The 144179-nt window shown below is 39.5% G+C and overlaps 2 protein-coding genes and 1 pseudogene across 10 annotated transcripts; 1 reads left to right on the top strand and 2 right to left on the bottom strand.

Moving 5' to 3' along the window:
• Window positions 1-44113: 44113 nt before the first annotated feature.
• Window positions 44114-71177, top strand: Hpgds (hematopoietic prostaglandin D synthase). Of its 6 annotated transcripts, XM_087659128.1 has the most exons (7): window positions 44408-44465; window positions 50963-51104; window positions 54254-54346; window positions 57691-57800; window positions 65257-65355; window positions 66403-66460; window positions 68501-68886. In XM_087659128.1, the coding sequence occupies exons 2-6, from the start codon at window positions 50972-50974 to the stop codon at window positions 66445-66447; spliced, it is 480 nt and encodes a 159-aa protein (XP_087515254.1). In that variant the 5' UTR covers window positions 44408-44465; window positions 50963-50971; the 3' UTR covers window positions 66448-66460; window positions 68501-68886.
• LOC147994884 (oxidized purine nucleoside triphosphate hydrolase pseudogene) lies at window positions 60161-60551 on the bottom strand (annotated as a pseudogene).
• On the bottom strand, window positions 69658-130737 carry Smarcad1 (SNF2 related chromatin remodeling ATPase with DExD box 1). Of its 4 annotated transcripts, NM_001443550.1 has the most exon segments (25): window positions 69658-71389; window positions 73803-73912; window positions 74821-75003; window positions 76393-76511; window positions 77185-77373; window positions 78543-78664; window positions 78861-78978; window positions 79091-79186; window positions 80857-80994; window positions 81484-81619; window positions 83545-83620; window positions 83717-83776; window positions 84745-84844; window positions 87157-87247; window positions 92940-93139; window positions 102094-102482; window positions 104796-104877; window positions 105911-106012; window positions 110658-110758; window positions 118513-118579; window positions 119935-120100; window positions 122224-122401; window positions 124497-124584; window positions 129916-130155; window positions 130387-130527. In NM_001443550.1, coding segments are annotated over 20 exon segments (2520 nt in total). In that variant the 5' UTR covers window positions 118559-118579; window positions 119935-120100; window positions 122224-122401; window positions 124497-124584; window positions 129916-130155; window positions 130387-130527; the 3' UTR covers window positions 69658-71327.
• Window positions 130738-144179: the final 13442 nt, after the last annotated feature.

Below are 144179 nucleotides of genomic sequence, written 5' to 3'. Positions count from 1 at the left end.
TTGATAGCTGAGTAATATTCCATTGTGTAGATGTACCACATTTTCTGTATCCATTCCTCTGTTGAAGGGCATCTGGGTTCTTTCCAGCTTCTGGCTATTATAAATAAGGCTGCGATGAACATAGTGGAGCACGTGTCTCTTTTATATGTTGAGGCATCTTTTGGGTATATGCCCAAGAGAGGTATAGCTGGATCATCAGGCAGTTCAATGTCCAATTTTCTGAGGAACCTCCAGACTGATTTCCAGAATGGTTTTACCAGTCTGCAACCCCACCAACAATGGAGGAGTGTTCCTCTTTCTCCACATCCTCGCCAGCATCTGCTGTCACCTGAGTTTTTGATCTTAGCCAATCGCACTGGTGTGAGGTGAAATCTCAGGGTTGTTTTGATTTGCATTTCCCTTATGACTAAAGATGTTGAACATTTCTTTAGGTGTTTCTCAGCCATTCGGCATTCCTCAGCTGTGAATTCTTTGTTTAGCTCTGAACCCCATTTTTTAATAGGGTTATTTGTTTCCCTGCGGTCTAACTTCTTGAGTTCTTTGTATATTTTGGAAATAAGGCCTCTATCTGTTGTAGGATTGGTAAAGATCTTTTCCCAATCTGTTGGTTGCCGTTTTGTCCTAACCACAGTGTCCTTTGCCTTACAGAAGCTTTGCAGTTTTATGAGATCCCATTTGTCGATTCTTGATCTTAGAGCATAAGCCATTGGTGTTTTGTTCAGGAAATTTTTTCCAGTGCCCATGTGTTCCAGATGCTTCCCTAGTTTTTCTTCTATTAGTTTGAGGAGCACCCACATTTGTAAAAGAAACATTACTGAAGCTCAAAGCACTTCACACAATAATAGTAGATTTCAAAACCCCACTCTCACCAATGGACAAATCATGAAAACAGAAACTAAACAGGGACACAGTAAATCTAAAAAAAGTTATGAATCAAATGGATTTAACAGATGTCTACAGAACATTTCACCCTAAAACAAGAAAATATACCTTCTTCTCTGCACCTCATGGTACATTCTCATACTTTAACACAAAACAAACCTCAACAGATACAAAAACATTGTATTAATCTCATGTATTCTATTGGACCACCACAAACTAAGGCTGTTCTTCAATAGCAACAAAACAAGAGAAGTCCACATACATGTGGAAACTAAACAACTATCTACTCAATATCTTGGTCAGGAAACAAATAAATAAAGAAATTAAAAGACATTTTCGAATTCAGTGAAAATGAAGGCATGACGTATCCAAACTTGTAGGAAACAATAAAAGCTGTGCTAACAGGAAAATTTATAGCTATGAGTGCCGTCATAAAGAAATTGGAGAGACTATACACTGGCATCTTAACAGCTCATCTGAAAGCTCCAGAATAAAAAGAAGTAAATACACCCAAGAGGAGTAAGCAACAGGAAATAATCAAACTCAGGGCTGAAATCAACCAAGTAGAACTAAACAGAATTATACCAAGTATCAACAGAACCAGGATATGGTTTTTTTGAGAAAATAAACAAGAAAGATAACCAAACTAACCAGAGGGTACCAAGACAATATCCAAATTAACAAAATCAGAAATGAAAAGGAAGACAGATCAATAGAAACTGAGGAAATTTAAAAAATAATCAAATGCTACTCCAAAAGTCTATACTCAACAAAAATGGAAAATCTAGATGAAATGTATGGTTTTCCAGACAGATACCAAGTACCAAAGTTAAATCAGGATCAGATAAATGATCTAAATAGTCTCAATATTTTCCCGAGGAAATAGAAGCAGTCATTAGAAGAGTCTTACATCCAAAAAAAAAGCCCAGGGCCAGATGGTTTTAGTGCAGAATTCTATCAGACCTTCAAAGAAGATCTAATACCAATACTTCTCAAACTATTCCATAAAATAGAAAAAGAAGGAACACTACCCAAGTTTTTCTATGAAGCCACAGTTACACAGATACCTAACAAAAAGAAGACCAAACAAAGAGAACTACGCATCACAAACCAAATCCAACAACACAAATGGGACCTCATAAAATTGCAAAGCTTCTGTAAAGCAAAAGCCACTGTAAATAGACTACAATGACAGCCCACAAAATTTGAGAAGATATTTACCAACCCTACATCCAATAAAGGGCTAATATCCAAAATATATCTCAAGAAGTTATACTCCAGAGAACCAAATAACCCTATTAACAAGTAGAGTGCAGAGCTAAATAGAAGATTCTCAACTGAGGAATCGCAAATGGCTGAGAAGCTCTTAAAGTAATGTTCAACATCCTTAGTCATCAGGGAAATGCAAATCAAAACAACTCTGAGATTCCACCTCACACCAATCAGAATGGTTAAGAACAAAAATGCAGGAAACAGCAGATGTTGGAGAGGATGTAGAGAAAGAGGAACACTCCTTCATTTTTGGTAGGACTGCAAGCTGGTACAACCACTCTGGAAAGCAGTCTGGCAGCTCCTGAGAAATTTGGAAATAGTTCTACCTACAGACCCAACTACACCATTCCTGGGGATATATACCCAAAAAATGTTCCACCATATAACAAGGACACATACTCCACTATGTTCACAGCAGCCTTATTTATAATAGGCAGAAGCTGGAAAGAACCCAGATGTCCCTCAACAGAGGAATAGAGACAGAAAATGTGGTATATTTACACAATGGAGTACTTCTCAGCTATTAAAAACAATGATTTCATGAAATTCTCAGGCAAACATGAAAATATCATCCTGACTGAAGCAACCCAGTCACAAAAAACACACATGGTATATTCACTGATAAGTGGATATTAGCCCCAAATCTCACAATGCCCATGATACAACACACTGACCATATAGAGCTTAGAAGAAGGAAGCCCCGACTCCTGCTCTGGGTTCCCATAGAGGAGGGCCCAGGAGCACCAGGACCGCTGCTTCTGAGACACCGCCAGAACTTGAAGGGACCTACCAGATAAACAGTTCTCTGCACCCAAATCCCGTGGGAGGGAGAGCTAAACCTTCAGAGAGGCAGACACGCCTGGGAAACCAGAAGAGACTGCACTCTGAACACATCTCTGACGCCAGAGGAAAACACCAAACGCCACCTGGAACCCTGGTGCACTGAAGCTCCCAGAAAGGGTGGCGCAGATCTTCCTGGTTGCTGCCGCCGCGGAGAGTTCGTGGGCAGCAGCCCACGAGCAAACTTGAGCCTCGGGACCACAGGTAAGACCAATTTTTCGGCTGCAAGTGACCTGCCTGGTAAACTCAAGACACAGGCCCACAGGAACAGCTGAAGACCTGTAGATAGGAAAAACTACACGCCCGAAAGCAGAACACTCTGTCCCCATAACTGGCTGAAAGAAAACAGGAAAACAGGTCTACAGCACTCCTGACACACAGGCTTATACGACAGTCTAGCCACTGTCAGAAATAGCAGAACAAAGTAACACTAGAGATAATCTGATGGCGAGAGGCAAGCGCAGAAACCCAAGCAAGAGAAACCAAGACTACATGGCATCATCGGAGCCCAATTCTCCCACCAAAGCAAACATGGAATATCCAAACACACCAGAAAAGCAAGATCTAGTTTCAAAATCATATTTGATCATGATGCTGGAGGACTTCAAGAAAGACGTGAAGAGCCCCACAGGTGGCCCATACATATACAGCCACCCAATTGGACAAGATGGATGAAGCAAAGAAGTGCAGACCGACAGGAGCCGGATGTAGATCGCTCCTGAGAGACACAGCCAGAATACAGCAAATACAGAGGCGAATGCCAGCAGCAAACCACTGAACTGAGAATAGGTCCCCCGTTGAAGGAATCAGAGAAAGAACTGGAAGAGCTTGAAGGGGCTCGAGACCCCAAAAGTACAACAATGTCAAGCAACCAGAGCTTCCAGGGACTAAGCCACTACCTAAATACTATACATGGACTGACCCTGGACTCTGACCCCATAGGTAGCAATGAATATCCTAGTAAGAGCACCAGTGGAAGGGGAAGCCCTGGGTCCTGCTAAGACTGAACCCCCAGTGAACTAGACTATGGGGGGAGGGCGGCAATGGGGGAAGGGCTGGGGGGGGACACCCATAAGGAAGGGGAGGGGGGAGGGGGATGTTTGCCCGGAAACCGGGAAAGGGAATAACACTTGAAATGTATATAAGAAATATTCAGTTAATAAAAAAAATAATAATAAAAAAATTTAAAAAAAAAGAAAGACGTGAAGAACTCCCTTAGAGAAACACAGGAAAATATTAATACACAAGTAGAAGCCTACAGACAGGAAACACAAAAATCCCTGAAAGAATTCCAGGAAAACATGAATAAACAAGTAGAAGCCCATAGAGAGGAGTGAAAAAATCCCTGAAAGAATTCCAGGAAAACACAATCAAACAGTTGAAGGAATTAAAAATGGAAATAGAAGCAATCAAGAAAGAACACATGGAAACAACCCTGGATATAGAAAACCAAAAGAAGAGACAAGGAGCTGTAGATACAAGCTTCACCAACAGAATACAAGAGATGGAAGAGAGAATCTCAGGACCAGAAGATTCCATAGAAATCATTGACTCAACTGTCAAAGATAATGTAAAGCAGAAAAAGCTACTGGTCCAAAACATACAGGAAATCCAGGACTCAATGAGAAGATCAAACCTAAGGATAATAGGTATAGAAGAGAGTGAAGACTCCCAGCTCAAAGGACCAGTAAATATCTTCAAAAAAATCATAGAAGAAAACTTCCCTAACCTAAAAAAAGAGATACCCATAGACATACAGGAAGCCTACAGAACTCCAAATAGATTGGACCAGAAAAGAAACACCTCCCGTCACATAATTGTCAAAACACCAAACGCACAAAATAAAGAAAATATTAAAAGCAGTAAGGGAAAAAGGTCAAGTAACATATAAAGGGAGACCTATCAGAATCACACCAGACTTCTCGCCAGAAACTATGAAGGCCAGAAGATCCTGGACTGATGTCATACAGACCCTAAGAGAGCACAAATGCCAGCCCAGGTTACTGTATCCTGCAAAACTCTCAATTAACATAGATGGAGAAACCAAGATATTCCATGACAAAACCAAATTTACACAATATCTTTCTACAAATCCAGCACTACAAAGGATAATAAATGGTAAAGCCCAACATAAGGAGGCAAGCTATACCCTAGAAGAAGCAAGAAACTAATCGTCTTGGCAACAAAACAAAGAGAGTGAAAGCACACAAACATAACCTCACATCCAAATATGAATATAACGGGAAGCAATAATCACTATTCCTTAATATCTCTCAACATCAATGGCCTCAACTCCCCAATAAAAAGACATAGATTAACAAACTGGATACGCAATGAGGACCCTGCTTCTGCTGCCTACAGGAAACACACCCCAGAGACAAAGACAGACACTACCTCAGAGTGAAAGGCTGGAAAACAACTTTCCAAGCAAATGGTCAGAAGAAGCAAGCTGGAGTAGCCATTCTAATATCAAATAAAATCAATTTTCAAATAAAAGTCATCAAAAAAGATAAGGAAGGACACTTCATATTCATCAAAGGAAAAATCCACCAAGATGAACTCTCAATCCTAAATATCTATGCCCCAAATACAAGGGCACCTACATACGTAAAAGAAACCTTACTAAAGCTCAAACACACATTGCACCTCATACAATAATAGTGGGAGATTTCAACACTCCACTCTCATCAATGGACAGATCATGGAAACAGAAATTAAACAGTGATGTCGACAGACTAAGAGAAGTCATGAGCCAAATGGACTTAACGGATATTTATAGAACATTCTATCCTAAAGCAAAAGGATATACCTTCTTCTCAGCTCCTCATGGTACTTTCTCCAAAATTGACCATATAATTGGTCAAAAAACGGGCCTCAACAGGTACAGAAAGATAGACATAATACCATGCGTGCTAGATGTAGATCGCTCCTGAGAGACACAGCCAGAATACAGCAAATACAGAGGCGAATGCCAGCAGCAAACCACCGAACTGAGAATAGGACCCCCGTTGAAGGAATCAGAGAAAGAACTGGAAGAGCTTGAAGGGGCTCGAGACCCCATATGTACAACAATGCCAAGCAACCAGAGCTTCCAGGGACTAAGCCACTACCTAAAGACTATACATGGACTGACCCTGGACTCTGACCCCATAGGTAGCAATGAATGTCCTAGTAAGAGCACCAGTGGAAGGGGAAGCCCTGGGTCCTGCTAAGACTGAACCCCCAGTGAACTAGACTATGGGGGGGAGGGCGGCAATGGGGGGAGGGTAGGGAGGGGAACACCCATAAGGAAGGGGAGGGGGGAGGGGGATGTTTGCCCGGAAACCGGGAAAGGGAATAACACTCGAAATGTATATAAGAAATACTCAAGTTAATAAAAAAAAAAAAAAAAGAAAGAAAGAACACATGGAAACAACCCTGGATATAGAAAACCAAAAGAAGAGACAAGGAGCTGTAGATATGAGCTTCACCAACAGAATACAAGAGATGGAAGAGAGAATCTCAGGACCAGAAGATTCCATAGAAATCATTGACTCAACTGTCAAAGATAATGTAAAGCAGAAAAAGCTACTGGTCCAAAACATACAGGAAATCCAGGACTCAATGAGAAGATCAAACCTAAGGATAATAGGTATAGAAGAGAGTGAAGACTCCCAGCTCAAAGGACCAGTAAATATCTTCAACAAAATCATAGAAGAAAACTTCCCTAACCTAAAAAAAGAGATACCCATAGGCATACAAGAAGCCTACAGACCTCCAAATAGATTGGACCAGAAAAGAAACATCTCCCGTCACATAAGAGTCAAAACACCAAACACACAAAATAAAGAAAGAATATTAAAAGCAGTAAGGGAAAAAGGTCAAGTAACATATAAAGGCAGACCTATCAGAATCACACCAGACTTCTCGCCAGAAACTATGAAGGCCAGAAGATCCTGGACAGATGTCATACAGACCCTAAGGGAACACAAATGCCAGCCCAGGTTACTGTATCCAGCAAAACTCTCAATTAACATTGATGGAGAAACCAAGATATTCCATGACAAAACCAAATTTACACAATATCTTTCTACAAATCCAGCACTACAAAGGATAATAAATGGTAAAGCCCAACATAAGGAGGCAAGCTATACCCTAGAAGAAGCAAGAAACTAACCGTCTTGGGAACAAAACAAAGAGAAGAAAAGCACACAAACATAACCTCAAATCCAAATATGAATATGACAGGAAGCAATAATCACTATTCCTTAATATCTCTCAACATCAATGGCCTCAACTCCCCAATAAAGAGACATAGATTAACAAACTGGATACGCAACGAGGACCCTGCATTCTGCTGCCTACAGGAAACACACCTCAGAGACAAAGACAGACACTACCTCAGAGTGAAAGGCTGGAAAACAACTTTCCAAGCAAATGGTCAGAAGAAGCAAGCTGGAGTAGCCATTCTAATATCAGATAAAATCAATTTTCAACTAAAAGTCATCAAAAAAGATAAGGAAGGACACTTTATATTCATCAAAGGAAAAATCCACCAAGATGAACTCTCAATCCTAAATATCTATGCCCCAAATACAAGGGCACCTACATACGTAAAAGAAACCTTACTAAAGCTCAAAACACACATTGCACCTCATACAATAATAGTGGGAGATTTCAAGAACCCACTCTCATCAATGGACAGATCATGGAAACAGAAATTAAACAGAGACATAGACAGACTAAAAGAAGTCATGAGCCAAATGGACTTAACGGATATTTATAGAACATTCTATCCTAAAGCAAAAGGATATACCTTCTTCTCAGCTCCTCATGGTACTTTCTACAAAATTGACCATATAATTGGTCAAAAAATGGGCCTCAACAGGTACAGAAAGATAGAAATAATCCCATGAGTGTTATCGGACACTCTGAAAACTGGTCTTCAATAACAATAAGGGAAGAATGCCCACATATACGTGGAAATTGAACAATGCTCTACTCAATGATAACCTGGTCAAGGAAGAAATAAAGAAAGAAATTAAAGACTTTTTAGAATTTAATGAAAATGAAGGTACAACATACCCAAACTTATGGGACACAATGAAAGCTGTGCTAAGAGGAAAATTCATAGTGCTGTCTGCCTGCAGAAAGAAACAGGAAAGAGCATATGTCAGCATCTTGACAGCACACCTAACAGCTCTAGAACAAAAAGAAGCAAATACACCCAGGAGGAGTAGAAGGCAGGAAATAATCAAACTCAGAGCTGAAATCAACCAAGTAGAAACAAAAAGGACCATAGAAAGAATCAACAGAACCAAAAGTTGGTTCTTTGAGAAAATCAACAAGATAGATAAACCCTTAGCCAGACTAACAAGAGGACACAGAGAGTGCGTTCAAATTAATAAAATCAGAAATGAAAAGGGAGACATAACTACAGATTCAGAGGAAATTCAAAAAATCATCAGATCCTACTATAAAAGCCTATATTCAACAAAACTTGAAAATCTTCAGGAAATGAACAATTTCCTAGACAGATACCAGGTACCGAAGTTGAATCAGGAACAGATAAACCAGTTAAACAACCCCATAACTCCTAAGGAAATAGAAGCAGTCATTAAAGGTCTCCCAACCAAAAAGAGCCCAGGTCCAGACGGGTTTAGTGCAGAATTCTATCACACCTTCATAAAAGACCTCATACCAATATTATCCAAACTATTCCACAAAATTGAAACAGATGGAGCCCTACCGAATTCCTTCTATGAAGCCACAATTACTCTTATACCTAAACCACACAAAGACCCAACAAAGAAAGAGAACTTCAGACCAATTTCCCTTATGAATATCGACGCAAAAATACTCAATAAAATTCTGGCAAACCGAATTCAAGAGCACATCAAAACAATCATGCACCATGATCAAGTAGGCTTCATCCCAGGCATGCAGGGATGGTTTAATATATGGAAAACCATAAATGTGATCCATTATATACACAAACAGAAAGAACAAAACCACATGATCATTTCATTAGATGCTGAGAAAGCATTTGACTAAATTCAACACCCCTTCATGATAAAAGTCCTGGAAAGAATAGGAATTCAAGGCCCATACCTAAACATAGTAAAAGCCATAAACAGCAAACCAGTTGCTAACATTAAACTAAATGGAGAGAAACTTGAAGCAATCCCACTAAAATCAGGGACAAGACAAGGCTGCCCACTCTCTCCCTACTTATTCAATATAGTTCTTGAAGTTCTAGCCAGAGCAATCAGACAACAAAAGGAGGTCAAGGGGATACAGATCGGAAAAGAGGAAGTCAAAATATCACTATTTGCAGATGATATGATAGTTTATTTAAGTGATCCCAAAAGTTCCACCAGAGAACTACTAAAGCTGATAAACAACTTCAACAAAGTGGCTGGGTATAAAATTAACTCAAATAAATCAGTAGCCTTCCTCTACACAAAAGAGAAACAAGCCGAGAAAGAAATTAGGGAAACGACACCCTTCATAATAGACGCAAATAACATAAAGTACCTCGGTGTGACTTTAACCAAGCAAGGAAAAGATTTGTACAATAAGAACTTCAAGACTCTGAAGAAAGAAATTGAAGAAGACCTCAGAAGATGGAAAGATCTCCCATGCTCATGGATTGGCAGGATCAATATATTAAAAATGGCCATTTTACCAAAAGCGATCTACAGATTCAATGCAATCCCCATCAAAATTCCAATCCAATTCTTCAAAGAGTTAGACAGAACAATTTGAAATTCATCTAGAATAACAAAAAACCCAGGATAGCTAAAACTATCCTCAACAATAAAAGGACATCAGGGGGAATCACTATCCCTGAACTCAAGCAGCATTACAGAGCAATAGTGATAAAAACTGCATGGTATTGGTACAGAGGCAGACAGATAGACCAATGGAATAGAATTGAAGACCCAGAAATGAACCCACACACCTATGGTCACTTGATTTTTGACAAAGGAGCCAAAACCATCCAATGGAAAAAAGATAGCATTTTCAGCAAATGGTGCTGGTTCAACTGGAGGTCAATATGTAGAAGAATGCAGATCAATCCATGCTTATCACCCTGTACAAAGCTTAAGTCCAAGTGGATCAAGGACCTCCACATCAAACCAGACACACTCAAACTAATAGAAGAAAAACTAGGGAAGCATCTGGAACACATGGGCACTGGAAAAAATTCCCTGAACAAAACACAAATGGCTTATGCTATAAGATCAAGAATCGACAAATGGGATCTCATAAAACTGCAAAGCTTCTGTAAGGCAAAGGACACTGTGGTTAGGACAAAACGGCAACCAACAGATTGGGAAAAGATCTTTACCAATCCTACAACAGATAGAGGCCTTATATCCAAAATATACAAAGAACTCAAGAAGTTAGACCGCAGGGATACAAATAACCCTATTTAAAAATGGGGTTCAGAGCTAAACAAAGAATTCACAGCTGAGGAATGCCGAATGGCTGAGAAACACCTAAAGAAATGTTCAACATCTTTAGTCATAAGGGAAATGCAAATCAAAACAACCCTGAGATTTCACCTCACACCAGTGAGAATGGCTAAGATCAAAAACTCAGGTGACAGCAGATGCTGGCGAGGATGTGGAGAAAGAGGAACACTCCTCCATTGTTGGTGGGATTGCAGACGGGTAAAACCATTCTGGAAATCAGTCTGGAGGTTCCTCAGAAAATTGGACATTGAACTGCCTGAGGATCCAGCTATACCTCTCTTGGGCATATACCCAAAAGATGCCCCAACATATAAAAAAGACACGTGCTCCACTATGTTCATCGCAGCCTTATTTATAATAGCCAGAAGCTGGAAAGAACCCAGATGCCCTTCAACAGAGGAATGGATACAGAAAATGTGGTACATCTACACAATGGAATATTACTCAGCTATCAAAAAAAACGGCTTTAGGAAATTCATAGGCAAATGGTTGGAACTGGAAAATATCATTCTGAGTAAGCTATCCCAATCATAGAAAGACATACATGGTATGCATTCATTGATAAGTGGCTATTAGCCCAAATGCTTGAATTACCCTAGATGCCTAGAACAAATGAAACTCAAGACAGATGATCAAAATGTGAATGCTTCACTCCTTCTTTAAAAGGGGAACAAGAATACCCTTGGCAGGGAAGGGAGAGGCAAAGATTAAAACAGAGACTGAAGGAACACCCATTCAGAGTCTGCCCCACATGTGGCCCATACATATACAGCCACCCAATTAGACAAGATGGATGAAGCAAAGAAGTGCAGACCGACAGGAGCCGGATGTAGATTGCTCCTGAGAGACACAGCCAGAATACAGCAAATACAGAGGCGAATGCCAGCAGCAAACCACTGAACTGAGAATAGAACCCCCGTTGAAGGAATCAGAGAAAGAACTGGAAGAGCTTGAAGGGGCTTGAGACCACATATGTACAACAATGCCAAGCAACCAGAGCTTCCAGGGGCTAAGCCACTACCTAAATACTATACATGGACTGACCCTGGACTCTGACCCCATAGGTAGCAATGAATATCCTAGTAAGAGCACCAGTGGAAGGGGAAGCCCTGGGTCCTGCTAAGACTGAACTCCCAGTGAACTAGACTGTTGGGGGGAGGGTGGCAATGGGGGGAGGGTTGGGAGGGGAATACCCATAAGGAAGGGAAGGGGGAAGGGGAGAGGGGGATTTTTGCCCGGAAATCGGGAAATGGAATAACACTCGAAATGTATATAAGAAATACTCAAGTTAATAAAAAAAAATCACTATTTGCAGATGATATGATAGTATATTTAAGTGATCCGAAAAGTTCCACCAGAGAACTACTAAAGCTGGTAAACAACTTCAGCAAAGTGGCTGGGTATAAAATTAACTCAAATAAATCAGTAGCCTTCCTCTACACAAAAGTGGCTGGGTATAAAATTAACTCAAATAAATCAGTAGCCTTCCTCTACACAAAAGAGAAACAAGCCGAGAAAGAAATTAGGGAAACGACACCCTTCATAATAGACGCAAATAATATAAAGTACCTCGGTGTGACTTTCCAAGCAAGTAAAAGATTTGTACAATAAGAACTTCAAGACTCTGAAGAAAGAAATTGAAGAAGACCTCAGAAGATGGAAAGATCTCCCATGCTCATGGATTGGCAGGATCAATATAGTACAAATGGCCATTTTACCAAAAGCGATCTACAGATTCAATGCAATCCCCATCAAAATTCGAATCCAATTCTTCAAAGAGTTAGATAGAACAATTTGCAAATTCATCTGGAATAACAAAAAACCCAGGATAGCTAAAACTATCCTCAACAATAAAAGGACATCAGGGGGAATCACTATCCCTGAACTCAAGCAGCATTACAGAGCAATAGTGATAAAAACTGCATGGTATTGGTACAGAGGCAGACAGATAGACCAATGGAATAGAATTGAAGACCCAGAAATGAACCCACACACCTATGGTCACTTGATTTTTGACAAAGGAGCCAAAACCATCCAATGGAAAAAAGATAGCATTTTCAGCAAATGGTGCTGATTCAACTGGAGGTCAATATGTAGAAGAATGCAGATCAATCCATGCTTATCACCCTGTACAAAGCTTAATTCCAAGTGGATCAAGGGCGTCAACATCAAACCAGACACACTCAAACTAATAGAAGAAAAACTAGGGAAGCATCTGGAACACATGGGCACTGGAAAAAATTTCCTGAACAAAACACCAATGGCTTATGCTCTAAGATCAAGAATCGACAAATGGGATCTCATAAAACTGCAAAGCTTCTGTAAGGCAAAGGACACTGTGGTTAGGACAAAACGGCAACCAACAGATTGGGAAGATCTTTACCAATCCTACAACAGATAGAGGCCTTATATCCAAAATATACAAAGAACTCAAGAAGTTAGACCGCAGGGATACAAATAACCCTATTAAAAAATGGGGTTCAGAGCTAAACAAAGAATTCACAGCTGAGGAATGCCGAATGGCTGAGAAACACCTAAAGAAATGTTCAACATCTTTAGTCATAAGGGAAATGCAAATCAAAACAACCCTGAGATTTCACCTCACACCAGTGAGAATGGCTAAGATCAAAAACTCAGGTGACAGCAGATGCTGGCGAAGATGTGGAGAAAGAGGAACATTCCTCCATTGTTGCTGGGATTGCAGACGGGTAAAACCATTCTGGAAATCAGTCTGGATGTTCCTCAGAAAATTGGACATTGAACTGCCTGAGGATCCAGCTATACCTCTCTTGGGCATATACCCAAAAGATGCCCCAACATATAAAAAAGACACGTGCTCCACTATATTCATCGCAGCCTTATTTATAATAGCCAGAAGCTGGAAAGAACCCAGATGCCCTTCAACAGAGGAATGGATACAGAAAATGTGGTACATCTACACAATGGAATATTACTCAGCTATCAAAAAAAACGGCTTTATGAAATTCATAGGCAAATGGTTGGAACTGGAAAATATCATTCTGAGTGAGCTATCCCAATCATAGAAAGACATACATGGTATGCATTCATTGATAAGTGGCTATTAGCCCAAATGCTTGAATTACCCTAGATGCCTAGAACAAATGAAACTCAAGACAGATGATCCAAATGTGAATGCTTCACTCCTTCTTTAAAAGGGGAACAAGAATACCCTTGGCAGGGAAGGGAGAGGCAAAGATTAAAACAGAGACTGAAGGAACACCCATTCAGAGCCTGCCCCACATGTGGCCCATACATATACAGCCACCCAATTAGACAAGATGGATGAAGCAAAGAAGTGCAGACGGACAGGAGCCGGATGTAGATTGCTCCTGAGAGACACAGCCAGAATACAGCAAATACAGAGGCGAATGCCAGCAGCAAACCACTGAACTGAGAATAGAACCCCCGTTGAAGGAATCAGAGAAAGAACTGGAAGAGCTTGAAGGGGCTCGAGACCCCATATGTATAACAATGCCAAGCAACCAGAGCTTCCAGGGACTAAGCCACTACCTAAATACTATACATGGACTGACCCTGGACTCTGACCCCATAGGTAGCAATGAATATCCTAGTAAGAGCACCAGTGGAAGGGGAAGCCTTGGGTCCTGCTAAGACTGAACTCCCAGTGAACTAGACTGTTGGGGGGAGGGTGGCAATGGGGGGAGGGTTGGGAGGGGAATACCCATAAGGAAGGGGAGGGGGAAGGGGAGAGGGGGATTTTTGCCCGGAAATCGGGAAATGGAATAACACTCGAAATGTATATAAGAAATACTCAAGTTAATAAAAAAAATATCACTATTTGCAGATGATATGATAGTATATTTAAGTAATCCGAAAAGTTCCACCAGAGAACTACTAAAGCTGGTAAACAACTTCAGCAAAGTGGCTGGGTATAAAATTAACTCAAATAAATCAGTAGCCTTCCTCTACACAAAAGTGGCTGGGTATAAAATTAACTCAAATAAATCAGTAGCCTTCCTCTACACAAAAGAGAAACAAGCCGAGAAAGAAATTAGGGAAACGACACCCTTCATAATAGACGCAAATAATATAAAGTACCTCGGTGTGACTTTAACCAAGCAAGTAAAAGATTTGTACAATAAGAACTTCAAGACTCTGAAGAAAGAAATTGAAGAAGACCTCAGAAGATGGAAAGATCTCCCATGCTCATGGATTGGCAGGATCAATATAGTAAAAATGGCCATTTTACCAAAAGCGATCTACAGATTCAATGCAATCCCCATCAAAATTCCAATCCAATTCTTCAAAGAGTTAGACAGAACAATTTGCAAATTCATCTGGAATAACAAAAAACCCAGGATAGCTAAAACTATCCTCAACAATAAAAGGACATCAGGGGGAATCACTATCCCTGAACTCAAGCAGCATTACAGAGCAATAGTGATAAAAACTGCATGGTATTGGTACAGAGGCAGACAGATAGACCAATGGAATAGAATTGAAGACCCAGAAATGAACCCACACACCTATGGTCACTTGATTTTTGACAAAGGAGCCAAAACCATCCAATGGAAAAAAGATAGCATTTTCAGCAAATGGTGCTGATTCAACTGGAGGTCAATATGTAGAAGAATGCAGATCAATCCATGCTTATCACCCTGTACAAAGCTTAAGTCCAAGTGGATCAAGGACCTCCACATCAAACCAGACACACTCAAACTAATAGAAGAAAAACTAGGGAAGCATCTGGAACACATGGGCACTGGAAAAAATTTCCTGAACAAAACACCAATGGCTTATGCTCTAAGATCAAGAATCGACAAATGGGATCTCATAAAACTGCAAAGCTTCTGTAAGGCAAAGGACACTGTGGTTAGGACAAAACGGCAACCAACAGATTGGGAAGATCTTTACCAATCCTACAACAGATAGAGGCCTTATATCCAAAATATACAAAGAACTCAAGAAGTTAGACCGCAGGGATACAAATAACCCTATTAAAAAATGGGGTTCAGAGCTAAACAAAGAATTCACAGCTGAGGAATGCCGAATGGCTGAGAAACACCTAAAGAAATGTTCAACATCTTTAGTCATAAGGGAAATGCAAATCAAAACAACCCTGAGATTTCACCTCACACCAGTGAGAATGGCTAAGATCAAAAACTCAGGTGACAGCAGATGCTGGCGAAGATGTGGAGAAAGAGGAACATTCCTCCATTGTTGCTGGGATTGCAGACGGGTAAAACCATTCTGGAAATCAGTCTGGAGGTTCCTCAGAAAATTGGACATTGAACTGCCTGAGGATCCAGCTATACCTCTCTTGGGCATATACCCAAAAGATGCCCCAACATATAAAAAAGACACGTGCTCCACTATATTCATCGCAGCCTTATTTATAATAGCCAGAAGCTGGAAAGAACCCAGATGCCCTTCAACAGAGGAATGAATACAGAAAATGTGGTACATCTACACAATGGAATATTACTCAGCTATCAAAAACAATGACTTTATGAAATTCGTAGGCAAATGGTTGGAACTGGAAAATATCATCCTGAGTGAGGTAACCCAATCACAGAAAAACACACATGGTATGCACTCATTTATAAGTGGCAATTAGCCCAAATGCTTGAATTACCCTAGATGCCTAGAACAAATGAAACTCAAGACGAATGATCAAAATGTGAATGCTTCACTCCTTCTTTCAAAGGGGAACAAGAATACCCTTGGCAGGGAAGAGAGAGGCAAAGAGTAAAACAGAGACTGAGGGAACACCCATTCAGAGTCTGCCCCACATGTGGCCCATACATATATATACAGCCACCCAATTAGACAAGATGGATGAAGCAAAGAAGTGCAGACCGACAGGAGCCGGATGTAGATCTCTCCTGAGAGACACAGCCAGAATACAGCAAATACAGAGGAGAATGCCAGCAGCCAACCACTGAACTGAGAATAGGACCCCCGTTGAAGGAATCAGAGAAAGAACTGGAAGAGCTTGAAGGGGCTCGAGACCCCATATGTACAACAATGCCAAGCAACCAGAGCTTCCAGGGACTAAGCCACTACCTAAATACTATACATGGACTGACCCTGGACTCTGACCTCATAGGTAGCAATGAATATCCTAGTAAGAGCACCAGTGGAAGGGGAAGCCCTGGGTCCTGCTAAGACTGAACCCCCAGTGAACGTGATTGTTGGGGGGAGGGCGGCAATGGGGGGAGGGTGGGGAGGGGAACACCGATAAGAAAGGGGAGGGGGGAGGGGGATGTTTGCCCGGAAACCGGGAAAGGGAATAACACTCGAAATGTATATAAGAAATACTCAAGTTAATAAAAAAAAAATACAGCTGAGGGAATTTAGTGAGTAGGATGGAGAGATTTTGAGAGCTCTGGGCCAGAGAGTCTGCAGAGTCTGGCTGGGAATCTGAGCAGAATCCTCAACAAGAGAGCCACAAGATTGGCGGTCTCTACGTGGGCTAGTCATGGAGGCAATGAGACTGCCGCGGCCTGAAATTAGCTGGCCCTAGCATGGACTGGTGCCACCTTTTTAATGTTTCCTGCTACACCTAGTAATAAACCCTAATTAAGACAAATTAGTACCAGCATAGTGGGGTCTTGCAGCAACAGATATGGGCATGTTTTGGAGAGGATTGTGGAAGAAGTTTAATACTTTGAGCTAAAAGAACCTTTGAGTTTGGAAACCTCAGTGGTATGTTCTGTAAGAGTTTAGAAGATATAAATGTTACCTAGGAACCACAAGGCCCTGGGTTCGGTCCCCAGCTCCGAAAAAAAAAGAACCAAAAAAAAAAAAAAAAAAAAGAAGAAGATATAAATGTTATACTACTGGGACCATTGATGCCGATTAGCTGGAGCAAAAGAATTAGTGGTAGTTGAGACAAGAACAGCGTCACTTAGGTGAAATTTTCTGGGAAATGTTTTCTGAGAACACAGAGAAGCTGTTTCCAGAGGCAGTCAACGTTGTATTTCATGTTGGTAGCCAGGCTTGTCAATATTTAAGAGTCACCCAGGTGGCACTGGTTTTGAAGGCATGAAGGGGTCATAGAGAACAGCTGAGGTTAGGCACTGTGAAAGTCCAAAAGAGGCCATTGGTGAAGGTACAGCCTCAGTGGCAGTTGAAGGCCCAGGACTAAAGGGGTCATGCAAAGAAGTTAACACGGCACCAAGAAAAGAGCCTGTGAGACGTTATTGGTGAAAGTGCAGCCCAAGTGCAGCAAGAGAACCAAGCAGGTTTAGAGATGCCAGTACCATGGGATGACCACCAAGAGCAGCAGCAATAGTGGACTAGAGCAAGCCAGTAAACAGCATTCCTCCATAGCCTCTACATCAACTTCTGCCTCCAAGTTCCACATCCATGTTCCTGCCCTGCTTGAGTTCTTGTCCTGACTTTGTCCATTGATGGACATTATGATCAGGAAGCATAAGCTGAATAATTCCTTTCCTCCCCAACTTGCCTTTTGGTCATGGTGTTTCATCACAGCAATAATACCCTAAGATAGCACCCAAAATAAAACCTTTGCCAAACAACTAATTTACTAAGTGTCTGGAGAGATCGCTCGGTGGCTAAGAGCACAGGGTGCTCTTGCAGAGGACTTGGGTTCATTTCCCAGCACTTACATGGTGGTTCAAAATGGTCAATAACTCCAGTTCCAAGAGATCTAGAATGGTCTCTGTGAGCACCAGATACACACACGGTACACAGATACATATGCAGGCAAAATACTTACATATACAAAAGTAAATAAAAATTTAGAAATACAAATAAATGGGCCAATGAAATAAACAGGTAGTTTTCAAAAGAAGAAGCATGAATAAGTTAACACATGAGCTGAGGCTGGAGGAAGATTGTTCTGCTTGCTATTCCCTTTGGTCATTCTATCAATGCCAAGCTCATTTATCCAGTCATTATAGCCACTGACAAGTTACTTTACTGATGCATTGTTAAACCTGAGAATCAAAAGAGAAAGACCGGTACCATAATTTTTGAGCCAAATTTACAACAAGCTTTATTTAAATAATGGCCAGGATGATGGACTCTGGCCAGGACCATTTCTGGGATCCCAGAAAATGGTTAGTCACATTTTGCAGAGACTTAAAAAGGCAAAACCTTGGGCTGGAGAGATGGCTCAGTGGTTAAGAGCACTGTCTGCTCTTCCAGAGGTCCTGAGTTCAATTCCCAGCAACCACATGGTGGCTCACACCCAGCTATAATCGAGGTCAATCGAGCAAGCATATATCCTGACATACTTCCTGCCTGCGTACCTCCTGCATACCTCCTGCCTACATCCAATCAAGCACATCTCGTGCAGTTGGGTCAAGCAAACTTGCTTAGGGGAGTGAAAACATGTGTCTTATTATCTTCTGCCCTTGGGCAAGCATAGCTTACAGATTAACTGTAGCCCTTACAATTTTAACTAACATTTCCAAGCTTTGATCACGGACTGAGAACCAGTTGCTCTCCAGAAAGCCTTCAAGTTTTCAGCATCAATTGAGACTACTGAGGCACGCAAGCCTCATGGACTGAGCAACTCTAGCATTGCCCGCCCCTCCAGTGGGAGACAAGCACTGTGGGACAACTCTGCCTGCTGCGCACCCAGCCTCGACGAGAGAGTCGGCCTCTTGGTGTGATTCGGCTGTGGTTACTACTGAAATGGTAGCTATTTAGTAAATTGTACGAGTCTATATTCATCCTGTCAGTTCTGTTCCTCTAGATAAGCTCGAATAACATGATGACCTATCAAACTCCGAAGGACAGTGTCATTTAAAATACACATAACTCGGTGATTCTCCACAATGAATGACTCTACTAGTTGTACTGATGTAGACACAGTGGTGCATTCTGCAGGGAACAATGGCCAAACAAATGGATGATAATTTTGTCATCTTGCTCTTGCCTGTAGACCAGGCAGAGTTCAACTGTCTAGGAAGAACGGTCTGAGATAATCATAATAGTCTGGGACATTTAGGTGAAGCCTAGGCCTACAGACAGCAAAAACCACCCAGGTTATTAAATAAACTTGTTCCCAGGTTCCCAGGCAGAAAGATTCAAACCCCTTCTATTGAAGAAAAAAGCCTGAGTGTTTAACATTCTGGTTTCCCTGGACTATCTATGAGCACAGAGACCTTATACCCTGTACAACCAAGGACCGTGTGCCTCTCTACTGCTTAGCATCTCACAAGGCATGTTAGTGTTCGATTTTGTTGTTGTTGTTAAGGTAATTAAGATGTGAGATACTGCAGGAGACTGAACCCATGCCAAGCAAGCGCTCTAGTTCTCCAGATGCCTTCATGCATTCTTTATATGCTTCTATTGTATTTAACCTTCTGGAGAATACAGGTATGGCTGTAAGCCAGAACACTTGCTGTAAGGCTTTTCTCTCAAGATGCCCCACACATTTATCCCTCTGCCTTTCCACTCCATCCCCCTACCTCAATACTACTATCCTGAAGGAGCCTGTGTTGCATGTAGTGAAAATAGGAATTTATATACTGCGTCATACATATACAAATCACCATTTGGTAAGAATAAGAAAAATGTCCAACTAAAATGTAAGAACTAGAAATTGCATTGAGTTGTCTTGACCTAACAGCCAAGGTAAAACTTTTATCAAGCCAATAATAGGTGCTGGAGAGATGGCTCAGAGGTTAAGAGTCTGTGATTCCCAGCACCCACAAGGCAGCTCACAACTGTCTTTAACTCCAATAGCAGAGACTTGGACACCCTCTTCTGGACTCCATGGGTATCAGGCATGCAAATGGTACAGAGACGTCCATTCAGACATACACTGTACACATAAAATAATAAAATGAAAATTGAAAAATAAATGAACAAATCCAGAATCCTTTAGGCACTGAAAAAGATAGAAGAAAGGATTCATGGGTATGGAAGATAATATTTGATAAGATTGGCTCTCATTGTTCATTCTCATTTGTTCTTCTGAAGGATTTGATTTATGGTTTTAATATAAAAAGGACTATTTGAAGGTATCACAGACTTTCTATTTGAAGTTCAACTCTCCAGTTTAAAGATGAAACAGTTACTAGTTCTAACCTTGGGAATGTTTCAGGAGTCCTGGTTCTTCAGCTTGGAATCTCTCTAGGACAGAGCTGTTGACCAAACTTCATGATGTGTGTAGTGAGAGACACTTATTGAACATGCCTTGAATGTGATGAACAGTGCCACTGGCTATGGTTCTGAAATGCTACTTAATCACTTCGCTCATCTCTAAAGGTGGTCGTAGGTTGTCTTCAGTATGGTTTTATAATGTGCCTTAAACAGCTTTATAACTGTGAGTACTAATAAATAAGTATACGAAATGTCTGGGTTCACTGCAATATTCTCAAATAAATTATTCAATTGTTATAATAACATTTTCCTTAATATATAGAATTTCCATCTATCTTATCATTATGAAAATGATTACAAATCCTATTAAAGTTTTGATCATAAGGAATATGTAAGTCTTTTGTTGCAAATGGTTTGGGTGAAGTATTTTACTGAGAAAATAGTGAACTGACCATTTAGTGTACACCTGTAATTTCAGCAAGTGGGGGCAGGAGGACTGACAGTTCAAGATCAACTTCAGATATGTAGTAGGTTTGAGGCCAGCCTGAGTGATGAAAGGTCTTAACAAGCCCACAAAAAAGTAAAAGGAAAACAAAGGGGAAAAAAGGAAGTGAATTCAGTAGAAGGAAATCTCTATAAAGTTTAGGTGCAGCTGGAATGTTAAACAGCCTGCGGATCTTTTGTGCTTCCTTATATTCTGTTTCACCTGGACCTGAAACTAAATGCATTAAATCGAGAGCTCTGAGTCGAAACTGGTGTAATGTTTCCTGTAGATATGCAGCTTGCAATCAAATCCAGCAACACACTGAACAGGTTGTGAACCACAATCAACCTTATTTTATCTCAGGAATACAAAGATTGTTCGGTATATGTAAATCAATAATTGTAACCAAGTATATAAATTAGAATAAAGACTTATATCACTTCAGTAAATGAAGAAAAAGTATAACGACATTTGGTTTTTTTTTTCATGAAAAACAAAACTGAATATATTAGGAACATAAGTATCACACCACAATATAAAAAGATCGATGTGTAACACCCACAGCCAACATTACACTGAATGGGGAAAATTTGAAAGCTTTTCCTCTGAGACCAGGAACAGAAGTGTGTCGACTCTCACCACTCTTATTCAATCTAGTACTTGAAATATTATCCAGAATATTTAGGTAAGAGAAAGACATGGGGGAAATTCCAATTGTCACTATTTTCTACAAATAAAAGACCTGGAAGATCACAGGAGATTTCTAGATTTGATGGACAATTTCCCTGAAATAAAAGCAGACAAACTCAGAAGTTGCCCTGTATACCAATAGCAAGCACTCTGAGGAAGAAATAGGGAAGAGGTCACGTGGACAATACCCTCCAAATGATAAATACCTGCAAACCAAACCAATCAACCCGACAACACTGCTACAATGAAAACTGTACAGAAGACCTGGAAGCTCCTTTGCTCATAGACAGAAAAAATAGTATTTTTAAATGAATATTACTAAAAAACCAACCTGTATATTCAATACAATCCCTATCAAGCTTCTAATGATAGTCTTCTTTGAACTGGAAAACACAATCTTAAAATTCATTTGAAAACACTAAGATCCCAAATAGCCAGTGTAATTCTGAGCAAAAAGAGCAACTCTGGAGGTATCCTTTGCACCTGACCTTTAAGTACACACACACACACACACACACACACACACACACACACACACACACACTACAGTTTCTTTAAGTAGCATGGTAACTTTAACAATATTGATTCTTCCCATTCATGAACATAAGGATAGTTCAAAAAGTTCAAGAGACAGAGTCGAGAACCCATTTCTGGTTCTTTAGGATGTTAAAATAACCACTGATCGAAACAACCCTTGGAATGCTTCACTCCTTCTTTAAAAGGGGGAACAAGAATACCCTTGGCAGGGAATAGAGAAGCAAAGATTAAAACAGAGACTGAAGGAACACCCATTCAGAGCCTGCCCCACATGTGGCCCATACATATACAGCCACCCAATTAGACAAGATGGATGAAGCAAAGAAGTGCAGGCCGACAGGAGCTGGATGTAGATCTCTCCTGAGAGACACAGCCAGAATACAGCAAATACAGAGGCGAATGCCAGCAGCAAACCACTGAACTGAGAACGGGACCCCCGTTGAAGGAATCAGAGAAAGAACTGGAAGAGCTTGAAGGGGCTCGAGACCCCATATGTACAACAATGCCAAGCAACCAGAGCTTCCAGGGACTAAGCCACTACCTAAAGACTATACATGGACTGACCCTGGACTCTGACCTCATAGGTAGCAATGAATATCCTAGTAAGAGCACCAGTGGAAGGGGAAGCCCTTGGTCCTGCTAAGACTGAACCCCCAGTGAACGTGATTGTTGGGGGGAGGGCGGCAATGGGGGGAGGGTGGGGAGGAGAACACACATAAAGAAGGGGAGGGGGAGGGATTAGGGGGATGTTTGCCCGGAAACCGGGAACGGGAATAACATTCGAAATGTAAATAAGAAATACTCAAGTTAATAAAAAAAAAAACTCAAAAAAAAATACTAGGAGAGTATAGAATTTCCAATGTAGAAGAATGATTAATGGCTGAAGAAAGGGAATGTTTATTACCAAATTTGATCATTATACATCGTCCACATAGAGTCAAATAAAGATGCATGAACTTAAATTAAGGAATAAAAATATCTACATAATACAATTTATAGTTTTAGCTCCAGAGTCTATTGCTTGTGCGAATATTAATTGAATGATGGTTTTCTTTCTTTATTGAATAGCAGCTACTCACTGAGGCAGAGGGCACAGAACAGTGGGAGGAAGCAAACAGATTGGGCCAAGGGTGGACAAACTCTCCTGGCAGGCAATTAAAGTGAGAGGCACTGCAATCTCAGCACTCTGAAGTGGAGTTTGTCTCTGAAATGGTAATACCTGTGCTCTGGTAGGAATCACTCAGTGTTCAAACTCTCACAGATGTCTGGCAGGTGGTGTGTGCAAAGAACACCCTTCAGCCATTTGTACAATGTCCACAACTCCCTGCCCTCCTGGCAGCTCTGAGTCTTCTCTCCAAAGTGGAGAACTGAAATTGACACCAACTGCTTACTGTGAACTATTTAAAATGTGCCCTCCGGCCAAATGTGAAAACTTCCCAAAAGCAGGCTATTTGTGCGTTTCATAAACTGAGTCTCCATGTTTTAGAAACAGCTAAACTTTTCTTTTTGTGTGGCTCGGGACTATGAAGAACCAAAGAACTCAAAGTAAAATTGTGTCTTTGGGGCCAGGTATTTCTAGGATGGCTTTGTTCATTGTTTATTGAATATTTTTGTTTCTTGCAAAAGTGTGTGTGTGTGTGTGTGTGTGTGTGTGTGTGTGTGTGTGTGTGTGTGTGTGTGTGTGTGTGTAGTCAAGCCCTGACTTCTGCAGGACATGGTATGGGGGCATCCAGCCACAGAGTTACAGACCTGCCTCTTCATTTCTATTACATAGGCTGTATGCTTCCATACTCTTATCTAACTTTGTTCTAGGGGTTGAAATGTCAACTTCTGCCTTAGAATTCTTTCACCGAGAACTTCTGTTCCCACTAGACTCAGTGCAGTGGATCCTGCTGTGTGGGCAGAAACTAGTATATCCTTATTTCTCCTTTTGTAACAAGCTTCCTCTTTGCTTCTGACCATTCTGAAAGTAGTCTTCAAAATCTCAGGTGTCTGATCTGGCAGTAAAATGAAGGGCAGGAAAGCCTGCTTCAGGGGGAAAAAATCTGGAATTTACCCAATGTGCTGGGTAATCCTGAGAAACGCTTCAGGAAATGAGCAAGGCCTGGTCCTATTCCCTTCCACTCTTGACGACCATTTCCCAAGCACACTAAGGTAGTCATGATAGCAAGGGCCTGGAGGCTGCCTAGCTGCTGCCAGTACTTCAGCTGCTGCTTGATGCCCATCAGATCTTGGCAAACTGAAATAGAGAGTGAACGCCAAACATACAAAAAAAAAAAAAAAAGTACAGCACCAGTCGGTCCTGTAAACTTCACACAAATTCTTATGCTCCAAAATTGACCTTTTCTTCTGTATTTCATGAGGAAAAACAAATCTCTTCCGATTCCTTTATTTTCAGAATCTGTGAAAATACATAAACATCCAGGCATTTTCATACAGTTTCCCTTTGGCCTTTCATTCTCCCTTTCTTTCATGTTCTTTGTGGTACCAGGTAGACAGGCAGACCCAGGGCCTCATGCATGCTATGCAAACACTCTACCTCTGAGCTACAGAGCCAATCTTAATTGCTTATTAATAATGCCTGCTTATTAATAAATTATGAGAAGCATATTCCTCATGTTCTTTGCTTTCAGGTTCAAGGTAGCAGGTCTCATTTTGAGCTCCATGTTTTGGTTGGAGTTAGGTTTTCTGCAGGGTAAGAGGTAAGGACCTAGTTTACTTCTTCTACATATAGCTATTCAGTTTAGTCAACACCATTTCTTGATGATGCTATGTTTTCTCCAATGTGTATTATTGAAGTCCTGGCAGTAGGAGTGGGGCGACATGTGTACCTTCTATTTCACTACTCAGTGTGCTTTTTTCTTTTTGTGCAAGTACCATAAAGCTTTCGTTTTGATAGTTCTGTAGTAAACTTGACTTCTGGGATGGTGATGCCTCCAGCAGTTGTTTTTGGTTGGTTGATTGATTTTGAATTTTTATTTTATACTGTTTTGTGTTATATTGTTTGGGAATTCTTTGTCTATCCTGGAACTGACTGGCACAGGAAAAGACTTTCTGACCAGGACCCTAGCAGAGCAAGCAATACGACCAACAATTTACAAATGATAAAGAAAATCCCCCACCCCAAAACGACAGCTAAAAACCCTGCTACACATCAGGTCACAGAAAGCAGCCAACGACCAGTGCAAGCACCGGGATTGCAAAAACATGCAACCTTGACTAATTTCCTACTGCAATTTTGAAAAACAGTTTCTGTGCCTGGTAAAGCCATGCCCTCCTCTCACCCCCTCCCAACATACACACATGTATACACACACGCACTCAACTATACAACCTTATTCTCAGACCTTCCTTTGTGCCTTCTCCTATACCCTGAGATTCCCAGCCCCAGGGTTTGGGGATGCCAATCTTTTAGACAAGTGAGTCTGCTCTTGCCATTTTGAGATTGAAGTCTATTATTTTATTTTCCTTAGCTGACTTATTTTTTTGCCTTTGTTGCTAAAACCCAGAAAGGACTTCCTGGCAGCCCAAGCCCCATGGGGCCCCTTCCCTCCCCAGGAGTCTTTTTCTGTCTCCCATTTCTCAAATTTCCTTCATCTCCTAAAAGGCACTTAACGCTCCAAGCTCACTACTGGTTCAGTACTGACTCAGAGACCTCATTGTTTCTAGGGTCACGGATTCTAGCAGACTTACTGCCCTGTGAGGGGCTTCTTGTAGCCTTAGTGCCCTATGAAGGGAGCATGAGCTTTGTTTCAACTTTACTGGTAGAGTGACAAACTCTCCCTTATTCTTTAAGCCATCGTCTCTCACTCAGCAGAGCCTTCTCCTGAGCAGAAAAAAGTGCTGTGAGCGGTGTCAGGGGACTTCAATCCTCTTCAGACCTCAGGGGTCTTCTATTCTTCTTACTAGTTCCCTGGGGAACTCCTGAGAACCTCAGGCCTTCTGGCCTGGCCACATTCCTAAACTGAACAGAAATTCAAGAAGTAAACTAGCCCTAGCTGACTTAGACATACATTGTGGGATAATAGCCCACCTATTCTTAAAGACAGCCCTTTGACTTATTTGAGGTGGGCTGGGGTGGACTGGGATAGACTAGGATGCTGAAGTTGGATTTGATCTGGCCCTTACGCCCTCAACAACTGTTGCCTAAATTCGCCACATTTGAGCCTGACAACCTTTGGAAAAAATATTTCCAATGAAACATCAAAATGGCCAAACGTTTCCCACCTCAAGTCTCCTTCTATCCCACTGATGGTCTTTCCTGTAGGTTGTGCATCAATTTTTTCTAGCTCAGACTTCTGCCCTAATTCTTCTTCTTTTTTTTTTCAAGATGAACATAGCTTTATTTAATTTCTTTTTAATTTTCTTCTTGGGTACTTTTTCTATTTGATTTAAGTATTCCTTTCTTTGTTTGTTTACATTCCAAACGCTGCCCCCCTCCCTGTCTCTCTGTCTCTCTGTCACAGAGTCCCCTGACATGTCCTGAATCCCCTTCCCTGGCACTTTAAGTCTCTGCCAGATTAGGTGCATCCTCTCCACTGAGGCCAGACAGGGCAGGCCTGTTGGAGAACAGATACCACAGTCAGGCTACAGTTTTAAGGAGAGTCTCCATTCCAGTTGTTGGGGGACCAACGTGGAGACTGAGCTGCATATCTGCCTGCTACACATGTGCCGGGGACCTTGTTACAGCTCATGTATGTTCTTTGTTTGGTGGTTCAGTCTCTGAGAGTTCTCAAGGGATCCAGATTAGTTGACTCTGTTGGTCTTCCTGTGGGGTTCCCATTCCCTTCAGGGCCTTCAATCCTTCCCCCAGCTCTTGCATAAGAGTCCCCAACCTCCATCGAATGTTTGGCTGTGGGTATTTGTATATGTTTCAGTCAGCTGCTGGGTAGAGCTTCTCTCGGTATGTACTCACTGATAAGTGGATATTAGTATAAAGTACAGAATACCCATGATACACCCCGCAGACCCAAAGATGTTAAACAAGAAGGAAGGCCCAAATGAGGATGCTTGAATCACATTTAGAATGGGAAATACTCACAGGAGGCAGAGGGAAGGAAGGAACTGGGTGGGAGAAGGGATGAGGAAGGGAATGGGGGGCAAGACTAGGGGTGAGGAGAGACAAGAGAAAAGCCCAGAGGACCAGGAGAACGAATGGAAATCTGCAGCTGCTGGGGGGTGGTAGTGGGATCTCTAGGAAGTCCTAGAGATCTGGGATGGGGCAGACTCCCAGGAGTCAGTTTGGGTGACCTAGCAAAGATGCCTAATGGTCAGAACATGGAACCTGAGGAGGCCACCTCCTATAGCCAGACAGGCCCATCAGTGGAGGGATAAGGACACTAACCCACCCACAAAACGTTTGATGCAAAATTTGTCCTGTTTAAAGGAAATGCAGAGACAAAGTTGGAGCAGAGACTGAAGACATGGCTAACCAATAACTGGTCCAACCTGAAACCCATCCCATGGGCAAACATCAATCCCTGACATTATTAATGATATTCTGCTTTGCATGCAGACAGGAGAACCTGGCATATTCCATGAGTCAGATGAGCCCCCTTCCTATTAAACTTCCCCACAGTTCCTCGGACTCTGCCTCTCCACAGCTTTCCTTTCCCCCTTACTCCTACTCTCCAATCTACCCACCACTGCCCCTTTCTCTTCCTCAGGCTGGAAGCTTGTCCCCTCTATGCTTTTTGCCCAAACTACTGGCCTGTTCATCTCTTTTTCTTTTACACTGAAGGTCCAGTAGAGATCTGTGGCCTCTTCCCTCCTGGCAGATTCCAAAATCCTGTCAAGAACAAGAAAAATAGTTCTGATGTGCATGTTTGCTGGTAATTCTATCTTGTGTATGCCTCAATATAATTGTGTCTATGCTATGGCTCCAAACAAGAGCCACTAAAACAGAAGTGGCAGGGGTAGGAGCAGAGGATCTGATGCACAAGGGTTGTGTTGACAAATTGTCCTCTATTCTTTAAGCTCACTGAGGAGCTGGCTCTGGAGATGGGACTTGACTCCCCCACTGCAGACTAAAGCATGTATGTCTCTCAAAATGCCTTGCAAAACTCCTGTCCTGGTCACACTGGCCCTTGACTTTGTGACAAAGAAAAAGAGAACAACAAAACATTCCAAGAGCCATGACATCATGCCATTAAGAACAGCTAATAAGCAAGTTCTTTCCAGCATCTCATTCGCCATGTCTAATGGGATTGAGATGTCCGTGTTATAATCAACTAGTGAGATGTCCATCTATGGAGAGGACAGAAAGCCCAACAGGGACTCAGGGGATAAATTACCAGATGCCAGAGAGGAGCTGCTGTGCCAGGCTCTGCTGGCTCTCAGTGTTTGCTCTAACTGCCTAATACCTCCAGGTTGACTTTCCTCTGACAGAGATACAGTGCCACTGTCCCACCCCTCCTTCCTTTGCTCCACACTCTTTGTTTCTGTCCCCACAGCACCTGGGTCACCTTCCTTGAGCTTCCACCTCTCAGTGACAGCAACAGAAAAAAGGTAAGAATATATCACATCCTGAGTTATTTTAGGTGTCTGGTTTTTATTGGGGTTTTGTGTCTGTGTGTAGTATTTTCTAGATTACAGGAACTTAAATCCAATTACATGTGGTAAATTACAAAGAGGTTCTCTCAATCCATCCAGCCATCGTTTTAAAAGTCACATTGAAAGCTTTTAAACTCCCTTCCTGTATAATTTGTTTAAAGTGAGAGGTCTGAGTTAGACAGAGCCATGACAGGCTGCAAACTGCAAGTTTGGGAGACTAAGCCTATGGGAGACTAGGCCTAAGTTCCTATTTCCCAGAAATGAGAAACCAGACCCCTAGAGATGGAACTACCCATCTTTTATGGAACAATCCTCATACAAGGGTACATACGTCTCCCTGGAACTGCTCTAGCTGACAATAAGAGCTGGCCTGCAAGTCCACTAGGAGTCTCCATTCCTGAATGAGGAGACCCCAACATGCAGGAAATTCTACTGAATAAGTGTTCAGTTGCTTTCGCATACTACTTGAGTCTGGGGATAGCATTCTTTGACAGTTCTTGGACCCTAACAGAAGTAATTTGGACTTACATGAGATGGATTCCGAGAGAAGCCTTCCATTTCTATTTCACCTGGAACAATAAGTTCCTCCTCTACCTCTAGGCTTTCCGAGCTATGTCAGCCCAAGGCCTGATACTTCCTCATTAGTGATCTGCTGTTTCAGCTATGATTTAGGAAGCGGAATGTGCTTGGGCCCTACCCGCCCCCTTCCTAAAACAGAGGTTACTTTAGTTTATGCCATGAAACATTATGCAGGTTTGAGAAAAGAAAATAGTTTCATGCCCTCAGCAACAAGTGTCCCTCATCTTGACCATCCCTGAAGATGATGTTAGAAGGGAGCTAGCGTCATCTCTTCAGATGCAGGGCCTCTGTCTTATCGTTTGAGTGAGACATGGACATCTTTAAACCTTAGCTGTGCCCTTTGAAATATCACAGTGTTAATATACCTTCACAGAAACAGGACACAGGCCAGGTGTGGTGTCTCATACCTTTAATCTCAGCACGTGCGATGATGCTGGACCATCCTATTTTAAAAATTATAAAGAAAGAAAGAAAAAGGAAAAAGAAAAAAGAGGCCCCCTGCCCAGTGCCACCCAACATGGGTGAGGCATAGCACTCCTGAGATGACCCAGATACCCAGAGGCCCCAGGTGCCACTAAGATGGGCGAGTGCTGGGGAGATGGAAGAGAAAGAGAAGCGGAAGGGTGTGTGCACAATGAAGAGAGGACGGACTGGAGACTCCAATGAAGAACACACAGCCTGATATGATTAGCCAGCAATGTCACCTAAGACCATAGTGAGGTCCTGGCCCATGTTGTTGCCAAGGGCCATGTCTGGGGCTGTGGTCCTGAAGCAGAAGGCAAATGTTGCACCCAAAGGCTAGGCAGATGTCCCTGGTCTGGACTGCTACCTGGGGCCAATGTGCAAAGCTGCCCCCAGCCCTCACTCAGGCATTATGGGAGAGGCTGGCCTCGAAGGCATGAGAGCAAGAGAACAGACCTCATGCCTTGACCGCTTCATGGGAGAGTGTGCCCTGCACCTCTCCCAGGAAGCACAGTAGAGTTGGCCCCGGTTTTATAAGTTGTGGGTGAGCCATCCTGGAAAGCATGAGCACAGAGGATCTGGCACTGCCACTCGTGTGATGTGGGGTGGCATAGGAGAGGGAAAGATGCCTTTCTACCACCCACATTTCCAGCCACATGAAGCATATGGGAGAGCTGGCCCAGAGGTCATGAGACTGGACATCACCACCTATGGTACTCTTGAAAGCAGGCCGCAGCACAATAGAGATGACCTCTGCTGACATGGGTTCAGGTAAGCTGGTCCAGAAGTCAAGAAAGTGGGGGAGCTGGCCCAGCACCTTGCTGGAATTGGCATTGGAGGAGCTAGTCGGTCCTACAGATCCAAAGCTACAGGATCTCCATAAAACTGGGAAATAGAATATCTGAGAGAAGTCCATGTAAGGTTCCAGTATTGATAGTGTAGCAGAAGCCAAATGCCTCAAACCAGAGCAGTGACTCTTTGCAATGAACATTTGCAAGTAAAGAAGTATGGACAATAGGAAACACTGTGTGTTCACTGTGGCTACACTATTGTGGGATACACTGTGAGATACATTGTGGGATACACTGTGAGATACATTGTGGGATACACTGTGAAATACACTGTGAGATACACTGTAAGATACACTGTGAGATATACTGTGAGACACAGTGTGGGATACACTAAGGGATACACTGTAGGATACACTGTGAGATACATTGTGGGATACATTGTGAGATACACTGTGAGATACACTGTGAGATACACTGTGAGATACACTGTGAGATACACTGTGGGATACACTGGATACACTATGGGACACACTGTGGGATACACTGTGAGATACACTGTAGGATACACTGTGGGATACACTCTGGGATACACTCTGGGTTACACTGTAATACACTACAGCTTCCACAATGAGATTGTTTTTCTTTTTTCTTCCTTTTGAGGGTGTGGTTGCAAAGTTGGAGGGCTGGTATAAACAGACAAGAAGATGAGTGAGATTGGGGTACTTGGGGTACATGATGTGAAGTTCACTAAGAATCAGCAAAAAATTAAATTGAAAAAAGAAGAAGAAAGGAAAGGAAGGAAGACCCCATGGGCTTCTGCATCTTTTAAAATGTGTATAGATGGTCACTTTAACTGGCCTCCCTTCCAAAGCTTCCAGGCACTCATTCCTTCTGCAGGAGTCCCATGCAACAAACACCAGCAATCAGCTGATTACTCAGTTACCTTATCCTTCTATGGGGTTCTGCCACACACACACACACACACATACACACACACACACACACACACACACACACACACACACACAAGTCATCAATCTTGCTAATGGCAATGGGTAGGGTCCATTAGGTGATATTCTTGTCTGTTCTTTTCCTCTAATAAGAGCAAAACTGCTCCAACTATCTCTTATGTCTCTAGGGATTCCAGTAGCACTAACAATCTCATGTTTTTTCCCCTGCAGATACTATCTCTGCCACACAGCACTCTCTAAGGATGTACTTTCTCACTATACAGGTGTCCTATGTTATAGATCTTTGCTGTCTGTCAAGTGGTATTGTAGCCCCTCAGATGAACTCTCCTCTCAGGCACTCGAACTGCTGCCCTTCAGCAGTTAGTAAATCTCACAGCATTTCACCTCAGAAGGGGTACAAGTAGCCTAAATCCCAAACCCCAAGAACATTTAGGGTTCCCTCCAAGATGGGAAAGGAAGAGTTAGCCGGATTCCCTGACAGGAAGACAGATGCAGGGGGAGCCAAACAGGTAACAAAGATGGCAAACTTCCAAGACATCAGGCTTCTTCCTCATCTAAGACAAAAGCCTGGTGGTCTAAAAGAAGGGCCTGGCAGTTTTCTTAGGAAGCAATAGCTGTCAGCCAATCAGTCATTCTGCCCTTGTTCAAACTGACCAATCTTAAAATGGAGCTCAGAAAAGACCCCTCTAAACAAACAAACAAAACAACAAACAAACAAGCAGCAGCTCTTCAGGAGAGACTGGATTTTTCAGGCTCCCGGGAGCCTCTCTACTTTATGTGGTGTAGTGGAATCATAGTAGAATCATTATATGATATATATATATATATATATGTATATATATATATATATATATCATTAGAATGAACATTAGAATGAAGTTGCTATTTTTCACTGTATCTAGTATAGACATCAGAATGAATCATTTTCTAGAAGTGCTTGACCTTGAAGAAAGCATTGTAGAAAACTGATTGTTTTCTGTTATCTTTAGAGTTGTTTTTCTGAAGAAGCCTTACAGCCTTTGCATGACTTTGGCCACAAGCTGGCCTTGGCACACCTGAAATGTCATGCATTATTGAATACTGCAAACAGTACTCAGTAAGGACTGATGCTGCAAGGGTGTGTAGTATGATGTCATACAGGTGAAAGCAGGTACAAGATAGAACAAGATCTGTCAATGGATGAGAAGGAAGGATGGGTGAGAGAAAAGTTTGAGGGAAGAGGAGGAGACTGGAACAGAAGGAGACGGAAGAGAGGAAGCTGCTGAGAGAACATGGAGGCTGATGTTAAAATTCCACTCTGTACTTTTACAAGTTGTTATGAATGTTCTTAAGGGATGGATGTGTACAGGGCTTTGTATGTTAAGGTGGACAATTATATCTTACCAATTGGGTCAGAGGTTATTGTGTTGTGTGTTCTTTCATGTAGTGATTTAAGTTTAAGAGAGTATGTGATAGCCAAAGACGCTAGGCCGCCACATAGTTGGGATGTGTGTTTCTGGCATGGTGGCAACCTGCCTTGAGAACTAGATGTGTAGAGAGATTGCTACCAGGTTCAAAAAGAAGTCTTTGGCAGTGTGATATGGGATGAGCAGAGGGGGTGAGATGCTTTGCTGACTGAGATGAAGATATCTACCAGATATCTTGGGGCACTACAGTGCTGGATCTAGTGTGGAATAAAAGAAAGCCTTTTTTAATATAATTTTACAGCAACAGGGGTGTGATGTTCTCTTCGTGAAACATATAGATTAGATTAGGGGCTTCAGTGTGAGGAATTTGTTTTACCCAGAAAACAACTTTTATGTAACAGTCAATAAATATGTTTCTGCACAGCTGCTTGAGATTTAGTTCATCAAGGCTGCTCTCTGCTGCCTCAGAGCCTGATTATATTCTGGAGCGACCATCTTTCTTCAATAGAACTGAGTAACTCAATCATGACATTGTGGGGTCTGTTTCTCTGTCCCCCTTATGGCTGTATCTTTGCTTGTATCAAATTGAGAAGTAATCATTCCTTGCTCTGCTCCAAGTCTGTCTGATATTAACCCCAGCATACATGCCGGCTCTTACTCCACAAGAAATGATACTGCGAGACATGCCAAAGGTTGAGAAGGACTTTCCTAAACAGGCTATACTTCCCAGCTTTCAGCAAAATCTAATAAAACATCTTCTTCCCCGCATCTTCTCAGCAGACCATACCAGTCCAGAAGAGACCTACTTCACAAGCCCCACTCATATGTTGGTAAAACCCACTTCCCTGTGCCTGTCTCTGTCCATTTCCTCCAACCTTACCAATAAAACCTCAGCATCACCTCCTGTGAGCCCTCTTCTCCTTCTCAATATAGCTGGAACCAGAACTTGCCTGCTCTAGGCAAATTACCACCTTTTCTTACTTAAACCTAACTCTGCTGACCCTGTCTGCTCCTAAAATTTTCCTCATCTTACCACTGTTCCTTGACTCTAATACCTTTTGTCTAGCTAACAAGCCACCCAACTCCTTCTTTTTGATGCTCTGGGAAATCTTTCATCACTCAGAGCAGAAACAACAGGACTGATGGGTTTTTTGCATCAAGAAATGGCTCTGGAGTTCTCTGCACCCAAATCCCGTGGGAGGGAGAGCTAAACCTTCAGAGAGGCAGACAAGCCTGGGAAACCAGAAGAGACTGCACTCTGTGCACATCCAGACGCCAGAGGAAAACACCAAACGTCATCTGGAACCCTGGTGCACGGAGGCTCCTGGAAAGAGCGGCGCAGATCTTCCCGGTTGCTGCCGCCGCGGAGAGGACTTAGGCAGTACCCCACAAGCAAACTTGAGCCTTGGAACCACAGATAGGACCAACTTTTCCCCTGCAAGAAACCTGCCTGGTGAACTCAAGACACAGGCCCACAGGAACAGCTGAAGACCTGTAGATAGGAAAAACTACACGCCCGAAAGCAGAACACTCTGTCCCCATAACTGGCTGAAAGAAAACAGGAAAACAGGTCTACAGCACTCCTGACACACAGGCTTATAGGACAGTCTAGCCACTGTCAGAAATAGCAGAACAAAGTAACACTAGAGATAATCTGATGGCGAGAGGCAAGCGCAGGAACCCAAGCAACAGAAACCAAGACTACATGGCATCATTGGAGCCCAATTCTCCCACCAAAGCAAACACGGAATATCCAAACACACCAGAAAAGCAAGATCTAGTTTCAAAATCATATTTGATCATGATGCTGGAGGACTTCAAGAAAGACATAAAGAACTCCCTTAGAGAACAAGTAGAAGCCTACAGAGAGGAATCGCAAAAATCCCTGAAAGAATTCCAGGAAAACACAATCAAACAGTTGAAGGAATTAAAAATGGAAATAGAAGCAATCAAGAAAGAACACATGGAAACAACCCTGGACATAGAAAATCAAAAGAAAAGACAAGGAGCTGTAGATACAAGCTTCACCAACAGAATACAAGAGATGGAAGAGAGAATCTCGGGAGCAGAAGATTCCATAGAAATCATTGACTCAACTGTCAAAGATAATGTAAAGCGGAAAAAGCTACTGGTCCAAAACATACAGGAAATCCAGGACTCAATGAGAAGATCAAACCTAAGGATAATAGGTATAGAAGAGAGTGAAGACTCCCAGCTCAAAGGACCAGTAAATATCTTCAACAAAATCATAGAAGAAAACTTCCCTAACCTAAAAAAAGAGATACCCATAGGCATACAAGAAGCCTACAGAACTCCAAATAGATTGGACCAGAAAAGAAACACCTACCGTCACATATTAGTCAAAACACCAAAGGCACAAAATAAAGAAAGAATATTAAAAGCAGTAAGGGAAAAAGGTCAAGTAACATATAAAGGCAGACCTATCAGAATCACACCAGACTTCTCGCCAGAAACTATGAAGGCCAGAAGATCCTGGACAGATGTCATACAGACCCTAAGAGAACACAAATGCCAGCCCAGGTTACTGTATCCTGCAAAACTCTCAATTAACATAGATGGAGAAACCAAGATATTCCATGACAAAACCAAATTTACACAATATCTTTCTACAAATCCAGCACTACAAAGGATAATAAAGGGTAAAGCCCAACATAAGGAGGCAAGCTATACCCTAGAAGAAGCAAGAAACTAATCGTCTTGGCAACAAAACAAAGAGAATGAAAGCACACAAACATAACCTCACATCCAAATATGAATATAACAGGAAGCAATAATCACTATTCCTTAATATCTCTCAACATCAATGGCCTCAACTCCCCAATAAAAAGACATAGATTAACAAACTGGATACGCAATGAGGACCCTGCATTCTGCTGCCTACAGGAAACACACCTCAGAGACAAAGACAGACACTACCTCAGAGTGAAAGGCTGGAAAACAACTTTCCAAGCAAATGGTCAGAAGAAGCAAGCTGGAGTAGCCATTCTAATATCAGATAAAATCAATTTTCAATTAAAAGTCATCAAAAAAGATAAGGAAGTACACTTCATATTCATCAAAGGAAAAATCCACCAAGATGAACTCTCAATCCTCATCTTCGGTTGGTTTATATACAAGTGTGCAATTTCTAGGCTTGAAAGTAAAATGATGCTATCTGGTGCTGGATAGAGGAGCCTTATTTTTTATTATGGCAGCTTGCTATTTTTGTAACATGGTGATTTGGTTGAACACAATAAAGTACAGTAGTAACTGATCTCCCCCTCTTCCTGGATTAGTGAGGAGATGATTAAATGTTGATGTCAGCATCCATGAGCATATTCAGATGAGCTTCTGCTTCTGTTGAAAAGGATGCTGTGTTTGATTGTGGTCCGAAGCTTTGAAGCACTACTTGGCATCTCCTTCCTTGGAGGTCTCACTGTTTAAACATAACAGATTTGATAGCTTGTTGGTAAGGTGAGGTCCAGCTTGTCTCCACTAGGTCATCTTCATGTGAATCCGGTGGTTATACGGTTTTGTTTTAGGGATATTTCATTTTTTTAATAACGGTTTTAGCTGACATTCATGGAGAGAATGAATCCTTAGAAGTGTGCCACTAGTGAAAGGAAATCCTGTCTAGAGTATGTTTCTTTACAAAGCTGTGTCACACCATCCTTTGGGCCCTCTGCTGGAAAAGTAGAACCAAGTCTCAAATAATGCCTTTTAAATTGTATCCTCTAGTATTATAGATGTAGGACAGTACTGTATCATACCTCTGTGGATGTAAAATAGCTTGTACCTGCTTTATGATACGTAGTAGTGACCGTGCTTTATCAGAGCTGTTTTTAATGATGTTGCTCAGAATGTTTTCTTTCCAGATGATGATTGAGAAGCTAATTTAAAAAAAAATGGTGCCAGGTACCACAAGAGTAACAGAACTGTGCTGTTTTCTCGGGTTTTGTTTTTTTACTTTTTTTTTTTAATGGAATGTGCTGGATGTCTCTACAGTTTTGTTCAGATGACTGCAGAACCTGGAAAAGCTGTTGCTGCTGTTGATGCATAACACACTGCTATTATTGGTCTTTTTATATAAATATAAATATATATATACAGATATATAATTTGAATTTTTTGAAACTTTAGCTGTGCTGTCAACTTTCGAAAAAAGTATCCCCGTTTACTGTGTTGAGTTGGCACTGTACAGAAATTAACAGCCATATTGGTCTAGAAATGTTGAACTTAAGTTTTTTCCATTTGTACAGGGGTAACACACTGTATTAAATATGTAAGGTCTTATATACGTGGGTTTGATTACAAAAACTAATAAAGTATTCTCTAAATTAAAAAAAATAGCATATATGAAGTTGTTGGAGAAAATAATTTGTTCAGTTACATTTTTCACTGTACCTGGAAATTAACTTTGCTTGAACTAACCTGCATGGCCAGAGACCCTAACTACAGCATGAAACACAGTCCTCATACTGAATTTTGAGGAAGACACAAATGTGGAGGAATATGTACCAGGAAATAAAGCTGAAGCTCAGTTTCTAGAAAAAAACAAAAAAAAAAGATTTTACACTGTTTGTAGCAATAAAACTTTATAACTTTTATGCACCAGAAACAACTATACATTTACTATATTGAAAATACAAGTATATTATCTCTATATCCTCCTTTATAAAGTCTAAATCCTTTTAAATGTCCATCAATTATATTTACCTTTTAGGTTTGCTTCTAAATGTAATATTGAAGTTATATCAATTTACATAAGTACATGTAGATATTATAGTATTAGATGTACATAGATATGAGAACATATAACTTTATTCTTTCTGTGTTTGAGTGACATGGCTTAATATTAATCATTATCAATCAATCAATCAATCAATGTTTCTGAATATTTTGTGATTGCATTTTTCAATGTAGTAGAATTATAGTCCATGTTATATAAAAGGAATTTCATATTTGAATTTTCAGAATATGGATATATAAAAGAGCACAATTTCATTGCTACAATAAACAGATCAGCAATGAAAAAAAAAAAAGAAAAGTGCTTTAAAAAAAATCCAAGAATCAAATCACGTTCTAAACAATACCAATTCAAAGCCACATTCAGAAGGAAATTTTGAATCCTAGAGTAAAAATGAAATAGAATCCTTCTGTATTCAGGCAAGAAAACAAAACATGTCAACCCACAAATCAAATAAAAGTGTCACCATTGGCGGGGAAAAAAAAAAAAAAAAGAAAGAAATGGCTCTGATTTGCCAACTCTCTGAAACCCTAAAGACATTCTTTGACTGCTGTGGTTCTCTGAAATCAAAAAATACTATATCTTCTGGCAGTTGCAATGGAAAGTATGGTGCCCTCTTCTATTCCAGAAAGTCTAAACTGATTCAAGACTTAGGGAAGGGGCTCAGGAAATACAGAACAAGCCTCTTTTCCAGAATGGACTCTTGTTTTCCTCCCACCTGGGATCCTCCTTCTTACCCTCAGGCTTAAGTGTTTACTCTGCAATTCAAGTTTTTTAGTCCTCTTGGGTCAAATCTCTTACCATCACTTGTTCCACCAGCAAAAGATAAAGTCACTACAGACCCCAAAACTTCCAAACAACAGCCCCTCTTCCAGTAGGAAGTAACCAGAAAGAAAACAACGCCTCCATATATATTGGGTTTGGGAGCACCAAGCCCTGAGACAGATAAAAGTGCCCTCTTGACATCTGAAATCAAACTAAGCCTACATTTTCATTGTCCTCGAATTTATGTCTTACACATGGTATCTCGTGAAATTTAAAAGCTTCCATGTAACAAAGGACACCATTATTCAAATGGAGCAGCAGCTTATAGGATGCAAAAATTTGTTTTACCATCTACATACCTGAAAGAGAGCTAATATCTAGAATGTAAAACAAACTCAAAACTTAGACACCAAGGAAATAAAACTCAATTAAAAACAGGGCATGAAACTAAACATAGAATGCTCAAAAGGTGAAACAGAGACAGCTAAGAAGCATTTTTTTAAGTGTTGAATATCTTTAGCCATTGGGGAAATGCAAATTAAAACTACATTGAGATTTCATCTTACCTCTGTCAGAAGGCTGAGAAAAAAGGGAAGACGACAAATGCCAGATTGATGTAAAGAAAGAGGAACATTTATTCTCTGCCAGTGGGTGCAAGCTGGTGCCAAGATTGTGAAAATCAGTGTGGAGTTTCCTCAGAAAGCTAAAGCCACATCTAAAGCATGAGCCAGTTATATTGCTCTTGGGCACATACCCAAAAAATATTTTACTACAGGAATGTGTTTTCATCCAGATTCATTGCTGTTCTATCCACAATAGCCAGAAAATGGAAACCGCCTAGATGTTCAGCAATGGATGAATGAATAATAAAAATGTGATACATTTACACAGCAGAATATTATTCAGCTGTCAAGAAAATAAAATGAACTGCTAAAGTTTACAGGTAAATAGATCAAGCTAGAAACAGCCATTCTGAGTGAAGTAACCCAGACCCCAAATATAAACATCACATGTTTTGTTTCCTATGTGGAGGAGGATGTTAGATTAGAATCTTGAGATAGTTTACTTGCAATCTCCACAGAGGTCAGGAAGTGTAAAGCCCTTCTGAAAAAGTCATAGGAGATACTACTAGTGCAGGTCTCCTAAAACATAAACAGATACAAAACACATTTAAATAGAGTTACTCTGTAACTGGACAAGGCCCTACTAGACACCATAGGCTAACAAATAAGAGTCCCAGTACCAGGAATGGGTTGCTTCTATTTCTGTTGTTGTTGTTCTTTGGTTGGTTGGGTTTGGGTTTGGTTTTTCAAGACAGGGTTTTTCTTTGTAGACTTGGCTATCATGGGACTCTTATCGACCAGGCTAGCCTCAGAGAGTTGCCCACCTTTGCTGCCGAAGTGCTAGGATTAAAGGTGTGCACAACCATTGCCCAGCTGGGTTGCTTTTATCTTTAAGTAATAACCAGTGATGTTCCACAGACCCCAAAATATTAAAGAATATTGGTTTTTTTCTCTTGGTTACCTCCAGAATTTGAAGATAAGACTCTCTTGCTGAAGACATTACATACTTGAGTCACAGGACATGGAGAAATCAAACTAGAACTGGCCTCGAATCTTAAATCTTTACTGGCTATCTTCACAGTGCTGGAAGGTGCTATACGTACTTCCAGAAGAGAAAGTAATCATTAATTTCATCCAGCTGTAGACCTTCTGAGATGTAATAACTGGCAACATCTACCTACTGCTGCAATAGCAGCATGAGTGTCATGGGAGTAACCAATCATTTGTAACTAGGTTTAAGGCCCACTACACAAGATGGAACCTATTACTGGCATCATTAACAAGGAACATTTATCTAGATGGGCCATCAGTGCTACCAGAAACTACTTCTATTATTCTGCTAAAAGGACTGTGGTGGTTTGAACATACTTGGCCAATGGAAAGTGACACTATTAGGAGATTGGGCCTTATTGGAGGAGGTGTAATCTTGTTAGAAGAAGTGTGTCATTGTGGAGGTGGGCTTTGGAGGTCTCCTCCTATACTCAGGCTCAGTACCCAGGTCAGAAGAAGTCTCCTCTTGGATGCCTTTGGACTAAGAACTTTGAGCTCCTCCAGCAATATGTCTGCCTGCACTTGCTGCCCTGCTTCCAACCGTGATAATAATGGAATAAACCTCTAAAACTGTAGGCCATCCCAATTAAATGTTGTCCTTTATAAAAGTTGCCTTGGTCATGGTGTCTCTTCACAGCAATGAAACTGTTATCTAAGACAGAAGTTGGTAACAGGGACTGGGGGTATTGCTGTGGTAGGTTTGACCATGTTTTTGTTTGAAGTTATGTGGATTTGGGGACTTTGGACTTGGAAAGCCATAGAATGTTTTAAGTGGGGCTTAATTGGCCATCCTAATAGGAATGAATATGAAAGAGAGTGGTGCTGAAGGTGATTTGATCTGTGAGAGCCTGGCTCTAGATGTCTCAAGAATTTTAGTATATGGCCTAGAGAATCTTCTTATGATTATTTTGTTGAAAAATGTGGCTGCTGTTTTACTTTGACTGAAGAGTCTGCCTGAGTTTCAGATTAATTGCATTGACAAAGGAAATCTCAAATCAACCAAGTTTTTACTTTGTCCTATGGTTCACTTTAAGGAGGAGCATTTTGATCATGCATAGGAAGCCTAGGAGAAAAAATACAAAATGTATGGTTCAAGTATTAAAGAGGCACCAGGAAGATCAATAGAGCTAAATCGTGTGTTCAAGGATATTAAATAGAATTAAGAGAGTGGTGACCTCAGGGCAAGATCCCACCCAGTTAAGCTTATTGTTTCTGTGTTTGCAGATGAACAAGAAATAATTCTATCATGTTAGGCATTATTATTACCTGGTATTTGAACTTTTAATCTGAAATGAACTGTAGTCCAGAAATGGAGGGTACCTGTGATCCAGATCTTGAGCATAGAAACCCACACTGGTCATGGTGCACTGAATAAGAAACTGTGGAGTTCTCAACCCTAAACAGGATAGCTGTATCACACCACCTCTCCCATGACTCAAGGAAGAAAGGGAAGACAGATTTTGAGAGTCAGAGGTGGTAGATAACTTCAACAGTGTTTTCTGGACATAAAAGTGCAGTTGTACATATGAACTCACAGTGGTTGTAACACACGATCTTCATAAGCTCAGACAAGAAAAACAATCCTAGCATGAAAGGGAAAGGCAGTCACAAAGTCCTGTCCCTGGTTGAGAAGCCATTTGGTAAATGATACTGCTAGGAAGAAGAGTCCGTTTTCCTTAAGAGAGGGCCTCCTGGTAGATAAAACATGTTTCAGTGAATGGCCACACAGCCAAGGGAATATGGGCAGCTTTAGTTGCTTTGAATAGGTTTAAAAACAAGACACGAAGTTCAGTGAGTATAGAATGTGGAGTGGATCTGGGTGGAGCTGGTGTATGGGTCCAAAATCCAGTGTATGAAATTGTCAAAGAACTAATAAAAATAAATTTCACAAATAAATTTTGGGAAGATACTTGAAGCTTTCCAAAAATCCTTTTTAAATGTCTATCTGAATAACCACTCTGCCCATAAATAATAAATGGATACTGGGCTAGGGATTGGGAAGGTGAATATTCATCCTTTGATTTGAGTATCTTGCCTTGGGGGTCTGTCTTCTCAGTCCACAGATCCTGTGCGCTTTGCCTCAGTTTTCATTCATTGTCTTGCAGGAGAAGAGTGTTTTCGGGAAACTGAGTACTGAGGGTAGTGACCAAGCCTTCACTTTTCAGAATTAAGTCTTTAGAGGGTTCCAGAACAGGGTTAAGCCAGAAATTGTGCTTATTGCTGAGTCTTTCCTCCCACAGATCATGATGAAGGACATAGAAGTGACATAAATTGATTCTGGAACAATCTTGAAAAATAACGTAACTTATTCTATTTCAGTATTTATATTTCCCTATCCATAGAAGAATATTCATGAATCTTGTAAGTTAGAATGAGGTATCTGGATAATTGTGCATCTATAAGTGCTACCTTAACAAACTCTGGTCAGTTGTGCACCACAGTCAAGGCTGTGCATGACGCTTTATGGAGATGAGGAGCTAGCACAGGCCAGGACTAAGCTCAGTCCTATAGGTCGCATCAACGTTTCAGCGAATTTATATGACTTTTACTTGCTGACATTTAAGAATTCTCGTTTAGCCAAAAGGCTGGGGAAGAAAACAGCTACACAGTCTTAATTGTGTCATTCTTCTCAGTCTCTGAGGAGGTCGGCAAGAAAACAGTATCGTCACTTTTTGAAATCTGGAAAAATAGACAATAATTCAGGTTCCATGCATTTAGCCACTCAGAAAGTTTAGAAATAGGAACAAATACCGTTGGCTTTGCTGACTCCTCCTTCCCAAGTTTGTATACTTCATCAGGCAGAGTTTTAGTTTCCTAAGTAACTGATTACAATAGGAATCTAAATAAAAGATACCCAAGCTGGGGAAGGAAGCTTTGTGGACTTCCCCTGGAGACCTTTCGTCCCCAGCAACTCAGTGACCACAAATGGAGGAGAAGGTTGGTTTAAATACTTCCTCTTTATCGAAATAAAGGAGAAATGTGTGGACCGATTTAAAATAAGATCCAGTGAAAGAGAAACCCCCATGAAACATTAGTGTAAGATAAGCTGGTCCCTATGTTGATCTTGTCCAGCTACAGCCCTACCATCGTTCACTTTGCAGCTGATTTTACACGGTCTTCAGTGAGAGCCTTTATCACTGTGTCCATAGCCTCAGTGTCAATTCAGCTTCTTTTAATGGGCAGAAAAGAGGCTATGCTTTTGTCTTCTTAAACTTTTTATAAATTAATACATTTATTATTTACATTTATATACATTTTATATTTATATTATGTATATTTGTATTTCTCATTTATTTATCATTAGAGGGATTTTTTTCTTTTTCAAAGTAAAAGAAGTTCTTTTGAAATGGATCTTACTCCATGGTTGATAAGTTGCCCCTGGGTATGATTTTTCTAGGAAAGTGAAAAGTATCCTGTCATTATCCTGTTTCGACGGAGAACCTATAGATTCCATAATCACAGACATATTTTATTGGACATTTTCAGTAAGCTGTGCTAATATTATCACTGAAATTAAATTTGTGTTACATTTTCAAGCTGATAGACCTATGTTACTAGTAGAAACAGGTACTCTAGTGGAGGATTTGAATCTTGAATACTAGGATTCCTTCAAACAATGGACCTCTTCAAGAAATGAGTGTAAACAGAACTCAAGCAACCATGCAAATGTAGTCCTTGTGAAAGTCTGATGTGCGCAGAAATGCTAAGAGCATTCAGTCATCAGATAGAGATCAGTGTCTATGTGACATGTCCAACAGTCCTGTAAAAATGAGAGACCTCAGAAGAGGGACCACTGAAGCACTCGATGTTACAGACACTATTTGTATGGGGAGCAGGGGTCAAACAAATAAATCATGCGTTGTGAGACGTCACGATGAACAGTGTATAATGAGCAAACAGGGTGTGTGTTGGAGGTGGACATGGGTGAGAAGGCACAGAGCAAAACCTTCTCCAGGGAGACTGCGAAAGGAAGAAGTAAGACACTCTAGTCACTGTAGGAAAACGTGACAGGACTTGTTCTTATTCCCCAGAGGCCTGTGGTGTAAGACTAAGAAGAAAGAACATGTAGCAATCCGTACACACAAGCACCTGTGACTGCGACTTTACTCTTTATGCAAATTTGGTGGGTATATACAGAGAGCTTGGGAAATGGTGGCAAAAGCTACCAGAGCTCCTTCCAGGCTGAACTTTGGACGTGTGTATCTCGTGTGAGCAATGCAGGAAGGCTTTTAGGTGGAGGAAGTGGGCTCTGGCTGTCTTGTGACTATCACTCGCTCATCACAGAAGCCACAGTACAGATAGGAACGGAGACACAGAGACACAGCACAGCGAAGGGACTCTCGGCATAGGTAAGTGGTGGGATCTCTTCGTTCTTTCTCTTTTATTCTCCCCCATCTTCCCCGGCTGGAGACTGTTCTGTGGTCTATATGCTCCAACGTAATGGCATCGGCTTATCCCATATGTGATCGTGTGAAAATTGAAGGACAATCTGTAAGAGATGTGGATCCAAAAACTTTTAGAAATACCCCCAAACATCACCATCCTTGGAGAGAAAAAAAAATCCCATCTTGATTAGCCTTGATAACATCTTCAGAACTCTCCCGGTGATTTTCTTTGAATGTAAAGCAGTATAAATTTTCATTTATGCCCCCCCAAAGCTGTGTGTGTGTGTGTGTGTGTGTTTTATTGGCATCACATTCTATCTCGTTAAGGCATATTTTGTTGAAATGTGTCCATGCTTGTCCAAGAATTGCTCCTTTCACCATTTGACAGTAAAGATAGTTTAAGAGATCGACTTCAGTTCAGACAGCTGAATGCAAAGCTCCGAAATAGCAGTGTAGTTACTCCCCAGGCTCAGGTACTAACACAAGGCAAGCCTCTAAAGTGGTATTTCGCTAGCCTTGGTAGGAAATAGAGAGATCTCAGCCAAAAATTAAACATCCAGTGTTTGGAATTAGCAACGTAGTTAACAAAGTGTCATCCATTTCCCTCTTGATCTAAACTTTTCACTGAGAACTGGTAAATTTTCCAGATCTGTACTAAAATCCTGCCCGCCCCCTCACTGTGAAATCATGGAAGTTGGTGAATTCTCCATTTTCTAATTGTCAGGGAGCAATGGCTGCTGTCACTGAATGCCAACATGTGCAAGATGTTCTGTGGACAGTAGCTCCTTAGCTGATTTCTGCATTCAGCTTCTGCATTTTAAAATACCAGACTCCACACGAATGAGGTGCAAACACTGTGCCATGTCCACTACAACGTGATGGTGGTGGGGTTGCGACTGTTGGCAAGACCATAGATGCTTCCACTGTGTACTCCAGACTCAAACTATTGCAGAATTACTGGACATGTGAAAAGAAGTTGTAGGAAACCCCAAGTATCTCTGAGTTCTTTTATTGAAGTGTGAGAGTTCAGGCCACTGGTGTTAAATAAATTAGAAAATTGCTGGTGGCTGTTTCTGCCTGAGAATTGGCTTTGGATTTCTATCATCTTTTAGGCATACAGACTAAAACTGTTAGACTATTTTGAGCTGTTTTATTTTAATCAAAGTAATACACCTGCCTAATCAGACTTAAGTGATTTTACCATAATTCACATTCTATTAAGAATCACATTAAAAGTGCCCATGTTGACTGCTCCCATATATTTCTTACAATCAGCTCAAATATCAGTATAATGTAAAGTAAAGGTAGTTAGAAACCTAACAGAATAGAAGTACAAAAGACAGAACGCTTCTAAAAACAAGCACTATTAACCTATGTGAAATATTGTTTCCCGCCAAGTTTAGCAAATACTAAGAGTGTAATCTTACCGTGGATAGAGTCCATTTAAGCTCATAAATGTTTTACCCAGGGCTGTCATTGCTTAGTCATGTGCTGAGGAAATGCACACGATATTTTCCAAATATCTACTCAATCAGGAACTTTGCATGACTTCCCTTGGAGTGTTAAGAAAGTAGATAAACTTTCTGTTCTCTTCAGGAGTAAATGTGACATTCTTAAGACAGCACGGGAGTGGAAAGTTCAAAAATGAAGCCATCAGGAAAAGAGAGCCGAGTATGATGCCAGACTTCTCGGATCTATTCAAATCAGGTTCAGTCAAATCGGAGCCAAATAACAGGAGTGGAGTTCTTGTCTGTTTTGGTTTGTTAGGACAAGGTCTCTCCATATAGCTGTGTCTGTTTTAGAGCTTAGGTAGACCATGCTGGCCTAGAACTCACAAAGACTCCTGTGCCTCTGCCTACTGACTGTTGGGGTTAAACGCATGTGCCAGTATACCCGACTTGGCCACATTTCTTGTGTGAGGCAAAATAGAGTCTAATTATTTGCATTTTTTAAAATCCTGCCCATTTATGTCTCTACTAAATGTTCATATATGAGCGGTTTTGTTTTGAGGCTTTCTATCTCTCGAAACACCACATAATTATTTTTTTTTTTTGCCAAGGCAACTTTTTTTTATTAGATATATTTCTTTACTTACATTTCTTTTTTTTTTAATTTATTTAATACTTAATAATAATTCTTTGGTTTCCGGGCAAACATCCCCCTCCCCCCTCCCCTTCCTTATGGGTGTTCCCCTCCTAACCCTCCCCCCATTGCCGCCCTCCCCCCATAGTCTAGTTCACTGGGGGTTCAGTCTTAGCAGGACCCAGGGCTTCCCCTTCCACTGGTGCTCTTACTAGGATATTCATTGCTTCCTATGAGGTCAGAGTCCAGGGTCAGTCCATGTCACATTAAATTATTTACAAGACATTTCCCACAAGCCTCGAAGCCGTTAGGTGAACCTCTGCCACAGTTCCTTTACTTCCAGCTATTTTGGTCGTTGACCTGCCATTTGAAATTTACAGTCAGGCTTCCCGACAGATCTGCCTTGGCTTTTGAAGGTAGATAATGGTAACCTGTCCCTTGATACTCCTCACTTTATCTGTTGTCACGTTATCTCTTTTATCCCATGGCATTCCTCACATTACCGTCTTCTTTTACTAAATTAACCGCTCTGCTCGGGTTGGGGATGTAATACATATGGCTATGCTGACATTAAAGAAACTGAGTTTAATTGTTTTTCTGTTGCTTTTGGTTTTGTTGTTCTTCCCGTTTTGAGGGGGATGGGGGTGGGGGAACGGGGTAGGTGGTCACAAGGGTAGGGTGGACCTGGAATGGCAGCAAAGTATGTGTGACAAGGTGCATTATATGAGTTTCCCAAATAATCAATAAAAAATATTATGTTTGAAAATAGAAGAGCATTCTAGAATAAAACAGAAAAAAAGAAAGAAACTGAATCTATTGGTTCATATTTATGTGAAATTTGCTTGAAACTTTTAGCTGAGACTCTTTGTGGAGTCCAGGAACTTTTTTCCAATTCCTGGTTATCTAAGGAGGCTTGTTGTTGTTGCTGTTGTTTTGTTTTGTTTTGTTTTTCCTTAAGAATTCTGACCACAACTGAATGGTAATGTTTAATATCTTTTTAAAGGGTTTATTTTTATTATTTGTAGTTACATGTATGTGTATCAGCATGTGTGCATGAATACAGATATCCTCAAAAGCCAACAAAGAATCAGATCCCCTGGATCTAAAGTTATGAGTCACCCAGTGTAGATGTGGGTAATTGAATCTGGGTCTTCAGCAAGAGGGTCGTAAGCCTAGAGCCATTCTGTCAGCCCCTAAATGCCTTTGAAAGACATTACTTGGCATTTGTTCAGATTACAGTGTGGCTTGCTTTTGCCTGTCAGCAATCTGTCAAATAGAGGAACATCTTCTAAGTCACTGTGACCCTGCCATCAATCCTTCTGTCACGGCATGTCTGTCTATTCATATACTATTAATTTTTAGTAACCGATACGTATGATATTTAAATGTATGCTAACAAAATTAGAATTTCCTTTTACATTTCTGCCTTTTTCCTAATGTTCTCTTCTCTGAAGCTACTTATGGAAGATAAGAACCACCTTTCCCTTCGGGAATGAGTGAACTTTGCCTGTAAAACCACAGCAGTAGCTAGCTGCCAAGTCAGTGTTTGTTTCTACTTTCTTTTTTCTTTGGTTGGTTACACCTCACAGTTACGTGATTTTCCCCTTTAAAAGTTAGACTGTAGTGTTAGTGAGAGGCTTTTCAACTGCTTGACTGCTGTTACCACCCTTTTGCTGGCAATGCTTTTTGCTGTGGTTTGTCGTGTCATTTTGAGCTTAACCACATATGTTTTAACTTTTATTTTCATATCTCAGCTTTTCAGAATGAGTTTTCAGATAACAAGATCCAATGGAATCATGTAAATCTGGCTCATACCCTTCATGGACGGAAAGAACTCTGGAGTTTCTCTCCCTCTCCTTTGTATCTGCTGCGCTCACTATAAATCACTCCCTGTATGGAAACTTTCATGTATTCTTCTGCAGTTTCATTCATTCCTGTGTATAATAACCTTTGGCCTCATACGTCCCACTTCCTTTATCTCCCCCTACCAAGCCCTTTCCTGGGAACAAGTCTCTTCCACTTTCTTGTGTCTTTGTTTCTCCTGTTTTTATTCAGTGACTCACTGAATTTAATCTGGGTGCCCCCTTGGACATGGCTATGGGGCTACCCACTAGAGCATGGTGACCATAACACTGAAGACAATGGCTGCCCCTCCAGCAGCCTAGGACTGGAGCAGGGGCTGGGTTTCTTGAGTTCCAGTGCTCTTTAGGTAATATTTTCGATGTAGTTCTATAGGCGGCAAAGCTAAAGCTCAGAAAAGAGCCATTCCCAAGGTCACTAACTGCCCGCCACTGTCTCCTGCTTTCTCTCTCTCTCTCTCTCTCTCTCTCTCTCTCTCTCTCTCTCTCTCTCTCTCTCTCATTCTCTGCTGGCCTTGTCCTTCAGTGCACTTGGTAGGGGACACCTTCGTCCTTTGAAGCAGGCATGGTTCAGTAGAGTAGGATTATGGCCACAGAGATGAACTGCTAAGTGAAGTGAGGCAAAAAAAAAAAAAAAAAAAAAAAAAAAGCCAGAGCGCTTAATGTCTATTGTGAAATTTCTTTGAATATATAATAACTTCATAGCTTACATTTTTATAAAAGTTTCTAGTACATAGCTTACATAAATTACTCATTGACACATTTACTTGGAATTCCTTATTTTTGTGCAAAGCCTTATTAAACATATTATTTTAGAATCAGTAATTATTTCCATCTTCATTTATCTTTATCTGTTTTTTAATGTTTCCAAAGTACACATATATAACCCCAAAAATACAAGCCTACAGTCTGGGTGCTCCTGTAGAAGAAGAAGCTTTTCCTTTAAATGGAATGTAGTTATACAAGAACTGAGGGATGTGGTATGCTGGCACAGCTTCTTTAATGTCACAACTATTGAAAGAATGTTCTAGAGAAAAGATAAGCATTTGCCGGATGTGCTTATATCTCCAAATCTCATACTAAATAGTATGTTCTCAGAGAAACATAGATAGCTAAAAAATGTAATAGTCTTCTTTGAGCAAGTCACAATATAACTACATATTAACATAATAGCATAATCACATATTAACAATAAAAGAACTCCTTTATGCAGAATTCACAATGTGGTCACTGCTATTTGTGAATATTTGAAAAAAGTTGCATATTTAATTTTTAGTGTAATGGACATATGTATCTGCACATGTATACTATATATGTAAGGAGAAATACATTTATGTATGATAATCAATTCCTATAAAAGGCTTTTCAATTCAAATTACAACCAAGAATAACTGTCTCACACTCTGTGAGCTATTTTGTTCTTTGAAATATAAAATAAATACATCAAGAAGTTATAACAAATACATTTCCTTTTTCTAGTAAGAATTATAATTCCATAATGTATATTTTAAAGGATCTTTATCACTTTACATTTTTTAAAATATTTTTTACAAATTTATTTATTCTTTTATGTTACGAGTAGACTGTTGCTGTCTTGAGACACACCAGAAGAGGACAACTATTTCATTACAGATGGCTGTGAACCGCCGTGTGGTTGCTGGGAATTGAACTCAGGACCTTTGAAAGAGCAATCAGTGCTCTTAAATGCTGAGCCACCTCTCCAGCCCCATCACTTTACATTTTTAATTAATTAGTGCATTGATGTGTGTCTGTGAGTGTGTGTGTCTGTGTGTGTGTGTGTGTGTGTGTGTGTGTGTGTGTGTGTGTGTGTGTACAGAATGCAGGTGCACATAGCATGTAAGTGGAGGTTAAAGGATATCTTTATAGAATCAGTTCTCTCTTTTCACTTTCTTGAATGTTTTGGAGATAGAACCAGCTGAGCCATTTCACCAGCCCCCAAAACAAACCATTTTAATTTGCCATTTTAAATGAACAGTTTTCACTATTGCATCAATGTATGGTAGTCAATAATTTTTCTGGTCTACAACATGAGAACTTAGGTATTATACTAAGAACTTTACAGAAGTCTTAGTTTCCAAATCTATATTAATATCCACATTTTTAAAGTTGACTTTAAAATTCAGAGAACCTCTATAAGCTGGTCCAAAAGCATAGAGCAATTTGGTAGAATTCAGTCTCCTATGAAAATGTCAGTCAGTTGCCTGGCCGTTATAAAACTGCATTATAAAAATGCTATGCATCCCATCGCTATATCTACTAAATGGAAATCATTTACTTCTATGAGTTTTCTTTGGTTTCCCTTTCAGTGTTCTTGAGCAATCAGTGAATTCAAGCTTTGTTTTAAAGTACAGTTTTGGGGGTGGTGGGGGGGAGTGGAGGAAGGAGAATCCTTGGCCAGGATGACTACAATTCATTGTATTTGCATACATTTACTCAACCCTCGAAGGATTTTTAAAAACTGAAAAAAACAAAAGCTGCCTCCCTTTTTTCTCTTTCCAGAACTGTACCATGCCCAACTACAAACTGCTTTATTTTAATATGAGGGGAAGAGCAGAAATTATTCGTTATATATTTGCTTATTTGGACATCAAGTACGAAGATCACAGAATAGAACAAGCTGACTGGCCTAAAATCAAACCAAGTAAGTGTCATAAACTGTTCGGCTTTATGCAGGGAGCATGTGTTTCCGGGCTTTCGGTTGAAGTGCAAGCCCTACCCCACAGAGCTTAACACTGCGAAGCAGGTGTTCAGGTTACCAAAACAGATGCGTACCATTCTCTGGCCTTGTTCCAGTTTTATCTTCTTTCTCAATAGATGGCTCATAGATCTATAAGAAGCAGCTGGGCAATTGACCTCAGTTGAATAGCACCTCCACCAAGACGGTGACCTGCTAATTTACATAAACTTCCCCAAACATCAGTTCCTTGTTTATGCAACGAGTCCATAGTTAACAGCCTTCTCTCGGGGTAGAATGCTTGAAGACCAGTGGGCATGTTAAATTTCCAGTACCACTTTCAAGTCTCCCTTTCAAGCTCCACATGCCACCTCCCTTTTGTCTACACCTGTGCTGCAAATGGAGCCCTTGAGGTCACATCCGTTTCATTTGGATCTCTGTTTTGCTCACGGCAGCTCAGAGCCTTGAACTGCGTGTGGTGTACTCGCTAGCTCAGTACTCGAAGCCGTGCTTCTTCGAAAAGTAAAGGAGCTTGACCTTGGACTCACCGGATGTGTGTATAGAATCCCGGTCCCAGTCCTTGTTTGAGGTGCATGACTTATGAGCCATGTCTGATTGTTTTTACTTCTTTCCAAATTATGTTCAAACCTAATTAACTCAAGAGAACTACCTCAAACCTGATACTGTCAATGAAGTTGTAGTCAGTACATGTGGCGACGCACATCATAGTCATTGAAATGATGGTGGCGGGTTGATTCAGGAAAATTTCAAAGTTACCGTCAAGTGAAAAGAAGAACTTTGCAGCTTTATATAGTATCATATAAGTCACGGTTTATTTTTAACACTTATGTTAGTTTCTCAGGGTTGTGACAGAAATGAGGGAAGAAGCTAAAGAAAGAACGGTATACTCATAGGTTTCAGTGCAGTCAGCTCACTGCTTAGGCCCTGAGAAAGAAAAACTTCGTGGTGGAAAGGGTGTAGTGCTCATCAGGTGAGAGCTGGGAACAAGGAGAAAGTAAAGAGGACGATACAACCAAGATGGAAAGGAAAAGCCCCGCAGTCCACTTCCTCCAGCGAGGCCCCGCAGTCCACTTCCTCCAGCGAGGCCCCGCAGTCCACTTCCACCAGCGAGGCCCCGCAGTCCACTTCCACCAGCGAGGCCCCGCAGTCCACTTCCTCCAGCGAGGCCCCGCAGTCCACTTCCTCCAGCGAGGCCCCGCAGTCCACTTCCACCAGCGAGGCCCCGCAGTCCACTTCCTCCAGCGAGGCCCCGCAGTCCACTTCCTCCAGCGAGGCCCCGCAGTCCACTTCCACCAGCGAGGCCCCGCAGTCCACTTCCTCCAGCGAGGCCCCGCAGTCCACTTCCTCCAGCGAGGCCCCGCAGTCCACTTCCTCCAGCGAGGCCCCGCAGTCCACTTCCTCCAGCGAGGCCCCGCAGTCCACTTCCTCCAGCGAGGCCCCGCAGTCCACTTCCACCAGCGAGGCCCCGCAGTCCACTTCCTCCAGCGAGGCCCCGCAGTCCACTTCCTCCAGCGAGGCCCCGCAGTCCACTTCCACCAGCGAGGCCCTACTTCCTACATGTCCACCACCTCATAGCAGCACATCCGATGCTAGAATCGCTCAGTAGAATAAACTAAATCACTAAATCAGAGACACGTGTTCTCATCATCTATGGAAAGACCCTCACAGAGAGATGTGAATACGAATGTAGACCTCTCTCAATCTAATCACGTTGACAAGGTTAACTAACACAATATGGAAAATTAATCAGAAAATTAATCAGAATACTACGGTCACTAAAGCTATCTAGTAGAAATATTTCGTTTTAAATTTTATTAATTTTCTGTAAGAAAGCTTTCTCACAAAAGTAAAAAGTTCAAGTTTAAAAAATTTGAAATTTACTGATAAAGTACTGTTATCTGCTATAACTTAAATCTGTATAAAATGCTTCCATCTTTACTATGTACTTCAAATTGCCCTTCATCAAAATAAGACTATGATTAGAACTTCCTTAGCGTCTGTGTAAGTCAACCTCTATAATTGTTGGAATATTTTTTTAAAGTAACCCATGCAATCTGTTTTGAGACTGTGATATTAATGAAGCTTTTAAATATAGGGGTTTCTTTAAATAAAAGTTAAATATGTGGCTGGAGAGATGTCTCGGTAGTTAAAAGAAATTGCTGCTCTTACAGAGGGCTGGGGTTCAGTTTCCAGTACCCACATAGTGGCTCACAACCATTTGTAATCAGCTCCAGGGGGATCTCATTCCCTCTTCTGGCCTCCAAAAGCATAGTGCACTTACATACATGCAGGCACAACACTCATAACACAAAAACAAATAAAAACAAGTAAGTCTTTTAAAAAGTAGTAAATTTATAATTCATAATGCAATAGTACAGCCCGTGGTATTCCTGTAAACATTTGTGTTATTGTTTGTTAGTTTGTTTCCATTGAGAGCAGCTCTCACATTGTCCAAACAGTAACAAGTTTAAAATCATCTTGAACTCATGATCCACTTGACTTCACCTCACAAGTGCTAAGGTTACAGGCATTAACCAGCACACTCTATTTATGCTGTGCTGGGAATCAAACTCAGAGACTTGCGGGGCCTTGTGCATATTAGTCAGGCACTCTACCAACTGAGCTACGGGCCCCACTCGTAAACATGATTTTTACAGTCAATTCTTTTTTTTTTTTTTTTTTGGTTTTTTTTTTTTTTTTTTTTTTTTTTCCGGAGCTGGGGACCGAACCCAGGGCCTTGCGCTTCCTAGGCAAGCGCTCTGCCACTGAGCCAAATCCCCAACCCCTACAGTCAATTCTTTAACTGACTTTATATCCAGTTTTCAAAGCTAGCAAAGTGTAAAGACTGTGCCAGAGAATGCGAAATTGTCCTTTTTAAGAAGAAATGTTTTGAGAGACTTGGATATAGATCAAACAGTACAGTATTTTTTAAAGTAATATTTTAAAGTTTATATACATTATATAAAAACATATATATACACATATATTCTTATTTAAGAATTTTCGTGACTTTAATGCTTTGTTCCTATTGTTTTGAGTTCTCTTGTCGTTCCTTGTTCTGCTCTCAAGCTGAACCATCACTTGGTCTGTTTTAGCTCTTCCATTTGGCAAAATCCCTGTTTTGGAGGTGGAAGGACTTACACTTCACCAGAGCCTCGCAATAGCAAGATATTTGACCAAAAACACAGGTAATATACCTGTTGTTAGTTAAGGCCTTAAATAACTGGGGTGGGGGTAGTGCTTTCTTTAGTATTTCTTCAGTAAATGTTATTATTCAACTGTGGTGCAATTAAGAATGGCTATGAAGATTAGAATAATATAAATGTATCATCTATGTTAGCAGAACTTTCTGTGGATGCTCTAGACAGCTCTTTTATTTTACTACTTTATATTTTTATGTACAGGTCTTACTTTGCTGTATTGACTTGCCTGGTACTTGCTACGTAGCCCACACTGGCCTTAATGCTTTATCCTTCTGTAACAGCCTACCTGGTGCTTGGATGACAGGCATGTGCTACCACACCAGTAACCTCTCTGTATACTGTACCTGCCTCCTCCCACATTATGCCACATTGCCATCATGTCCTTTCTAGAATATAGCTGGAAAAAATGGATTGGTAAATCATACTAACATCAAGTATTATGATCCAGACAAAAACAGCCAAAAATGCATACAGCACATGAAGGCTGGAACTTGTTGACCTGTTGGAGTCATAATCCCGTGTCTTTCATTCTGATGGTGTTGAAAAACATAGGGTAGTGGCATTCTTGCCTCTACTGAGTGTCACCTGAGGCTTCCCTAATCTACTGAGTGTCACCTGAGGCTTCCCTAACACAGCTCACCATGGCAGTGAGCGCAGGTAGCAGAGGTGGTACCTGCCTTCCTTTCATCATTCTTCACTTCCTGCTCCCCTTCTCCTGCTCGTCTCACTTTAAAAAGCAACTTTGGGCTTCTTTTAAAGATCTTTTTCTTTTTAAATAATCTACTAGAATTAGCACTGTCCACCCCCACCCCACTGCCACCACCACATTATCCAAACACTCTGAGCACCCAAGTGACCCGAATGATTAGACTCCCATTTGGGGGACAACGTCGTTTGTTTCAAACATATACATGGAGCTGGAGACTCGGCTCGACCTTAAGACTACTTGTTGTTCTGGCAGAGGCCTGGGTTTGGATCCCAGCATCCAAACGGTGGTTCACAACCATCAGTAACTCCAGATCTGGTTGGTCTGATCAAGGCTTTTTGTCCTCTATGGGCACCAGGCTCACATATGGTGAACATGAGGGCAAAATAGCAATATACATAAAATAAAATTAATTTTTAAAAGTTTAAGCACATGAAGAGGTGTACTAGCAGATATTTCAACAAGTGAAGGCTTGAGAAGGGTCAGAGGAGATTGAATATGTCTATGGACGTTGGACTTAGAAAAGTTTGAGTGGAGCCTCAGAGGATGTCTAGGGTTCCAAGGCCTCCAGCCTTCATGTGCATCAAGGTTCCCTGGAGGCTGTATAGAACCCATCCACTCTTCCTTGCTTCTACATTGGGTTCCCGAAGGACCCTGAAAAGTTTGCATTATCAAGGACTTCCTGATAGTACTGAGGAGGCAGGCAAATGGACCTCACTTAGACTCACCAGACTTTCAGTCCTTGGAGTAAACAGAAAAAAACCACAAGAAAAAAATAAACAACAACAACAAAACCTTCATGTTTGTAGGGTAGAGAAGGAGGGTTCCTTAGCAAAATGCACCGAACCTGGTTAGAAAATCCAAGGCATGGACTTCCCTGAGTAGAGGTAACTCAGAAAGGGGAGTGTGGAGAATCTGAGAAAGTATGCAAAACCCTTGTAGGGCTAGGCAGCAGAGAAGGAAGGGCTAGAAGGTACAGTAGACAGGCTTTGTCATTCTCAGAAGAGCACTGTGGACGGGGAGGGGAGGATGTCACAAACACCCACCAACAATAGCACTGGCACTCTGGTCTTCTCAGTTTTTTGTAAACACAGTCCTCAATCCCAGTACCCCTTACCGGATCAGGTTTTCCAGCGACAGGAGGCCAACAGGTAAGGAGTCTCTCTCTTTCAAAACACGCTGGAACTTCTTAGCTTCTGTAGGGCCGACTCACAGTAGTAGCCATGCCCTCGCGGAATGAATAGGGAACTACAGGTTTCAGGTGTGGCCGGTGGGTAATTTGATGCCGGAAGTTCAGGAAGGAAGAAAGCCCCAAATATTTTCAAAGGGGACTGGGAGATTACTGCAGTTTAGAAGTAGAAATGTCTACTGAGGCATCACACCTGATGCAAAGTAACCGCCAAACCCTGGATCCTAGATGTCCAACCATGGCTGCGGGGAAGTGAGGGGACAGTGAGTGGCTTTTTCAGGCTAGTAAGAGGAATCAATTCTCAGAAATCACAGGTAAGAGTTACAAGTAAGTGCAACAGTCATGTTCTTTCACCCCGGAACAGCTTCACTTTGGTGTTGTTTATCTGAGCTCTTCATCAGCAGCTTGGATTTCCTTGAGCTTAGTAATTTGATACAAAAGCAGTCAATTTTACAAGACTTTAACGCTGAATCATTACCAATTGGCACCAGTGAGAAAAAGATTAGAAAGATCAATGACTTGTTAGAAAAAAATTAAAGAAATCGCAGTCAGTGTTTACTCTTTTTTATATTGAAGGCTTTGAAGATCTTGTAAATTGGGCCTGGAGAAATGGCTCAGCAATTAATAGCACTTGGCTGCTCTACCAGAGTACCAGAGCTGTGTTCCCAGCACCCATATGGCATCTCACAACTGTCTGTAACCGAAGTTGGTGATTCGACAGGCTCTTCCGAACTGCTGGCATGTGGAGTACTTGCATACAAGTACTCCATACTTGCGTATCTATATGCACATAAAAATTTAAATTTTAAAAAAATGTCTTATTCTTGCAAGTTTTGGTAATTTTTTTTAATCCCAATTTTCTCTTTTGTTTACCTCCAGAGGCTAGAGCCTCTGCTTTCCTTCTGAACAAAATGTTTCAGTTTGAAGGGAATGTGACAGCTGAGAGGAACATGACATTCAACAAACAGAAACAAACAAACAAAAAAATCCAGTGCATTGTAGCCACAGACACAGCTTAACCACTGTCTGTATATTTGACCATCAGGAGCCACAGCTCCCAGGATTCAGCAGTAGTTGGCATGGTTATCTCCTATCTAGGTTCATGGTGAGATACTTAGGGTTCCGTGACTGAGCTCCTGTCTGGCTGTCAGTCAAGGCGCTTTGTTGTCCCAGGGTTAAGACATTCTATTATTCTTAAAGTTGAAATTTTATGATGAAAGCTGGGACAAGATTTTTAACTGGAGTTTTTTTGGGCTGTACAAAGAAGAATGGACTACAGAATTTTACCATCAGTCCCTAGTTCCACCGCCAACCTCTGTCTTCTGACTCACAACTGTTTCACACTGAATTTTCTATGTCCCCTATGAGATACATTAGTAGTAGTGTATACTGAGCATGTTGCTAGATACAAAATGGCCTTTTTCTGTCCCATAGATTTGGCTGGGAAGACAGAGCTGGAGCAGTGTCAAGTGGATGCAGTGGTGGATACCCTGGACGATTTCATGTCACTCTTTCCATGGGCAGAGGAAAATCAAGATCTAAAAGTAATGTGATGGGCTTACTATCATTCCTACGGTCAACCTTCAATGGCCTCCAGAAAGTGCATGATGGGGCTTTAAAAGTCATTTTTAATCTCTGTAATATAAATACGCACTTTTTAAAAATGAAGTTATAGCAGACTCTAAAGCAAGGTCAATGATTTCCCGACAGAGCCTTTGTTAACCCCACCTCAAATAGCTTTTAAAGACGTGTGCAAGCCTCTGTGAATGTATGTGTGCCCTGTACATGCGGGATCCTGCAGAGACTGGAAGAGGGTTTTAAATTCCCTGGAACCGGAGTTCCAGATGGTTGTGAGCTGGTATGTGGGTGCTGGGGACCAAACCTAGGCTCTCTGCAGGAGCAGTTAGTGCTTTTTAGCCATAGAACTGTCCCTTCAGACCCACAGATCCAGCTTTTAATGCTTTTTCCTATTTTCTGAGGACAGACACACCTTCCTTTCTTTCATGCTTTTCTTTTTAAACATTTGTTTTGTGGGCACGTGGTTATTGTTGTACAAGCCCATGCAAGCCGTAGCATGTATGTGATGAGAGGACAACAACTCGCAGGAATCAGTTCTCTCCACCGTGTAGGTCTCTGGGATTGAACTCAGATCATGCTTGGGGGAAAGTGCCTTTACCTATTTAAGCATCTCACCAATGAGCTAATACACATATTCTCTCTCTCTCTCTCTCTCTCTCTCTCTCTCTCTCTCTCTCTCTCTCTCTCTCTGTGTGTGTGTGTGTGTGTGTGTGTGTATGTGTGTGAGAGTCAGGGTCTGTGTCTGTCTGTATGTCTTGTCTTTCTCCCTTTGAAATAGTGTCACATTGTGTAGACTACACAATGTGTGCCACCATTTTCCTGTAGCATATACAAATAGGATGTATCGATTTTAGACAGTTCTTATAAACTCTTAGAGAAGCCATAAGAATCTGTCTTTCTTCATTTTTTCTATTATTTTTTAGCCAAGGCTAGCCTCTATCTCACTACATAGGTGAGAATGACCTGCAACCCCTGCTTTTTATTCCCGTATTCCAGGTGCTACGATTGCAGCTGTGCAGTCCACATCTAACTTGGAATTTCTTCCTTCGTTGTCTTCTCTCCTTCCTTTTCCCTATGCTCTCACCATGCTAATGCAAAAATCTTTGTGCTGGATGAATATTCTATAATTATGTAGGTTTTGGATTTATGTCCAGACTATATACTGGAGTAATGCTTTCTCATATTTTCTCCTCCAAGCCTAATTCTTTTTTACATTTTTTCCCTGGAAACTTTCCACACTGTCTGATAAGGTTTCCCTCAAATTCAGTGACCTCAGATTGCCTGTCCTCGCCACTGTCTTCTGAGCACAATTGCCTCTCTGGCTCTTTAATGGAATCTCTGGCCTGGAGACCTCCAGTGCCCTGCAGCTCTGTGGGTTTCTACAGAGCTCTTGTCTCTGGCCTTCCTTATCCCAGCCACGCCTTTCTTCTGAGAGTGAGTCTTGTTTCCCAGGTGATGCCCACTTTCGTATCTATTCCATCATTTGATCATGTCCTCTAGCGTTTCAAAGGCTACATCACTAAGAGAAGATGGGATGGCACAGGACGTGTGGACTTCTGCAATTGTGTCACGGCTTCAGTTGCTTTTGCCCTATACACGTGATGCACACATCATTAACATCCCAAATGTCTCTTTTGGCCCTTCCCTGTTGCCAGCCTCCTGTTCTGTGCTCTTGTGTCCGTGAGCAATGCACCGATAACTTTACTGACCATAGGAGATCAAAAGTTTGCCGCTTTAGTAGTTTGCTGCTTTTTCGGTTTCTCGCCTGGTTCCATAGCTTGGTTGGTTGATGTCTTGGTTGGTTTTGGGTTTGGGTTTTGTCAACTTGACACAAGTCAGAGTCACCCAAGAAGAGGGGAACCACAGGTAAGATTGGCTTCTAGGGAATGTTGTGGGGCACTTTCTCTCTTTTCTTTCTTTTTTGGGGGGAGAAGGGGGTTGAGCAAGGGTTTGCTTGCTCGTAGTTGGAGGCAGATAAGGCCCAGTGGCAGGAGTGTGAGGCGGCTGGTCATGCATCAGTCAGGAAGCAGAGCAGACAGAAGTGGGGCTCACCTATAAAACCTTAAGGCCCGCCCTCCATCTCCCTGGCAACCCCCAGTTACTCAGTTCCCCTGTTGGTGTTCTGTCTCTTAAAGGTGTCATATCCTTTGGAAACAGGACCAGTAGGTGGACATGAAGTGTTCAAACATATTAGGGGATCAGTGACACTTCACATTTCAACCCCAACATTTGCAAAGAGAAAGTGCCAGCCCCTCCTTGTGGTGCCTTGAACACCTTGTGACTGTGTAACAGCCTGAGTGGCCAAAACCAGACAGACTTCTCTGTATTATAATTCATCTACTTCACTCAGCAAGTAGTCGAGGATGGTGTCCTGATTCTGGAACCTCAGTGCCCTTGGAACAACTTCTTCTGACGCACGAGTAGGAACCAGTAGCTGTCATTAGGTCACATGTTGGCAAAGGGAATCTGGTCAAGCGGGACCTCAAATGAGATGTGGTCCACCTTGTGCAGTGCAGCCACAGTCAGATCACTTTATTCCTGAAGCTCCCACTTAGCCCAGTCCTCAGTGGTTTCTCCCTTCTTGAACCTTGCTCCCGAAGCCATTCCAGCAGTCAACACCAAAGCCGTTCTTCTTCATACTCAGGAGAACTCGAATCAGCACCAGGGTGTACAGAATGAAGGTGGCCATAGTTTCCTTCACTCCCCAGCCACACAGTTTTCTGGTGGTGGAGCTGTGGAGTATTTTCTTAATTATCGATTGATATTGTGGGTGGGGCTATCCCTGGGTAGGTGGTGCTGCGTTCTATAGGAAAGCAGGCTAGAAAAACAAAGGACCTAATAAGCAGCTCTCCTCCAGGACTTCAGCTTCTGCTTCAGTTCCTGCTACCAGACTCCTGCCCTCAGTGATAGTGTAACCTGAGAGCTATAAACAGAAATTAACCCTTTTCTCTGTAAGTTTCTTTTGGTCATAGTGTTTATCACAGCACTAAAACTAAGATTGTTGGGTAAGGACTTCTATAACGCAAACAGTGTTCCACCAGCATTTGAAGACACGACAGGCTCTTGGCTGTTGACAAGTTTGGCTAATCTAATTATTTTCCTTAAAGTTCTAAATGTTTAGAATGGTGATTTTTGTTGCTTATATAGACACACACCTTTAACCCCAGCACTGTGGAGGCAGAAGCAAGCAGATCTCTTCCTATGTAGAGTTCCAGGTCTACATACGAAGCTCTGGGCCAACCAAGGCTATATAGTGAGAGTCTATCTCACAAAACAGGCAAACAAGTTATATGTGTGTATATATGTATGTACACACATACACATATGAAAGAAATAGTGAGGTTTTGGCACCACCTTTCTTTCTTGTGTGCCTGGATGCACATATGTATATGCATGCATGTGTAGGCCACAGATTTTTGTTCAGTTGCTTCCTCAATCCTTCCCCAGCTTAGTGATTGAGGCAGTCACTCACTGAACCTCGAGGTCACCAATTCAACTAGATGACAGACAACAAAGCCCACTGCCCTTCCATTCCTGCTGCTCAGTGCTGGGGTTACAGCTGCCTGTTAGAGAGCCTGATTTCTCCATGGACCTTAGAGATCCCAGCTCAGGTCCCCCTGCTTGAACAGCAAGCATCTTCTCAATTGAGCCATCTTGGCACCATCTTGTTTGGACTGATTCAGCCTGACACTTTGAATATTTCAAATATTCTTAAAATCGTTTAGAGTTGCTCCACCATTGCCTGTATTCCCTTTGTCATGCAGAACCCCGGGTGCTGAGAGCTGAGATCTTTACCACCATTTTTTGGTTTTTCATTTTGGTTTGGTTTTTTGTTTTGTTTTATTGTGCTTTCAGGGGACATCCTCAACTTGACTCATGGATGCATGAGTTCTAAAATTTTCACCTTTTAAAATTTTATCATGTTTTTAAATAGACTATTTCTTGACAGGTTTTATTATCTAACCGACTATCTCAGAGAGAAAGACAGAGACAGAGACATAGACAGACAGAGACAGGGAGATAGAGATATTCAGGACAAAGTCTTGAAAAGCTCAGCCTTGATGACAGAAGAGTTAAAAGACTCTTTGGCATAATGTATTTGGGCTCTGGCATCATAATAATGGGCTTGAATCCTATTGCCTTCTTTTTTCTTTTTTTTTTTTGGTTCTTTTTTTCGGAGCTGGGGACCGAATCCAGGGCCTTGCACTTCCTAGGCAAGCGCTCTACCACTGAGCTAAATCCCTAACCCCCTATTGCCTTCTTTGCAGTGGCAATTCCCTTTTCACAGTTCAGTGTCTTTGAGTGGGAAGTATAGACAAAAGGGGCTTACCTGTGAAGCATGTTGGGAGCATCTAGTGGTAGTGGATATACATATGACAAGGTAGAAAGAGTTCACTAAACCTCAGCTAGTACAATTAGATATTATAGAGTTAACTGTTAATTTGCCCTTATATTTGTCACATGTGACATCTTTTTTCTCCAATATAGAAAGAAAGTGTATAAAGATTTGTGTCCAGGGTGGGTGCCAAAGACCCCACTGCAAGGCAGTCTGCCCCCTTCTTGGCTGCTCTCTCCTTTGCTACTTTTCTATGGCTGAGGACCGCTGACATCCCAGAGGAGACTATCTAATAAAGCTCATAAACCTTATACTCCAGCTTTGTGCATAACACGGTGGGCGATGCTCTTAAATGTGTAAAACCCCGTTTAAAAGACATAGAAACTCAGGTTCAGGAACAAGTTATGCAAAAGAACATATTTCAGAGGGATTGCTAATAGCTCTGAATACATCATCAATGAAGTCTGTTTTGCTCTGTCTCAGAGCAGGGTCAGTTGCTGCCACCTTGTGGTCAGATGGCATTTTCGAAATCAAAATACTGACTATCCACACTTGGTCTTTTAGTGAGCAGGATTTCGCTATTCTGCCCAGCCTAGACTTGCAGTTCCCCTGACCCTGCCTTTGAAGTGCAGGGGGTTACAGATGTGGGGCATCACACAAGTCTGACTGAAAAAAACTGTCATTATATGTCCTCAAAAAATGCATGAGATAGAGTAAATGCTGTTATTTCTGTATTTGTTGCTAAAATTCTGTTTCCAATTGTAAGGATTAAGTGAAAGAGTAAGTGTGTGAACGCTGGTCACCAGGACTGCCTTTGACTTTATTATGAGTACTCATTATTTAGCTACCCAGTGTGTCTACATTTGTTTTCTCATGTGAAGAGCAGCATGCAGGTGGGAAACGAGCAGGAGAGCAGTAATTCTGAAGGTCCAGTTTCAACATTGACTCAGAGTGGTGGTGAGGAATTGGAAACAGTGAGAAACACACAAGCTTCTATAGCCTTCTCAGTGGCAAAACCCAGCTCACAACATCACTGAAGAGGAGACCAGAAATGTCAGAGTCCAGCAAGTCAGAGTGGCCACCTAGATTTAACAGGAAACATATATAGGGCTGGAGATACAGAGTTCAGTGACAGAGTATTCCTGGCATGCTTAAGGCTTCTCCAGGACTTCACACGCGCGCGCACACACACACACACACACACACACACACACACACACACACACTCACACACGCAGACACATACACACACACCCCTACCTAAAAACAAAAGATATAACAATTGTATTTCTTCATCTTATTTAATAATGAACCTTAAGAAATTATTATTTTCTATATAGTAATTTAAATTTTATTAGTTGGAAATAATTTGACGAATTATAAAGAAACTTTGAGGTAAAGGAGCGATCAATGATGTGGGTATTATAAGTTTTTATTTGGACTTGACAATGTGGGCGTGACCATTAGAAAGTACACATGGCCTTTGCAAAACTTTCCAGCATCTATGTCCTGCACCCCACTGTGTGTAGCTGTCCAGCAGATATAGGCTAGCATTGACTAATATTCAAGGCTAACCCAGGGATTTGAGATCACAGGGATTTGAGATCACATGCACCAACATGTCCGGCAAGCACACAGTTCTCAGTAAGGAAGAGGCTACAAGTAAATTACTTGATCTTCAGAGACAAAAATAAAACATAACTATGTAATAAAGGCATCGATCTGTTTTATGGGTGTCTTGAATTTATCTTTCTTTCTCGGGATATTGCTTGTTTATATCACCTTACATAACTTATGAGAAGGGAGTGGTTGGTGTGTCATGTTTTTAATATGCAAGGCAGACAAAACTCATACTAAGGCACAGTGGCTGTCAGGGAGGAAACATCCCTAAGGTCCCATGGGAGCTGTCTTAGTTAGGGCTTTATTGCTTTGAAGAGTCCAACACAACTCTTACAAAGAGAAACATTTCATTGGGGTTGGCTTACATTTTCAGAGGTTTAGTCCATTATTATCATGGTAGAAAACATGGCAGTGTGCCAACAGGTCAGGTTCTGGAGGAGGAGCTGAGAGGTCTACATCTTGATCCAATGGTAGCAGAAGGAGACTGTGTCACTGGGCATAGCTTGAGCATATAAGACCTCAAAGTCTGCCCCCACAGTGACACACCTCCTGGCACAAGGTCACACCTCCTAATAGTGCCAAGCCCTATGGGCCAAGCATTCAAACACACGAATCTATGGGGCCATACCTATTCAAACCGCCATGGGTGTCATGATTCATTATGGCCTTTTATACCCGTCAGGTACAGTAATGAGGGAGAAACCCAAACTGGAGCATCCCGATTCATAGAATGCCACACATCTATTTCTGTCAGTTGAGTTACATAAGTATAAGGGCCTTAGGTTAAAGGGGGATTTCAGAAGTCTAAGAACATGTTAATTTTTCATTACAAGAGAGGAAAAAGTCATAGACGTTTCTCATAAACTAAATTCAGATATACCACAACTTGCCTAATGCCTCTCGATATTTACATCAGCACATCACAGAGACACTTATACATTGATGTTTATCATGGCACTGTCCACAGTAGACAAGTGGTAGAACTTACCTGTCTAAAATAAAGTAATGGATGCAGAAAATATGGTGTGTATGTGTGTATAAATAATATATATGCATATAAAATGTTTGTTTGAAATGTCCTGTGTGATGTAATACCACCACGAAAATACACAATGAAACTGGTGGCAAAAATACTTTAAAATGAGTAATAGGGTTGGTGAGACAGTTCCGCTGGGCAAAGGTGCTTGCTGCTAGCCTGAGTAGCAAGGGTTTGATCCCTTTCATGGTGCAAGGAGAGAACTGACTCCTGAAAGTTGCCTTACGGTTTCCACCAGGCTCAGTGGAACATGTGTACCCACCAAACACACAAAATAAACGTAATTTTAAAACATAATCAATGACTGAGTCAGGTCTCAATAAGGTCATAACTATGACGAAAGTGCATAGCCACTTTCACTCCTTCTAACTCACAATTCAAATTGCTCTCACCTTTCTCACTATTCACCAGGATGTCTGCTCTCTCCTAGGAGCGGACGTTCAATGACTTGCTCACACGTCAAGCACCTCATCTTCTGAAAGATTTGGACACATACTTAGGAGACAAAGAGTGGTTTATTGGCAATTATGTGAGTATGTTTTGTGTTTTTAAAAGGCCAGCAATAATATTTAGGCAAGTCAATGAACTAAAATCTTACTGAGCAAAAATGTTATCCCAGCCAGGTATGATAGTACACACCTGTCATCCCAGCACATGAGAAGCTGCATAGCAAGTTTGATGCCAGCCTGGGCTACATGAGCCCCTGTCTCAAAACGGAAAGAGCACAGAATGGGGATGGGGCAGGGCAGCAGGATAATGACTCAGAAAATATAGTAGAAAAAATAGAACACTAAACTTCTTTAAACTAACTCTTTACATGAATCTGACTGGGAGTCATGAAGTACTTTATAGAATTATATACATTAATCTTCAGAAGCTATCCTAAGAATCAAAAGAAAATGAGTGAATCTGTGTCACATACATAAGAGTACAGTCTACTTACTGCATTATTTTGTGCATGTGTGTGTACATATGAACATGTGTATGTGTGGAGTCCAGAGGCCGACCTTCCTGTTCATCACTGTTCACATTGTTTTCTGAGACATGGTATCTTATAGCCAGCAGCCCACCAGTCTAGGCCGGCCTACCAGTGAGCCTCAGGATCATTCCTGTCTTTGCCTCCCCAGTGCTGGGATCACAAGGCTGTGCTTGTGCTGGGATCACAAGGCTGTGCCATACCCAGCTTTTGTAGAGGGGTTTTAGGGTTCAAACTTGGCTCCTCGTGATGCTTGCACAGAAAGCACCTTACCAACCCAGCCATCTCCCAAGCCCATGTTGTACTCTTAATAACAAAACACTACATCTGAGCAAAGCACTGTCATCTGAGCTGTAGTAGGAATATCAGAAGAAGAAAAAAACCCACCATTTTCAGTAGCATTATTAGCAGTTTCTAGGCACTATTGGTATTGTTTTAACAATAGTATTTGTGATACATACATTGTGAGTGGAAAAATTAGAAGTTACACTGATGTTACTAAAAGTCAGGATCTTTGGTGTGGGAAAAAAGGAGGCAAAGATAAGTCTAGTTACCACAGGTATCTCCTGATACCCAGATTCTGTGCTCTCTTAAATACAGAAAGGAACTGCGGCTTTGGAGACAAATGACTTAATCTCAATTTGAGACCAGAAATACAGTGAGTGCTTTTTGTACTAGAAGCAAATGAGTTTACCAAAGCAACCAGAGATAGTATCAAAAGGACTTTTGAGTCATCTCAGGACTGGCTAGAAATGAAGGGCTCTAGACTCCAATGAGTATGTTAACAGTGGCAAATTGGAGCAAGTCAGAACAAACAAGAACTTATGACAACTTATACTACATCAAACATCCAACACCCACATCCCAGCTCCTTGCAAGCTGTAGGATGGAGCTCAGTTTGAAAGAATGGAGTCGAGAGGCTTGGTTGGAAGCACTTGTCCCACCTTGTCTATGCAAGCAGTTTCTCTTCGGAAGAGGTGTTCTAGTCATAAGTAAGAGTGCAAACACCATCACTTGCCAACCCTGAAGAAGTCATGAGCCTAACCAGTGGCTACCGGAAACCACCTGTGTCACAGAGGGATGCTGGCCAGATGCTATAGGTGTGCTTCGAGCAGGAACACGATTCCACCCAAATCAAATCTAACTGATCTCAGTGCTGTTATGGATGGAATTTTCCCATACAGAAGACAGGAAAACTGTGGTCAGTGGCTTAGATGACTAATCAGTCAACCTTGTCCCTGGATCTCTTCAGTTTTCCAACACACTGCACAGTCCCTTCCCTTCCTCCCACTTGCTTCTTATAAACTCTCCTTGTGGGCCCCTATTTTCTGCATGTATTTCTAGGAACCCTCGACTTAACAAACAGCACCTCTCGGAGGCTCCCTCTGCCCTTGCTAGCCACTGCACTTTGCCTTCGTTGGCACTTCACTGTGTATTTGATAAATCTCTTCTAAATCAAAACCCTAGACGGGGATGAGGTTCGGTGGTGTTTGAAAGCTGAGTTTTGGTCCACAGTACTGCAAACAAACAACAAACAATCTACATCAGGGGAGGGCATTGCATCTCAGCTTGCTCTCTGCCATCCCTAACACCTAGACGTGGGTATGACACACAGTAGGCACTTGATACATATCTTAATTGAACTGTAAATTCTCTACACAGCAATCTTAGATGACAGCAAAAGTGTGAAACACCAGCAACCAGCTCTAATTACAGACACACAAGCAAGCTTAGTACACATTTAAATTCCACTCTAGAGCTGGGTTTGGGGAAACATGCTGCGATCCCAGGCAGCCTGGTCTCCAGAGTGAGCTTAGGTAAAACATGTTATAGTGTCAGACTGTCTCCCAATAATGAAAATTAAAAAGTGAACAAATAACAAAACAAATGTAACTCTGCTGATGTGGTTATGGGACCAATGTCACACTCCCCTGATGAACCTCAAGTAACGATGAACACTCAGCTGGCCCAGGCTTAGGATAGGCTGTGCTCAACACTTTAGCCAAGTTTAGCATTGTATTAAGGACCAGATACCTATATAGTTATTTGTCTTGATGTGATTCAATTATGCAAATTCTTTTATTTGGAACTACAGACCCCAAAGGGATAACCAACCCACTATTTATTCCTTTATACTTTAAAACGCAAAGATACAAGGTTCACAACATAATAAAATAATAACAGGACCCCCCAACCCTGACACACACACACACACACACACACAGGGTATTTGCAGGACTAGTGTGGAGTCATCGATGGTGACACAAAAAAGAGCATGCTATTCTCAATCACAAGACTTAAAGTGTGTACACTGGGCATGTACACACCTGGGATGAGCCTACTGTTTGCTACAGAGGGCTTTTGGAACAGATGAAAATCTCTGTGTTAGGTCAGACTCGGGGAGATTGGACAGGACTTCAAAGGAGTGTAGCACTCGACTACCTGCTGCAATCTGCCCTTCTCAGGCATCCACACTAAGTCACAGACAGTAGTCATTTAAATGTCCCTCGAACATTGTGATGCTTGTCAATTTCCAATTTTACCATCCACATGTTCAGCTTTTGTACCAACAAGGAATTGTTTTTGAAATGGAAAGGAAATGTTACTTGGGAGTAAGAAGTTCAGTTTGGGATCTTTTTTTTTGGGGGGGGCGGGCGTTGTAATATATTCAAAAGCCAAGTCTTTGTTTCCCTTTAAGCAGGTAACTTGGGCAGATTTCTATTGGGATATCTGCAGCACCACACTTTTGGTCTTAAAGCCCGACCTGTTGGGCATCTACCCCAGACTGGTGTCACTACGGAACAAAGTCCAAGCTATTCCTGCTATTTCTGCCTGGATCCTAAAGAGGCCACAGACAAAACTCTAAATGATTCTGGACCCATCATCAGATGAGAAGTCCATCAGCCGGCTACAGCATCTGCAAACTTCTCGCCACCACTAGGCCTTCCTCTCACTTTGTAGTATTGTGCTTGCTGTGTAGGATTCCTTTGTTGTGACTTTGTCTTTTTCTGTAGGCATTTAGTTTCCAATATTTTTTCAAAACTTCACACGTTTTATAATTACAGGGAAATAGTTCACAATTTATGTTGTTGTGCATTGATATCAGCTTGCATGGATGCCTCAGTTACACACTAGTTTCCTGGACAGTGTTATTAGTCAGCACAGTATCTTAATTACGACTAATCATGTGAAATACAGATTTTAGAGCTAGCTATTCAATCAACAAATTGCTACCAGAAACTAATGGTCAATATAATGCCCACTAGTCACTACATGTTCCTCAGGTATACACCAAAGTTACTTCACAAAAATGCACATCTGTCTGACATGTCACAAAATTGGTAATAAGAAGGAACTCAAAGAGATTAAAGGGCAGCCAAGAAAAGTGATATTGAAGCTTAAATGAAATTCCACAGAAAGGAGTAACAAAAAAGTTGACTGAATTCAGCACTGTTGCAATTCAGAAGACTGTAGAGAAAGGACCTCCATCAGCTCACTGACAAGGAAAGGAGCTGTGATGTAGAAAGTTAGGAGCCCCAGAGACAAGTGAGTGGGTTACAATAATCCTTCACATTAAAACAAAAACAAAAACAAAACAAAACAGGCTGGAGATAGTTCAGCAGTTAAGAGCACTCAAGTACATAAATATTAAAATAATAATAATAATGGGCTGTGATGTCTAATGGCACTGGCCCAATGAGGGACAACTGAGGATTCATTCTATGTAACAAATCCCTATTTACTGCCAAGCAATAGTTTAAATATAAGATGGTCCCATTTCTGTTCAATATTATATACTTCATTGGGGAAGGAGAAAGAGGGCTAAAAACCATTACAAAGGGTGTAAAATACAACTTAATGATCACAAATATTTTTATTAAACCCGAGACATAATAATGGAATATTACAGGGAGAATCCAACTACATTTCATTAGAAGAAATTTAGATGTAACATCACCACAACCAATGAGCCTACTGCGGGAGATACATTTCATACAAAAAAAGTTAAGAGAAATTCACTGTGAGTTTAAAAGGTACAATTTCCAACAACTTGACTAAGCAACCTGGGTCCTGTGATCATAAAGAGGTAGCATTAACACCTGCAGATTCCGGGTAGCCCTGTAGTGGGGAGATATAGCTGATATATTCATATATCTTCAATATTATATCTACTGAGTCAGGAGTCAGAGTCTCAGATACCTGAAAAAAAAGCACTGTAGGATCATGTCAACCACCTAAGAGTTTACCTAGCACCTTAGCAACCAGGACGTCTTGAAAAGTATGAGCTCCAATAATTAACCAATCTCTCGTTTATAAATAAGTTTATTTATAATGATATTTACATAATAAAACAAAACACTTAAAACTCACAAGTTATACAAAGAATCTGGTGTATAATAAAAACAGCAATATAGACTGACAGGCAAAATTTAAATGAAAAGTTAATAAAGACTGAAATATCAAATAGGCAATTTTACTTCTAAATTTCACTTTGTCACCCACACTGAACTGGAAATGAACAATGGCTTCTCTTCTGGTGGTCCTGTATTGGAAATTCTGGGAACTGGTAAATTATATTTTGTTAAGAATTTAATGGCCTATTTCCATGCAGTACCTAATGCTACCTTAGTATGAAGTCACATCCAGTTTCCTTTGAAGTGAAGTAGTTTAAGTTAATCTGTTCTGCTGGACTAGAAAAATGTCACCAGCATCTGCTGATCTTGGTGATACAGCAGTAGGAAATGTGTGAGAGAAAACTGGAGCAGAAGTGACTGGGCAATGGTTAAGAGAAGCAAAGGCGGGAGAGAAAGCTGATGGTAACACACACAAGAGTAGGCAGAGTTAATGAGCCAGAGGTGCAGTAAGAAAATTAAATAAGTAACTGAGCCCCAGAGCAGGAGAAAGGCCAGTTCCTACTCACTGGGAAACAACTTAGTGCCTAGCCAAACAAATGTGTTCTAACGGGAGAAGGAGAGGACCTGGGGATGTTAGTAGATGGAATGCCACCTTTGATTCAGGCTGAGTTCTTACTGACATTGGTGAACATCTGCTTCAAATAGCAATATAAAATGAAGACTAACGACCTATACAGCTGCATTCTTTAACATAATCAAACCTTCAAACCAGACAGGCAAAACAAGACATAAACATTGTCAAATAAGGCACATGTAAATCTACACACATTATCCAGTGAAAGACAATATATATATATGTATATATATTTGGAGGTAGAAATAATTACAAAAATACTGACATTTCTAAAGCATTAGCATATTTGTTACAAACAATCACCAACTAATCCCCATTCAGAAAATTGCTTTGAAAAATGATTATTCAACATCTTCAGGATGTGAGTATCTGGAGAATCCAGTTAGTGGCAAAAAGTTGTCCATACTATGTGAAATGCAACATGAAATTATAAAACGTTACAAATGCTCATAAACCCCACGGTCACTGTGATGTGAATGTCCTTGAATGCACCAAGTTGATATTTGCTCATCGATCAGGAATTCTGAGTTGTCCTTTCACAGGCCCATTGACGTTTTCAGTAGCGTGGCTATATCCGCTGGCATACTTCCCTCATCAGCTGCAGGGCAGACAATGATGTGAAGTCATGCACAAACAAACATCTGGGCTTCTAAGATATAGTTTCCTCTCGACCTCTTCTTTGATGAACTTCCCTATAACTAATTCCTAGTTTGTTCCAGTGCTCTCTCACTACAGCTATTATTTTCCCACTTACTGTCAATAGCATAGCTGTAAAGTGACAACTATTTCTGATATGTGCAGCAATCAACTACAAATGGCTGAAATGCATCACAATGAATCAAGTCTCTCACAAAATCCAAGACACAATAATCAAAACTACAGGACCACTTTAATTTGCTCTGCTCTCTGGTAAAAGAAACTTATGTACAAGATGCTGAACACTGGGCAAACTCTTAAGGAGTTTATAGATACCCTTCCCTTCAAACGTGTTCAACAGACTAAAGGCAGCCCATGGCACCAAGTTACCACTTGTCTTTAACTGGCATCGCACTAGAGAAATGTGAAGAGAGAAAAGACTATAAAGAGAGTCTTTTAGTGTAAAGATACTATAGACAAAACAAAATAAAATCTAAAGTGTGATCTTTGCTTCAAGAGAAAGTGTAAAATTATTAAAAGGGTACTGGATTAAAACTGGCTTAGCAGCTAAGAGCCCTGGTTGTTCTTCCAAAGGACCTAGGTTCAATTCCAAGCACCCACATGACGGCTTATAACCATCTGCAATTCCAGTTTCAGGGAATTTAATGCCTATTTGGACTTATGCATGAATGGCACAAATCTAGTATACAACATACACAAAGGCAAAAGACCTATACACATGAAATAAAATAAATAAACCTCATTAAAATATAGTAAAAGGACAACTAGGAAAAAATTGAGTAAGAAATGTGATTATATCTAAAATGTTGCTGATTGCAACAACTTAGAAAATATGTATCTAAAATCCTGAATGTGAACTGTCATACTGTTAACTAACTTCATACTGTTGCTGGAAGACAGAGGTAAACACACACTGCGCCCTTCACGCTGCCAGTTCAGTGAGTTTCCATCACACCATGGTTTCAAGATTTTTATATAAAAATTTTTGTAATATAAGTTCAAAAGTGTAATAAACCAGTTACTTTAAGAATCCCACAACTGTTATCATAAAGGAATGGTTGCAGTTAATATACAGCAACGTTAACAAGAAAGCCTGTTAAATCAGACTCCTAAGTATCACTGCCAGAGTTTCTGAGTCTAATAGAAAATTTCGAAGTCTGCATTCCCATCTGCCAAGTGCCAGGGGGCACAGCTGAAGATCCTGACACCAAGGCCAGCCCTAGAGAAACAGACTCTGAGAAGCAGACTGTGGTCCTTTGCCGAGACACACACTAATCTGCAAATACAACCATCATTCACGGGGCAAAGGAACTCAGTATGAGGAGGAAAGATAAACACATTCTATAGGCCCGGTGTTGCTTCTTTTTAAAAATGAAACTGGACACAGCTAAAGATAAAATCACTACAATTGAACCTAAATAAATGACAATATTGTATCCTTAGTTTTATTGGGCAAAAAAAAATAAAGCCCTTAGGGGAAAAACAAAAACCAAAATAGGTAAACACCTGTCCCAGAACAAAGGGAAGACATATGGAGGAAGGCTGGGAGCTGCCCAGAGTGCTTGGAAAGGAACTCGTGAGCTTGAAGAAGCTTCTTAACAACTAAGTCCCCTTTCTAGCACCATTTGCACATTTCTAACTCCTGAGTTTTAAACTATGTTAATATACTACTTGTTAAAAATTACACACATAAATAATACACGTAAATTTATAGAACTCAAAATTATCAGAACATTAAAATTACAGCAGCTAGAAATGCACCATTTATTTGAGGTTTCTTTCTAAGACCCAAGTAATTCAACCTGAAACTGACGTTACAATTTTTAAGTGAGGGGTTGGGGATTTAGCTCAGTGGTAGAGCGCTTGCCTAGCAAGCTCAAGGCCCTGGGTTCGGTCTTCAGCTCCGGAAAAAAAAAAACAAAAACAAAACAATTTTTAAGTGAATTTTACAGCTCTATTTCTGATAAATATTTACTAGTCAAATAAAATTATGTAAGTATTAGGGCCCTTAAAGTTATTACATTATAAAATATGTTTTCAACCTTTGAGTTGGTGGTGGTATTCATTTAGTGAACAAATCATAACTTGTGAGTGAAGCTATAGATGCAAACTTGACTTTATTTTGAGAATATTATGGTGTCCATTATATAAGACAGAAGAGACAGATGTTTTAAAAAATCAACTTTTTTTTTAACTCAATTCTGGCAAAACAAATCTTTGTTACTGTTATACATGACGTAAACATGCATGTTCTCTTCTAGTTTGTCCTCCAAACATACCATCTCATAGTAGTTATGAATGTTGGTAATCTATATTTCAATAAAAAACAGTATTTCTGCTAACAAACAACTTACCTTCATCTACTGTAGTCATGTCTTGCTCTAGCTTCAACTTTTGTTGGTTAATTTTTAGCATGGACTCTTCAATCGTTCCTTGGCTTATTAATTTAATAACTAATACTTCTCTAAAAATAAACACATGACAAGTCCATAGGTCATTGACGTTACTTAGATACTAACAGTTCAACAAGAATAATAAGAAAAGTAAGTTAGTGACTCTGGTGGTTTGACTACGATGGTTTCCAAACAAGTTCTGGCTGTCCTAGAATCCATCGTGTAGATCAGGCTGGATTCAACTCAAGAGAACCAACCACCGGCCTCTGTACCAAGTACTGGAACTAAAGGTGTGTGCCACCACTCAGCTAAATGCTTTTTTTTTTTTTTTTTAAATAAGAGTTGCCTTGGTCATGGTATCACTTCACAGCAATAATAGAACAGTGACTAAGACAGATCCATAATTAACTTTTATTCAAAATATTTGAGATTGGTATTTAGAAATATTAAAACATTTAGACATCCATCCTTTTCTCTTGATCCAAGTAAAAATATATATATGCTTTGAAAATTACTGATAAAAACTTTATTACAATGGGACTGCAGATAGGGGTTGATGATAGAGCATTTGTTAAACAAGCATGATTGCTTTATTATACTACTTTTCCTGTTTGTTTGTAGCTCAAGTGTCTATGGAGCTTAGGCTAACCTAGAACTTGTTCTATAGGGTCAGTGGGTTGGCCTGAATCTTAGGGAAATCTAATTTCACCTCTCAAGTGATAGGATTACAAGCATGGACTATCACTACTGATAATATACATCTCATAAACTATAAAACTACTTGGTATAGAGATGGGAGGTTAATTATCAGAAAATGAATGAGTACATAGTAATTTACATATAGACAGCATCGAGGTTGCTGATAAAAATAGCAGCTAGACTTGGCTGAAAAAAACCTACAGATACCCAACATGCGCCATCTTTTAATATTTTAACCAGCTGTAGTTGATGACAACTAAGTTCAAGTGACAACACTTACTTAGTCTGACCAACTCTATGGCACCTGTCTTCCGCTTGTTTGTCGTTGTATGGGTTGCAGTCAATGTCATGAAGTATAACAACATTTGCTGAGGTCAGGTTTATTCCTAATCCACCCGCCTTAGTTGACAAGAGAAACACAAAGATATCCATATCTGTATTAAACTCATCAATTAGATGGATCCTGCAAGACAAATAGATTAGGTTCAATTTCACTAAAGGATTAACAGGTAGAACTGAAAACAGTTACTTCACATGGAAAGTCCCTCTGCTATCAGTGAAGGACCCCTTAAGTCAACCCAGCCATTCCAACTCGATTCACATGTGAACCATTATTTGAATTTTTGAGTACTTTAGATTTAGCTAAATAATACTTATCCAGTCTAACTTTCTCAGCAATCTGACGGCTACTGCACAAAAGAGTTGGCAGTATATAAGAGAAACCAAGGATTTTATTTTCATTTTCTAAAAACCTGTAAGAACTGGTCTTTAGCATTTTGTTGTTGCTGCTGTTGTTGTTTTTGGAGTGGGGAGGCTTGGGGGATGTCTCACTAAGTAGCTTAGGTTGGCCTCAAATATAAAATCCTCCTGCTGAATGAGAACTTTTTTCTAAAAGTTTTATTAACCTTCAAAATATGAAAAATCTGACCTTAAACCAATCTTGATTAAACAATAAGATACCTTAAAACTTGAATGGCTTTTTTATTTTTTTATATCCTGATCAGAGTTTCTCCTCCCTTCCGTTCCTTTCTCCCCCTTCACTCTTCCTCAATTTCTCTTTAGAAAAGAGAAATGGCAGTCCCCCATGAATTATCAGGCAAGCATGGCATATCGAGCAGTGACATAGGCACTTCCCCTTGTATTAAGGCTGGTTGAGACACTCCAATATGAGGAAAGGGGCCCTAAAGGTAGACAAAAGAGTCAGAGTCTGACTTCCCACTGTTAGGAGCTCCATAACATCACCAAGCTACTCAACTGTAACACATATACACACGACTTAGGTCATTCCCACAATAGGCTCCCAGGTTGTGGGTTCAATCTCCGTGGGTCCCTATGGGCTCAGGTTAGTTGATTCTCAGGTTTTTCTTGTACTGTCCTTTACCCCTCGGGGTCCTATAATCCACCCTCCACCCCTCTTCTGCAGGATTCTCTGAGCTCGGCCTAAAGTTTGGCTGTGCATCTCTGATGTGTTTCAAGCAGTTGTTAGATAAAGCCTCCCTTGAGTATTTTTTTAAAGGGGAAAAACCCAGGACTGGGGATGTGGTTTAGTTCTAGAGTGCTTGCCTAGCATATACATGTCTCTGGGTTTGCAAAAATAAAAATAATATAAAATACAGGAGAAAATTATGAAAAGCAAACAATTTTCATAATTTTTCAGAATATACTTATATATAATTTTGGGGGAAAAATTAAAGGACAACAACCTCAAACAGTAATAGTTGAATAATTTGAATATTAAATATTTGAAGTAGCAGAGCCTAACACTTTAAACAAGAATTCTCTACACAATTCTCCTTCTATTTAAAATGCTAGCAAACGCATATGCAAATGATACTTGGCAGCTAATACCAACCTTTCAGAAATCTGAGTCTTTCCATCTAATCGGAGGTACCTATGTTGATGGTGCTTTAAGAGAACCTCTAATATATCCAGCATCATGGTAAACTGGCTGAATAATACCACTCTATCACCCTGTGGAAATATATATATGAATTAAAAACAGGAGAGTGAAACCATTACATTTACCCAAAGCCTTGAAGCCTACAAAATAAGAAGTGCTTTAAAGAGATTTTTGCCAACTTTGCATAAACTTCCTCATAAAATTAAATTGCTTTAAGATTTTTTTAAAGTAAAAAAATCAAGTAACAATACCAAGGATAAATTTATTTTTTTCTTAGACATGATTAGATTACCTTAACTTCTGAACTTCAGTAGCAGTTTAATTCTCAGGTTTTAAGTTAAAGAAGCTGATTATTACTTCCTTTTCATATTAAAAAAGATCATTCATTGAGACCAACTACATAATCACTATTTGTACCTAAATACTGAAAATTTAAGCTATTTCATACAAATTGCGGTACCCTTTGAAGATATCAGTCATGTTTGAAATAATTAAAACTTTAAAAATTAACAAGATGTGATCTAATCTAACTTTTATTATTTTCTTACTAAGTTCTATAAAAAGAACAGAAAAGCTATGTGAAATAAATGTTTAAAACACTAGGTTCTAGAAGAAAATAGAACATAAACTTTACTTTAGGAAGTAGAACTACTGGGACAACAAAGCCAGAGTCATCCTAATACTTTCTGTTTCAGAAGTTCAACCAACAAGGCAGACACAAAGAGACAGTCATTTTTTTAATACCTTCTGTTTCAACTCAGACAAGATGCATCCTAAGGTTCGGAATTTCCCAGAATCTAAAATTAAATCCATGTCTAACTGGTAACTATTAATGTGTTGATACTGTTTACAAAGGACATGTAGTTCAAAATCTGTCATAACTTCCATGTCTTCAAAGATCAGGTCGGGGTTTGCCTCACAATGCGTAGGTTCCTTTTTAAAATGAAACATAACAAAATATAATATACAATTTATAATTTGATCAGATAACTTTAATAAAAACATTCCACATTTGAAAAAAATGCCCAAATCAGACATTTTAGTACAACAGATTAAGGTTAAGAAATCAGTGTTAATTTTGGGTATCATAAAGAAAGGAAGATTCTTAACTTTTCTAGAGATAGTATGTTTAAGCAGTCAACAGATAAGAAACTTTTCTTCTCATTCTGCCCAAACATTTCTTATTAAAATAGCCATTGCTAATGTATAGAAACACCTTTACCCTTAGCATGTAAATAACTATTCTACAATTTGGAATTTAGTTCAAAATGATCAAGGCAAAGAATCTAGGAGTTTACAGGAAACAAGAATAGTGTAGTTATGAATGATAACTAGAAATGAGTCAAAGTAACATATACAGAGGGTTCACTATAAAAAATGCTCTCCATTTTCACATGTTTAAAATTTTCCTTAAGTTTGACAAAAAAAAAATTAACACATTCAACATTGCATTCAACACAGATATACAGACATATCTACATAAAAAAAAGAAGTCAAGAAAAAATGGGATAAAAATAAAGATTAACTGATAAACAGAAAAATACAACAAAGGAAAAGCAAAATAGAGAAAATGAATGGGAAAACTGTTCCATTAAGCAGGACACAAATATAAGGGATCTTTTAGTTTGGTTTAGCTTTCCTTTTTAAAACTTTAAAAAATATGTGTTATAAAAGTCTAAGGAATTAGCAAACTCTTCTCATAAAGGGTGACAGTCCAACTGGCAAATAATAAGTATTTTTGGCTTGGTAGATGGGGTGTATACACTGCACTTACTCAGCACTGCCCCCACAGTGAGAATCCCTAAGGAAACAACACAGATAAATGGTATGATTATGTTCTAACAACAACAAAAAGTTATGTCCAGTTTGCTGACTCTAGGCCTGGTTACCTATCTATTCTCCTGTCATCAAGTTATCTTGGCCTAGAAAATGTATCTCAGGAAAGGGCTACCGCACAGATGGTGAAGAGGTTTGTTAGCGTGTGCAAGGCCCTCAGTGGTTCAAAGATGAGTATGCCCAATATTTTATCATCCTAACTTCCGGCCTAAGACCATCCTAGTTTTATTAGCAAAACTCAGTGGGAGTCTAACGTAAGTCCTTACCTTCAGCATTAGCTGAGACATCTCCTTCAGCTTCTCAGCCGTGTAATACTGGCGGTGTAGTAAAGGATGATTGGCCATTTTTCTTAATTGCATCATGACATTGCACATCTCTGTGTTTTTTTCTATGATCCAAAAAGTACACATTAACCAAAGTGATAGCGCTATTTACTAAAGTCTATCTCAAGACTAAGTGCTATTTACTAAATCTTAAAAATATTTCTTCAAATCCCAACTAACTTAAAAAGAACAGCCCCTAAAATTATCATATGCACCAATCAAAGATCATTCTTTGCATATATTGTGGAAGTCAGATGTTACCCAGGTTGTTGATAGACTTTTTCAATCTGTTAAAAAGGCCCGAGTAGAGTTGCTCCTGCTTCTCTGACATTGCGCATAGCTCAATCTGATCCTTCTTGGGAGGCAGAAGCTTAAGAACCTTGGAAAGGAAAATCACTGCATGTGACTTTTCTAAGAAAACAGAATTATTATGAAGAAAACAAACAAACAAACCAAAAAATGCAACCCAAAACATCCAGATAAAGAATTACCTCCTCTTTCACTCTTCTGAGAATAAAGGGCTTTATGATTTGTTTTGCATGTGCTATTCTCTCCTTTTCGTATATACTCTGTTCATCTGCTGGTTTCTAAGCAAAATAAAAACACAACATTTAGAAATTACATCTTTAAGTCATCACAATAATCCCACATTACAACATGCATAATCTATATACTACCACTTCATATAACAAAATATACATTTGACTGCTTGGGCTTTTCTCCTACATAGTAGAAAGGATTAAACTCATGACCTTGACAGGAGCTTTATTCTGAGTTACTGTCTGGGCCCAGAAAGTCATTTCCGAATTCTGAGCTGTAATCTAATTGAAGCCCCATATATATACTGAGGTTTCATATATTTTAATGAAGTGATAAGTCTGAACCAGACAAGTTGATATTTACATACAAACATCCAATTCAGCCATTGACTGAATAAATCACATGGAATAAAAATGTGTGGAAAGGGGATGGGGTTCCAACTATTTATTTAAAAAAAAAAGTCCTCCCCCAAAGTCAATATAATTTGATGCAAACCACAGAGAACAGTATCCAGTCAAAACTGATGTTTTTGGAGAACTACATAGTAAAGATGTATTTTTAAGATGCAGGTAACAAGGAGTTAAGAAGGGTTGGGGGATGAATATGATCAGAATGTATTTTAAACATGTATGAAATTATCAAAGAATAAGTTAATAATAGTAAAACAGTAAGGTTGAGAATAGAAGATACCTCAAGTCAACCTTAGGCCTGAGTGCATATATACACAGTGCACATGTGTGCAAATACAAAAGTAAAAGATGAAGGGCATCTTAAGAACCTCAAGTTTTAAGCAAGAAACTCAAAGAATGAAGTTGCTTAGATAGGTCACTTGGCCCAAAGCAAAGAACTGGAAGCCCCTGAGTTCAGTCAACTGTCTTTACTCTGAAGAAGGTGGAGAACAAGAAGAGTCATGGAGTGGAGCAGTAAAATGGAGTTTCCTACACAAAGCACCAGGCATCTTCATGGGCATCTTGACATGCTTGTACTGTCTATTAAAAGCTAACCATTTATAATCATAGTTTCCTTAGTCAAATACCACAGGAAATTCTTATGATATGGATCTAAGTTTGAGAGCATATTATTTTCTCCCTCATCAGACTATACATGGTAGAACCATAGATCTAAACGGATGTCAGGAAGTCACTGGGTTCTATCAGGCTTCTGAGTAAAACCTGTAAGCTTTACCCCTTAAAGCCTCCAACTTCCCCCAAACAATGATTATGTAAAAAGATACCTGTGGATATCTGGGAATCCTACACTAGTGTTCTAGTTCTAGTTTAGAAAAGCCAATCACCTTTTCCAAGAGGGAGGACCTTCCTAGATTAGGAATTTGTCTTTAGTTGATAGTATCATACCAGTTTTGTTTTGATAATGGCACCATGATTGTATGAGAAAGCACAATAAAGGATACACAAGAAAAAAGGGGATGATTAAGAAACATGCATGTAACTCAAGATACCATACATATCTGAGCTCTCCACCATTCAAAATTATTACTCAGCTCATTTGAATACTGAACCTCAAAACTCCTGACTACTGGTCATAGAACTGATCATTAATTTTCTCCATACTACGGCTGATATGTTCACATATAGGTGTACCAAAAACTTAAGCTCTTTTGATCGATCATGTGACATGAAAACAACCTTGACAGACAAAAGAACAAAGAGTCTAGAAAATACCTTCACATCTGGGGAAAACTTATATGTGTGCTTACCGTTTTAGAAGAAAACATCCTTCGGATTTCGCTGGTGCTACTGCTAAACATGTGTGGCATAACAAAATTCAACAATGACATGAGTTCTAGCAGATTATTCTGCACAGGTGTTCCCGTGAGTAGTAACCGGTTTCGTGCCTAAGAGTGAAGACAAAATTTAGATGCTTTCTTTTTTAAGTACCTCTCCCTCCCTAATTGCCTATATTGCCTAGTAAGAGACAAGGAGAGAATTATAATTATCATTTACAACTTTACTTTCTGTGATAGAAAAATATTGAGATATTTGATGTCACTTATTATCTACTATACTTCAGACAGAACGTGAAACTGATCATATTTTGAAAGCACTATTGTGTATCCTCAAATAACTTCTACGGGGTGATAAAAAGTATACCATATTTATTCAAATTGGAGGTCATGTGCAATAGGGTACTAAGAGCATATATTTTTTTAACATTTTTAAAGAATTACTGAAGAAAGTATGACAGTGGCCACAGGGTCCACAAAGCAAAAAGGCCCTTAAAGGAAAAGCTTGCTCACTCCTGATATAAAATTATGTGTATATGTATTAAATTATGAAAGTATATTTTATCATAACTATTTACAAACCACAAAGCACACTCTTACATTAATTGTCATTAGGTGCTGGTAGCGGATAGAGCCCATATTCTTCAGCATATGGCCCTCATCAAAAATTGCATAATTCAGTTTCAGGCGTCGAAAGAGACTGCGGTCATCAGAGCTGCTGATTGCACAATTATACCTGTTGCCAAAGAAAACTAATTATTTCTGATTATACCTTTTGGGAGCTTAGAGTTTATTAGGAGACAATGTAGCTTTTCAAGTTATTTTTCTTAAAAAAAAAAACAAAAACTTTATTTAATTAGATTTACTTATTGCATGCTATTTAAGTACATGTGTGACACCAAAGGCACAGGTATAGAGGTCGTGTTCTTTCCTTCCTCAGGCCATCAGGTATACTGACAATTGCCTTATCCACTAAGCCATCTCTCTGGCCTCTAAGCTATCTTCCTTTTAACCTTGCAAATAGCTCTTAAAAGAAAGCAATGAACACAGTCAGCTCTCAAAGACTGGCATATTTTTATTCAATATTTATGTACATGTAGCCAAATTATACATTACTAACCTAAAGAAAATTCATATGAAACAGTTCTAGACAGCTTTAATATACTGGGGAAGCAGTCAACTTGAGAATAGCTTAGAAATAATCTAGCACTTTATACTCTGCCTCGTAATTGTTTCTAAGAAGCAGAAAAGAACACAAAGATAAAACAAGGGATTAAGTCAAGGAATTATCAGGTAAGAGCCAAGAGTTCAAGGCTACATATGAGTCTGTTTACTTAAAAAACAAAAAAAAAAAAAAAAAAAAAACAAAAACAAAAACCTTTTGAAAGGGGTGGGCTACACTGGTAGCTCATAGTTACATTTAACTCCAGTTCCAGGGAATATGCTGTCCTCTCCTGGCCTCTGCTCACAACTGTATGCATGTGGTACATATAGACACACAGGCACACATACTCAAAAACAAAAATCATAAATCCTTAAAAAAGGAAAAAAATTGAATTTTAGATAAATACTTTCAAAACAGACCCTGACAGAAGATAGCAATAATAAAAATTCTAATGAACTATAAAAAATTAAGTTTTCTACCACATACTATACTCAATTCCAACCACATGATGACTATTCAAAAATATATTGAACCTGGGTGTGGTGATAACTGAAATCCCAGCACTTAGGGGAAGGAGGCCAAAGGATCGAGACTTCAAGGATGTGCTCAGCTAAATGATTTGGAGAGTAGACCAACTAAATGAGATCCTCCCCCCAACACACTAAAGCAAAAGAATCTAACAAAATTAGTTTGTCATTCTAATTCTGCTCTAATCATATTTCTTATTGGGAACAGGAGATTTCATTATATTTATTGACAACACTTATTTGCAAATTAGAAATATAAATCTTTGGCATGGTATCTCAAATTTTATCTTAAGCTTAACTGAAAGAGTTTTGCTGTTTTCAATTAAATGAGCAAAATGTCTACTTCCATTTTTAGTGAGCTAGCAAAACAAAATAAATTCAAACAAAAGGTATTATATAATAAATTTTAAATTTTTTTTGTAAAAAGTATTCATTGTCAGGATAAATCACTCAATCCCTTATTTCACAATCCCAGCATAAACTATTAAACTACACATTACCACTACAAGATATTTTTCGGGGCTGGAGAGATGGTTCAGGGATTAAGAGCACTGACTGCTCTTCCAGAGGTCCTGAGTTCAATTCCCAGCAACCACATGGTGGCTCACAACCATCTGTAATGAAATCTGATGCCCTCTTCTGGTGTGTCTGAAGACAGCTGCAAAGTGAGTGGGGGGAGGGGGAGACGGAAGAGAGACAGAGAGCGTGTGTGTGCGCATAATAAATCATTTTTTTAAAAAAATCATTTTCTGGTTACACATAGTGGCACACGCCTTTAATCTCAGTACTTGGGAGGCAGAGGCAGACAAGTTTGGTCAGTTTGGTCCAAAGTGAGCTCCAGGCCAGCCAGTACTGTATTAAAAAATTCTGCCTTTAAAAAACAGAGGGGTGGGGATAGAGGTTGGGGATAGGGGATAAGAGAACTATACAAATTCTCCCCACCTCTTCCCAAATTTTCATAATACTCACGTTGTAACAATTACATTGTAATCTTCATATTTATTATGGATGTTGAATCTAATTTGTTTACGCTCTTCTTGAGAACCTAGAATTTAAAAGTGAAGCATACTTTGATTGTATTGTGTTTAATTATATATTTTAATTTTTAAAACATTTCTAAATGAAAAGCCAAATGACTTACCATAGTAACAGAGCACATTTAAAGTAGGGCACCATAAGTTAACTTCTCTTAACCAGTTATCTACAAAACACAAGAGATTATATGAATCTGCTAGTATAGGATTAAGTAATTTTGCTTTGAAAACTAAAAAAAAAAAAAAAAACACTATGAAAACTACCCATCATGATTAAATGAGAGGCCCTGAAAGGGCATCAAGGTACAGGCACGGGGCAGATGACAACCCCATTTAAGTGATAACTAATTTAGGGAAAGATAGTCTTTATTTTATACTTATATGCACAAAGCTCTCATAACAACTTTATTAATTCATAAAGAATGGATAAATGAATAAGCAAAAATTAAATTACATACTTTTACATCCAAATAAGGTTTTAAAGTTGGGCAGGGTAGGGCTTGGAGAGATGGCTCAAAAGTTAAGAGCACTGGCTGCTCCTTTAGAGGTCCTGAGTTCAATTCCTAGCAACCACATAGTGGCGCATGACCTTCTATAATAAGATCTGGTGACCTCTTCTGGCAAAACACTGCACATATAAAAAGTTGGGTGGGGTAGCAGTACCAGCTATCAGTATCTGAGGCAAGAGGATCACCTAAGTCCAAAAGTTTATGAAAGCATGGATAGGCGCCACACAGTAAGACCTCTCAACTGCTATCCCACCAAATTACACCATGCTGTTTTCTGTTTCTTTTTTGGCATTTGGCTATCTTCTTTTTCCCACACACAGACCTCATGTAGCCCAGGATGACACCAAACTCAGCACACATATGAAGATGACTTTGAACCCCTGAACCACCTGACTCTACTTCCCAAGTAGTTAATATTACAGGTGTATGCTATCACACCCTAACTCTAAAAAGTAATTTATGCATACTATGAAACCAAAATAAATGACCATGTATACAACTAAAACAAACACATGTACATTTTCAAAAAGGAGAAAATAGGCCAAAAATTAAATATTCACTAGCACACATGCACATCAATATAAAGCATTCCAAAACACAGAAACAGATGTCCCCTTGTTACAAACCTATGGTGGAGGCCGGAACAACAATCAAATGAGGCCCTTTATTACCCTCTTGAAAGAGGTATGCCAGGAAGGCAATGGCTTGAATGGTTTTTCCTAGGCCCTACAATTAAAAGTTCAAAAGACAATATATGAAATTTTAAAATGAATGAAAATAAACAAAAACTTGAAAATGCAAAAGGAAAGGGAGCATGGGAGCATTTCTTGGCAGGATTGATTTTTCCATCTCACATAATTCACTTTGGAGAATTTCTATAAAGCTCTTAACCCTCAAATGAGTTGAGTAGAATACAAGTGATTCTATAACTTATTTTAGTGACCAGCATGGATGATGGATCGTAACAGTTGATTTATGTATGACACACCATTAATAGGGAAGAATTTTGCATTGTGTAGAAAGAGCCTAATTCTCATTATTACTTATATAGGTCCAGGAATGTGGCCTAGATGAACTGACAAGTATTTCATAAATATAGACAAACACCGCCCAACTCTATTACTCTGAAATGTCTTAAGAACAGATAAGAAGACCATGTCACATGGCAATCAAAAGAACCAAACTCTGATACAATTGTTAACAGCTGAATCCCACTAGCATCATGCTGTACTGAATGAGCCAGACAGAACAGTATGAAAACATTATTCACACTGTAGCCTGAAGTCATCATCCTCTAGTGATAGGTGTCAGAACTGAGATACAGAGCTGGACTTGGGGATTCCTATCTATAATCCCAGGCAACTGGTAGGCTGACCAAAGAATAATCTATACCAGTTTGGAAACAGCTTGGCTACAGTACAGAAAGTTCTAGGCTGGCTTGGGGAATAGTACGAAACCCTACTTCGAAACAAAAACAAGTCAAAACACAAAGGCCATTGAATTAAGACAGCTAAGTACTACCAACATTATGAACCGAACCTGTTCTTGTTCTTCCCTCAAAATTCACTTGCTAGAGTGCTAACACTCAAAGATACAGTATTTAGAGGGCTGGTCATAAGGAAGGATTCAGGGTAATGTAGTCATGAAAGTGGTGCCCTAATCCAGTCAAGCTTCTGACCTTTTAAGGAGAGAGAGACCAGGGATACAAAGAGCCAATGACATCTGAGGACAGAAACAATATACCTTGCTTGCAAGGTAAGTAGAGAGGCCTCCAGGGTGGGGGGAATAGCCTGAAGGGGCATACCCACTCACAGGAAAAGGGGGGGGGGGGCAGTGAGCCAGATGTAAAGTGAATAAATACATTCTTAAAAGGGAAGGAGGAGGAAGAGAAGAAAGAAGAGGAGGAAGAAGAGGAGGAAGAAGAGGAGGGGAGAGGCCTCCAAAGTCTACTAGCACCTCCATCTTGGACTAACAGGGAAACAAACTTGTGCTATAGCCATGGTATATTTGTTCTGGCAAACTTACAAATTTATGCTTTACAAATAACAAAAATGAGCACATCATATATTCTTTTGGATACCAAATATAATCTGAAAGCATGGAAATTATATATTTTCATTCATATTAGTTCATCACTAGATTATATCATCTAGCAAGAATCTGATAGCTTGTGAAAAGCAAGGCCAACAACCAAAGCCTAGGTCTGAGTTCCAAGTTCTGTCATACACTGTCACACTCTACATCATTTGTAAGCATTCTGGCACGCCACAGGCATTAGTTTTATATTGAATAAATAGCATCTTTCTTTTAACAAGTATAAAATGAGTGGGAATATGCAGAAACAGCATTATTATGATTGTTCATATGTGTTACTCACTGAATACAACCTTTTCTTTTGTTTGCTTGACTTTTTGTGGAAGGGTTTGCATGTAGCCAGACTGGCCTCAAACTTGAATCTTCTGGCCTTTATCTCCCAAGTGCTACAGGCAATACAGCCAGCATGTAACTCATGCTCAATAAATGCTTTTGTTAAGTACAGCTGAACAGTGAGGTTACACCAGACTAACAGTTAAGTTCATATATGACAAACCTAGACTAATGGATACAACAAGTTTCATTCTCTCAGCCTAAAACAAATGTAATTGGGGGTGGGGAGAATTAGCTCAAACATTGAAATGGTTTTCCTGATGCCTTTTTGTAATATTTACTTTGATATATAATCATAACCAGAAAGACAAACTTTTTTCAGTTGTGGAGGACTAGGGCTAAAACTAAAGCACGAAAAATAAAGAAAGGTAAAACAACATGTAAGCTACTGTAATGGGTTCAGTGAAAACTACAATGTCCAATGATGTTCCTCAGTGGTAGGATGCTTGCCTACCTTGCACTGGGTTTGGTAACTCCACAAAACAACCAGCCAACCAAACAACAAAAAACACAAGAAAGCAAAATAACAACAAGGAAAAATGCCATAATGACTTAAATGGCAATATATCTGACATGTTGAATTATAAGTCCTATTAATGATGTACACTTACCATTTCATCTGCCAAAATGCCATTAAGTCCATGTTTATGCACCAATGCCAGCCAATTCAAACCAACCTTCTGATAGGGCTTGAGTGACAAACTGATGAAGAAAACAAATATTACAGATTTATACTTTTTTTAAATTAATTTTCTATTCTATTTTTCTGACATTTGGATTATAACAAACATACACACAAAAAAATCCAAAACTATCCAGATGAGCCTTACCTTTTAACCTGACTCTTTCAAGCTATGTATATTTTTAAAAAGTAAATACAAAACACAATCCATAGTAATTTTTAAAATCTCATAAAAATGTAGTCAATGTTTGCCGTTTACTTCTTTTGGCAGTACAAATTACATAAAACACTTTTATATTGGGTTAAATCATAATTTTAACAAATTACTGAATTCTATTAATGATCAGAATATTAACTATAATGTATTATTAAAGTGACATTTAGTCTAGAAAAATAGATTATATTGACTAGACTTTTAGCACATTAAAGAAATTACAACTAAACCCACAAACATAATTTGTTCTTCTGCCAGGTTGCTTAATAATAGCTTTGTTTAGTTCTAGAGTAACATATGTGTGCATATGCATATATTTACATATATAAATTTGCTAATGCAAGTGTTTTCTAACTTTTTAACTTGGAAATACATAAACAAATTAATCCCCAGGAACAACTTTGCTTATATTAGAGAGTGATAATGGATGAAAACAACATTTTCCTAAATGTTTAGATAGCTAAAATTAAGAACAACAGATTTTATTGACAATCTACTATATAAAGAATGCATGTCATTTTTGAGATATCTTTACTAACTTTATTAACCTTTCTTTTAAGAATGCTATAAAATAGTTACTGTCATAGTTTTTCAGATAAAATATGAGACCCAGGAATCTGGGGCTATACAAGTACAAAACGTCAAGTCTCAGATTTTAACTTGGGAGGTCATTCTAAGTCCAAAGCCTATTCTCATTCTCAGAAATACAGCACTCACCACACATCAGTGTGAAAGCCTAAAACACTCTCTAGCTTTCCCTCTGCCACCTTAGCTTCCTCTACACACATTAGTCTACACACAGAAAAGAGGTCTGGACATAAGCTGTGGCATATAAGCAACTAGACTATGGGCTTAAATTCTGAAACCAAAGCATCTCCAGTGAGGTGGGGTCAAAAAGTACTCCACCTCAAACCAAAGTCTATGTTTCAGCCTTACACAAAAACGTTTCTCACTAAAAGTAACAATAATACAGGGAAGAAAAACATTATCTGCATTTCTAACGTCAAAGTATGTGCCCTCCTTACAAAAAGAATACTATTTACCAATGTAATTTCTATGCTCCTACAGAGGCAGTGACCTACAGATGCAGAACCATTACCTCCAGAAATGTAAAAACTTTCCTAAGGCCCTCGTATTCAATCAGACCTACTCTAAAGGCCCCCTTTTAAAAATAATTTTTTATATGTACAGGTGCTTGTTTGTATGTATGTCACTGGACCACATGCATTCTTGGTATCTATACTGACCAGAATTCAAGCTGTAGGTAGTGATGAGCTGCTCAATATGCTGGAAACTAAACAGCTTTTCTGCAAAAGTAGCATGTGCTCGTAAGGGCTGAGCTACTTCTCTAGCCCCACAGCCAACCCTTTACCCACAAAATAGCAAATCCCATGGTCAAGTCAACACCTATTTCTCTATTACTTTTGAGTCCTTACCAATGCTTTCTTTACTCTCTCTCTCTCTCTCTCTCTCTCTCTCTATATATATATATATATATATATATATATATATATATATATATCATAAAAATAAAATTTTGATAAGGGACTATTACAACATTTTATAAATGTATCTGAGGGCCACCATAACACGCCATCATTAAAAAAAAAAAAAACAAACAAGGAATATTCTTCAACTAAATTTACAAAAAATTTTCACCACTAATATAAAGTTTAAAGGCTCTGGCAAAATACTCACGCAAAGAGCATCTACTATACAGAAATAATTTATTCAAGGAATACTGATTTATTTATAATCACAAGGAAGCCTAGGTAAGACACTTTAATTAGATATCTGACTAAATAGTTTTATTAAATTGGAATATTTGATTAAAAAACACACATTCATATATAAGTGTATATGTATAGTCATACATATATGTTCCTTAGCTAGTTCTGTCTATATCGTGATAGTGTTGCTTAGTATGAGGAAAACTGCTGCCTGATATAGATTGTTTCTCCAGAACACAATAGGCCAACCTAAAAGGATCAATGAAGATGCAGACAGGTTTAACAAAGCCAATTTGCACTCCATTTGCTGGATAGGGATATGGCTTAATTGTTAAGAGTGCTTGCCTTGCATGCATAAGGCCCTGTGTAAAATCACCAGCACCAGTTAAACAAACAAAAGACAAATGAAAAAAACTATTTAATATGACAAATCATTAATTTGACAAATGCCAAATTGCGATAGGTTATATTTTTTCTCTTGCAGGTCCTACCTATCATTTAGATGTTACGTATTCAAACTTCCCTTCTACTTATTTTGACAATTTCCTAATTTTAACAATTACATGTGAAGACCAACGATCCATTTACTTATAAGAATGTAGGAAGTGTTCAGAACTCGAAATCTGCAATCTAACAAACATCTCTAGGCTGGAGGTTCTCCTACTTTCCACTCAGTGAAATGTTCTGGGACCATAAATGAAAAAATAATGGATTATTTGGAGGTTGCTTTTCTGCTGGGGGGAAAAAAAGAACTCTCCCAGTCATTACTTCTTCGGTGTAAAATGAAGCACGTGTTGTAAGAAAAGCTAGTTCATCATGACTGAAAGGAAAGAAAGAAGAAGAGTTCCGAGGACTGTGCATAATTAGTGTGAAATGCAAAACTGTGAGCTGGAGAAGCTTGTTTGAAATGTTCCACACACAGACTCGATCTGCCATCCACCAAGGGTCACGTCTTCTAACAGCACCATGGCTCCTCAAACACTACTCTATTAGTTACTTAAAGAGCACTATTCAGGTTAAACTATTTTCATTGACACCAGTCCATTTGTCAATAATTTCTGTTTAAAACAGGACAGAAAGCCCATCCTATCAAACAAGCATTCCCTGGGTTTAGCTTGGAAAAGACAGATGACCTACTTTTTGCTGAGTAAGTTAGAAACCTTTTCAATGAGAAGAGTTAAAATTAGTCAATTCCCTATCAACTACTAAAGTCTTAGAGATAGTTATGCCTATAGTAAGAAAAAAACATAAAAACTAGGACGGGATATACTATCTACATACTTATTCTAAAATTTGAACTAATTAAGCTCTAATTTAATGCCACTGTTCCTTACATCATTACATGTTAACTTTAAACAAGTTTAACATTTTGAAATGAGTATGAATATGTAATGGTTTTGAAGTACACATGACAAATTTTCTTTTTTAAAGATGTGTTTTTATTGCTTATGTATATGAGAGGATTAGAGTATGCTAGTACCACAGAGGCAAATGGAGGGCATTAAACCTTGGGAGCTGAATGGATTTATAGGCATTTGTGTGCTGCCTGATGTGAGTGCTGGGAACTGAGCTCAAGCTCTGTGAAGCAGCAGGACTCATAACAGTTCAGCCTTCTCTCCAGTTCTGGTATGTGATTTCTTACAAGGAGTTCTGGAATGTCTGTACCTCCAAAGGAAAATTTTCTCCTATTAAAATTAACAATTGGCCATGGTAAACTAAACACCTAGCATTAACTGATTCCATGTATCTGGAGACACAAAGGCTCTGCTCTGTTGAGAGAAAGTCCCAAGGGCTGGAAATATATATAACACAGCACCTGTGCCCAATGAGAGATACCTGGGTTCTTTCGTCAGCACTATCAAAGCTAATAAAGGTTATTGTCTGGACACTGTTTACTTCTGTAAAGCAATAATCAACTACAGATTTTTCTACACTGCAGCTGCAAAGTCTGGCCAGTCTGCCAAGGGGATACAATTTGGACTTTGCTCTAAGGAGAACTTAAAACTTCATTTCTCATCAAGTATTTCATTAAAAATAAAAAATGTCATTAAGAAATACATTAATATTTATAATTAAAATATGCCTTACACTAAGGGAAAGGAGATTATTACCTGACCACACTATTTAGAAGAGAAATTTATGAATGTGGGTTGAGAGTTTTTAAGTGATGCAGTGAAGTACTCATTTTTAAACTCCAAGTTATGATAAAGTGGACTCAACTGGGAAAGTCTGGCAGAGTGAAGAACTCCCCACGTCCACGCTGAAGAACAAGCAGCAGCAGCAGCTCCAACTACACTTAGGAGAACTTGCTGACATAGTTCTGTCTACGCAACACACAAAGGGCTTCTTTTGTGGGAGCTGCATCACGTTTCCCTACACCACCACATAGCACCCTAGAAGGGCACAGAAAAGATTCGAACTTACTATTAAAGGCCAATAATCATATCTTCTTTGTTTGCTTCATACTATGATTTTGAACTATTAATCCAGTGATCATCAGCAAATATGCTTTGATCATTAACTAAGAAAAATACCAGACATAAACTAAGGTAATCCTTTTGCCAAAACCCTAGTGCTAAAAAACAAAAACAAAACAAAAAACTGTAAGAAAAATTTTCAACAACAGAAAAGTACAAATATTCTAAACAAATCTCCCTCTCTGTAAGACAAGTTTTTGTTTTGTTTTGTTTTGTTTTGTTTTTCTTAAATTCCCCTGTGGCTCAAGCTAGTCTTGAACTCACAATGTAGCCCAGGCTGGCCTCAAATTGGTGATGATCCTCCTGTCTTGTCCACCCTTCTGGGATTCCAGAGATGAGACAACATGCCTGGCTCTAATTAACATTTAAAGTTGCATATACCCTGCATGGTATAGATCTTCTAGAATCTATTCCAACTAGTCCTTGATTTTAGAGATGTGGACTATTTTAAGCCAAGTGTGGTGGTTCCACGGAGTAAAACTACAATGTTAGCACTTAGTAGGTGAGTCAGGAGAATTATCATTAGTTTGAGACCAGATTAGACTTCATAGTGAGCACTAAGCCAGGTAAGGCTATATATAGGAAAGCCCGTCTCAAAAACAAAAAGAACAGAAACAAATGAAATACAAGCAAACGTCAAAATGAGCAATTGAATGTACTTCCCGAAAAGGAAGTATTCTGAACAGGTTTACATTTCCAAACTACTTAAAACTAAGCAAATTATTTTTAAAAAAGTTCAAAATGTACTTTCTCCTACTACAATCCTCCAATACCTTATGCAGAAACAAAATGCCACTTGAGTATTTACTGATGTTAGATGGTTCTACATGTTTAGTTTTTGCCAGGCTTCTGGCAAGGTACTTTAATGAGTAGCATCTAGAAGACTGGGTGCAGTTACGATCTGCTGTATCCTCTTGGTTTGTTTCTACCCTCAAGGAGACTTTTCAAAGTGCTTAAGAAACACGAAGAGCAAAATCATCAGTTTACACAAGTATGGCTAAAACATTCTTATTAGTTTCAGTGAATACACATAAAGCTATCTGTTGCCAGATAAGGAAGATAAAGGTTATATAAGATTACATAACAAACAACACAATAGAGTAAAATCTCCTGCTGGGGGAGGGATCAAAGAAAACATACTGGCATACTGTGTGTGCCACTGAGAACCTTAGAGAAATGTCTTCTAACCTTAGTTGCTGAATCACATTTGGTTTCCCTAGGCACAATGCAAATAAAAGTTCAGATACTTTATTCAAGTAAGATCAAAATAACTGTAATCAATGAATGATACCTTTGGTTTAGAAGGGAAGGCTGTTCTATGTTCCATCCACCTCCATTTCCAGTAAGCATGGTAACTTGTTTGGTTAATTTATTTGAAATATCTTCACATTTGTTCATAAGTCTTATAACTACATCCCTTTCTTGAATTACCGTTTTGCAATTCCATATCAAATCTTCAGATAGGCCATTGATTTTGGACATCTTTGTAAACTATGACATAAAAAGAAAAATAGTTCAATAGCTCAAATCTATCAGGCAGAAAGAATTAAAGTTCTTTTCTAGTTACTTAGTTAACTTAAGGTTTTGTGCTGTGGCTCAGACTCCCCTCAAAATTGTAACCTTCTCACCTCTGCTCCCCAAACACTGGGTTGCAGGAGTGCACAACCATACTGGGCAGCCAAATCCAAATTCTCTCTTTCAGGGGAGAAAAGATTGTAAAGACATCAAGAAGTGCTGCGTGAACTGGCTTTTCATGTCTACACTTGAATTCTTATGTGCTTCACTGAAATACTGCCACTTCAAACACATTGTGCTGAAATAAAATGTCTCTTTTCACACATACTCAACATAACACACAATACATAAACTCAAATTTATTATCAAATTTATTGGTACTGGCAGCAAATGTTTCCTTATATTAAAAATATTAAATTTTCATATTTCATTGTAGGGGAATGGTTCTGATGCTTTGATTTAATTGTAAATCTGCTGAAGATCCTTGTCCCCAATTTGTTTTTGATTGATCAATAAAGATGCCAGCGGCCAATGGCTGGGATAAGGGAGATGGCTTGAGACCCTTAGAGTTGCACAGTCTAAGACATATAGCGAGAGAGGAGATCACCTTGACCAGGGGAGGAGAGAAGGAACAGAATTAGAGCTATAAAAGGAGTTATCAGCCAAAATGCAGGTGTAAAAAGAGAAAGCGGTCCCAGGAAGGGCAACCCAGAAACATTTTGGGCAGCAGAGACCAATGGGCCTCACAGAAGGTTACAAGGCAGCAAAGCTAAGGGTATTTAGAAAGTATCCAGTTAGGGAAAAAGGAAAAGCATGCTAGCCACAGGAGGCTCAGAAGTACCCAGCCATTGAGCTAAAAACCTATTAGAAATAAGATAATGTATATGTGTCTTTCATCTATGGATCCAAAGAGAGTAGGATTGGGGGGGGGGGGGTGGAACAGTGCAGCACACCCAAGGGCACAAAGTTAAAATTCACCATGACATTTCTCATCCACTAATTTTACCCCCAAAAGTTCAGCTTCACCCCTTAGTAAAGATAATAGCAAAACAGACTGTGGGGCTAAACTCACTTTCATTTCTGTCACTTTCTATGACTACTGAATATTAAGATTAACCTGGGGGTTGGGGATTTAGCTCAGCGGTAGAGCGCTTGCCTAGCAAGCTCAAGGCCCTGGGTTCGGTCCCCAGCTCCGAAAAAAAAAAGAAAAAAGAAAAAAAGATTAACCTGAAGACATATCAAAGTACAACTCTACAAATTACAACACAAATAGTTATCATTTAACACGTTAAACTTACATTTGTTTGTTTGTTTACAAGGCAGGGTATCATTTTATTGCCTTTGCTGAACTGAAACTCATCTAGAGATCTGCCTGCTTCTGCCTCCTTAGCGGTAGCATTAAAGGCATGAACACTACACAGGCTGATACCTTGTTTTTAAGTGGAGATTATTAGAAAAGCATCACAGATCAAAATATAATTTCATAAATTTAAGTGATAGAACATTTGCCAGCATGTGAAAGACCCTGGGTTTGATAACATGCAGTATACATACAGGTTAATTATGACCAATCTAATAGTTACAAAAAAAAAAAAAAAAACTCTTTAAAACAACTACAATATAGTACCTGTGTAAATAATTGTAAAACTTTAAAAGAATGTTTTCAAAAGGAGACCCTGAATAATACAAATAACTGAAAACCTACGCCCTAAAGAACAAAGCTCAAACATTATTATGCAAAGGATGAAAAAGCTCAGCCACCACTTGGCAGCCCACTGAGGAAAAAAAAAGTCCCTCAATCCAGAACTGTAGGGAGGAACCTAACAGACAGCCATCTGCTAGAATAAAAACAAATGATTTTGATTCATATCACCATATAATATTTACCATACACTTCTAAATTAAAATAAAAATCATTCTTGTGATTACAGTGTTTCAAAATGTAGTGAGAAACCTACACAATAGAAATTCACCATTTCTGAAATATGTTTCTTGTAAAACAAAATCCAATTTGTAACAAAATAATTTTTATGTTTATACTAAGAGTTGGTTGTTAGGAAACAATTTTTCTGATCTATTCTATAGGATTTTTATTGCTTTTAGACAGGTCACTCACAATGTATAGCGGGCTGGTCTAGAACTATATAGACCTTGTGACCTTTAACACAGAGATCAGTCTATCTCTTGATCCCCTGTAGAGGCATTAAAAGCATATGCCACCAAGCCCAGCATATAACAGAACTATAAAACACTGATACACTTGTCTTTCACTTTATGTGTGTTTTGCTTTCATGTATGTACACTGCATACATATAGTGCCCACAGAGGCCAAAAGATGGTGTCAGGTACTCCATCCAGGACTACTTACAGATATTTTTTTAGCTGTCATAAGAATGCTGGAAATCAAATCTGGATCCTCTAGAAGAGCTTAATCACTGAGATGTCTCTCCAGTGCCCAAAATACTGTTATTTGTGTGTTATGTTTCTACAGGGACAATATTCACAATCATTAGGTAACCCCTTGCCCTCATAGTTAAGTTCAGGGGGAAATTACCCATATTCATTAGGTATAGGGAGGTTTTATTAAATTTCATTAAAATATCACATTTTAAATGAAATAAAAAATTATGGAACAAAAATCCTCATCTCATTTCTACTGTGCAGTTTGTTGGAAGTTTGCATATGAGAAAAACACCAAAATTAACCAGAAATCAAGAAAGAACATAAGTAACATAGTGTGCAAAAATTACAAGGTACATCTTACTCAACAACTCATTAAATCCAACAATTCTTAATCCAAAAAATTTACGTTATAAAATTGGAGAAAATCCAAAGTTTGTGCTTTGTTTTCAATGTTAACAGATCTTCTCTCAAATAACTTAAAATCTGAAACCAAGAGCAGGAGAGACAAATCAGAGCGAAGAGTACTTCCTGCTTTTGCAGAAGTCCCAAATTTGGTTCTTAACCCACATCAGGTTAACTTATAATCAGCTATAACCCCAGCTCCAAAGTATCCAGTACCCTCTTCTGCCCTCTGCAGGCACCCATGCACGTTTACATAGAAACACAGACATTAATGCATGCACAAAGAAAAACATTTGTTAAAGCTCAAAACAAGTAATATTTTCAGAGAAGTGATACCACTTCTGTAAATTGATTTTTTTTTCTGTAGCCAACTACTTTTTATTATATAAATTAAGGAGTTTGGTTGTTTTGTTCTCTAATGAATATGACTCTGACTGGTAAAAGTATCTGCTACATAGAAACAGTCTCTCCCTTACATGGTTTACTATTAATTAGGAAAGACAATCTAAGTGTTAAAAAGAAAGGATGGAACTTCACAGGCCTGTATTATAAGAAGAATGCTAAAACCTAAAAACTCTCTTCAGATGTAACAAAGAACTGCTGTAATCATACGATCAACATATCAGAGCTTAGAAGAACACAAGATTATTTCAACCAGAAAGTGGGAAAGGACTGAAGGACCATTCTGATGAGTTCAATTATGAACACTGTAAAGCAATTAAAAGGTTTTAAGTCAAAAAAAGGATAAGATTTTCTGTTTTAAAGGGACACCATGAATGCTTGACCACAAAATGGCTGATAAGTTCTATGTTTTACCAAAAAATACTAAATGAAAGATCCTGTGGCACATGCATGTAAACCTTGGGTGAAGAGGCAGAGAGATCAAAGAGTTTAAGGCCATTTTCTACTCTACAATGAGCGAAGGCCAGAATGGGCTACATAAACCTATACATACTTTCAATCTCAGCTGTCAGGAGGCCAAAACCAAAGAATGAATGAGCTTGACATCAAGTAGGCAAACGTATTTAGAATGAAAACTAAGATAGAAGGGATTCATGAGATGACTAAGCAGTTCTGAGCACTCAGTGGCTGTTCTTCCACCCAAAGGACCAAGGCTTAATTCCCAGCACCAGCAAAATGGGTCAGAGTTGTAACTCCAGCTTGGGGAGATACAACACCCTCACCTTCCAGCCTTCGTGGCACCTGGCAAATATATGGTACGCAAAAATATATGGAGGCAAAATGCTCATATACAGAAAAAAATTAATTAAGCAAAAACTGTTTAATTCAAAAGTATATATTTTTTAAAGGAATATTGCTAAGCACAAAAACTCTGTTGTTAAATTGTATATACTATAAAGGTGGCTGTAATTCTTGGGAGTGAGGTGCTTAACTCTAGTCCTGAGTATGAAAATATGAAAAACAAGGTAACATTTTAATTATAACAGAGAAAAGTTGCAAAAAAGAGCAAACAAAAAGTCAAAACAATTATCGATGATTTTAAACATAGGCGTAAGCAGGACAAGGTCACCCTATAAACCTCAGGTCACAGAGAAGCATAAAAAGTAGGATCTTGTTTACATGGCATTAAATGTATCAATGAATAGATGGCACGAAACTCTCTTAGGTGGTGGGTATCTTTGGTGGAATTTTGGATAAACCACATTTTTCATTCCTACGGTGTTTCAATTTTACACATACAAAAATCAACTTAAAAAACAGTATTAAGGGGGTTGGGGATTTAGCAGCGCGCTTGCCTAGCAAGCACAAGGCCCTGGGTTCGGTCCCCAGCTTCTAAAAAAAAAGAAAAGAAAAGAAAAAAAAAAAAAAACAGTATTAAGGGAGAGTAAAGAAAACATAAAACTCCTACTTACTAGACAGCTATATGCAAAGACTATCAACACGATTAGCGTCTCTAAAAATCTCAAGTAGTATCCCAAGAACGTTCTTCTCTGAAAGGCTGAGTTCAAGGGCCTGTACTGAAAAGAGAAGGGACCAGTAGACCCTGGAACTGCAGTTCCTCTCTCTTGCCACAATGTGTCACTCTTGCAAAAGAAAATGCCTTTGAATTTTTATAAGAGGAGGAAATTGTTTAAAGGTAAATTTCTAAAATTATTTAATTCTTAGTCAAAAAACAGTTCAGGGGCTGGGGATTTAGCTCAGTGGTAGAGCGCTTACCTAGGAAGCGCAAGGCCCTGGGTTCGGTCCCCAGCTCCGAAAAAAAAAGAACCAAAAAAAAAAAAAAACAGTTCAAGGACGGTCTTACTCATTATTACACATAGCTGGCAGCAGCTATAAGTATATGGCAAACTACTCATAATCCATTTGTAATTTTTAGGAAGTTCATCAAACTTGTACAAATTAAAATAAAGCCCCAATACAGTAATCTTAAAAAGCAATGAAACCACTCTACTCAAAGAAATAATAATCATAGCCAGTTGTGCTGACGCACACCTTTAATCCCAGGGTTTGGGGGGCAGAGACTGATTGATCTCTGTGAGTTCAAAGTTAACCCGGTCAACAAAATGAGTTCCAAGAGCTAACAGAGAAACCCTATCTCAGAAAAAAAGACAAAAACATAAAACAGAAATAAACTAATAAAAGAAAAAGAAAACAGAAAGAACCATTTCAGTATTTAAGATGAAATGAAGACAAGTATTTTATAGGGTTAAACAAAGTGAAGTCAGGCACCAGTTCTTCAAATCACGAGAAGACAGAGCAGCACTGGCAGAACAAAGCACTAGACAGAAGCTGTACCTGCTGGGGCAGTGCTAATACACATTTACCCTGAACACTGAAAGAGACAGGAATCTAAAGATGGTAGGTAATATTCATGAAGGAAGCTATTCGTAAATACTATACCAAGCAGTATAAATAGACATGCTTTTTAACAAAGTATGTTTTATTTTATTTAAGGCAGGATCTCCTGTAGCCTAATATGGCCTAAAATGTGTTCATGGTTCAAAGAGAACCATGAAATTCTGATTCTTCTGTTTCTAGCTCCCAAGTGCAATGATTACAGGTGTGTGCCACTGTGCCTGATTTATTTGGTGCTGTGGATTGAACCCTGGGCATCATGAGAGCTGGGGAAGCCCTATAACAATCAAACTATATCTTCCATAAATAATATTCTAACAAGCATATAACACTGCAATTAAAAATGCAACATGGACACAATCGTATCCCTATCCTGTCTGATACTAGGCTAGAAAGACCAAACTTCTTCAAGTAGTTGGTGAACTGATACCATCAATTATGAACTTTGCCAATAAAAACTTTCATTTTCCCTACTTTAACAATCATGAATTTTCAACTAATGCCATTTTTGGCTTGCTATATTGCAAAGCCTGCTATATGTAACATTGTAGTTTATTTACAATTAGCATGTAAAGTGTTACTATTTAAAAAAAACTCTGGATAAAAGAAAAGAACATAAAGAAAATCTAACATTATTGAAATCACAGTACAAGGACAAAGAAAGAAATGAATAAAGCTACAAACATAAATACTTTGAATTCACATCTTTTAAAAAACCAATTTTTTTCTCAAATAAAATAAAGGTGATTAAATCGAAAACATTTTAACTTAAGGAAAAAAAGGAGGAAAAACATCCTCTAGAAAGAAAATTAGAGCAATACAGAAAACTGCAACCTCAGAATTTAGAATTATTGTGATATACTATTAAATGGCTACTATTATGCAAATATATTATATATTATATGAATCAGATTTATATTACATTATATATTTAAAGGTTTAGTGAAAACTAATAATCTACAACTTTTTCAAAGTATGGGTTAAAGGTGTTTCTAAGATTTTTACATTCAAGTTGCATTTTTGATTAAATATTTATGAATTTACATTTATTTATTCACTGTTAGGAATTCAACAATCGCTTTAGGAATTGAAAGGTTTAAGATCGCTGTCCTAAATCTGTAATATCTTATAATTTCATTTAGTTCTGTGTAAAACCTTGAATGACAAAACTTCAAATGTCATAGTAATTTTTGAGTACAGCATAGGGGTATTTTTGCTATTGTTTGCTTTAACCCTGAATATATTATCACATTATTAATAAAAAAGGACAGTAAGTTATATAGCTTTTATAGAAATGTATATAATATTAAATTTTTAATCATTTTATTAATATATTAAATTACTTTATAATCTAGTCACATTCAAAATGCTGGCTCCTAGAAAGTAAAAGCAAAAATTTCTAAGGAAGTTAAAATTTTAGGCTTAGAGATTTACTTGTCTATTTATCAATTTGCAATAGCCTATTTATACACCTTGCTCAGGATAACAAAACATTGTACCCAATGAAGTAATTCGTCTACTTTTAAGATACTTTCTCACTACTTCATAAAATGTTCAACATTGAGATGGGTTGGCTAGGATGAACAATATGGTCTTTATGTCCAATTTCGTGAAGGAAAAAGAAGTCAGGAGACTTAGTAAATAATGCATAATCTCCAAATTCATGTCAAGACTGATATAAACTCTGCCAATTAATTAAGGAAATATGTCTTGTCCATGTTAAGTTGCTGAATATTTTTTAAAACATCTGGCACATATACCTTGGTAAAACTATATAATCTGCTTTTATTATAAGCTATCTGGGCAAGTAGTTACAGTGACTACACAAACTAGTACAGATAACTGCATCCCTTATTAAATAAATTAAAATCCTAACAAGCCTGAGCAACCCAAGCCCATAATAACACAAGAGACCATTAAAGATTAAAAGAAAAATAAAACGGGAGAAAAGAAGAAGCAGAAAGCCCTTCAGCAAATACCTCAACAAGTAATCACTCAGGCAAAGCCAAACAAGTTTCGAAACGATCTGCTTTGACAGATGTTCTCTAGAAAAGCATGCGCTTGGGGCAAAACGAAACATTTTAAGTCTGATTATGTGTCTTTTTTTTTCCCCCTTCAAGTTCTGCTGGACTAGTATTTTTCTATATGCTAAAATACTTTAATTTTTTTTAAAAAAAATGCTTTTTGGAAATTGTTGTGCAGAGACCATCCCCATCAACATTTCAGGACACTTATTGAGGTCATCCATGCTCGTTTAGGTTCGTTATAGGTCTAGTATTAGTCACAAATGCATGCATCTACATTCCACAGCACAAGGACTAAAACACCGAAGCCTCCACAAACCAGCAAGAGCCGCCTCATCTCTCAAAGCTGTACACAACCATCCATATTGCTGGGCTTGGAGGGCCTATACACAACCCAAGAATAAAGCCCACATTTCCATAAAAGTTGAAGTAAAATCTAAAACACAAGAGTATTCATAGGAATAATATTTGATAATCGCTGAAGTTTAGAAAACTCAAAAAGCAGGTATTTTAGATAAAACTCATTCACAGGAAGTCAAACACCAGAAAATGATCGTGCAAAGTGTACTCACCAGACAGAGCTCATGCCTTTCTTTCGCCTACACTTGAATTCTATGCTTCCACAACTTTGCTATTTTTTCCAATAAAAAAATGCTGCAGCCTGCTACACTCCATCAAATGGCCACGTTGTTTAATCAGGAGAAACATGTTAGAAACTGAGCTGTCACATTTAGAAGAAAAAGAAAATAAACATCTGCTTCTTTGTGGGGAAGCATAAAGCACTCAGGCTGGCATGTGGGCCATGGAACGCCTCTGGCCGCTGCTACTGCTCTTCGGGCAGTTGTAGTCAAGTATCTGCCACATTCTTGCCTTCTGCATGGTGTCTCAGCACTAACAGATCACAACTGGCTAGCAAACAACTCCTTCTGAAAAGTAAGCTCTAATTTCTTCTTCTGCAGTGAAATGAACCAAGTTTCTATGCAAAAGATGAGTGACAGCATTCCCAGCCAATCAGCTTGGGTTTTTTCAGGAAAATCACCCCTTAATTCATTCAAAATTAGGTCATATGACACTATTTGAAATACTATTGGCTACAATGAAAGTAATGTTTGACTCTATACAGTATAAGGCCACCCATTTATGCTTTCCTGGGCTGAAGACAATCTGACTACAAACGGAACTATAAATTAAAACACACACACAGATACAGACAGACAGACAGACAGACAGATGAACACACACACACACACACACACACACACACACACACACACACACCCTTACCAGAGTTTCCCAATTATTAAAGGGCCGGAGTTCTATTATCTTCTGAGCCTTTTTCTGAGAACACTTAGGAATCAAAGTCAGTTCACCAATCGAAGCATCTTGAAGGAAGTGGAGAATTTTGCCTTTATAGCCGTCCTCCATCACTTCTTCACAACTGCTGTAGTCCTCATCCAGTGAGCTCCCAGCATCAGAACCCGAATCATACTCAGAGTCCTCTACGGCTTTCTTAGGATTAAATACATTTTTCTTACGTTTCTTGTTAAAGCCATTTTGTGGTTTCATGGAAATTTTCTGTTTCATCTTTATTTTAGCTGCATTTTTAGAATAATTTTGATTCCTTGCAACTTCTTTTCCATTTGTAACCTCACTTTGTGAAGCACACTGCACATCTGTGTACAAAAAAATACACAAGTTGTAACTAACTTAGAAATATAAAAATTGAATAAAATATGAAACATAAGATGTCAAATAGAGTAAGAAGAGTATGTAAACACTGCATTTTCCTTGTGAATATTGAAGAATTCAACCACAACTTCCTGTCAAATCTTAATACACATTAAGAGTAATATAAAACAGAATTTAAAGCTATCAAAATCTACAATGACATTTCAAAGGTAGTTGGTAACTCACTTTTAAACATAGATCTGCTTTTAAAGCAGGCATTCTGAGACAGCAGCTGCATGTACACACACTGCCAAAAGGAACAAAGGAGCCAGGCCTGGTTGCAGCCTGCCAGAAGCAGCAACGCAGTGTAAAGCATTTTCCTATCACTGCGACTACTAATTTATCACCATTTAACATCAAATATATTGCCTCAAAGTGCCACTGCTCTGTGTTTCACTGATTTTTAAGCTTCCTGTGAATGAAGGTACAATTTTTTCTAAATTATTTTCCTAAGAAAATAGTACTAATAATGGATAAATTACCATTGACCGTAGCCTGTGTCTGTGGGTTCCAAATTGATGGATCCAACAAGCCATATGAAAATACATTAGAACATCTACACAATGGAATACTACTCAGCTATCAAAAACAATGACTTTATGAAATTCATAGGCAAATGATGGAACTGGAAAATATCATCCTGAGTGAGGTAACCCAATCACAGAAAAACACACACATGGTGTGCACTTATTGATAAGTGGCTATTAGTCCAAATGCTTGAATTACCCTAGATGCACAGAACACATGAAACTCAAGAAGGATGACCAAAATGCAAATGCTTCACTCCTTCTTTAAAAAGGGGAACAAGAATACCTTTGGGAGGGAATAGGGAGGCCAAGTTTAGAACAGAGGCAGAAGGAACACCCATTCAGTGCCTGCCCCACATGTGACCCATACATATACAGTCACCAAACTAGATAAGATGGATGAAGCAAAGAAGTGAAGGCTGACAGGAACCGGATGTAGATCTCTCCTGAGAGACACTGCAAGATTATGGCAAATACATGGGCGAATGCCAGCAGTAAACCACTGAACTGAGAACGGGACCCCCGTTGAAGGAATCAGAGAAAGAACTAGAAGAGCTTGAAGGGGCTGGAGACCCCATATGAACAACAATGACAACCAACCAGAGCTTCCACGGACTAAGCCACTACCTAAAGACTATACATGGACTGACCCTGGGCTCCAACCCCATAGGTAGCAATGAATATCCTAGTAAGATCACCAGTGGAAGGGGAAGCTTTTGGTCCTGCCAAGGCTGGACCCCCAGTGAATGGGATTATTGGGGGGAGGGCAGTAATGGGGGGAGGAAGGGGAGGGGAACACCCATAAAGAAGGGGAGGGGGAGGGGCTAGGGGAATGTTGGCCTGGAAACCAGGAAAGAGAATAACATTTGAAATGTAAATAAGAAATACACAATTTAATAAAAATGGAAAAAATACATTAGAAAAAGAACTGGATATATCCTGAACATAAATTTTTTCAACATTATTCCCTACATAAGAGAAAAGCAGCTTGCACAGCATTTATGTCATGTCAGGTGTTGTAAGTAATGGTAAGATGACTTGAAGAAGACAAGGGGAAATGGCATATAGGTCACATGCAAATATCATGCCACTTCACAAAAGGAAATTGGGTGCTAGTTAATTTCTAGTATCAGGTCCTGAACAAACCTACAGATAAGTGTGTGCTTAATTTAAAATTTTTATTTTCTATTTATTCAAAAAACTTCCAGAGTTATAAGTTATTCTATGTTCACGCTTTGCTCATGTAAAAACTTGAATACATAAGTAAAGTAAGAACTGAAGTCGCTGTGCTGGACTTTAAAAGCCGTCGTTTTGTTGTAGAATGCTGCAGTCTATTTGACTGTTGGTTAGAAGCATCTCTGGACACACACAACCTAAGTCTGTCTGCAGCTCTCTCCTCCACCACTCTCTGCAGCTCACAGCACCACTTTGGATTCCCGCAAGTGAGGCTAATATGCAAACAACTGTAAGATCCATCCTAGAGTGGCAGATGTCAAAATATAACTGAAGAAGACAATTTAAATGTTGTCTTCGGAATCAGAAAAGATTATACAAGAAAAACAAAGTTATGCACTACCTTGACTATTACAATGGTCAAGAACAAGTCAAAATACTTGGGAATTCATCCTTTAGAACATTTTACAGTATTACTCCTGAATCACTTTGAGTCAGCAGCTGACAGGCTCTGTTCTACAGTAGGACATGGGACTGAGGGAGCCCATTACTGATTACCTTGATCTTCCGCAAACACTTTCAGAGACTCCAAGGCTTCTGTGTACATCCACTCATGCTCCTTAAGCACTTCCCTTAACTCCTGAAAGTACATTATTTTTTTCTGTTAAAAGCGTGAAATTAACAATACAGAAAAATAGTTATGCTCTTTTAAAATGTAATCACTGGAAAATAAAGAATTCATATTACTACCTTTGTTTTTGTTTTGAGACAGCATTGGCTGTCCTGGAACTCTCTCTATAGACCAGGATGGCCTTGAAAATTCACCAGCCTCTGCCTTCCAAGTGCTATAGTTAAATGTGTACACCACCTCTCTCAGTATTGCCATTGTTTTAGTGCTATTTTATATATCCTTCCTGTTTAATTTCACCTCACAAATACAGTGTTCAACAGGGATAGAAATGTGACTTTTTTTCCTCTTGCCCACCTTCCCTAGGCCTTGGATAACAGGCATGCTTCAGTATATGCAACTTAACACATCTCTGGCTCCTATGTATATATGTGACAAGCATGCTCTACCAGCCGTGCTATATATATCCCCAGCTGATAAACAAGCAGAATAATGCATGTAAAGGACACTGTAACAAGACTATGCATTGTTCACCAGAATTCAGACAGATTACCTGAGCACAAAAAGAACACATCCACGAAAATTTCCCATAAGTTGAACAAGTATATGCGTCAATAAATACACAGCAAAGAGAGAGGACAGAGGTTCATGTATTGGCATGCCTAAACAGTTTCATGTTAACTGGAAAGGAGGATGACCTTTATGGAGCATTAAGATACTGAAATGTAATACTTTAAAATTCTTACAACAAAGTTCAAGAGTGAGAACCTGATGGAAGGGGTTAGATCAGCTTTTTACATTTAACGATTCACAATTTTACTATGATTATATTTACTATGATTCCATTTATAATACTGACACCACAATTAGTAAGCACAGTAAATAATTAAGGTAATAAGCAAGTAGCTGAAAATATTTATAATACTAGTTGGTGTATATAATTCAAAAAAATACAAAGTTCACCTTAAGTTTGCACATGGTTTAACTCAAACACCATTTTATAATACAAACATGTAAGTACACGCACATTTGAACACTTTTTTACCTGTTTATCAAAATTTGGGAATTCCTTCTGCAATTTCAACACAATACTTTCTTGCTTTTCCCAGTTGCTGCTAGCTTCTGCAGACTCATTTGATTCTTCTCTCTATGAGCAGGAAGGAGGGGAAAAGGGAAAGAGGGAAACATAAGCTCAAGTCTTCTCCACTCTCCTTTATCTATATTACTTCCTAATAGAGCTGCTATAGTTCTCTTTTAATAGCCAAAGAAGAATTGTGATTGTTATTCTCTGGCACAGAAGGACAACATGACACTGTACAGGACACATGCAAATCAAGTGCTATGGAAGCACTAGGGTATAGAACACATGGGAATGACTGTACCTCATCTGCACAGGGCTCTGGGTTGTCACCAACACTATATAGAAAAACATGCTATGTGCATTGGCAACAAAAGGAAGAGGATTGCATGGCAAAAAGTGACTTAGTGGGCTGGAATACAGTGCGTTTCACAACTACAAGTCTATTCGGAAGAATCAGAGGAAGTAAGACTTTTGAGCAAAAGAAAAAATATAGTATTTGAAAAAATATTTCAAAACTCTCAGAAACTACACTCATACCAACAGTTTCACTTAGCAGTAGTGATCTAGAACCTATTCATATTATCTAAGAAATAGAACAAAGTTCATGGAACATTGCATTCCATGAGGATATTGAAGCACTTTAAAGATTACAGAAGAAGCCGGGCATGGTGGCGCACACCTTTAGTCCCAGCATTCTGGAGTGACTTCAGGCCAGCCTGGTCTACATAGTGAGTTCCAGAACAACCACGGCTACAGAGAAACTGTCTCAAAACAAAACAAAAGATTACAGATGAGTGATAAACAACAGCCAAATGGCCAAGCAAGTGTTTTTTTTGCATATTCTGAAACCTCAGTCATACTGGAAGGGCTGTGTTTACATAGGTACCTGTGTGTATAGGTGCATGTTAATGTGTACATGGAGGTCTCAGTTTGACAGCAGTGGTCTCCTCAGGCTCCCTGGACCTTTGTTCACACAAGTACTCCTCACTGAGCTCCTTACATGGCTCAGCAACTGGCGTGACTGCTTGGATACCAAGTTCCAAGATTAGCCTGTCTGATTCCTGGTATGGAGGCACACCATTGCACACAGCTTTTTATGTGGGTGCCAGGTAGGGATCAAAATTCAGGTTCTCATGCTTCTGCGGCAAAGCATCAGTGCTGTGCCAACTGAGCCATCTTGCCAGACCTAACTGGTTCACGTGTTCAAAGATTTGTATCAGGTTACGGTAGTGGCATACACCTTTAATCCTAGCACCTGGAAGGCAGAAGCAGTTGGACCTGTGTGTTCAAGGCCAGCCTAATCTACAGCAGTACAGTCTGGGCTATAGAGAAAGCCTACTCTAAAAAACAAAAACAAAAACAAGCCAAAGTATTATTTGTATTTATGTGTAAGTATGTTGCCCACATGTGTATGGTTGCCTGTGGAAGTCAGAAAAGGGTATCAGATTCTTCAAAACTGCAATTAAAGGTTGCTGTGAGCCACCCAACATGGGTGCTAGGAACCAAACGTGGGTATCTAAAAAGAAGTATGTGCTATGAGCCAATGAACAATCTCTTAAGAGGTTTCTCAAGTAGCCCAAGGCTAACCATGGACTTGCAGTCAGGATGACCCTGAACCCCTGATTATTCCGGCTCTGCCTACCAAGTGCTATAGGAGTAGAGGCTCTAGCTACCACAGTTCAGTCTATTCCTCCTTTGTTTTAAAAATATTTCAAATGTCTATCAATGAAGAGGGGGGGAAAAAAACTTATGGCAGGGCAAAGGGGGCAATGTGACTAGCCATTAAATAGAAAATTTAATTCCATCACTTAGGAGGCTGAGGTAGATGGAATACCATAAATTCAAGGTAAGCCTAGGCTTACTACAGTATAAGGCTTTCAAGAAACAAATAAAAAATGTATGCTATTGCTTGGATAAGCCTGCAAAGATGACACAAAAATGGTTATATAATTACATTTATAAAAGAAATACCTAGAGTATGTAATCCGGAGATGGAGAAGGCAGACTGCCAATTGCCATGGACTATGGAAATGAAGAAACAAGACCCTACTTTTGAGTGCATCCTGCCATCGTGAACCAATGAAAACATTTGTAACTAGGTAGGCAAGGTCAGAATGCACTACACTGGGAATGTCCTAATTGCATTAAACTGTCTACACTAAAAAGTTAAATTTCAGGCTATGTGAATTTCTCAATAGAGTAAGATATGGAGTTGGGTGGGGTGAGAGCTTAACATTTACAAAGCTTTGTTTGGATCACATCTCCAGAAATAAACATTTGTTGGGGGATATTTTTTGTGCACCCTGTATTCAAATGATGACTTCTATACCCACAGATCTGGTGGCAGTCCCAGTTTTGGTATTGTCACTATTATGAAGTATCTCCTGATTCAGTATTTTGTAAAACATTGTTCTCCATCACCTGATTGGTCAAATAAAGAGCTAAATAGCCTATAGCTGGGAGAGAGAGGAAGAGGTAGGACTTCTGTGTCCTGAGAGTTAGAGAGGGTCTCAGATGGAAACTAAGGCAGCTGCCATCTGGACAGGAACGAAAGAGGAAGTCAGTGAGACTAAGATGGCAGAAAGGCAGGCGCCTGGCTGGGAAGCAGGCCAGGCCAGCACTGTCAGGTTGGGATAGCTCAGAGTCTGCGGGCTATGCTACCTAAAGCTTTCAGCAAATACTCAGAACAAAGGCAGGCAGAGAAAATTCCCTACTTTTACACTGAACTGAAAAGCAATGAAAGGCTTCTAAAAGCAGACATCTGGACAAGTTTTTGGAATGAAATATATGGGAGCACAAAGGAAGCAGTCAACACGCAATGGCTGCTATGCCTGTTTGTATTTCCTCTAGGACCCCAGACCTCTATCAGCTGTAGCAGTCACTGCTGAAAATATCCAATGGTTTTAGTGAGTTTGAACACAAATCTCTCTCAGTGGGCCCAGAAGTTATGATTTAATCTTAGGGTTGTTTTTCTAGCACCAGAACACATAGCTAGAATACATACTTATTAATGATAGAAAGCACACATTAGGCCCATAAATCACTATGTAGGAAATACCAAATTATAAGTTCCAAAAATTGTTCTTCTAACTCAAAAAATAAATCACAATCATGTTTCTGAGGTAACTATAGAGAATAAAATTATCATCCCAACCCAATATAATACACATCCTTGGATCACAGCAAAATTGGATGGGTTTTTGGACAATTTGTTCAGAGTAACATGAATACACCAAGGTAATGATTCAAATTGTAGTGGCTATTCCAAGTCTGGAGTTTTAACTGAAACCTGCCTCAGCCTAAATGCTGGGATTACAAACACCTTCCATACACAAATTTTTTAAACTACACAGTGGTCCCAAACTTCATGAATCACAGGACTAATATATGCTTTCTACTGCTGTTAAGTACGTGTTCTAGCTGTGATTTTGGTGGTACTAGGGCTAGAACTCAGGGTCAAGGGCATAGTAGTAAACATTCTACCACTGAGCTGTAAGTCTCAACTCCATTTATTATGCCCTGTCCTTATTGACAAATTTTTCTCTTGCAATGCCTTTTATCTTTAGACAGATTCTTACACAATTCAAGTTAATACTGAACTGAATATATGGCCAAGGATGACCCTGAACTTCTGGTCATCCTGTCTTTACCTTCTGATTACTGGAATTACAGGCCTACACCTCCACACTTAGTTTTATGTAATAATGAAGATTAAACTTTCATGTTAATACAAAAGCATTCTACCAACTGAGCTGCACAACCTCAGCGTGCAACATTCTTCAGGTGGGCTATTTTATAGCACTTGATTATCATCAGATAGTTCTAAGAAATATGCAAATACTTTGTAAGTCATGTTTTTAGGTTTCTACTGTCTTCATTTGGTCAGTAGGCTGAGTTTAGGTTCTTAGGGCTGTCCAAGTCCTAACCCTAACAATTCACGTAACAGTTCTTTAATCAATGTTTATAGCTCCCCCCAATAACTGAAGCAGGGGAATATCCCTAAAGCTGTTGCCTGTCTCTGGAATACAATTCCCTAACTGTGCTACCTTGTCTGGCCTCATGGGAACAGATGCACCTAGCCAAGCAGAGATTTGATGTCCCAGGGTAGAGGGATAGCCTGGGCAGGGGGATGTCTAACACCTCATAGGAGAAGGGGAGAACCAGCAAGGAGGCATTGATCAGAATATAAAGTGAATAAAAAATTTTGACAGCTATGGGAAGTTATTTATGACCACATAAAGGAAACAAATAACTTTAAACATGGTTTACAGAATATCTGCTTGATTACTAGAATCATATTGTAGCATGGCATAAGGAACTACTATAGTGCAGAACCTCTAAGGAGCTGGAAAAAGATGACCAACAGTTGGGTGGACTTTCAGGTCTGACATCTAAACATTCAGCATAGCCCTTGCTTTTTGAGAATGTATTTATGTTTATGTATATGGTGAGTTTTTCACCTTCATCTATGCATCACATGCATACAGTTGCAGTGCCTACTGAAGCCAGCAGAGTCCCTGGGAGTGGAGTTTCTGAGATTTGTGAATATCCATGGTTGGAACTGAATCTACGTCCTCTGAAGAGAAGCTAGTGCTTCTGAAACCCACACTCAACGTACTAGTTAGGGTTACAATGAGCCACACTCACCAGCCTAGCCCCCCACTCAACATGCTCTAATTCCGATACAGCAAGCAATTCAAATGTTACTTACACGATCCCCTCGCGGCTTTTTTAAAGACTGATCATCATTAGCTTCATCCTCTTCATATGCCTCAGAAGAAGAAGATAATTTTCTTTTCCTGGGTCCACCACCTTTTAAAGGAGATTTTTCCACAGAAAAAAACAAGAATCAATTCAAACCAAAAGTAAATAAAGGTGCACTATGTGGATACAGCTGCCCAGACAAAGGGTTATTACTACAGCTATGTAAGTGGACTAAAGGAAAGCCTCTCCAGTCTTCTAAGGGAAGTCGGTCTTACACTGCATTTAAAAAATAGTATATTGCTAGTGCTAAAATATTTTCTTCTGTCTGACAAGTAATTCTACAGAACAATACTGAGACTATGCGTTCTCACCAATGACTGTTCAAAAGATACTCATCAAGTGTAAGCTATCAGAACAGCATCACTGATTCAAGTAAATGCAAGGCCTTTTTCACTTACTTTCCATAACAAACCTACAAAGCGTAATTTTTTACAAATTAGAAGGAATGAAGATACAATGTGAACTACTTGACTTTTTTTTAACCTACAAATAAAGTACACTTACTCAAAGTGACTACATACATGGCAGCTGTGGAGTTCTTTGAAACTTCACAATGTGATAGCTCCAAGAGAAAACGGAATCTTGATTTTCTATAGACTAACGTGATAGTATGACTCCTGATTTTCTACAGACTAACAATCATGTCAGTATGAATAATTAATATATGCTCCTGGTTTATTTCACAATACACCACTACTGTATACACAACAAATTTTCAGTACTACTGGGGAGGGGGGTTGGGGGAGGGGTGTAAAAAGAATCCTGTCCTGAAACTCTCTTTGAAGAGCAGGCTAGTCTTGAACTCAGAGATCTGCCTGTCCTCTGTCTTCTGAGTGCTAGGATTAAAGGCATGTACTGCCATGCCCAGCAACAGAATCTACTTTTAAAGGAAAAATTAAAATGACCTTACGCACACAATTGGTACATTTAAGTAAACATTGATGGCAACTTTTTACTCACAAAAAAATTTCAAGCAAGACAGTTTCTGTTGTGTAACATGCACATCTAATTTTTACCTAAAAAGAAGACATAACTGGAATGTTCTCTCTGACAATATCAATAAATTCTTATTTTTTGTTTCATCAGGTAAAACATGGAGTTATATAAATAATCTTTTAAACTCAATATGTGGGGACTAGAGAAATGGTTCAGTGGTTAAGATCTCTGAAACCCACATTGATAACATGATGGCTCATAGAATTTGAAACGCCAATTCTAGGGAATCCAATACCCTCTCTGACCCATGGGCACCAGTTACACAAGTGGTACGACATACATGCAGGAAAAATATCCATAAAAATCTAAAACACAAAACAAAAAAAAAAAACCCATAGAATACAAAACTGAAAATTTTTCAGTTTAAAAGCAGCACCTTTGCGTATTATCCGAGGGTGATACCATACAGACTGTAATTTTTGCTAAAACCAATGTTCAAAGTCATGATTGGTTTACCTATTTAAGATTACTCAAAGGTATTTGAAAATCCTTGTTACAAAAAGATTTCAAAATACCCCAAATAATGTTCTTTCTTAACCACAGGTGGTATACTGAAGAGCAGCTTACCATTCTATACAATATCTCAAAGTTCATTGTACTTAAAACGAAAATGCTTGATACCATTGCCTTGTTCATCCCAAAATTTAGAAGAAAAAAGTACTTAAAGAACAAGAAAAGTCCCAAGTTCTTGTTTCCTTATAATTTGCCACTTAGCATTTAAGTGACAATATGAGAACCAGGCAAATATAAAAGGAACTAACACAGCTGGTTAGGGTTCAATGTGACTATAAACAAGTGGGTGTCAGTATGCTTGATAAATCTTCAGTACCTAAAATAACAGGTGTTACCCACTAGTGGAAGAGTAATACTAATAGAAATAATGCTTGTTAAATTAAGACATTAAATGAGAAGTTATTTAAGACTACAAAGAAAAGATTACTGTTTATAACTCACTGGTTATTATACAACCTGTTTTAAATGGAAAGATTAAAGAACAATATGAAAGCAAAAAAGAAAAGGTCATCATGCCACTCTTGTATTAATGGAACTACTCATTTCAGGAATGGCGAAAACAATGAAACAGACAGTCAACCTGCTCCTATAGCATTTCTCTACCCACATGATGCTAAGAGCTTCATGCACCCTTCCTTACAGTGAAGCAGCACCAGCTTTATGGAGTCTTCACAACCAATGAGTCTGACACTGTCATTTACAACACTCACTGCAAAGGAGACAAAGACCCAAAAGAGTTGGGTAGGACTGTTCCAGGCCACTAGTAAATACAAAAATATCCTCAGTATTCTGTGCACTCGGCACCCACACAATAGTGCTGCCTTCTTAAACTTGAGGAGATTAATGGTATGCAGGTATTTAATGAGAAAGAAGCGGTATCATACTTAGAATACATTCCAGCAATTCAGTAAAAAGATAGAAAAGGAAGTAGACAACCTGTTGAAAGTGATGCCAATGATCTCCACTGGTCAACACTCTGCCCACCTTCATCAAGCCTGCTACATCAGGAACAACCTAATTAGATTCCCTACCCATTTTGCTGCCCAACAAGTCCTCTGGGGCATGACCAGTTGCCCTGAACTGCATGCTGTCCCAGTCCCCCAAGCCCCATTGTCCAGCCACCAATCCTCTAGCCTCCACCAAGCCTGTTGCACCAGGAACATCCAGGTTAGCTCATGTCCCCATTCCATTCTCCTGCCTGCTGAGTCCTCCAGGGCACCCCCAGCTGCCCTGAGACATGCACTGCCCCCTTTAGTTCCACTGTCCAGCCCAAGGCTGTACACTGGAGGTCTGCTGCAGCAGGAATACCCTGGAAGAACCAGATGGCTAAAGAACACCATAACAACACAATCAACAAGAGCCAAGGCAGTATGGCACCTTCAGAGCACAGCTGTCCTGCTACAGCAAGCCCTGGATATCCTCACCCAACAGAAACACAAGAAAATGACCTTAAATCTAATCTTATAAAGATGACAGTGGCCTTTATAAAGATGAAAGAGGAAATGAATAAATCGCTTAAAGAAATACATAAAAATAGTTATATGCCTAATAAAGAATAAAACTAATAAATACGGGGAAATAAAATTAAACAGGAGAAGGAAATAAAACTGTTCAAGATCTGAAAATGAAAATAGAAGCAATAAGGAAAACACAAACTGAGGAAATCCTAGAGATGGAAAACCTAAAGCAGAGAACAGGAACAAAAGACATAAGCATCACCAACAAAATATAAGAGATGGAAGACAGAACCTCAGATGTAAAAGATACAATTTAAAAATTTGAAACATGGGACCAAGAAGATGTTGAATCTAAAAACTTCCTGATAAAAAAACATTCAGGAAATCTGATATACTATGAAAAAAACTAAACTAAGGATAATAGAAATAGAAGGTAAGAGTTCCAGCTCCAAGGACCAGAAAATATCTTCAACCAAATCACAAGTTCACCAACCTAAAGAAAGATGTCTATAAACATTCAAGAAGTTTACAGAACATTAATTAGATTGAGCCAGAAAAGAAAATCCTTCCACCACTTAATAATCAAAACACTAAATCAATGAAACAAAAAAAGAATGCTAAAGCTGCAAAGAAAAACAGCCAAGTCACATACAAAAGCAGACACATCAGATTTATACTTGACTTCTCAACAGAGACTCTTAAGGCTAAAAGGATCTGGACAGATATGTGAACCCTCTAAGAAACCACAGATGCCAACTAAGACTACTATATTCAGCAAAACTCTGACAGAGAAAACGGGATATTCTATGACAGATCTGAATTTAAACAGTATCTATTCACAAATCCAGCCCTATAGAAAACGGTAGAAGAAAAATTCCAACCCATGGAGGTAAACTAACCCAAGAAAACACAGGAAATAAATAATTCCACAGCAGCAAAAACAAAGTAAGGGAAGGATACACACACACACACACACACACACACACACACACATCAAAATAACAGGAAGTAGCAAATGTTTATCATTAATATCAGTTAACACCAATAGACTCAATGCCCCAACAAAAAGACACAGGCTAAAAAACATACAATGGAAAAAAAGAAAGCATCTTCAACAAATGGTGCTGGTCTAACTGGATGTCTACACGTAGAAGAATGCTAATAAATACATATTTATCACCCTGCACAAAAATCAAGTCCATGTTGATGACGGACCTCAATATAAAACCAGATGCACTAAAAAAAAGTAGGAAATACCCTTGAATGCATTTGTACAGCAGACAATTTGCTGAACAGAACATTAATGGCTCAGGCTCTAAGATCAACAACTGATAAATGGGACCTCTAGAAACATAAAAGCTTCTGTATGCAAAGGACACTGTCAATAGGACAAAATGGCAGCCTACAGATTGGGAAAGGATCTTCACTGACCTACATCTGACAGAGGGCTATATCCAAAATTTGCAAAGAACTCAAGAAGTCAACAACCCAAATGACCCAATTAAAAAATGGAGTACACCCCAGCTCCGAAAAAAAGAACCAAAAAAAAAAAAAAAAAAATGGAGTACAGATCTAAACAGAGAATTTTCAACAGAGGAGTCCTGAGTGGGCAAGAAGCACTTAAAGAAATTTTTGAAGTTCTTAGTCTTCCAGGAAACTCAAATCACAACAACTCTGGTGTCCATCTTACACCCCTCAGAATGGCTAAGACCAAACACTTGAGAGACAGCACATGCTGGCGAGGATGTGCTGGTGAGTGAACACTTGGAAAACCACTTTGGAAATCAATTTGGCAGTTTCTCAAAAAGCTGGGAATAGTTCTACCTCAAAACCCACCCATACCACTCCTGGGAATATACCCAAAAGATACTCCAAAATCCCATAAGACACTTGCTCAACTATGTTTATAGCAGCTTCATTTGTAATAGCCAGAAACTGGGAACAACCAAAGAATGGATAAAGAAAATGTGGTACTTCAACACGATGGAATACATTCAGCTATTAAAAACAAAGACATCAGGAATTTTGCAGACAAACAAATGGAACTTGAGAATATCATCCTTAGTGAGGTAACCAAATACCAAAAAGGTATGGACCCACTGATAAATGGATATAAGCCAAAAATACAGCCAGCAGATCAATAGAGGGAAGCAGGTGGGAGAAGGGATGGGGAAAGGAATGGAAGGTTCAGGAGCAGGTATGGAGGAGATGGCCAGATGGCCATGAAAATAAGTAGAAATCTGCAACTAATGGGGGTAAGACGGGGGTGGGGAGCATTTTCAGAACAAGACAAGACCTGAGATAAAGAAAGCACCCAAAACCAATGGGGGTGACCTTAGCCGTGACTCACAACATTGGGGATATGGAACATGTAGAGACCACCTCCTGTAGCCAGGCAGAAACACCACTGGAGCAATAGACACCAACCCACCCACAAAACTTTAAACCCAAAATTTATCCTGTTTATAAGAAATGCAGGCATCGGGGATGGAACAGAGACTGAGGGAATGGCCAACCAATAACTTGCCCAACTTGAGCCATTCCCTGACACTACTAATGATACTCTGTTATACATGCAGACAAGAGTATGTTGTCCTCTGAGAGGCTCCATCCAGCAGCTGACTCAGACAGATACAGACATCCACAACCAAACAGTGGATGGAGCTTGAGGACTCTTACGGAAGAATAGGAAGAAGAATTGCAGGCCCCGTTCCTGGGATAGGAACTCCACAGGAAGACCAACAGAGCTAACTAACCCAGACCCTTGGGGCTCTCAGAGTCTGAACCACCAATCAAAGAACATACACAGGCTGGATGTAGACCTCCTCACATGTATAGCAGATGTGCAGCTTGGTCTTCATATGGGTCCCAAGCAACTGTAATGGTGGCTATCCCAAAGCCATTTGTTGCCTATACATGGAATATGTTCTTCTAGCTGGGCTCCCCTGTCTCGCCTCAGTGAGAGAGAAATGCCTAGCCTTGCAGAGACTTTCAGTGTCGGGGTAGAGGGACACCTAGCGGGGACACCCCCAACCTGCTCAAAGGAGGAGGAGAAAGGAGGATGGAGGAAGGATTATGGGAGGGAGTGACCAGTAAGGGACATGTAGGGTGAATAAGTAAAAATTAAAAGAAAAAAAGACACAGGCTAACAATGGATGTGAAATCCAGACCTGCATACAATTCCTTTGCCTATAAGAAAAACACCCCAGCAACAAAGACAGATATTACTTCAGAGTAACGGCTGGAAAAAGGCTTACCAAGCAAAAGGACCCAAGAAGCAAGTTGGAGTATCCATTCTAATATCTAATAAAACAGACTTTCAACCAAAAGTTGTCAAAAGAGATGGGGAATGATACTTCATACTCAAAGGAAAAATCCACCAAAATGACATTTGAATTTTCAACATCTATACCCCAAATGCAGGGGCTGTCTTTGACTCTGTTGTCTGCCATTGGCTTTCCTTCCCCTAACTGGACTGCCTGGCTGGGCCTCATAAGGAGAAAATGTGCTTAGCCCCAGTAGGACTTAATGTCCCAGGACAGGCTGCTACCCAAGGGGGGTTCCACAGGGAAAAGGTATGGGGGGGAGGGGATTTGTAAAGGTGGGACTAGGAGGACAGAAGGGGAAAGGGATCAGTGTAAAGTGAATGAAAAAATAAATTAATGGAAGAAAAAACATATGCTAAGAAAGGGAATAAAAAGATAGATAAAGTCAGTTCATTTGAAAAAAATATAGTTGTAACAGGTCCGTAGGAACACATTATTTATTTTGTATGCATTTTACATTTAAAAGATTTAGTCAATAGAAAAATCTACTCAGGGAATGGACATTCACTGATGAAATGACAAACTTGTACAACTTTTAGTGAATGTAACATAGAAGTACATATAACAATTTAAAATGTGCATACTTTTTGATTAGACAACTTAGTGTGAAATGTAACCTAGAGGAATAACCTAAGACTTATGTAAGATATTTATTAGTATACTAAGTAAGACAAAAGGCCAACAGGAAAGAATTAACTAGTCATAAGAGGAATCACAAAGTAGTGCCAGAGTCCCGTTAAAAACTAGATAAATCCAGGTGAAGTAAGAATCTATCTGATAAAGTAAATCATGTTATAGAAAAGTACACTAAATGTTTTACATATATTTTGTACTCTAACGTGTTCTGTGTGGTAGGGAACATATATCTATAATTTTAGCACTCTGGGAGCTGAGGCAGATTTGACAGTTCAAGGCCAACCTAAGCTAAGGCATATCTTGATATACAATCAATCACAAAAATAAAGTTTGAAAGCGGTTAATAGAGCATAAGTTTACTTTTATCAATTTATATGTTTTAGTATTATAGGTACCTTTTACACATATATTTTCATATACAAAAAAAAGGAATATCAAAAGTGCTAAATAATTAAAGATGTTTTCTACTCTACGTTCCTTCAAATCCGTTTGGTTTTCCATCAGAAGCCTAAACAGCTTCTGTTCTTACACAGTGAAAGAATGCTGATTTCCCGCTAGGGCTTTCCACAAGACCTTAATAATGTTCCTACTGATTGGGTTTGTAGACTTGTAAACAAAACATGCAATGAGAAAGGAGAGCTGAGTAAGCATGACTTCCATAAGTGTGAGTTACAGAATCTGATCTGCAGAAAGAAAAAGCCGTCACCAAACAGCTGAGTGCACTCAGTGCTACTGCCTAACCTTCCTAAGCTGGTTTCTCTACCCAGAAACTAAAGCTACTGACACTTCCCAAAGTTGGGAGGTAAATGGTAGGCAAACATTAATAGATGGTACCTGTGACAGGGTCACAGAACTTAAGGCTAAAAAAGCATACCTGCATCACCGAACTTCAGCAAGGCAGCAGCAATGGCTCCATCCATAGTGCTTGTTGAGTCAATCAACTAACAAGGAAAAATGACAGATGTATGAGCACCTGAAGAAATAGTTCACAAAGATCTCACTGTCTAACACAGTAACATATAATATGTAACATTTCTAACAAACAAAAGAAGCATCATGTAGGTGAGGGTGTAGGTGAGGGAATATGTGATCAATGTTTAAGCCTATGGTAAATTTGATTTTGGGGCCTTAGAATTGTTACTGAAAATTTAAATATAAAGTATCTTTAAAAAAAAAAAAAAAAAAAAAAAACAAGAGCACATATCTACTTTGTTTTCCCTCTCTGCCAAGACAGGGTTTCTCTGTTTAACAGTTGGCTGTCCTGGAACTCATTCTGTAGATCAGGCTTGCCTCAAACTCAGAGATCCACCTGCCTCTGCCTCCCAAGTGCTAGGATTAAAGGGGTGCACCACCACCTTATTTGTTTGTTTGTTTGTTTGTTTGTTTGTTTAATCCATGAAGGGTACAGGATCACATGAGTTCTGTACCCAACAACCTTTGCCTAGTAAAGTCACTTTGGATTTAGCATGAACTGGGTCACTGTTTCCAGAGGCCCGAGTTATGTGTCCCCAGATTACTCTGGTTTTGTTCAGTTTCCCTCCAGGAGTCACTATGCTGTTTTATACACATAAGCACATCTCTTGCCTGAGTGGAAATCAGTTTCACTTCCAGTATAACCATCTTCAGTTTTAAGAGCCATGAGCCTGTTCTCTTTGATTCTTAGGAACTCACTTACAACCAAAACTGGCCTTACAACACTGCCGTCCAGACATATTTGCCTTACAGAGATCCTGTTCTCAGCAGGCCTCCACAGAAGCCAAGATATCTTTTTTAAAAATGTCTATGTATTATAACTACAACACGGAATTCAAGAAATTTTTTTTCTCATTAACAACTGCAATCATAAATCATAATCATAAATAAATAAATAGAACAATGGGCAGAAAATTTGCTACACAAGCTGCATCACCTGAGTTGGCTCCCAGAATCCCACACTGAAAAGAGAGAACTGACAACTTGTGCCCTGACCTGCACTCAGAGTGCAGTAGTGTATGTGTACATGTGTGTGCGTCTGTGCACGTGAGCGCAGTGTCTCACCATACACAGCTGGAAAGGTCAATGAGCAGCTGAGAGCAGCTGCTGCTTTTGCAGGACACGGGTTTAATTCCCAGCATTTACCTGACTGTCCAAGAACCCAGTTCAAGGGCATCTGCCCGCCTCTTCTAGACTCAACCAGCACCAGACATGCAAGCAGTGTATATACACACATGCAAGCAAAGCATGCATTCACATAAATTGGGGGGAAAAGTCTTTTAAAAGTAAGTAAAATAAAGGACAATTTTTAAACAGTTATAACCTTTAGAAGATCACTGTCACTTCTTTGTGGAAACAGTTCCTTCAATGTCTGAAGCTTAGCATCTTTAAGATCTTCCAATTCTGAAAGGTCTTCCAGTTCTGAGATGTCATTTCTTCGTGTAGCAGAAGGAAGGTCATGGGATTCTTCATCTTCAGATGGCTCTGAACTACAAATATCACATGGGAAAACACAATTTTAATGTATTCCGCAAAGGCTTTCTGTCATTTACAGGAATTAACTATAATCAATATATGTCAAAGGAAAAGAATTTTTACCATCTTAACACTGTTAGGTATTCAAATATAAAATTGGAAAAGTTCTGATTATTTCAACCGTGAAGGAAAAAAGAAGTGTCTGTTTCTCACTGATGTAACTACACACAGTCACCAAACTTCTCACCTCCTTCCTAAACTTTTGTCAGGATTCAGCATGCTAGATGATGCTGAGGCAGTATGAAATGTACACTGATACAAAGATACAAAATATTTCTTTGAATAGCTAAATTATCTGGATCTCAGAGATAGAATTATCAGAAAGGTCCTACTGGCTATCAAGGAAAATAACATCTCAGCAAACAAGGGATATATTACACAAGAGGGTTTATACTATAATAACCCATTTTAGTCTTGTTCCCCTCTGCTATGCTTAACATTTACAGCAAACTTTACTCACTTATCCCCCAAGCAAATCTGTCAACATTTAGTTTTCTAAGAGTAGAATACACACACTCAGAACACATGCTCTAAGACTAGAACGCCCTCTCTGTGTCTCTCACCTTTACGTTTTAATTTTCCTTTCTTTTTCTTTTAAGACAGAGTAAGATGGTATTAATCACCAACTTAACACATGTCTAGAATCAGCTGAGAGGAAGGCTTCTGGAGGACCTGTGAAGAATTATCTTCATCATCTTACCTGATGTGGAAAGATCCACATTAATTATAGGCAGGATCATTTCCTGCCCAAGGATCCTAGACCATGTCAGATGAGGAAGCAAGCTGAGCACAAGGAAGCACAAATTCTATCACAGCAACAAGCCTAGATGGCCTCTAAGGATGGCCTTGAATTCCTGCTTCTTATGCCTCCACCTCCCAAGTCCTTAGGTTATAGGCTTGTACCACCACCTCATCTTGCCTCTTCTCTTTCTTTTTCTTCCCCAGGCTAGGAACCTACGCCATTTGGTTTGAAAGATAACATAACACTCTACCTCACATAACAGCAAAGAACACAAGTCAACAAATTTTAAAATACCACTCACTCCCTTTCCTACTCAAATAAATCTGAGCTATAGTTCATTCTAATTGGAGGCCTAAGGTTGAGAAACATCCAAGTTGAAATTTTTTAATGCCAAAAGGGAATGAGACACAAAATATGTAATTCCCTTACCAGATACAGAAGCCTACTTGACAGGGGTCATTATCTAACTAGACAGAACAATTAGCTCATCAAAATGTGTAAAATCATAAGCCAATAAATAAATAAGCATCTATATTCTATAGTGACATTTGTTATACTCTATATGGAAATAAATGAGTAAATGAGGAGAAAAGGGTAAAATTTCTGAATAGTAGAAAACTAGTAATAGTATAAGTTCTAAAATGACAGTCAAAATACCCAACTTTATAATTAGCATTACCAACAGAGGCAAGGATAACAGGATAAAAATGGACATAGGCACTACCCAATCCCGAAAAATCTCTCTACACTGTTTAATCATCACAAAGGGGGAAAAATGGTAGCTCATCGGGGGGGGAAAAATAAGCAAAGACAGACAAAAGGATACCATGTACTTCCTAAGTCATGACATGATGAGGACACAAGATCATTTCTGTAGATCCTTCCACTAAACTTACATTTAATCATAAAAAAAAAAAAAGCAGAAAAATTCAAATTGAAAGATATCCTAAGAAAAGCTGACTGGCACCTTTAAAGAGAGTTATAGTGAAACACATGCTGAGATATAATTCATAATAAATGAAATTAAAGAGACATGACAAACACAAATATGATCATAATGCAGAACTGCTAGGTACTTGCTCCTAGACTCCATAACAAATCACAAAGAAATTACAGAGGATTAACAGTACTAGTTAAATCATTTCCTTATCTTTAGAAGTTAATATCACAATTTTCCCACTAAACCTTTATAAATAATCATTTTGTAGAAAACATAAGACAGGAAAAATAGTAAAAACAAAGATGAATAAAAGCAAAATAATCACACAAATAATTCAAATTAGTTATTTCTGAAAACTAACATGCATAAGCATAACTGACTGTGAAATGGCTTACACTATAATTACTGTGTCTTTGCTGAATTTTTTCTCTTGAACTGTACTGGAACAATTTGGAGAAACATCTTCACTATCAGATGATAAATCAATATATTCCTGTATTGTTCTTTGATTTTGGAAACATGATAAACTTGCTTTGCTTTCATTGTCTGGAGGTTCTGGAACACTAGAATCTTCTGCAAAACAAAAAGAGATATTCTGAGCAAGACCAAAGTAAATTTTTATTAACTTCATTCATGTGCTATTATTTAAAAAAAGAAAAAAAAAATCACCAATTCCTTGCATTGTTTCTGTCTTAAAACCAAAATGTCTTTCCATTGACACAGAACAGGAGAGGAAAAACTATGGGGACATGAAAAGGCCCTAATGCCTCGCTGAAGCTTCTCCACAACTGAGAACCAAGAATTACAACAGACTCAACCTTTGCTTAAGGCTTTCTCTCTTCCCAACTGTAAACTTCAAGTTTTTTAGAAATCTCACCAGAGATTTAGAGTAAAGTTCTAACTCCCTTGTACAAATTTAGTGTCTTAGTTTTATCCTATCTGACTAATTGCACTGATAAAGCCATCTATCTCAGTTATTAAGAGAGGAATAGAAAGAAAGAGATGGAATGTGCCTCTAAACCTACAGAACAAGAAAATTCCCAAAGCTTCCAAAATCTACAGTTACCCCCCAATCAACTATCATGTCCTAAGTTCTGAATTGGTTTCTACCCAAGCAACCTCTTAGCTCATGCTTAACAGTGTCTTGTAATAAACCTCAATCTGCTGCACCCAGGCTTATCCAGCCAGGAATTATTCTCTGCAAGAACACAAAATTAATTAAGGTATCAAAAACATTAAAGGAATTCCTCAAGCTACTAAGAGTGACAGACTGGAGCAGATGCCCCTACCATTGCTTATACAACGTTTCTTTTTTTCTTTTCTTTGAGAAAACATCTCCCTATCCTCAAGTCATAACATCCCTGAATCCACATGCTTTAGCATCTAAGTGCTGGGATTACAAGGCATAAACCAATATACCCGGCTCTCCTACAACTCTAAGTCTCAAACAAATCAAACCCAAAAGATAAAAATAATTGGTACTCCACACACACACACACAGATTCAGGAAGACAGGTAACCACTAGATGATACTAGGCCCCAATGGAGAGCTCCAATCCAATAGTCAAACAGGTAGTCCTGGCTAAACTAAATAGTTCACAGAATAAAACCAACAGTCATGAATCTGGAAAAAAGTTAGTAGGCATGGGTGGAGAGAGGTTGCTAAGGCTGAGAAATAGATGGGAGGTTGTTGACCACAGTCAGAATAATTACACACATGTATAAACTATCAAAAAATCAACTTTTTAAAGTTAAATAAAAATAAAAGTAACTGATCAATAATTTTTTAAGTGATTATTAAGCACTCAGCCCTAATAACCCTGTAGGATACACAGCTTATCACTTTCTTGTAGATAAAACTAAAGAATAAAAAGGCACGTCCTACACATCTAAGAAAGGAGTAGTTCTGACACCCCTGCCCCATTCTGGAAGCCAAATTAGCATTCTCTAAAATTTTAGAACCATGGTAACGATCATTATAATCATTCCTTTATTTTTCTTTTTTTTTCTTTTTTCTTTTTTTTCTTTTTTTTTCGGAGCTGGGGACCGAACCCAGGGCCTTGTGCTTCCTAGGTAACATTCCTTTATTTTTCAAGCAGTTCTAGGGAATGCACATAGTGCCTCACACAGGAAAACTACCTCCAAGCCCTATCTTCACCCCAGCAATCCTAAGGAATGTAGTGTATGTGTAAGCCAAGTTCATCAACTACTTCATTTATTTGTGAAAAGTCACGCTTCGGCTGTACAGGAAGAGACAGTAATATCTGTACAGCCTTCTTTGAGTTCTGTGAGCAGTTCTTAAAACAGTTCCTTTCTGGAATTCACAATGGCATACATGTGGAGGAGAGGGAACTTTGGGGAGTTGTTTCTCTGTTCTCATCATGCTGGTCCTGTTGTCTGAACCCAGGTCATCACCAGTCTTGGGAGTAAAAGTAAGAGAAGTAGACCATGCCTCAAAAGGCCAAATAATACTAATTGTGTCCTATAAAAGTGAGCAGTTAACTAAACAATGTCCCAATGTTATACTCAGAGACAGCTACTGTACTATGGCAAGACTTAATTAAATGCAAAATACCAGATTCTTTAAAGACACCTTAAGTGAATTGTCCGTCTACAAAATTCTAAGACAATGAACACTAGAACAGTTCAGACCCTCGCACTGACTCACAGCCAAATGCCTTCTGTGTTCAAGGCACCACATCAGTAGATAGATACAAAAGGCTCCAGAAAGAAGGTAAGTTATTGTTCATCTTGCCCTAAAGAAACAAATAGGACACAAGAATTATCTATACAGATTACAATGAGATCTAGTGAAAGATGACTAAACAAAATGCTAAATTTCCCCATTTAAAAACAATTCAAGTGGCTTTTTTAAAGTAGACTATTTTTCATCATTACCAACATAGGAGCCTATTAAAGTTTCTCACAAGCAGTATGCACAAGCAAGCACAACTTTTTAAACTCCCTTATACCTGTAATCTCATATTTGAGTAACAAACTTTAAGAGTTCTGAGAGTTGAGGTTAAATGGGATATGGTGAGGGTAGAAATATTTGAAAGAAACAAGGATAAGGAGTTCAAGGTCATCATTAGCTATGCAGTGACTTTGAAATCAGCCAGAGAAACAGGGATGGTGTCTCAAAGAGTTTGGGCCTACATTAGGTCTGCCTTTTCTTATGCTGAAGAGTCTGAAGAGCATAAACTCTCTGAGGACTGGAGGTTCTTTCGCTTTAGCCTCCCAAGGGCTGAGATTTCAGGTGTCTACCACCAAGCCTGACTCTGATTCTGTAACTCTGACTTTGTCTTTTTAAGTGGCCCAACACCAAAGCACAAATAAAAGCAAATAAATTACTACTAGAAGATTAAATATTCAGAGATAATTTAAATTACCCTGGTAATTAAAAGGCTTCTCATGGCCTTTCTCAACATAGACTGGAAAAGAACCTTAACATCCATTGAGGTAGATTTACGGAAGCTGGCCAATTCTCAATAGTACTGTTCTAGCATGACAACTTATTTATAAGACAATTCCCTCAATTATCAATTAGCCCACATATTTGTCCTTCTGTCCAATGGGACTGGTGAGATGGTCCATCATATGGGCAGTATTTGCTGCCCCCACCTGGTGAGCTGAAGTAGAACACACATAAAAGTATAAACAAGTCTACAAAATTGTCCTCTAAACACAGGAATACAAAGGCACGGGCACAACCTTTTCCCACCAAACTTAAATACATACACAAATAAAATAATACATATTGGGGAAAGGGGGGAGACAAACAGAAGTTAGGCATGCACCAGTATGGTAATACATGCCTATAATTCCAGAACTTGGGAGGTAGATACAGCAGGATCAGGAATTTAAGGCCAGTCTTGTTTACTTGTGTTTGAAACTAGTTTGGGTTATAAAAGCATTCATCAAAAAGACAAAAGACACACAAAAGATCCAGACAGAGAGGTTAGCAGTTAAAAGCAGTTGCTGTTACAGAGGAATCAGGTTTAATTCTGAGCACCCACATCAGGCAGCTAAGAACCAACTGCAGCTCCAGACTATCCAATCCCCTCTTCTGGCCCCTGCATGCACACTAATGGTACACGTGAATACACACAAATGTGCATGCATACACTCAACTGCATGTGCATCTAGACATACACACACACATTCGCACATGGCATGCACATACACAATTTTCTAAAAACCTTTTTAAAGGAATAAAATTCAACACGAAGCGGTAATAACCCCAGCACTCACAGTTAGAGGCTGAGGCAGGAGGATACTAAGTTTGAGGCCAGACTGGTCTATACAATAAAGCCCTGTTTCAAAATGTCAAAATAAACAAAACAACTAGAATGAAAAACAATGCACTATAAAACTGGATCATTTTGAGATATAATAGGAAAATCATTTTACTATGTCACAATACTTTCCAGTAGATGATTCACATGCTCATGCTCTCCCCTCTCTCTCTCCCTCAAGCTCTAGAAAAAAATGAATACACTAAATACAAGATCGAAGAGCTATTTCTAATACCATATTTCAAGGTGAAATGTGAACATAGAATCACTTCAGGTTTAAGCCAAGAGGAAGAAAGCTAGGGCAGAGGGCTGGTATACAGCCAGATTGAAAATGAAAGCAGTAAGTCTATGGGAGGAACTTGATCACAGAATTTCACAGATAATAAACATGTAGCTGGAAAATCTTGGTTGATACTAATAACAAAATGTGCCAATACTGCAGGATGTATATGGCAATCAAAAGCACACCTCAAGTTTCAGTAAACAAAGAACCCAAAAATAAATTTGCAAATGTTTGTGACTGAACCCACTGTAAGACATCCTAACACATCGATTGCTAGTTCTTTATACTGAAAATAAAGTTTCAGAAGCTCTTGCTATAATTGATATATTTTGACAAATATTTGTTGACTATTCTACCCTCCAAAAATTGCAAGCATAGCCAAAAATAGTAGCCTATATAGTCCCAGCACTAGAGGTAGGTGGGAAAGCTGAAGGAAGCCTATGTAAGTACAAGACCTTGCTGGGCTACGTACAAACACTGTCTCAAACAAAAAGCTTACGTATGTTTAGTCAAAACCCAACAAGTTAATTCTATGACAAAAATATTTGTGAGCTATAGTTTGAAGAACACTTATGAATTAAAAACAAGGAACAGAGCTCCTTGCTGGCTAAAAAGCTATATCAGGGGACAAAAAGGTGCATGCTTTGGATTGCTGTACCTGGAGAGCTTCTTTGTGTGGCTGGTTCAACATAACTTGAACCCTCAGATCCTCCTGCCTCTAACCTGACCCATATAACCTCAGTTTGTTTGTTTGTTTTTAATGGAGAAATCTGAATCTGTTCCATGGTTTCTCTCATTTTTCACATTAAGCATTGGCTTCTGAAGCTAAACACAGTGCAGGTTTTTAATCCTATCACTCAATATAGTGGCAGGGGGATCTCAGTTTGAGGCCCACCTGGTTCAGGTCAGCCAGAGCTACACAGTAAGATCCTATCTCCAAAGAAAAAATAAAAATGAAATGAAATAAAATTAAAAAAAAATGGTTTGTGGGGAATTAAGAGAGCTCAGCAGTTAAAAGCACTGGCTGCTCTTAGCAGAGGGCCCAGGGTCAATTCTCAGCACATACAAAGCACCTCCCTACTCCAACTTCAGCTGCAGGGTACCCGATGCCCCCTTCTGGCCTCCACAGGCAAAGGCACACATGTGGTGCACAGGCATACATACGGCAAAACACCCGTACACATAAAATATTCTTTAATATAAAAAGAAAACAGTTTATGGTTTGTGTGTGTGTGTGCTGTGGATAAAGAAAATGAAAGCATTGAAGACATAGCTCAGAGGCAGCATGTGTGCTCAGTAGTTGCAAAGGGTCCTGAACTTTCTTCTTTTTGATTTTTTTCTAGTGTGGATGAGCTTAACTGCATGGACATATGTACAGCGTGTATTTGTTTAAAATACATATTTAAACATCCTTCCTACTACTCCTCAAGGATGATTCACTCATTTCTACTCTAACATATAACTAAAATATAGCAAGCTCTTTCTCACTTATCTGCTGTTATTTTAATCCCTCCAAACATACTTGTGCTCACAAAAGCCAAATTTTTTAAAAAAGTGTGTGAGTATTAATAACTTGGAGACTTGTCAGTGGTGGAACACTTGCCTAGCATTTATAAAGATGTGGCCTTGTTGTGCATAAAGGACAGAAAGACTGACAGAATTGTACACTTTCAAATACAAATGCTAAGGACTACTTATATATAAAGCTCAGTGTTAAGTGTTTACATAGCAGGTATAAGGAAGGAAAGGACAGAAGAGGGGGTAAGGGGAAGAAAGGAAGGAAAGGGGAGGGACAGAGAAGAGAGAGGGAGACGTGATAGCATGCACACTAATATGTAAATAAATGCATAATGGTTTAGAAAAAAGGATAAGGAATGATATAAGGCCTTTAATCTCAACATTTGGGAAGTTTAGGCAGGATGATTGAGAAATTCAATGTCACTCTTATTTTCACCACTGAAGCAGAGGCAGGTGGATCTCTGTGAATTCAAGGCCAAGCCTGATCTACAGTTCAGTGGCAGCCAGGACTATGTGGAGACCTTATCGCAAACAAAAACAAAATACAAAATCAATCATTAAGATTGGGGCTACAGATAGCTGACTGGTTAAGAGCACATATTGCTTTTACTGCAGAAGATCCAAGTTCAATCCTCACACTTCCACATCACTGTTCATCACTGAAGAAAGTCAAGACCGAATCTCAAAGCGGGCAGACCTGAAGACAAGAGCTGCTGCCGCTACAGCTGCCATAAAACTAGTGGGCACACTGGGTGAAAATGTGTATTGTCCATCGTTCTGGCCATACTAATTTAAAAGCTTTTGAAATACTGTTTGCCATTAGAGGTATATTACTGGAAAAGACACAAAAACTTCTAACATTACCATCGCATTCATCAGAAACTGTCAAATATGATTCCTGGCTTACTCTCAGGAAATCAGAATGCTAAATTTTTAATAGGTTCTATTAAGTCTCTTAAAACTTAACCTCCCTGGGTCTGTTTTCTAAAATGTGACTAATTACCCTGTAAGATTATTAGATGACACATGAAAAGCACTTCCCACTACAGCTAAAAATAAATGGTCAAGCTACTTTGTGGCCAGTCAGATGGGCCAGGAAATAAAAGCCTTTGCCCCACAAACCTGGCAACCTGAGTTCCATCTTGGGAACCTTGACAGAGAGAACCAACCTCTCAAGCTGTTCTCCGACATACACAAGCTATGATGAGGTACATCCTCGTTCAAAATCTCCTCAGTTCTGCTTATCCATAACAGTCTGCTACAGTTGGTTTAAATTTTTTTTATTCACTAAGAGTAACGAATTATTCAAGTCAATTCTAGAGATTCCCAAGAAGTTGGGTCGAAGGAGTATTTAACCTTCATTTGGACATAGATGCTATCTTTAAGCACCTGACAGACTAGCTCACAGAAGTGATCAATGCTGAGTGAAGCATGAAACCACATATGCAATCCCATCACTGCAGACGGTAGGGCAGGTGAGGATACTGCTTTCAAATAGCCAGGAGAGGATGTCAGATGTGGTAACATGTGGCAGTTATCCCAGCAACTGGGAGGCAGAGGCAGAAGGATCACAAGTTCAAAGCCATCCAGTCCTCATGCTTCATTCCGGGTCAAGGCTACAAAGTCTGTCTCAAAAGGAACAAAAGAGAACAAGGGTAAAATATTAAAAGATTAGAATGAATGAATTAATAACCTCAAGGTCTACTAGATCTGCCTACATTCCCCTCTGAGTAGCCATTCTGACCCAAGAATTCTATAAACTCGGCTTTCAGCGTCCGTCCACCATTGTGCTGTATTCCAAGAACTCCTACAAGTGAAACAATGGAGGTAGGTTCGGTTCCAGGTAGTTGGTGCCTATGGCAGTACCAATACTGTATTTCGATGCACAAAATTCGAGGCACTGTATCAATCTGTGTAACCTTACAAAAACGTGGAATCCCTACTGCCTGTCACCTTTGGATGCTGTATTAGTTTGCAACATTGTAACTCACCTGTTTTTTCAGTTACATCTGAGTCTGGGGTGTTTGCCCTGCTAACTTCCCCTTCAGCATTCTCCTCTTCAGCACTAAGAGAAATTGGTGACGAAGGACCGGGCTGGGAGGGCTGAGGGGCTGCTTCAGGAGCTTCCTCAATCTTACTCCTTTTCTCAAAGCGAAAACGGTCCAAGTTGAAAAGATTCATATTGATAGGAAGCACCTCCCTGAGGAGGCTGACAGCTTTCAATGAACTAGCTGCAGGGAGGGAACAAAAAAGGGGGGGTGATGAGGCGGTGAAAACGAGGAGCCACACAAAGCCACCACACTTGGCTACAGAGAAAGGGGGTCCGCACATAAAGTGGAGCCCGGTTCCGGCTGCGCTTTGTTAGGCCACTCGGAGGCAGCGGACTGGCGCCCCGGCCAAATGCCCGTCGCGCCCTCGCCCCGGCCCGCGCGAACCCACGAGCCGACCCTCGCGGTCCTCACCCGGGCCGCAGAGGCGCGCGCCTGCTTTCCCGCCACGCAGCCCGCACCGAGCGCCCGCCGCCTCCACAGAACCCGCGAGGCCGGCGCCTCCGCCGCGGAGACACAAAGGGCCGAACCCGGAGCGGCGCGCCGCCCGGAAGTAGACGCGGCGAGGCCCCGGCTAGGAGGAAGCTGACGGGCGGGCGCACCGCCGAAGGGAGCCCGCCGCCCTCCTGCCCGCACTTACAGCCTGGCAGGCTCCTCGTAGTAACAAAGGTGGAAAAGAACAAAATAATTCTTAGAGGGAGGCGACAGGAGCCTGGCCGGGACCTTCCAAGGCAGCGCTGGGAAAGCCACAGAGCGCGTAGTGATGACGCAACACGCAGCCCAGGCCTTCTTCTTCCAAGCGTCGCGTGGTCAGAAAATGTCTGAGCGCGCTGTTGTCATGGTAACTTGTATCTACCTCTGCTAGATTCTAAGGCTGGGATTGTTCTTTGGTTCCTTTTCTCCGCGCTAGCTACAGAGCTAGTAAAACAATAAAACAATAAAACAAAATGATATCAAATGATGTCGCAAAATAGAATTAATTCGTAGTCTGTATGCTATGTTCCACAATGTCAATATGCAATATAAGTTTTCACTAAAATTGTGTTTGTCATTTTGGACCTGTCAGTGTTTTAATTGTATACGCTCAATCATTACAAGACAGTTTTACGAAATAAAATAAAAAAGCTGAGGTCTTGCTAGTGAGATAGCTAAACGGGTAAAGGCGTTTGTGAAAGTCCTTTGCTTGAATCGATGTTTGATCACCTAGAACCATTCAGTAAAAGGAGAATTCAGACAGGAAATGTTTGATTGCTCTTACATTCTGCTGACATATGATTGTGGTTCCCTGTTATAAATAATATCCTTGACCACAGGCCTTTAATTCCAGTACTCTGGAGGCAGATGCAGGCAGATCTCTGAGTTCAAGGGCAGTCTGGTCTGTATAGTGAGTTCCAGAACAGACAGAGTTGTGACAGAGAAACCTTGTCTCAAAAAAAAAAAAAAAAAAACAAAACAAAAACAAAAAAACAAAAATAACCCATCAAAAAACATCCTTGTGGCTGGGTCTGGTGATAAATTTCCTTAATTCTTATTTCCCAGTTCTCAGCAAGCAAAAGCAGGAAGATCTCTGTGAGTTTGAGGCCAGCCTGGTCTACACAGATGACTATAGACCAGTCAGACTACATAATGAGGCCCTGTATACCACTACAGAGAGAGAGAGAGAGAGAGAGAGAGAGAGAGAGAGAGAGAGAGAGAGAGAATGAATCCTAGTATTTTCCATCTGCCAGGCTTCTCTGAGGAATCCTCTTACCTTCTCTACTCCCTCTGCTCCAAGCAATAAAGAGAACAGGGTGAGGAATGCAATTTCAAATCTGTAGCCAGGAAAAACAATGGCAACAGCAACAGGACTGTTTTCTAAAGATGAAGAGGACTTTAATGTTTGAAACATTAACGAGTTTTGACCCAAAGAAGACACTCATTTGTGCCGAGGTCATAATTGTTGTTACTTTTGTTTTTCTTTTATTGAAAATGAATGTGTTTCCTATATAATATATTCTGATGATGATTTTCCCTCCTTCTACACCTCTCAATTCCAACCCCACTCCCCCATCTATCTGAAACAATCACCTTTCTGTCTCTATTAGAAAACAAACTTCTAAGGGCTAATAATTAAATATAATAAGATCAAACAAAACCAAACAGGTCTGTACAGGACAAATCAAACAAACAGGAGGAAAAGAATCCAAGAGAAGGCACAAGAACATTGATGTAGAGACTCACTCATTCCCACATTCAGGAATCCCATAAAAAACAAAACAAAACAAAACAAAAAAACAGAAAACCAGAAGCCATAATATATGCCCAAAGTAGCTGTGTGGTTGAAAAGAGAGAAAAATAAACAAATAAAAACAAATAGGCATTTTAAATGATAAAATATAAATAAACAAACAAATAAATAAATAAGCAAGCCACCCTGGCATGACATCATAAAAAGAAATTTCCAAATATGCCACTGGTTATGTTTTCTGTTATTCATCCACCGCTGAGCATGAAGCCTGCCTTTAAAAGTAGTTTGTTTACTATAATTGCTATTCCTAGTTGTCAACTTGACTATATCTGGAATGAACTACAATCCAGAATTGGAGGGCTCGCTTGTGATCCAGATCTTGAGGCTGGAAGACACAAGTTTCTCATCTGGATCTTGGCATGGAGATCTTGAGGCATAGTGGCTATGAAAAGCTTAGGCCCATTGAAGGGTAGGAAAGCCTTTAATCCCAGAAGACTAAGACAAGGAGATCTTTGAGTTCAAGGTCAACCTGGGACAAAACGAGTCCCAGATCCAGGCCTGGTGGTACACACCTTCATTATGGGCAACACCTTCTGTTGGAAGCCTACATAATGACTTTGGAAGAAGGAAGATTCGCTCTTCTTTAACATTTGCACTGACTTGCCAGCACTTCTTTTGGAATCTACAGAGAGCAGCTGAAACAACTAGCCTTGTGACACTGAGCAGCTACTAGGCTTTCAAAAGAGGATGTGGCAAAGTTGTAAGAGCCAGTGGTGGCAGGTGACTCCTATGAACTGTGTGTTCCATATACATATGACAACATGTGGAAGACTTGCACCAGTTTAAGCTAGACAAATGCCAGCATCGGAAAGTGGGCACAAGTCACACCATTAACCAAAAGACTATTTGCAATTAATTCTTGCTGAGAAAGGGAAAATCTGTTTTTTTTCTGGAAGCTCACTAGGCATACCAATCACACTCCAGGGCAGATCTCATGCCCAGGAACAGTAGACCACACAAAATGAACTCCATGGTTGTTGTTGTTGTTTGATTTATTTATTTATTTATTTATTTATTTATTTATTTATTTATTTGCCTTTTAGAATTTTGTTTTGTTGGTCTGCTTTTGAGTTAAGAAAGAACAAAGTTGGGTGGGAAGAGAAGTGAGAAGGTTCTGACGGTACTTTTGGAAGAAGAAAGAATATGATCAAAACATTGTATAAAAAAATTAAAAATATAAAGAGGTAATAAAAATTTAAAAATAAATTATTACTCATTTTGGTGTGTCCCAAGCACACCTGACTCCATGATGGAAATGCCATGTAGACCATAAAACTCTGCACGGATTCAGTACCATCTGCCAAAACTAAAACAAAGGCCTAATCCATCAAAGTCCATAGATTTCTGGAAAAGACTCAAAATGTACTAACCCTGCTTTTTGGCTTCTGTAGTTCTGTTTCTCATTAGCTGTTCTTGCTAACTCAAGTATATCAACCCAGGACTTAATTTTTTTTTTTTTGTCTTAAAACCTCACCCTGAGAAAGGCTCAGGGCTATACTGGGATTCCCAACACCCAGTGTAGTTGCTGACTATTAAAGACTTTCTATTGGCTTACACCCACATCCTAGCAGTTTTCTCTGCTGAGCCCCTCAGGACAGGGCCTCCTGGAGAAAGTCGAGTCAGTGAGATGCCCCCTTGAAGCAGGAGGTGAGCAAATTGCTGTATGTGCCTCTGGTTCCCATCAGGAGGAACAGCCTCTGCCCTCTCTCAACAGTAATGGGGCCAGGGACTGTGGACCGAAACGTCTGGAAGCATGAGCCGACCTTCACTCCTCAGAAACTACATCATTTTGCCATAGCCACAGAAAGCTTACATAATAGCCCTGTGTAGAATGCAGCAGCTTACCTACTAGATGAATTTGTAGAAGAAATTAGTAAAATGAATTATCTACTATTGAAATTTTATGTTCACTAAGCATTGCCCATTTTTTGGGTTTTTTGGGGGGGATGGGGGTGCTTTTTTAAAAAAGTAAGCATTTAGCAGGTATAGTAATGCCTGTTTTGCTGGCAATGGGCAGGAGGATGGTGAGTTTGAGCCCAGCCTAAAGTAATAGCAAGTTAGAAGCCAGCCTCGAACTTCATATACAAAAAAAATGTCTACAAAAACAAAACAAACCAGAATGAAATAAGATTAAGCAAAACAAAAACACCATTAGCAAGACAAACAAAACTACTAGTAAACCACATGTGATTCATACCTGTAATTCCAGGAATTGGCAAATGGAGTTAGGAGGACTGGGAGTTCAAGGCTGGCCTCAGTTATGTAGTGAGTTTGAGGCCAGTGCAACAAGATACAATTTCAAAAAGCTAATTCAAAACTTCATTAAAGAAAAAAATGCTTACAAAAGAAAAACTCATTGATTAAACAAACTGCATTTAGTAGCAATCCCCATGCCCACCAATAGATGGCTAATGGAAAATGAACTCAGTGGTGTTTTTAGAGCTGTTTTTTGTTTTTGTTTTTGTTTTTAATTTTTGTTTTATTTTGTTTTTTAGTTTTGATTTTTTCATTTGTTTGTTTCATCTCATTTTGGGGGGGGGTTCTTTTCTTAACCTTTAAAAAAAATCTTATACTGTCCAGTTTTGTGTCTCTATGTGTTTCCTGTGTATGAAAATGTGTGTATTTCTGCCTCTAATATGTCTTTCTTGTCCTTTTACTTTGGCTCTTGTATGTTTTAATTCATTTGTTTGTTTTGTCCTATTCAGGTTTTTGGTTTGTTTGTTTGCATTTTACCTTATTTTATTATTATTATTCTTTTTTAAGATTTATTTATTATATATAAATATATAGAGACATATATATAGATATATATCTATATATATGTATGTATATGCTGTAGCTGTCTTCAGACACAGCAGAAGAGGGCATCTGATCTTATTATAGATGGTTTTGAGTCACCATGTGGTTGGTGGTATTTGAACTCAGGACCACTGGAAGAGCAGTTAGTGCTCTTTAATCACTGAGTCATCTCTTCAGCCCTCTTTCTTTCTTTTTTTAAATTTGTATTTGTTTCCTAAAGTGAGAGAGCGAGAAAGGATGTACTTTGAAGTCAAGTGTGGGCAGATCTGGGAGGAGTTGGGGGAAGAAACACCAGAATCAGAATTTATTGAATGAAAAAAAATTGTTTAGAATATATTTTTTAAAAAAATCAGTAAAACTGTGGTGTTTGAAAAAGAATACCCCCCCATAGGCTAATTTATTTGAATGTTTAGTCATCATTGAGTAGCACTATTTGAAAGAATTAGAAGGATTAAGAGGTGTGGTCTTGTTGAAGGAAGGGAGACACTGGACCTGGGCTTTGAGCTTTCCAAGGATCATGCCAATTCCAGAGTCTCTCTCTTTCTCTCCCTTCAAATTAGAATGTAGCTCTGAGCTACTTCTCCAACACCAGCCTACCTGTCACCATGCTCCTTATTATCCATAAGAATGAACTAAACCCTAGAAACTTTAAGCAAGCCTTGAACTAAATGCTTTCTATCATAGGTTGCCATGGCCCTGGTGTCTATTCACAGCAATGGAGCAATGACTAAGACACTTAATGTGCTGGCAGTTGCCTGTAATTCCAACACTTAGTGGAAGAAGATAGAAGGGTCAGGGGTTCAGGACCAGGCTAAACTATATTGAAAGTTCAAGGTCAGCCTAGGCTTATAAAACAAACCAACAGGGCTGGAGAGATGTCTCAGTGGTTAAGATCTCTGACTGATCTTCCAGAGGTCCTGAGTTCAAATCCCAGCAACCACATGGTGACTCACAACCATCTGTAATGAGATCTGATGTCCCCTTCTGGTGTGTCTGAAGACAGCTACAGTGTACTTATATATAATAAATAAATAAACCTTTAAAACAAACAAACAAAGCAAGCAAAAGCTACAAGTAATCCCATTAGGAGGCAGAGACAGGAGGCTTGCTACAAGTTTAAGATTGGCCTGGTTAGCATGGTGAGTTCCAGGCTAGTCAGGGGTACCTAGTGGATGTCTGTCTTAGCAATGAAGACAACAATCATTCTCAAGCTCCTAGTGAAAAAGAAGCTTTAGGTAGATTTTTCATTGTGTCTTTTATCCATTCAAGTTCATTCCTTTATTCCTATTTAGTCTTTAATAATGCATTGCTCAAGACATAAATTATGGACAGTAAACTTTGTCCCTTTTTGGTGTGCAGTTTGGAAAATTTTGAAAACATATATAGCATGTAACAGCTACGATATAGCATTTTCATACCCTGAAGTTTCACCTTAGGGCTTTTACTAAGTTTCTACTTGTCTCATGTAACCTAACCTAGCCCTTTACTGACTATGTAGTCAAAGATGATGTGCAACTCCTGATCCTCCCCCTACCTCCCATAATGTGGAATTTCAGGTGTGTGCCACACAGTCCAGCTTCTGACTCAGTTGCCTGCATCTTATAGGGTAGTCAAATGGTTGGTGCTAAAGGTACATTAATACAGAGACATTAAGATGTAGTCCCTGTGCATAATGTTGTTAAATAGTAAAGACAGTCTTGAAAACAGTCACTACAAGATAGATATTATTTAAACAAAACAAAACAAAAACAGCAGCCAGGCATAGAGTTGCATACCTGTAATCCCAATCCTTCGGAGGCTTAATCTGGAGGACAGCCATGAACTGTAGGTCTGCATGAGCAACACAGCCAGTTCTGGGCCACATAGAACTGTATAGTGAGATACTGTCTCAAAAAAAGTAGAGGAAAACAATCTCCCAAACAAACAAGGAATGATGAATTCAGACAAAATCTCTTTCTAAATTGCCAGTAAAGGAAGCTCCTCACTCTGTCCTCCTGCATTTGTTCTCCAAACTTGAGCTTCTAAGGACTGGTTTGCTGGAAACTTGAGCTAAATAAAGAGTCATTCACACTTCAAACTTACATTGCCAGTTATTTTTCCCTGGGACCTTTATACTTTAAGTTTGATTTTAAATCATTATCAAAGATTTCAGTTTAAATTAACAAGCCAGTGAAGAATTTAGTTGAATTTGAACTATCCACAAATAGCTCAGGGCACAGTTTTCTTACTGGAGAAAATGCCTTGGTTTCTTTCCATTTCAAGTTCTATAAGGACCCATTCTCCAACCATACTGATCTGTTTTGTTTTGTTTTGTCTCTGTTTCCTCTCCTTTTCTAGCCCTTATACATGCCCCTCTCCATGACTCCTCACCACTCTGAATACTGTTCCTTGCCTTCTGATGGGTGACCCCAACCTACTAGTGAAGAATTTAGTGACTTATTTTAATCTTCTTAGAGCATGTAGTATTTCCAGGTGAAGTGTTGGTATCCCAAAATGGTATTTCTATAATGATGATCTTAAGGAAGGCTCAGGAAGGAGGCCAACTTGGGATTCATAGATTGTCTCAAGTAAACTGAAGGCTGCAGTAGATTTTAAGTGGTAGAGCAGTTGCTTAGCATGTGCAAGGCCCTGGGTTTAATCTCCAGCACTGTGAAGGAAAACAAAACTAATGAATAAAGCCACTCTCATCATGTATGATAACTGCTTATAATTATTCTGCTATTCCTCATAGATCCTAAGCTATATAACAAGTTTAGACTGAAGCTCACCAATCTTAACTGGATAAATAAGGAAAAAATTAGGAAAGATATTAAGGGATCTGGTTTATAAACACCTTTGAATCTGAAGTTGCAGTTTGGAATTATTATACAGGGGTAAACTAGTTCTGGGAAAGGCACATCAATGGCATAAGCCAACATCTACATCTTTAGTATTTGGCCACTTAAATGTATTTATCCATTTGATAGAGGATTTCACCCAGGAGGGAGAAAATCATTATTCCTGTGATGATCTGCTATTACAGGCCTGAACTGCCACAGGCAAAGAGCCACCCAAAATCCTATGCTGGGTGAGTCACAAACAGCTCTACACTGTGCCTGAATTCTAGTTCCCAATCACACAGCTAATCACGAGCTCTAAGCTGACAGATGCTCTGGCTGTTGGAGGGACATTTCTGTATTCCTGTGAGGGAGCCAGGAAACTCAGGTTCTGAAATGCAAGCTTTCACACTAGTTTTTCTTTCTTTCCTTCTTCCTTCCTTCTCATCCCTTCCTTCCTCCCCTTTCTTTCTTTCTTTCTTTCTTTCTTTCTTCCTTCCTTCTTTCCTTTCTTTCTTTCTTTCTTTCTTTCTTTCTTTCCTTCTTTCCTTCTTTCTTTCTTTCATGATTTGACTTGTATTTTTAAAAACAGGCTCTTCCTATGTAACTCTGGATGTACATCACACTGCCCTTGAACTCCTACAATCATTCTGCCTCTGGTGTGGAACCATTACAAATGCGTTGAACTCTTAAATGATTTTCAAAGCATTTTCCTCTTCCTGAAAGAAAAGAAGGAACTTGGTTTGTGGATGGATTGAATGATGCTACTCAATTGCCATGAAGGTTATTTGTTAACCCAAAGAAGGAGATCCATATTCTAATTCCAGCTCAAGCCATTTGGGAGTGCAAAAATCACTTAAGCTAACAGAACAATAGTGGATATGTAAATCAGGAAGCATTTTAGAAGGTGATGGCTGCTATTAGAAAGAAAATAACCTAATGAAATTTGGTCAAGCTAAAGGCAGGCAGATCTCTTAGTTAAAGGTCAGCCTGGTCTACAGAGCAAGTTCCAGGATATTGAGAACTAAACTGAGAAACCCTATTTCAAAAAACAGGAATAGAGCCATGTGTTTAATTGATGTTCCACAGACACGCACCTTAGTAAAGTATCACCATTATTATTCTTTCAATATCTCATCTGTGAATGAAAATATTTGCGAAGTGATACCTATCAGAGCCAGGTATGGCAACATATGCCTATAATCCCAGTACTTTGGAAGGTGAGGCAGGGAGATATGAGACCAGCCTGGGCTGTACAGTGAGATTCAGTGTCGAAAACCCACAACCAACAAAAAGATATATTTTGTTTAAAATGATGCAAACTCAATAGAAATAATGTGGTGTGATTAAGAAAATGGAGATAATGGCTCAGAGGTTAAGAGCACTGGCTGTTCTTCTAGAGATCTTGAGTTCAATTCCCAGTGATCACATGGTAGCTCTTGACCATCTGTAATGGGGTCTGTTGTCCTCTTCTAGCCTGCAGTCATATTTGCAGGCAGAACACTGTACAATAAACAGACAAACAAACAAACATTACAAAAAAGAGAAAGTGGTGGGGTTTGCCTTCAGTTCCAGCACTTGGTAGCAGGCAAATCTCTGTGAGTTTCAAGTCCACCCTGGCCTATAAAGCAAGTCCAGGGCAGCCAGGGTTCTGTTACACAGAGAAACTCTGTCTCAAAAACCCAAAAATACAGGAAGGAAAAATAATTAATAAAAGAAAGAAAGAAAGATAGAAGTAGAAAATTGTGCAACAGAATAAGAATCATCAGAACTGTTTGCCACACATCTAATCTTTTTAGTTATAGATCAATAATTGTTGTAAGTTGTCAACACATTGGCACATAACTCATGCTACAACACTTTTTGAAATTGATGATTATCATTGTTATCTTAGAATTAGACTTTTATAGCCTGCCTGTTAGGACCTGTTGCCAAGGGTTTCTAAACATCGCTGAAAATAGGTGTTCTGTATTGCTCTAAATTATTAAGTAGAAAAACAGCTTCAAGAGAGTTTCTATGTGACTACTCTTTTTTTAAGTAGAGAGAGAAGAAGAGGAGGGAGAAATCCTTAACCATTTAAATCACTGCACTGTCTTCCATTAACAGAAGATAAAGGAGAGATATTTAGAATACAAACATCTGGGATCTAGCAAAGTAAATTGCACAATGTGTCACTTTGTTCTGAGACAGGAGCTTACTCTACAGAGTAAGCTGTAGTAAGCTACAGCTTTGGCTGGCATGGAACTCCCTAGGCAGACGAAGCTGGATTCAAACTCATAGAGATACTCTTGCCTCTGCATTCCAAATGCTAGGATTAAAGTCGCACACAAACAGCCACAACTGGTTTTGAGTTTCGATACTTTGCCATGAAGTATAATGTAGTTCAGGTCAGCTTTAAAGTGTTCCATTCCTGAGTGCTAGGATTGGGATTATAGATGGGCACGACTACACGTGGCTCCCAATGCACTAGAAGTATGATAATCTTCCACTCTACATCATTTATTGTAGCATCTTATCAGTTCCCTTTCATGAGTTCCAGAAATTTTGCTAGCAACACTTCAATATTCTAGCATGTGTATTAGCTGTCTATGACAGTTTATCCCATGATTCTCAAAGATTAACAGTTCAACATAAATAATTTAAAAGTGTTGAAACAATGAACACTTGTTATTTCACATCATTTGTGAGGAAAAGAAATCTGGAGCACTTAGTCTGGAGATTCTGGGCCAGAAGTCCTTATGAAGATGCACCCATCTTTAATCCCAGCACTCAGGAGGTGGAGGCAGGGGCATCTCTGAGTGTGAGGTCAGCTTGGTCTACAGAGTGAGTTCCAGGACAACCAGAGCCACACAAAGAAACTGTCTCAGAACAGAGAGAGAGAGAGAGAGAGAGAGAGAGAGAGAGAGAGAGAGAGAGAGAGAGGAAGAAAAAGAAGGAGGAGGAAGAGGAGGAGGAGAGGAGGGGGAGAGGGAGAGGGAGGGAGAGGGAGAAGAGAGAGGGGGGAGGGGAGGGCAGAGAGAGAGAGAGAGAGAGAGAGAGAGAGAGAGAGAGAGAGAGAGAGAGAGAGAGATCAAGGTTAGTCAGCAATGTGTATAAATAGAGTTGGGCCAGCCAATGTTAGAGGCTAGCACTGGGGAGACTGAGGCTGGGATTGGAAAGCTGTAGGGTAGCTTGGGTTGTATGGCCCTAAAAGAGGCATAGAAGGAAAAAAAATAACCTATCTTAGGAGCTCATGCTAAGAACCAGTGGCCATATGTCCCACTAAAAGGATCATCTGAGGCCTGACTCAATGGTTCTCCACCGCCACTGTGGTTCTATGTGAATTTGTTCACAATTCTCTTTTCTACATTTTGTTCACGAGTCTCCCTGAATTCATAGTTGTGGTCAAAATTTATGTCATCTGTGCTGGCTGCTTTCTGTCAATTTCTCAAACTTTGGGAAGAAAGAGTCTTGATTCTCTCTCTCTCTCTCTCTCTCTCTCTCTCTCTCTCTCTCTCTCTCTCTCGCACACACACACACACACACACACACACACACACACACACACACATCTCTATCTCATGTAGGCAATTCAGTAGGTCGTTTTCATGATGGTGGTCAGTGCCGCCCCTGTGCACATGGTCCTGGGATGTATAAAAAAGCAAGTTGAGCAGGACTTGGGAACACGCCTGTAAGCAGCGATCTTTCGTGGCTTCAGAGCTTACACTCAGGTGCCTGCCCTGACTTCCTTCAGTGATGGATTGTTACCTGAAAGTGTAAGCTGAAAGAAACCCCTTTCCTCACAATTGCTTTTGGTCATGGTATTTAGGAAAGCAATAAAAAATGTAAATAATACATCGCCACACTGAGCCGATGCATAATCTCATTTTATGACTTGGAAGGTAGAGGTAGGAGGATCAGAAGTTCTGATCATTCTCATCTCCACAGGGAAAAGACCCCATTTCACATGCTTCCCTCAAAAAAGAGAAACATACATAAAAATACATGTACATTCATTTTATAGCCTTTTATACTATCACACATATATCCGTGATAGTATAGAACGGTTTTATAAAAATTGAATTATAGAGAATTTTAAATTACGAAGTTTAGCTTAAATTTTTTATTTTTTTTTTAGCATTTTTTTTTTCGGAGCTGGGGACCGAACCTAGGGCCTTGTGCTTGCTAGGCAAGCGCTCTACCACTGAGTTAAATCCCCCAACCCCAGCTTAAATTTTTTAAATTAGACTTTGTTCTGTTTTATTTTATGTTTATTTTGTGAGTGTTTTGCCTGTACCATGTGTGCATCACGTGCATGCTTCTGAGGAGGCCAAAAGAGGACCTCAGAGTCCCTGACATCTGGATGATTGCGAGCCACTATATGGGTGCTGAGATTTTATTTGTTTATTTGTGGTTTTTTGTTTTGTTTTGTTTCTTTTTTTCCAAAACAAAGTTTCTCTGTGTAGCCCAGTCTGTCCTTAAACTTGCTATAGACCAGGCTGGCCTCAAACTCATAAATCCACCTGCCTTTGCCTCCCAAATGCTGGGATTAAAGTGCTACCAACACCTAGCTGGGTGCTATGAATTTAAACCTGTCTTTTGCAAGAGGAATAAGTGCTCTTAACCACTGAGCCATCTCTCTAACCCCACACATTGGTGCCCTTTCTGTGAGAAACACATCCAGGAAGCTGGCATCAGGACCACATATTTGCAATTTTATCATTCGGGAGCTAGAGCAGGAGGGTCAGGAGTTCCAGGATAGCCTTAGAGATACCATGTGCTTGAGACTAATCCAAGTTACCCAAGACTCTGTCCCTAGGGGCTAGAGAGATGGCTCAGCAGTTAAGAGCACTGACTGCTCTTCCAGAGGTCCTGAGTTCAATTCCCAGCAACCATATGATGGCTCACAACCGTCTGTAATGGGATCCGGTACCCTCTTCTGGTATGTCTGAAGACAGCTGTAGTGTATTCATATAAATATAATAATAAATAAATCTTTAAAAAGGACTCTGTCTCTAAAATAAATAGGAACAAAAGAAGGAAGGAAGGAAGGAAGGAAGGAAGGAAGGAAGGAAGGAAGGAAGGAAGGAAGGAAGAAACCCTGAAGACATTTCAGCATCCATCATTGTTGGTTTCAGTTTTTCCGTTGTTTGTTTTGTTTTGTTTTTTCAAGACAGGATTTCTCTGTGTAGCCTGACTGGCCTGGAACTGGCCTCTCAGAACTCATAGAGACCCATCTGTCTCTGTCTCTGCCTCTGCCTCTGTCTCCAGAATAGGGATTAACGGCTTTCCCCACCACTACCAGTTGTGGTTTGCCCTGGAGTTATCTATATTTTGATGCTAATTCCACTGCCCCAAGGACACTGCCTAGTCAGTACTAAGGAATCAGGTGACTTCACCAGAAACTTCTCCCCATTGAATTTGTAAAATACAGGTGAGGGGCAGGTACAGGATAGGAGGAGGCCTGTCATTGGAGGAGAAGGAAGGATGGGTGGGAGAGAAGTTTGAAGGAAGAGGAGGAGACTGGAATGGAAGGAGGAGAGGAGAGGGAGAGAGAGAAGCCGTGGCAAGACAATATGGCAGGTGATGTTAAGATTCCACACTGTACCTTTACAGGTTGTTACAAATGTTCTTAAGGGATGGATGGTACTGGGCTTTGTATGTTTAAGTGGGCAATTATATTTTACCAATTGGGTCAAAGATTATTGTGTTATGTGTTCTTTTATGTGACAATTTGAGTGTAGCAGGAGACACTGGGCCGCTGAGGAGTTGGGATGTGTTTCCGCCAAGATATCTAGCAGTATCTTGGGGAACTGAGGTGTCAGACCTAGCGGGATAAAAGACACCAATACTTTTTTTATTTTTGTAATTTTACAACAACAACTACCTACCTTTCATTGTTTATCCTTGAACAGTTCAATATTGCTCCACGGCAGAAGCATAACAGTATCTCTTTAGAGGGGTCCCTTAAGCTGCAAATGTTGAAATAGGAGTCCTTATTCTCCTTGGCCTACTGCACCTGAACCTACCTCCCAGAGGATTCACTATGTAAATTGATTGCTTAACACAGACTGTAGGGGAAAATGTCAAATTAAAAAAAAAAAAGCTGAAGTCATTAGGAATCAAAAAGATTTGGTTTTGAGAAGCACCCTAAAGGGGAAAAAAATCAACACACACTTAATTTTTGCAAAACCACAGGTCTTCTCTTGTTTGTAAGCTCCAGACTCTTCAAAGACTTCCACTGCCCTTAGAAGACCCAGGTTCCTTACAAGATTAGGCATTTCAGAGCCTGTCATGTTCATGCTTCCTTATAGTGTATGCTTCAC

The sequence above is a fragment of the Rattus norvegicus genome, chromosome 4 (genome assembly GCF_021556685.1).
Source record: "Rattus norvegicus strain SHRSP/BbbUtx chromosome 4, alternate assembly SHRSP_T2T, whole genome shotgun sequence".
NCBI lineage: Eukaryota > Metazoa > Chordata > Mammalia > Rodentia > Muridae > Rattus > Rattus norvegicus.
This window is presented reverse-complemented; position numbering and strand designations above follow the sequence as displayed.

Coding starts and splice junctions, on each gene's coding strand:
- Smarcad1 (XM_087657406.1), bottom strand. CDS start 118,558: ATGGATGGAGCCATTGCTGCTGCCTTGCTGAAGTTCGGTGATGCAG. Junction 102,483..104,795: donor AGTGTTTGCGGAAGATCAAG/GTAATCAGTAAT, acceptor TTTTGTACACAG/ATGTGCAGTGTGCTTCACAA. Junction 79,187..80,856: donor GGATGTTTTCTTCTAAAACG/GTAAGCACACAT, acceptor TATTTTGCTTAG/AAACCAGCAGATGAACAGAG.
- Hpgds (XM_087659125.1), top strand. CDS start 50,972: ATGCCCAACTACAAACTGCTTTATTTTAATATGAGGGGAAGAGCAGAA. Junction 57,801..65,256: donor AGGAAAATCAAGATCTAAAA/GTAATGTGATGG, acceptor GCTCTCTCCTAG/GAGCGGACGTTCAATGACTT. Junction 65,356..68,500: donor AGTGGTTTATTGGCAATTAT/GTGAGTATGTTT, acceptor TTTCCCTTTAAG/CAGGTAACTTGGGCAGATTT.